Genomic DNA, 144,179 nt, shown 5'->3' with positions numbered 1-144,179 from the left:
GCACAGCGCAATGCCCGCTGTCGCAACCTTGTCCGCGCGCGCGCCCAAGCTTCGGCTGGGCCTGGTCGTATGCTTGGCGTGTGGTTGTTGCGCTTGGCTTGCTGGGCGATGCCCCGGCTTCGTGTTGGGCCTTCGTCTGGCAGGCCTCGTCCGATGCTTATTCGTACGATACGCTTCCTGATTAAATTCCCGGTTCCGGAATTCATTTCCGATACGAACAATATTTAATATTTCCGATTCCGGAATTAATTTCCGTTTCAAACAAATATTTAATATTTCCGTTTCCGGAACTATTTTCCGATTCCGATAATATTTCCGATTCTGACAATATTTCCGTTTCCGGCAATATTTCCGATTCCGGCAATATTTCCATTTCCGATAATATTTTCCGATACGTATCATGTTTCCGTTTCGGGCAACATCTACGACTTGGATAATATTTATATTTCCGATACGATCCATATTTCCGTTTCCGGCAATATCATCGTTTCCGGAGTATTCATTTCTTGCCTGTGACGATCTCAGCTCCCACTGAAACCAAGATCCGTCGATTCCGAATATCCATAGATGGAGTATTTAATGCCATTAAATACTTGATCCGTTTACGTACTATTTGTGTGACCCTACGGGTTCAGTCAAGAGTAAGCTGTGGATTAATATCATTAATTCCACTTGAACTGAAGCGGCCTCTAGCTAGGCATTCAGCTCACTTGATCTCACTGAATTATTAACTTGTTAATTAATACTGAACCGCATTTATTAGACTTAACATTGAATGCATACTTGGACCAAGGACATTATTTCCTTCAGTCTCCCACTTGTCCTTAGGGACAAGTGTGCATTTCCTAATTCCTTTGTCGCTCGATGCTTGCTCTTGAACATAAGGTAAGAGTTGTCATCCTTATTATGTCCTGAGGTGTATCTCGGTTTCAGAGTTCAACTGATCAAATAAACAGATAATCATAGCCTATGATTCATCCGAGCACGGCCATGCATTTCACAGTTTATAGCTCTCCGAGTGGCCTTGTACAACTTTTAAGCATCTCATCCCGATTTATGGGAGGACAATCCCAATCTTGCGATCTTGAGATTAGACTTCGTTTGATAGGTGATTACCTTAGCGTTGCCTTTATAGCCTCCTTTTACGGTGCGACGGTTGGTCAACGTCAAAGCAACCAGTTCTCAAACAAGTAATCTCAAATCACTCAGGTATTGAGGATTTAGTGTCTAATAATTTTAATGAAATTTACTTATGACAGATTTTCATCTCTTACAGTAAAGTTTCATAGGTCTTGTCCGATACTAGTCTTCCCAAAGTAAGTATCTGTTAGGTTATGATACATATGACAATTCATAAATCATGCGGAAACAACCATTAAGCCAGGAATACATATTATTTACACATAATCATTTAGCATAGTTTAGATGCATACTCTTTGTTGCGTGCCTTCCCTAGCTGCGCCCGAACCGAACAAGAACAAGTCTTTAGGACTCCAAGTGTCGTCCCTCCGTAGATAGTCCACAGCACGTCCGGATCCGCCTTAAGATTGACCAACTAGATTCGCCCCTAAGGTACTATAAATTTTCGGCACTTTTGAGCAAGATGTGTGACTGAATTTTTCTCTTAAAAACTCACTTTGAATACTTAAATAACTCGTTATAAATTGTGAACCCAGGCCACATATTTATAGGGGTATGGAAAGAGAATTGGAATCCTATTAGGATACGAATTAATTCAATTAGAATTATAATAAAACTCTTATTTAATTAATTTATCAAATAGAATTAGGAATTTAATCATTAAACGAATTCTGCACGTTTTAGGTTTCGTATGCGAACACAAACACTTACAAGAGCATGACCCGCAAGCGTGCAGGCCATGCCCGCGCACAGCCCACACGGCCGCACGGCCCACGCGAGCTACAAGCCCATGCGAGCTGCAGCAATGCTCGCAGCCCACTGCTCGCAGCTGCGCGCGCTGCGCGCGCTGTGCGCACTGCCACGGCCTGGCCTTGCGCTGGGCCTGGCGTGGCCTTGGCTGTTCGTGTGGCGCGCTTGGCTTGCTGGGCGATGGCCTGGCTTCGTGCTGGGCCCTCGTCCGGCAGGCCTCGTCCGATGCTTATTCGTACGATACGCTTCCGATTAAATTCCCGATTCCGGAATTTATTTCCGATACGAACAATAATTAATATTTTCGATTCCGGAATTAATTTCCCTTTCGAACAAATATTTAATATTTCCGTTTCCGGAATTATTTTCCGATTCCGATAATATTTCCGATTCAGACGATATTTCCGTTTCCGGCAATATTTCCGATTCCGGCAATATTTCTATTTCCGATAATATTTTCCGATACGTATCATGTTTCCGTTTCCGGCAACATCTACGACTTGGATAATATTTATATTTCCGATACGATACATATTTCCGTTTCCGGCAATATCATCGTTTCCGGAGTATTCATTTCTTGCCTGTGACGATCTCAGCTCCCACTGAAACCAAGATCCGTCGATTCCGAATATCCATAGTTGGAGTATTTAATGCCATTAAATACTTGATCCGTTTACGTACTCTTTGTGTGACCCTACGGGTTCAGTCAAGAGTAAGCTGTGGATTAATATCATTAATTCCACTTGAACTGAAGCGGCCTCTAGCTAGGCATTCAGCTCACTTGATCTCACTGAATTATTAACTTGTTAATTAATACTGAACCACATTTATTAGACTTATCATTGAATGCATACTTGGACCAAGGGCATTATTTCCTTCAGTCTCCCACTTGTCCTTAGGGACAAGTGTGCATTTCCTAATTCCTTTGTCGCTTGATGCTTGCTCTTGAACATAAGGTAAGAGTTGTCATCCTTATTATGTCCAGAGGTGTTCCTCGGTTTCAGAGTTCAACTGATCAAATAAAAAGATAATCATAGCCTATGATTCATCCGAGCACGGCCATGCATTTCACAGTTTCTAGCTCTCCGAGTGGCCTTGTACAACTTTTAAGCATCTCATCCCGATTTATGGGAGGACAATCCCAATCTTGTGATCTTGAGATTAGACTTCGTTTGATAGGTGATTACCTGAGCGTTGCCTTTATAGCCTCCTTTTACGGTGCGACGGTTGGTCAACGTCAAAGCAACCAGTTCTCAAACAAGTAATCTCAAATCACTCAGGTATTGAGGATTTAGTGTCTAATAATTTTATTGAAATTTACTTATGACATATTTTCATCTCTTACAGTAAAGTTTCATAGGTCTTGTCCGATACTAGTCTTCCCAAAGTAAGTATCTATGCAAATGATTATGACATTGCCATGTCCACATAGTTCAAGAAACAGAACTACTAGTCATCTTGCATTCTAGTCGTCTAACGTTTTCTATTCGTCCAATTTTATAGAAAACTCCGACTAGGGACCATTTTCAACCTTTGACATTCAAGTTCACTTGATAGACATTTCTTAGTCACAGGACTGGTCCTAACAGTCTATCTTGAATATTTCGTCAAATTTGAAGGGACTCATCATTTAATACTAAACCAAGATTAAATGGAATATGAAAATACATTTCATATATGATAAATGTTCAACCCCAATGTTTTACAACCATGGGCCTCTAACCCATCTTTAAAACATTTCATGGAATTCAAAGCTATGCTTGATTTCCAGTGCTACAACGTGAGTGTTGCTTCTCACTTGTTGCATAGGTTTAGTTATCATTCTTTGCCAATCTTAACATCCTTTTCATCGAATGTTCTTTGAGATATGATGATAAGATCTTTTCGAGTTTGTTTATTATGTGATCTAGTCTTTCTTACTTCGATGGTGGTTTTACTCATTTTGCAATGAAGAACCATCAAGTTAGCAGACGTTTTTCTTGCTTCAAGAGTGGTTCTACGTATTTTTCAATGAAGAACCATCAAGCCAGCAGATAGGTGATCTACCCAAGTTCAGTGAAGAACTTTAAACAACCCTGTTTTATTGCTTCTTAGGCAATAATTACTTTTACTTCAACTGTATAGGTTACTAGTGATGCTTTGTTTGGATTTACCTATCCAAGCAGTTCATAGATATGTGGAAGACTCTCCAACTATATCTTAGAACATAGAAATTATTATTTTAATTTCCCACGCAACAACTCATGGTCTCCAATCCATGTTGCCATTTCAAAACACGATGCTCTATAGCTCGTCCTTATCAATGGTTAACTCCAAAGGGTCTTGCTTGATCCTTTGCCAGTGTTTATGCGTGTAGCATCAATATTTAGCATATCTTTATTTCCTTGAATCAAGAACTATTCCTATGTACCATTTCAAGTACCATAAGTATTCTTGATCTCAATCTAGTTGATCTTCACTTAGATCAATAGAGATTGGTATATGTTCGTCATGCCTAAAGTCATACGATACGTTTTTGGCGATCCTCATATTATATCATACATGATAAATTCTTTTGCAGAATATTTCCCAATTGAATTCTATTCATGTAACTTTAGCTTATCTAGTTTCAGTAGATACTAAATTCAGCTAAATTCTTTGACATATAATATAGGTTCAGAATCTTATTTAGATCCTTTGATGTTTAACTTAGTAAATGCTTATACATAGTTCAAACATCCTTTACTTAGATTTATTCACATGGGTCGGATATCTCCTATGGAGACTTTCGTGTTTGATTTAGTAAATGCCATTACTTAATCCAAAACAATATCATAAGATCTTTGTAAATAGATCTTAATACCCAGTATGTACTAAGTTTCGCCATGGTCCATCATTGATGAATAATTTCAAATCTAAGTCATTAGCATTTGAATGTTATTTCACAATAGAGAGATATGTGTGTAATACACATAGGACCAATTAAGTTTTAAGTACTCCCACTAAACTTCTTATATATCTATAAGAATCATGTATACTAAAATGCTTATTAGCTTCACTTAAAATACAGTTCCAATTCCCAATTGCTTGCTTAAATCTGTACTTAGATTTTATAAGCTAGCTTTCCTTTTCAAGCATTTATTTGGATCCACAAATTCTATGACATACCAGGTACATATTATATTCCAACATTTGATTGAGTAATACGTTTTGTCATCCAATTGCCATATGTACCAATATGCAATCATTGCTTGAATTATAGACTTAAGCATTACGATTTTGCATGAGGTTTCAACACAATCCATGCCATGAATTTGCTTGTAACCTTTAGCAACTAATCTAGCTTTGTGTGTGAATACAATTCCATGTTTGATGTTTTTATCCTTAAAACAAACTTGCAACCAATAGGTGTGAAACTATTCTTGCAAATCAACAAAATTTCAATTTTGTCATCAAAACATTGAGTATGTTTTATGGCCTTTAACCAATTAAACATATAGTCTATATATGGCCTCTAACCATTTTAGGGAATCTGGGTTTCGTCATAGCTTTCTTACAAGTCACTTCTTTTAGTTTGACTGCAAGTTGTAGGTTTCTTTACTATCTAATAGAAGAATTGCATAGTTTCAGTGACCTGAACTCCATGTTTCTTCACTATCTAATAGAAGAATCTCATAGTTCCAGTGACTTGAACTCTATGCCTACTAGGGTATAGAACATCAAACAATAGAATATCAATAGCCACTTGAAAGTCCTTTGAATATTCTGTTCTCCTTGAAGCACTTGTAAAGTCTTCTAAGAGATGTCTATTCTTTAAAGCCACTTCTAAAGTCCTTAAAGAATACGTGTTCGGATTTCCTAAAGAACTTCGAAAAGCCTCCGGAATGTCCGTTTATGTTTGTTGTTCGCCTCGAAGACTTTCGAGGTCTATTTTCTCCCACTTGTCATTTTGGAAACGAATCTCCAAAAGGACATCATTTCGAGCAAACAAACATTATGTTCTCAAAAATTCATGGTAGAAACAATACCGTTGTGTCTCATTTGAATAAATCACAATGAAACATATATCTATACTTGGGCCTTAGTTTGTTGAATAACAAACACTAAGCTCCCACTGAGTTTAGCAACTCTCTAGATATATATTATCGAAAAGATATTCTGAAATTTCTTTTCTATAGCTTTGACGAATTCAGTTTAGTTTGGTGGTAGTTGAGCATTTTGTTTTAGAAATTAAAGGAAAAGTCTTTATGATTCATCATTGATCGAATCAAGTACTAATTGACTTCGATCATTCCAACGTAGATATGCCATATCTTATGGAGCTAGATTGTGAAATTACAACACACAATCATTGATGATCATATTTGGTCGCAAGTAATCATCAACATGATCTAACCTAGATCTTTATGATTTCTTGCTAAGTGGATTTTATACTTCTGAATCTTTGAACTAGCCAAACAGATTCAACTTATGTCACATTTGAGTAAATAGACCTATATTCACTCAAATCCATGTGAAATAATAAAGTCATAAAATCTTTCTTTAGCTTTGAACTCTATTGTCTAGGCGCTCTAACAATAGTTCATATCTTTTGTTACTTTCAACAAGTAAGACTAGTCGTCTTAAATTGATCTAGAAATCAATGAACTTTCAAAAGTCCATCAAAATAGAGCTTTTGAAGTTTAACTTATTGATATGGTCTAAGCAACAATGCCAAAGATTAGTGGAACTCAAATCAAGGGGTTGATTTGAACCTAGTAAAGTTCTTTAAAGAGTTGTTTGTTTTAATCAAGCATATTGACTCAACCTGTAATTGACCATTTCATTCAAATAAACAAACAAACATTGTTTTTGTTTTTCTTGAATGTGAGTCTTTCTGTGTTTGAAGCAGAAATTTAGGTATGCTGATTATGGAACAAAATAGCCATTAAGTTCCAGCCTTTGAAAGGACTTAAAACAAACTTAGATGACCCTACAATTAATGTAGCAATGCAATGCTTCATTTCCCACTTGTAGGTCATTAGTGTATCCTAGCTTCCATTGTTTGAGTTATTACCGTAGTAAGAACCTCAAGCGGTATATGATACCAAGGAAGTTTGATTTCTAGGTCACTTCTCTTTAAACATAAACTTATAGGTAGAAACGGAATCGTAAATTCCTTTCATTTGTTCCTCGTTTTCCTATTTCTTGTACCCTTTCTTATAGTCTTAAGAATTGAATTCTTTAGTGTTGACTTTTATACTTTGTTAGTCATGTCCAATGTCACCCCAACAAGGTTCTTACCATTTAATTTATGTTGAATATTAAGTTTCAACTAGATGATCTTACCAGAAGCTTCTAAAGTTCTCTAAGCATCGATCTATTCGAATGTCTAGGGACTAGACTCATTCGAGAATTAAATGGACAAAGATATTAGGTTGTTAACCATTGGTAAAGCTGAGCGTATTAAACTCAATGCTTTATGATCTCAAAACTACAGTGTATTTTGAATTCACAAGCACCAATTGGTTTGCCATTCGACTTTGATATTCGAAAACAACCATAAAAGTCGCTAAAAGAAACGTACATTTTAAATTGCTCATTTTCTCTCATTTCCGTGAATCGTTCTTGGATTCACTACCAATCGAGGAAATTTACTGTTACCTTTCTAAAAGGATTTATTGCAGTCCAAGATATTTAATTATAAACAATAATTAAAACATACATTGAATCATGCAAAGTCTAAACATTTATCATGAATAATAACTTGAAAATGAAAGCAATCATGCAATTTAAACAAGTTATTAGCATTTTATTCGAATTTATTGTTCCGGAAGGTGTGAATAAAATGATTCCAAGATCCTAAAAATAAGCACAATTTGTCGACTTAATCCTAAAACATCTTAGGTAAGCAAAAGCCTTTTGCTAATAGTCTAGAAACTATTCTTGGTCATAGGTACGTCTAAGAACTTATTAGGTAAACCAATCGATTTTGCCACGACATAAAAGGACTCCTTACTTATATCGTTGAGTTTCACCAAAACTAACATGTACTCACAATTATTTGTGTACCTTGCCCCTTTAGGACCAATAAGTAACACCTCGCTGAGCGAAAACTATTACTAGATTGATGTAAAGGATATCCAAGCAAGTGTATATTTTGGCATGGCACCTTTTAACTCAATTTTTAAGTTTGGAACTTAAGGCTCTTACTATGTTGGTTAGATTTTAAGTGAACTAAAATCCTTAATCATGCAACATAATCAAGCTTTTGATCTCATGCATTTTAAGACATATTTAATGGAGGGGACTACACCAAGTTCACCTATGAACTTCCTTAGCCATATAGCTTCCTTTGCTGCTTCATGTGCAGCAATGTACTCCGCTTCAGTTGTAGAATCCGCAATGGTGCTTTGCTTAGCACTTTTCCAGCTTACTGCACCTCCGTTGAGGCAGAAGAAAAACCCAGACTGTGATCTGAAATCATCTTTGTCGGTTTGGAAACTTGCGTCCGTATAGCCTTTAACAATTAATTCATCATCTCCACCATAGACCAGGAAGTCATCTTTGTGCCTTTTCAGGTACTTCAGAATATTCTTGGCAGCAGTTCAATGCGCCTCTCCTGGGTCTGACTGGTATCTGCTCGTAGCACTGAGTGCGTACGCAACATCCGGGCGCGTACATATCATGGCATACATTATTGAACCAATCAATGATGCATATGGAATCCTATTCATTCGTCTACGCTCATCAAGTGTTTTTGGGCACTGATTCTTGCTTAGAGTCATTCCATGAGACATGGGTAGGTAGCCTCGCTTGGAGTCCGCCATCTTGAACCTATCAAGCACCTTATTGATATAAGTGCTTTGACTAAGTCCAATCATCGTTTTAGATCTATCTTTGTAAATCTTGATGCCCAATATGTACTGTGCTTCTCCTAGATCTTTCATCGAAAAACATTTCCCAAGCCAAACCTTGATAGAGTTCAACATAGGAATGTCATTTCCGATAAGTAATATGTCGTCGACATATAATACTAGGAAAGCAATTTTTCTCCCACTGACCTTCTTGTATACACAAGATTCGTCTGCGTTCTTGATGAAACCAAAGTCACTGACTGCTTCATCAAAATGTATATTCCAGCTCCTGGATGCCTGCTTCAATCCGTAGATTGACTTCTTTAGCTTGCATACCTTTTTAGCATTCTTTGGATCCTCAAAACCTTCAGGCTGTGTCATAAACACAGTTTCTGTTAAAACGCCGTTTAAGAAAGCAGTTTTGACATCCATCTGCCATATTTCGTAATCGTAATATGCAGCGATTGCTAACATTATCCGAATAGACTTTAGCATTGCAACTGGTGAAAAGGTTTCATCGTAATCCACACCGTGGACTTGCCTGTAACCTTTTGCAACCAATCTAGCTTTGAAAACTTCAAGTTTCCCATCCTTGTCCTTTTTCAGTTTGAAAACCCATTTGCTTCCAATGGCTTGGTAGCCATCTGGCAAATCGACCAAATCCCATACTTGGCTTTCAGACATGGAGTCTAATTCAGATTGCATGGCTTCTTGCCATTGCTTGGAGCTAGGGCTCGTCATAGCTTGTTTGTAAGTCGCAGGTTCATCACTTTCAAGTAATAGAACGTCATAGCTCTCGTTCGTCAAAATACCTAAGTACCTTTCCGGTTGAGATCTATATCTTGGCGATCTACGCGGGGTAACATTTCTAGTTTGACCATGATTCTCACCAGATTCTTCTAAAGATCTCTGAGTTTCATCCTGAATGTCATCTTGAGCATTCTCTAGAGTTTGTTGTTCGACTCGAATTTCTTCGAGGTCTACTTTTCTCCCACTTGTCATTTTGGAAATGTGATCTTTCTCCAAAAAGACACCATCTCGAGCAACAAACACCTTGTTCTCAGATGTATTGTAGAAGTAATACCCCTTTGTTTCCTTTGGATAGCCCACAAGGATACATTTGTCCGATTTTGGATGAAGTTTGTCTGAAATTAATCGTTTGACGTATACTTCACATCCCCAAATCTTTAGAAAAGACACATTTGGAGGCTTTCCAAACCATAACTCATATGGAGTCTTTTCGACAGCTTTAGACGGAGCTCTATTTATAGTGAGTGCAGCTGTATTTAGTGCATGTCCCCAAAATTCTAATGGAAGTTTGGCCTGACCCATCATTGACCTGACCATGTCTAGCAAGGTTCTGTTCTTCCGTTCTGACACACCGTTCCATTCTGGTGTTCCAGGAGGAGTCAATTCTGATAGAATTCCACATTCTTTCAGATGGTCATCAAATTCATAGCTCAGATATTCACCGCCTCTATCAGATCGCAGTGCCTTAATCTTCTTGCCTAATTGATTCTCTACTTCACTCTGAAATTCCTTGAATTTGTCAAAGGATTCACACTTATGCTTCATTAGGTAGACATAACCATATCTACTGAAGTCATCAGTGAAAGTGATAAAGTAGCTGAAACCACCTCTAGCATATGTACTCATTGGTCCACATACATCTGTATGGATTAAACCCAATAGTTCATTTGCTCTTTCTCCAACTTTAGAGAAAGGTTGCTTTGTCATTTTGCCAAGTAAACATGATTCGCATTTACCATAATCCTCTAAGTCAAATGGTTCTAGAATTCCTTCCTTTTGAAGTCTTTCTAAGCGTTTCAAGTTTATATGGCCTAATCGACAATGCCACAGATAGGTGAGATCTGAATCATCCTTTTTGGCCTTTTTGTATTTATGTTATATACTTGTTTGTCGTGATCTAATAAATAAAGTCCATTGACTAATCTAGCAGATCCATAAAACATCTCTTTAAAATAAAACGAACAACTATTGTCTTTTATTAAAAAGGAAAATCCCTTAGCATCTAAGCAAGAAACTGAAATGATGTTTTTAGTAAGACTTGGAACATGGAAACATTCTTCCAGTTCCAAAACTAGCCCGGAGGGCAACGACAAATAGTAAGTTCCTACAGCTAATGCAGCAATCCGTGCTCCATTTCCCACTCGTAGGTCGACTTCACTCTTGCTTAACTTTCTACTTCTTCTTAGTCCCTATGGATTGGAACATAAGTGTGAGCCACAACCTGTATCTAATACCCAAGAAGTTGAATTAGCAAGTATACAGTCTATAACGAAAATACCTAAAGATGGAACGACTGTTCCGTTCTTCTGATCTTCCTTTAGCTTCAAGCAATCTCTCTTCTAATGCTCTTTCTTCTTGCAGTAGAAGCATTCGGATTCAGAAGTGGGTTGACTAACCTTCCTCTTTACAGATTTGGCGCCAGTTTGCTTAGTTGGGCTGGCCTTGTTGCCACCTTTCTTAGCATTCCTCTTCTTTCCAGATTTCTTGAACTTGCCCCCACGCACCATAAGCACATCCTGCTTATCACTTTTGAGCGTCTTTTCAGCGGTCTTCAGCATACCGTGAAGCTCAGTGAGCGTTTTGCCCAGACTATTCATACTGTAGTTCAGTTTGAACTGATCATACCCGCTATGAAGAGAATGGAGGATGGTGTCTATAGCCATTTCCTGAGAAAATTGCTGATCCAGCCGACTCATATTCTCAATGAGTCCAATCATTTTGAGAACATGTGGACTTACGGGCTCGCCTTTCTTAAGCTTGGTCTCAAGAATTTGCCTATGAGTCTCGAATCTTTCGACTCGAGCCAGATCTTGGAACATGTTCTTCAACTCACTGATGATTGTGAAAGCATCTGAGTTGATGAACGTTTTCTGCAGATCCGCACTCATGGTGGCGAGCATTAGACATTTCACATCCTTGTTGGCATCAATCCAACGATTGAGGGCTGCCTGAGTGACCCCGTCGCCTGCGCCTTCGGGCATCGCCTCTTCTAGGACATACTCCTTTTCTTCCTGCATAAGAACTATTTGCAAGTTCCTTTGCCAGTCAAGGAAGTTCTTCCCGTTCAACTTCTCCTTTTCGAGAATTGATCGAATGTTGAATGAATTGTTGTTTGCCATATTTAAAACTACAATTGAAAAAAATAAACAAATAAATAACCATTCACAGTTTCTCTTAATAAACTTAAATTCTAGCATACATGCATAATTCAATGTTTATTAAGCATTTTATTCAAGTTATGTGTTCCGGCAGGTGTGAATAAAATGATTCCAAGATCCTAAAATCATTGAAGAACTAAGCACAGTTTGTCGACTTAATCCTAAAACATCTTAGGTAAGCAAAAGCCTTTTGCTAATAGTCTAGAAACTATTCTTGGTTGATAGGTACGTCTAAGAACTTATTAGGTAAACCTATCGATTTTGCCACGACATAAAAGGGCTCCTTACTTATATCGTTGAGTTTCACCAAAACTAACATGTACTCACAATTATTTGTGTACCTTGCCCCTTTAGGACCAATAAGTAACACCTCGCTGAGCGAAAACTATTACTAGATTGATGTAAAGGATATCCAAGCAAGTGTATATTTTGGCATGGCACCTTTTAACTCAATTTTTAAGTTTGGAACTTTAAGGCTCTTACTATGTTGGTTAGATTTTAAGTGAACTAAAATCCTTAATCATGCAACATAATCAAGCTTTTGATCTCATGCATTTTAAGACATATTTAAAAGCAATAAATAACTTAAAATATGCATAAGATAAATGTGATCTAGTATGGCCCGACTTCATCTTGAAGGTTTAACTTCAAAGTCCGTCTTGAAAATCTCCGTGGGAGGCACCATTTTCTTCAAATAGGATAAGCTATAATTAAAACTAATTACAACTATTTGATGGTACGCAGACCATATTTGAATTGAAAAACAACTTTGGTACTTTAGACCAATTACATTCAAATTAATGGTACGCAGACCATATTTTCTATCATATTTGGGCCATACTAGTCACTTCATTATCTGCAAAACAGTACATATACAATATATACCATTCACCCATTCATTATCATGAATGACCCACTTAGCTGGTTAGTAAAACACATTATGCATCACGTAAACATTTGCAGCAATTAATCAAGGGCACCAATAATCTACCAATTATTCAGTCCTTATTAATTCTAATCAAGTTGTTTTAACCTTAAGGATTTGTAGACCTAATCAAGAGTTTATGACTAAAAGGGCTCCCACTTAAACCAATAAATTCATATGCTTTACTAATTTTAAACATAAAAATGTATTTCTAGTCTAACCGGAAACATACAAATTTAATTAAAATTTAAAGCTCATATAAATTTATAATTGAATCCAAAAAGTTTAATTTAATTTCAGTCGTATTTAAATTAATTCATGATTTTAATTTTAGTAAAATAATTAGAATAAATAAAATTTATTATAATTACAATATTCAAAATTAAAATCCAAGAAAATAATTTAAATTATTAATTTTAAAATTAATTAAAATTACGTAAACTGAAAATTTCAAATTAAAATTTCAAAACGATCTAATCGCAACGCAACAACCCCACGCAACGTACGCCCATGGGCCACACGCACACAGCCATCGCTGGCCATGTGCGCGCAGCCCATGTGATGCGTCGCATCGCTGCTGCTGCTCTCCTTCGCAAGACATCACGCGAGCTGGTGCTCGCTGCGCGCGCGCCAGCGCTCGATGCACGCGAGCCATCGCTCGCTGCGTTCGCTCGCCAGCGCTCGCTTCATGAGAGCCAGCGCTCGCTGCGCGCGCTCGCCAGCGCTCGCTTTATGCGAGCCAGCGCTCGCTGCGCGCGCTTGCCAGCGCTCGATCTTGCAAGCCATCGCTCGCTGCGCGAGGCATCGACGCTGGGCGTAGCACTCGTGGCACGCGAGCTTGCTCTCGCTGCGCGCGAGGCTTCGCACACTTGAACGAGGCAGTGCGCGCTGTGGCGCAGCTCGCTTGCTGCCCACACGCGACTGTTGTGCCTTGCTTTCGCCCTTGCCCATTCGTCCATTGCTCACAGCCCACGACACAAGGCAGGGCTGCTGCCTTGTGCTCGTGCACCATGGCCTTGCTCATTGCATTCGTGCCGCATGGGCGACGAGCTCCCTTGCTCGTCGTCACATGCCCGCACTATACAACACCCCTTAAGGGTAACACGTAGCGTCCATTGCTTTGTGCGTGCAAGTTATATGAACGAATCGCATAAAATTTAAAAATTTATATTTAAAATTAATCACAAATTAATAAATAATATTAATTTCATAATTTTAGGGCGAAAAATCGAAAATTTATTATTCAATTGATTTCCGATTAACATGGATTCAAGCCTAGGTCATAAAAATTTAAAATTTATCATAAATTTACAATTTTTATGGTGGTTTTTAATCATAGGTATCTAATTAAATTATAATTAATTATGAAAATCAAATTAATTCTAAATTATTCTAATTTTCAACAAATTAATCATAATTACAAATTAGATTGCATAATTAACAAGGCTAGGCATTCAAACTTGTTAAACATATACAGTGGTCAATCAAAAATTCAAGATTTATCAACAAGAATCGCAAATATTTAATTTAACATCTTAAATTTACGAAATTTTGCATTCGAAAAACTAAAACCTCTGAAAAGTCATAGTTAGGCTTCGAATTTGAGAATTCTGGGTTCGGCAGAAAAGTACTACTTTTGTCAAAATTTTAGAATGCCTTTTACATGCGGAATTGACACAAAAATCACTCGATTTGGATTAGTAACGAAGAAACTGCCGAAAAACTGCGTACGTATAATTAAATAAACGCAATTTGCAATTATTTAACAATTACGAAAATTAATCACCCCTTTTAATTCTTGCAAATTTGTAATATTTAACCATGTTCATGCAATTTAGATTATGAAAATAATAAGAGGCTCTGATACCACTGTGAGGTTATGATACATATGACAATTCATAAATCATGCGGAAAAACCATTAAGCCAGGAATACATATTATTTACACATAATCATTTAGCATAGTTTAGATGCATACTCTTTGTTGCGTGCCTTCCCTAGCTGCGCCCGAACCGAACAAGAACAAGTCTTTAGGACTCCAAGTGTCGTCCCTCCGTAGATAGTCCACAGCACGTCCGGATCCGCCTTAAGATTGACCAACTAGGATCGCACGCAAGAGTAAGTTGTGGATTAATATCATTAATCCACTTGAACTAAAGCGACCTCTAGCTAGGCATAAATTTCACTTGATCTCACTGAATTATTAACTTGTATAATTAATACTGAACCGCATTTATTAGACTTACCATTAAATGCATACTTGGACCAAGGGCATTATTTCCTTCAGTCTCCCACTTGTCCTTAGGGACAAGTGTGCATTTCCTAATTCCTTTGTCGCTCGATGCTTGCTCTTGAACATAAGGTAAGAGTTGTCATCCTTATTATGTCCAGAGGTGTTTCTCGATTTCAGAGTTCAACTGATCAAATAAACAGATAATCATAGCCTATGATTCATCTGAGCACGGCCATGCATTTTACAGTTTCTAGCTCTCCGAGAGGCCTTGTACAACTTTCAGCATCTCATCCCGATTTCTGGGAGGACAATCCAAATCTTGCGATCTTGAGCTTAGACTTCGTTTTATAGGTGATTACCCGAGTGTTGCTGAAGGAAATATGTCCTTCACCCAAGGTGCATTAAGTCTAATACCAAGGTTCAGATTAATTGCGAACAATTAATTCAGCGAGATCAAGTGATCGGATTAGCTAGTTGGAGCAATGCTTCTGATCAGTGAGTTCTAATGGATATTGAACTCACAACTTACTCTTGACTGAACCTACAAGGTCACACCAATGACACGTAACAGATCACCGGATTAAATGAATCGGAAATACATTTAATAGCTTTTCGGGAATTAGTTGGAAACGTATTATACGATACGACCTTTGTCGAAATCGTATATCGTATCTTGAATATTCGTAAGCTGGGCGACACGAATAAATCGTATCATACGACGGTGATTCGTCGTATACGAAATAATAAATAATATATCGTAAATATATTAAATCGCGAATACAAAGGGCATCGGAGTTGCCGGCCCGTCGAGCCAAGCACGTAAGCGTGCAAGGCCCAACGAGCCAGCAAGCTCGCGAGCAAGCAAGGCAAGCCCATTGGGCGCGAGCACGCAGCAGCAAGCAATAGCGCAACAGCAGCGACGAGCGAGCAAGGCCCACGGCCCAGCTGCTCGGCGCGCGCGCTGTGGGCTTCGGCCTGCAGTGTGTCGCTGGGCACGCGGGCGTGTGTCCGTTGCTTGGCTCGCACGGCTTGCTAGCCGGCCTTGCTTCTTGCTTGGTCGGTTAGTAAGGTTAATGATATAACCTTACAACCTAGTTTCCAACACACACACAATTCATACACTCAAACCCTAGAGACACAGAGAACCCTAATTCTCTCTGTGCCTCCAAAGTGAGTTCTTCCCAAAAGCAAAGTATCTTGATCAATTGTCTAAGCTACGATTATCAAGACGGATCTGGTCGTGTCGGTGAACCAAGTAGAGGAACGACAAGTGGAGTTCTTTGTTCGTGTTCGTTGACAGATTATTGTGGAAAACACGCTTCGAATGTAAGTTTGCTTAATTTGTGCTTTATACATGTTTCCTGGCTTTGGGGATTGTTCCGCACATGTTATTATGTTTAACTGTATTCCCCTACAGTTGCCTTTATAGCCTCCTTTTACGGTGCGACGTTTGACAACGTCAAAGTAAGCAGTTCTCAAACAAGTAATCTCAAATCACTCATGTATTGAGGATTAGTGTCTAATAATTTTAATGAAATTTACTTATGACAGATTTTCATCTCTTACAGTAAAGATTCATAGGTCTGTCCGATACTAGTCTTCCCAAAGTAAGTATCCATGCAAATGATTGCGACATTGCCATGTCCACATAGTTCAAGAAATAGAACTACTAGTCATCTTGCATTCTAGTCGTCTAACGTTTTCTATGCGTCCATCTTTATAGAAAACTCGGACCAGGGACCATTTTCAACTTTTGACATTCAAGTTCACGTGATAGACATTTTTTAGTCACAGGACTGGTGCTGACAGTCTATCTTGAATATATTGTCAAATTGAAGGGACTCATCATTTAATAAACCACAAATTAAATGGAAAAATGAATTCTATTCATTAATGTGAATGATTAACCAATAATGTTTTACAAAGTATTAAACTCTAAAACATTAAACATTAAATAAGGACATCAAAGCCATTCTCCAACATGCTTGATTCCCATAGCTGCAGTGTGCGAGTTGTGCTTCGCCTGCGGCAGAGGTTTATTCAATGGATCTGAGATGTTGTCATCAGTTCCAATCTTGCTTATCTCGACTTCTTTTCTTTCAACGAACTCTCGTAGAAGGTGAAATCTACAAAGTACATGCTTGACTCTCTGTTGGTGTCTAGGCTCCTTTGCCTGTGTAATAGCTCCGTTATTATCACAATATAAATCTATTGGTCCTTTAATGCAGGGGACTACATCAAGTTCACCTATGAAGTTCCTTAGCCATATAGCTTCCTTTGTTGCTTCTTGTGCAGCAATATACTCTGCTTCAGTTGTAGAATCCGCAATGGTGCTTTGCTTAGCACTTTTCCAGCTTACTGCACCTCCGTTGAGGCAGAAGACAAACCCAGACTATGATCTGAAATCATCTTTGTCGGTTTGGAAACTTGCGTCCGTATAGCCTTTAACAATTAATTCATCATCTCCACCATAGACCGGGAAATCATCTTTGTGCCTTTTCAGGTACTTCAGAATGTTCTTGGCAGCAGTCCAATGTGCCTCTCCTGGGTCTGACTGGTATCTGTTCGTAGCACTGAGTGCGTACGCAATATCCGGGCGTGTACATATCGCATCATACATTATTTAACCAATCAATGATGCATATGGAATCCCATTCATTCGTCTACACTAATCTAGTGTTTTTGGGCACTAAGTCTTGCTTAGAGTCATTCCATGAGACATGGGTAGGTAGCCTCGCTTGGAGTCTGCCATATTGAACCTTTCAAGCACCTTATTGATATAAGTGCTTTGACTGAGTCCAATCATCGTTTTAGATCTATCTCTGTAAATCTTAATCCTTAGTATGTACTGTGCTTCTCCTAGATCCTTCATCGAAAAACATTTCCCAAGCCAAATCTTGACAGAGTTCAACATAGGAATGTCATTTCCGAAAAGTAATATGTCGTCGACATATAATACTAGAAAAGCAATTTTGCTCCCACTAACCTTCTTGTATACACAAGATTCGTCTGCGTTCTTGATGAAACCAAAGTCACTGACTGCTTCATCAAAATGTATATTCCAGCTCCTTGAAGCTTGCTTCAATCCGTAGATTGATTTCTTAAGCTTGCATACCTTTTTAGCATTTTTTATCCTCAAAACCCTCAGGCTGTGTCATAAACACAGTTTCTGTTAAAACGCCGTTTAAGAAAGCGATTTTGACATCCATTTGCCATATTTCGTAATCTTAATATGCAACGATTGCTAACATTATCCGAATAGACTTTAGCATTGCAACTGGTGAAAAGGTTTCATCGTAATCCACACCGTGGACTTGCCTGTAACCTTTTGCAACCAATCTAGCTTTGAAAACTTCAAGTTTCCCATCCTTGTCCTTTTTCAGTTTGAAAACCCATTTGCTTCCAATGGCTTGGTAGCAATCTGGCAAATCTACCAAATCCCAAACTTGATTTTCAGACATTGCATGGCTTCTTGCCATTGCTTGGAGCTAGGGCTCGTCATTGCTTGTTTGTAAGTCGCAGGTTCATCACTTTCAAGTAATAGAAATTTATAGCTCTCGTTCGTCAAAATACCTAAGTACCTTCCCCGTTGAGATCTATATCTCTGCGATCTACGCGGGGTTACATTTCTAGATGGTCCTTGATTCTCACCAGATACTTCCAAAGATCTCTGAGTTTCATCCTGAATGTTATCTTGAGCATTCTCTAGAGTTTGTTGTTCGACTCGAATTTCTTCGAGGTCTACTTGTCTCCCACTTGTCATTTTGGAAATGTGATCTCTTTCCAAAAAGATACCATCTCGAGCAACAAACACCTTGTTCTGAGATGTATTGTAGAAGTAATACCCCTTTGTTTCCTTTGGATAGCCCACAAGGATACATTTGTCAGATTTTGGATGAAGTTTGTGTGAAATTAATAGTTTGACCTATACTTCACATCCCCAAATCTTAAGAAAAGACACTTTTGGAGGCTTTCCAAACCATAACTCATATGGAGTATTTTCAACAGCTTTAGACGGAGCTCTATTGATAGTGAGTGCAGCTGTATTTAGTGCATGTCCCCAAAATTCTATTGGAAGTTCGGTCTGACCCATCATTAATCTAACCATGTCTAGCAAGGTTCTATTCCTCCGTTCCGACACACCGTTCCATAGTGGTGTTCCAGGAGGAGTCCATTCTGATAGAATTCCACATTCTTTCAGATGGTCATCAAATTCATAGCTCAGATATTCACCGCCTCTGTCAGACCGCAGTGCCTTAATCTTCTTGCCTAATTGATTCTCTACTTTACTCTGAAATTCCTTGAATTTGTCAAAGGATTCAGACTTATGCTTCATTAGGTAGACATAACCATATCTACTGAAGTCATCAGTGAAAGTGATAAAGTAGCTGAAACCACCTCTAGCATTTGTACTCATTGGTCCACATACATCTGTATGGATTAAACCCAATAGTTCAGTTGCTCTTTCTCCAACTTTAGATAAAGATTGCTTAATCATTTTTCCAAGTAAACATGATTCACATTTACCATAATCCTAAAAGTCAAATGGTTCTAGAATTCCTTCCTGTTGAAGTCTTTCTATGCGTTTCAAGTTAATATGGCCTAATCGACAATGCCACAGATAGGTGAAATCTGAATCATTCTTTTTGGCCTTTTTGGTATTTATGTTATAAACTTGTTTGTCGTGATCTAATAAATAAAGTCCATTGACTAATCTAGCAGATCCATAAAACATCTCTTTAAAATAAAACGAACAACTATTGTCTTTTAATAAAAAGGAAAATCCCTTAGCATCTAAGCAAGAAACAAAAATGATGTTTTTAGTAAGACTTGGAACATGGAAACAATTTTTCAGTTCCAAAACTAGCCCAGAGGGAAACAACAAATAATAAGTTCCTACAGCTAATGCAGCAATCCGTGCTCCATTTCCCACTCGTAGGTCGACTTCACCCTTTCTTAACCTTCTACTTCTTCTTAGTCCCTGTGAATTGGAACATAAGTGTGAGCCACAACCTGTATCTAATACCCAAGAAGTTGAATTAGCAAGTATACAATCTATAACGAAAATACCGGAAGATGGAACGACTGTTCCGTTCTTCTGATCTTCCTTAACCTTCAAGCAATCTCTCTTCCAATGCCCCTTCTTCTTGCAGTAGAAGCATTCAGATTCAGAAGTGGGTTGGCTCACCTTCTTCTTTTCAGACTTGGTGTCGCCGGTTTGCTTAGTCGGGCTGGCCTTCTTGCCACCTTTCTTACCATTCCTCTTCTTGCCAGATTTCTTGAACTTGCCCCCACGCACCCTAAGCACATCTTGCTTATCACTTTTGAGCGTCTTTTCAGCGGTCTTCAGCATACCGTGAAGCTCAGTGAGCGTCTTGTCCAGACTATTCATACTGTAGTTCAGTTTGAACTGATCATACCTGCTATGAAGAGAATGGAGGATGGTGTCTACAGCCATTTCCTGAGAGAATTGTTGATCCAGCCGACTCATATTCTCAATGAGTCCAATCATTTTGAGAACATGTGGACTTACGGGCTCGCCTTTCTTAAGCTTGCTCTTAAGAATTTGCCTATGAGTCTAGAATCTTTCGACTCGATCCAGATCTTGGAACATATTCTTTAACTCACTGATGATCATGAAAGCATCTGAGTTGATAAACGTTTTCTGTAGATCTGCACTCATGGTTGCAAGCATTAGTGTAACACCCCGACCTCTAATTCAATTATTTAATCATAATTAGCAGCGGAATTAACCTAATTCGGTCGGGACATTACCTGCCATAACTCCCTCTTGGGAATTACAAGGCAACTATCAATCATAAGCTATTAAACTCCAAAATTAACATAATCATCCTTCTTAATTCCTTAATAAAAGTACGTAACTTAATCAAGAATCTTTACTTAAACTTGTTACAACTTAACACTATCTTAGGTGAACTTTGTAATAGTGAAATCCTCGCCACTACTCGTTTCCGTGGTCCCCAGCAGTACCTAAAACGAAAAACAAAACGGTGAGCTGAAGACTCAGTAACGAGTTACCCTAGCATCGTAACATCATTTCAATTCATTTTATTTAATAAACAGGGAGAATAGAATATAGTAAAACATTTAATAAATCAATATTTCAGAAGCATCATTTCAAAAACATCATTTCAGGAACATTAATTTCAGGAACGTCATTTCATTAATCTTTTTCCTTTTAACAGTATTATTCTGGTCGTCAGGACTTTACAGGAAAACATGGTAGGACGTCTCCTACGAACAGGGGAAGCCAGTGCTTCATAACAGGGGGAGTAAATGCTTCATAACAGGGGAAGCCAGTGCTTCTTTTCAGGGGGAACCTTGGTTCCATATCAGGGGAAGCCAGTGCTTCTTATCAGGGGGAACCTTGGTTCCATATCAGGGGAAGCCAGTGCTTCTTATCAGGGGGAACCTTGGTTCCATATCAGGGGAAGCCAGTGCTTCTTATCAGGGGGAGTCTGGGCTCCATATCAGGGGAACTTGACCAGTTCTTTAAACTTTCATTTATCATGTTTACATTTCTTTTAGTTGAACATTAATCAGGAAAATCTCAATCATTCAGGGTGGTTCAATAAACCATTAAATCTCGTTATTTCATAAAATCGTTTCTTTCAGGAATTATAATCCATTAAATCAATACTTTGCATAAAGCTGCATTATCGTAAAACAATTCAATCAAATCATACTTGTAATCCCGCAATTCATAAAACATCATTATAAAATATCAATCATTCATAACATCATTCATAAATACATTTCGAAGGGAATGCGGGTACTAGCAATAACCGTTACCTCAACCGTAGTTTTTATACTTCCTGTCTGATGGATCGTCCTTCCTGAGCCCCGAGTCCAATTTCTTTCAAAATATCGAATTATTGAATTAGTATTAAATTGACAAATAATCTAAAATTGATATTTTATAAATATAAGTTTATAAATAATGAATTCATAAATAGAAATATAATTTCATAATTTAATGAAAATATTATTAATTGACATTTTATTCAAATATATATATATTTCATAAATCGATTTACATTATTTAAATTTTATAAATTAACGAAAATATTATTTACATCAAAATTTCCGTCAAAATATTTTTTTTTTAAAATCATCATTTAAAAATCCATTTTATTTAATTTCAATGCTTAAGTAATCATTTATTTTCATAAAACATCATCATTAGTGAGTAAAGCAACCAAATAAATTCAATTGATATTGGGCCAAATGAGATGTGGGCTTACTTTGAGTAATACAAGGAACAAAGTTCCAATACTGGAACTCGTTCCTTTGGGAAACAGGGGCACGAAGCAGGGGAAACATGGGAAGGGCACGAGGGAGGAGAGGGGAAGGAAGAAGGAGGTTGGGTGGCGGCCGGATTTATGGGCGGCGCATCAGCGCGGAACCGCGCCGGTGAGGCGGCGGTGGGGGTGGGTGGTTCACGGCGGAGAAACAACGAGGAAGGGGGTGAGGTTGCGCAAAACACGGGAATTACAAGGGAGTATTTATGTTTGGTTCTTGGCGGCGGCGCGATGGTTATTGGGGACGGAGGTAGGTTCACATAGTGGAGAGGATGGCTGGGAGTGCTGGTGCGACGCTGGTGGTTGCGGGTGTGGTACAGCGAAGAGAAAACGGGGAGAGGCAGGGGAGTTGCGAGAGAGAGGGGAAGCAGGGGATGGTGGTGCGTGCGGTGTTGGGTGGTCGGGAATGGGGCTGCGTGGTTGGGTGGTTGCAGCACGGTGGTGCCGTGAAAGGAAGAAGGAGGGAAGCTTTGGTGGTGGTCGTTCGAACAAAGCAGGGAAGCAAATGGGAGGTGTTAATCGGTTTTGATAACTGATTTTGATTTTTGAGAAAATTGAAAGAAATTAGCTGATTATAATGATAGGTAGAGTGAGTGAGAAGTTGAATTTTCTTGGGGCTCAAGGTTGAATGTAGACCGAATTGAGGGAAAGAGAGAAAGGAAGGAATTTCTTCCTTCTTCCTGGTACACGTGAAGAGCAAGAAAAGGGAAAAAAAATGAAGTTTTTGTTTTGTTGTTTTTTTTTTTTTAAAGCATTTTGTTGTTTTGTCATTTCACTTTAGTTAGGCAAAAATTCAGAAAATTGATTTCTATTTTTAGGAAATTAATTTGAATAGAAATGTTTAAATAAAAATTAAGTTTTAGATAATCCTTTATATAAATATCGTTAACGAAAAATGAATTTAGTTTCCGAATAAATAAGAACGTTTTGAAATTATTAAAAATCCGAAATCAATTACGAAATAATTAATATTTTAAAAAGTAGCTTAAACTCGTAAATTTGAAATTAAATCATAGAATCTGAAAATTAACAAATAGTGTAACAATATTTAAAAATTCAAGCGAAATAAAACTTTGTTATTTAAAAATAAAGTTCGAATTTTAGGATTTAAAACGATTTTAAGCTAAATAAAAATAATTAAGCATAATTAATCGAGTTTTAAGAATTCAGGGTATTACGTTCTTACCCCCTTAGAAAAAGTTTCGTCCTCGAAACTTGAAAATTAGATTTATAAAATATTTGTTGGAAATTGAAAAGACTCAAATAAAAGTACGATGTTTTGTATTAAAACCAAGATCTCACAATTTCATTCCAATTCTGACAATGTCTAGCTTTCATTCTGCCATCTTCTTTGATGACTCCGCTTCAACTCGAGACCTATAGCTGAAGAGTAAAGAATGCAAAAGGGGCAAAATTATATATTGATCTTTAATCGTCATTAAGGTCAATTACTTTCCGCCATCGTCTTTCGTATCTCCACTTTACTTCATAAAATAGGATCGAGGAGCAAAGAACATAAAAAGGGAAAATTGGTTAGCTTAGACTAAGCTCCTATATTTACTTTGTGAGATCCCGTTTGAAAATATTTTTCACCAAAATAGTAATTTTTAATGCAAAATTATAATTCTGAAAACATATGTATATATGTAATGAAAATAATTATTTATCTACCAATTGCAATACTCAAATAATTTGTAAAAGTCATTTATTTTATCAATCTCGTACTCTGAGCTCAGGAGAACTTCCATCGGAGGCGGCATCCATGAATAACAATTAGATTACCAGTACAATCATGTCAGCATAAACATAATCCATATCATAGAGACATGATTCATATGAAAATTCAAGTTAAGCATAACATTCATAATCATTTGATCTAACACACGAGCATGGTTGACCATAACATAATCATTCATAGGAAACATAGTCATTCGTACATCATATCGTTCGTGGAAGAATAATTAGAGATATTTCGCTTTCATTCTCTATTGGTCTCTTGTTGCTGGAATCTTGTCGTTGAATTGACTTCCGTTATTCGATTCGTTTCGATTTCGATTTCCGATCTTTTCTTCTACGTCACACAACTTTGTTGACTACGTTCGTTCCAGGGATTCGAGTCCATTCACGTGACGGGAAATACATCGTAAATATACGACTTCGCTATATCCTTAGTATTTTAAGTCGACAAACACTTGGGCTTTGGCGGATAATTCTAAGCCATCATACGTGCCTTTATCAGAAACAATCTAGATTCCAGAAACTTAGTTCATACTACCTGGTTTTACAGACATTATGTCATTTCGTCGATTTCTTTTCTTAACTCCATTGCATTCCTCAGTCATTCATAATTCTTTTTGAACTTCATAACATTCATTGATATTATCAACCTCATAGACAGACTAACTTATTTTGGTAAGATCCTTGAAACTTATATGCAAAACTCAATCTCATGCTTTCACCATAAATCATATTTTTCCACATAACATTTTTGCAAACCTTACATTTCCTCGCTTAGCTTTCTTTTTGGAGATTATCAAGCATTCTTTCAAAAACAATCCTATAAATGATGCGGAAAGGTATACTAAAAACACCATCAACCTTACTGACAGACTAATTCCTGATAACTTCCTTTGGTATAATCCTCATAACTCTATGTGTGACCTAAATTTCATATTTTCACCATCAATCATGTTTGGTCTCGATCACATAATATTTTTGCATAACTTTTTAAGATTTCTAGCTTAGCTTCCTTAACATATCTGAAAATACACTTAGGTGCTTATAACCACAAAACAATCATTATGAAAGGTGCAGGGAAAATAACCCATAAAATCAACCTTAACCATAACTTAAACGCTTTGAACCCTGAATAACTTTGATTTAAGTGATGATTCACCTTTTATGAAATACAAACTCACACTCTTCTTGTACTCTATCATTCATCCTTAAATACAAACTCATGCTCTTTCAGTACTCTAAAAATCAACCTTAAATAATTCATAAACATAAAAGTTCCTTAAAACAATTCATATCCACAAAATCATGCTTTTATTAATTCTTTCATAAACTTCCTTGAGGACATTAATGATCTTTAAACATTTCATAACATGTCCTTGACAAGAGATCTATAACATGCATGATTCAAATCTAAAACAGGAAACTTAGGTTCAAACGTACATAAGAACTAAATTGAAATAGTATCAGCATTGGCGTCATCTTCTTCTTCCTTGTCAGCTCTCATCATGTAAGCCTTTCCAGATATTGGTGGTCGTGGTGGATCATGATCAACCCTAGCATTATTGTTGTTTCGGTCATGATTGGTCGAGGTTGCTCTTCCAGTATCTGTGGGAGGTGGTTTAGGGCAGTCTCTGACAAAATGATCTTTTCCTCCACATCGATAACACGTCTTCGTTCCTGCACGACATTCACTTTCAGTATGGTTTCTCTTTCCACACTTAGCACACTGTACACTACGAGCTGCTCTATCATTATGACCTTGGTCTCTTCTATAATTATGGTTTCCTTGGTTTGGCGTTTTAGCTCCTCCATGGTTTTGATTATCATTTTTCCTTTTATCACCAACATTTTGTGCTTCTCGAAGTAATACGACTCGTTCAACATTAAGTGCAATATCAACCATATCTTGATAGGAAGTAAACCTTTGAGTTGCCAACCTATCTTGGTATTTCAAATGAAGACCTCGCTCAAAACGGTTCATCCTAGATTGTTCTGTCGATACCAGCTCCAGTGCAAATCTTGACAATTCCATGAACTTGTTTGCATATTCCATAACACTCATTGTTCCTTGTTGCAAGTGCAAAAACTTGTCTTCCTTTTGTTTCCTCAGGGATGGTGGATAAAACTTATCTCTTAATAACTTTTGCAGTTCGGTCCAACCAAATCTAGGCTCATTCTTCCTTTCCTTATTAACTTTCCACCATAAACTTGCTTGACCCGTTAAGTAAAACACGGCGAAATCGACTCTCCATTCCTTAGGACATTGCAAGGTTTCAAACAACTGATATATGCGATTAATCCAATCCTCGAATTCTACAGGGTCGGGCTTGCCATTGTAAGATGGTGGGTTTAGGGATGAAAACTTCTTGAACATTGATGCATTTTCGTTCGCATTCGTCGATTTCTGTTTTTGAGAATCTTTGATTAATTCAGCTAACATCGTGCTAACGGTTTCTAATCGTTCCATCCTTTCTTTGTGATCTTCGATAGGTTGATCGTCATAGGGATCATCATGGGCAACATCCTCGTAGATAGTGTCATCGTTGACATAGACGTTGTGCTCGTTGTGCGCTCCACCGTTAATATCGTTAGTCACCTCGATAGTCGACATTCTGCATAACGTGCTCAATCAGGAAAACATACATAATAGGAAAATAATCCCTTTTCGGTCCGTTCCTACACTCACAATCATTTCATTTTAACATGATTCTAACATATTCTTTTAAACTTATTCTTTAAAACTCTTTGCTTAAAGCCTATTGAATTCTACAACGCGCAAAACCCGTAAGGTTTAGCACTTATGGTCCAGAAACCTGGCTCTGAATACCAAACTGTAACACCCCGACCTCTAATTCAATTATTTAATCATAATTAGCAGCGGAATTAACCTAATTCGGTCGGGACATTACCTGCCGTAACTCCCTCTTGGGAATTACAAGGCAACTATCAATCATAAGCTATTAAACTCCAAAATAAACATAATCATCCTTCTTAATTCCTTAATAAAAGTACGTAACTTAATCAAGAATCTTTGCTTAAACTTGTTACAACTTAACATTATCTTAGGTGAACTTTGTAATAGTGAAATCCTCGCCACTACTCGTTTTCGTGGTCCCCAGCAGTACCTAAAACGGAAAACAAAACGGTGAACCGAAGACTCAATAACGAGTTACCCTAGCATCGTAACATCATTTAAATACATTTTATTTAATAAACAGGGAGAATAGAATATAGTAAAACATTTAATAAATCAATATTTCAGAAGCATCATTTCAAAAACATCATTTCAGGAACATTAATTTCAGGAACGTCATTTCATTAATCTTTTTCCGTTTAACAGTATTATTCTGGTCGTCAGGACTTTACAGGAAAACATGGTAGGACGACGTCTCCTACGAACAGGGGAAGCCAGTGCTTCATAACAGGGGGAGTAAATGCTCCATAACAGGGGAAGCCAGTGCTTCTTTTCAGGGGGAACCTTGGTTCCATATCAGGGGAAGCCAGTGCTTCTTATCAGGGGGAACCTTGGTTCCATATCAGGGGAAGCCAGTGCTTCTTATCAGGAGGAACCTTGGTTCCATATCAGGGGAAGCCAGTGCTTCTTATCAGGGGGGGCCTGGGCTCCATATCAGGGGAACTTGACCAGTTCTTTAAACTTTCATTTATCATGTTTACGTTTCTTTTAGTTGAACATTAATCAGGAAACTCTCAATCATTCAGGGTGGTTCAATAAACCATTAAATCTCGTTATTTCATAAAATCGTTTCTTTCAGGAATATAATCCATTAAATCAATACTTTGCATAAAGTTGCATTATCGTAAAACAATTCAATCAAATCAAACTTGTAATCCCGCAATTCATAAAACATCATTATAAAACATCAATCATTCATAACATCATTCATAAATACATTTCGAAGGGAATGCGGGTACTAGCAATAACCGTTACCTCAACCGTAGTTTTTATACTTCCTGTCTGATGGATCGTCCTTCCTGAGCCCCGAGTCCAATTTCTTTCAAAATATCGAATTATTGAATTAGTATTAAATTGACAAATAATCTAAAATCGATATTTTATAAATATAAGTTTATAAATAATGAATTCATAAATAGAAATATAATTTCATAATTTAATGAAAATATTATTAATCGACATTTTAATCAAATATATATATATATATTTCATAAATCGATTTACATTATTTAAATTTCATAAATTAACGAAAATATTATTTACATCAAAATTTCCGTCAAAATATTTTTTTTTTAAAATCATCATTTAAAAATCCATTTTATTTAATTTCAATGCTTAAGTAATCATTTATTTTCATAAAACATCATCATTAGTGAGTAAAGCAACCAAATAAATTCAATTGATATTGGGCCAAATGAGATGTGGGCTTACTTTGAGTAATAAAAGGAACAAAGTTCCAATACTGGAACTCGTTCCTTTGGGAAACAGGGGCACGAAGCAGGGGAAACAGGGGAGGGGCATGAGGGAGGAGAGGGGAAGGAAGAAGGAGGTTGGGTGGCGGCCGGATTTATGGGCGGCGCATCAGCGCGGAACCGCGCCGGTGAGGCGGCGGTGGGGGTGGGTGGTTCACGACGGAGAAACAACGAGAAAGGGGGTGAGGTTGCGCAAAACACGGGAATTACAGGGGAGTATTTATGTTTGGTTCTGGGCGGTGGTGCGACGGTTATTGGGGACGGAGGTGGGTTCACATAGTGGAGAGGATGGCTGGGAGTGGTGTTGCGACGCTGGTGGTTGCGGGTGTGGTACAGCGAAGAGAAAAGAGGGAGAGGCAGGGGAGTTGCGAGAGAGAGGGGAAGCAGGGGACGGTGGTACGTGCAGTGTTGGGTGGTCGGGAATGGGGCTGCGTGGTTGGGTGGTTGCAGCACGGTGGTGCTGTGAAAGGAAGAAGGAGGGAAGCTTTGGTGGTGGTCGTTCGAACAAAGCAGGGAAGCAAATGGGAGGTGTTAATCGGTTTTGATAACTGATTTTGATTTTTGAGAAAATTGAAAGAAATTGGCTGATTATAATGATAGGTAGAGTGAGTGAGAAGTTGAATTTGCTTGGGGCTTAAGGTTGAATGTAGACCGAATTGAGGGAAAGAGAGGAAGGAAGGAATTGCTTCCTTCTTCCTGGTACACGTGAAGAGCAAGAAAAGGGAAAAAAAATGAAGTTTTTGTTTTGTTTTTTTTTTTTTTTTTTTTTTTTTAAGCATTTTGTTGTTTTGTCATTTCACTTTAGTTAGGCAAAAATTCAGAAAATTGATTTCTATTTTTAGGAAATTAATTTGAATAGAAATGTTTAAATAAAAATTAAGTTTTAGATAATCCTTTATATAAATATCGTTAACGAAAAATGAATTTAGTTTCCGAATAAATAAGAACGTTTTGAAATTATTAAAAATCCGAAATCAATTACGAAATAACTAATATTTTAAAAAGTAGCTTAAACTCGTAAATTTGAAATTAAATCATAGAATCTGAAAATTAACAAATAGTGTAACAATATTTAAAAATTCAAGCGAAATAAAACTTCGTTATTTAAAAATAAAGTTCGAATTTTAGGATTTAAAACGATTTTAAGCTAAATAAAAATAATTAAGCATAATTAATCGAGTTTTAAGAATTCAGGGTATTACAATTAGACATTTCACATCCTAGTTGGCATCAATCCAACGATTGAGGGCTGCCTGAGTGACCCCTTCACCCGCGGCTTCGGGCATCGCCTCTTCCAGGACATACTCCTTTTCTTCCTGCATAAGAACTATTTGCAAGTTCCTTTGCCAGTAAAGGAAGTTTTTCCCGTTCAACTTCTCCTTATCGAGAATTGATCAGATGTTGAATGAATTGTTGTTTGTCATAGTTAAAACTACAATTGGAAAAGAATAAACAAATGAATAACCATTCACAGTTTCTCTTAATAAATTTAAATTCTAGCATACATGCATAATTTATTATTTATTAAGCATTTTATTCAAGTTATGTGTTCCGGCAGGTGTGAATAAAATGATTCCAAGATCCTTAAATCATTGAAGAATTAAGCACATTATGTATTTAGACTCAATTCTAAAATATTTTAGGTAAGCAAAGCCTTTGCTAATAGTCTAGAAACTACTCTTGGTTGATAGGTACGTCTAAGAACTTATTAGATAAACCTATCGATTTTGCCACGACATAAAAGGACTCCTTACTTATATCGTTGAGTTTCACCAAAACTAACTTGTACTCACAATTATTTGTGTACCTTACCCCTTTAGAATCAATAAGTAACACCCTGCTATGGCGGAAAACTATTAGTAAGATTGATGTAAAGGTTATCCAAGTAAGTGTTATTTTGGCATGGCACCTTTTAACTCAATTTTAAAGTTTGGAACTTAAGGCTCTTACTATGTTGGTTAGATTTTAAGTGAAATAAAATCCTTAATCATGCAACATAATCAAGCCATAATCTCATGCATAATTAAGACATATTTAAAGCAATAAATAACTTAAAACATGCATAAGATATAAATGTGATCTAGTATGGCCCGACTTCATCTTGAAGCTTCAACTTCAAAGTCCGTCTTCAAAATGGATTGGAAACTCCGTCTTGAATTTCACCATGGGAGGCGCCATTTCCTTCAAATAGGATAAGCTATAATTAAACTAATTACAACTATTTGATGGTACGCAGACCATATTTAAATTGAAAAAACTTTGGTGCATTAGACCAATATTACATTCAAATTAATGGTACGCAGACCATATTTACTATCCTATTTGGGCCATACTAGTCACTTTCAATAACCTGCGAAACAGTACATATACAATATATACCATTCACCCACATAGCTGGTTAGTAAAACATATTATGCATCACATAAACATTTGCAGCAATTAATCAAGGGTTCCAATAATCTACCAATTATTTGATCCTTATTAATTCTAATCAAGTTGTTTTAACCTTAAAGGAATGTAGACCTAATCAAGAGTTTATGACTAAAACGCTCCCACTTAAACCAATAAATTTACATGCTTTACTAATTTTAAATATAAAAATGTATTTCCTAGTCTAACCGGAAACATACAAATTTAATTAAAATTTAAAGCTCATATAAATTTATAATTGAATCCTTTTAATTTATTTTCAGTTGAATTAATTAAATGAATTTAAATTTATTCAAGGTTTTAATTTTAGTAAAATAATTAGTATAAATTAGAATTTATAATAATTAGATTATTCAAAATTAAATTCCGAGAAAACAATTTAAATTATGAATTTTAAAATTAATTAAAATCGTTTTCGAACTGAAAATTCAAAATTAAAACGAACCAATCGGGTCAAGTCAAGGCCATGGGCTTGCGCCCATGCCTCGTCAAGTCCAACTAGCAACAAACCCCTTGTCACTCGATTGATCGTCCCGCAAAGCCCAAGCACCAACGCACCAATGCAGCAGGCCCAGCGAGCCACGCTTGCGCGCAGCCCACTCGCCCATCGCATTGGCACGCTGCTGGGCAACGCTGCTGGACAGGTCAGCCAACGCTGCCCGCGTGCACGTTGTGCTGTGCTTGTTGTTGCCTTGGCTGCTTGCCTTGGCGTGCTTGCTGGGCGAGGCAACGCACGTTGTGGCGCTACATCCATCGCTGCCCACGCGTGCTTGCCTTGCTCGCTGCACATGCCTTGCCCCTCGCCCCATCGCCCATCGAGCCACACACGACCAGCTCCCTTTATTTGCGTGCGTGCCCTTTGCTTGTTGCTCGTTGCATTCGTACCGCACGGGCGACGAGCTCCTTTGCTCGTCGTCGCGTGCCCGCACTATACAACACCCCTTAAGGGTAACACGTAGCGTCCTTTGCTTTGTGCGTGAAACAATCATGAGCGTATTTAATAAAAATTAAAACTTTTTAATTCAAAATTAATGACAAATTAATAAATCATATTAATTTCATAATTTTAGGGCAAAAAATCGAAAATTTATTAATCAATTAATTTCCGATTATCATGGATTCAAATCTAGTCTTAAAAATTTAAAATTTATCATAAATTAACAATTTTTATGGTGGTTTTTAATCATGGATACCTAATTAAATCGTTAATTAATTATGAAAATCAAATCAATTCTAAATTATTCGAATTTCAACAAATTAATTACAATTACAAATTAGGTTGTATATTGAACAAGCTTAGGAATTCAAATTTGTTAAACATATACAGTAGGTCAATCAAAAATTCAAGATTTAACAACAAGAATCGCAAATATTTAAAATTAACATCTTAAAATTACAAACTTTGCATTCAAAAAACTAAAACCTCCGAAAAGTCATAGTTAGGCTTCGGATTTGGGAATTCTGGGTTCGGCCGAAAATTAATATTTTTGTCAAAATTTTAGAATGCCTTTTACATGTGGAATTGACACAAAAATCACTCGATTTCATTGAGTAACGAAGAAACTGCCGAAAAACTGCGTACATATAATTAAATAAATGCAAATTTGCAATTAATTACAATTACGAAAATTAATCACCCCTTTTAATTCCTTGCAAATTTATAAAATTTAACCATGTTAAGAAATTATTATGGAATTAATTAGAGGCTCTGATACCACTGTTAAGTTATGATACATATAACTTAATATAAATCATGTGGAAAAACCATTAAAACCAGGAATCCAAATTAATTGCCACATAACAATTAGCATAATTAGGATGCATACTCTTTGTAGCGTGTCCTCCCTTGCTGCGCCCGAACCGAACAAGAACAAGTCTTTAGGACTCCAAGTGTCATCCCTCCGTAGAAAGTCCACATCACGTCCGGATCCGCCTTAAGTTTGACTAACTAAAATCGCCCTTAAGGTACTATTATTTTCGGCAATATGGGGAAAATAGATGACTGAAGTTTTCCTTAAAATTCTCTCTTTTTGAATACTTAAAACTCGTTATAAATTGTGAGCATTAACCTCATATTTATAGGCTATGGAAAAAGTAATCGAGTCCTACTAGGAAACAAATTAATTAAATAGAATCTAATTAAAACTATATTAATTAATTTATCCATTTGGAATAGGAATTTAATCATTAAACGAATCCTACACGATTTAGGTTTCGTACGGAAGCACAAACACTACACGAGCATGACCCGCATGCGCGCATGCCATGCCCGCGCACAGCCCACGCAGCCGCTCAGCCCACGCGAGCTACGCAGCCCACTGCTCGCAGCCTGCTCGCAGCCACGGCCTGCTGGGCCTGGCCTTGTGCTGGGCCTGGCGTGGCCTTGGCTGTATGTGTGGTGCGTGGGCTTGCTGGACGGGGGCCTGGCTTCGTGCTGGGCCTTCGTCTAGCAAGCTCGTCCGATGCTAATTCGTACGATGCGCTTCCGATTAATTTCCCGATTCCGGAATTCATTTCCGATACGAACAATATTTAATATTTTCGATTCCGGAATTAATTTCCGTTTCGAACGAATATTTAATATTTCCGTTTCCGGAATTATTTTCCGATTCAGATAATATTTCCGATTCCGACAATATTTCCATTTCCGATAATATTTTTCGATACGTACCATGTTTCCGTTTCCGGCAACATCTACGACTTGGATAATATTTATATTTCCCATACGATCCATATTTCCGTTTCCGGCAATATCATCGTTCCCGGAGTAATCATTTATTTGCCTTTGACGATCTCAGCTCCCACTGAAACCAAGATCCGTCGATTCCGAATATTCATATATGGAGTATTTAATGCCATTAAATACTTGATCCGTTTACGTACTATTTGTGTGACCCTACGGGTTCAGTCAAGAGTAAGCTGTGGATTAATATCATTAATCCACTTGAACTGAAGCGGCCTCTAGCTAGGCATACAGTTCACTTGATCTCACTGAATTATTAACTTGTATAATTAATACTGAACCGCATTTATTAGACTTACCATTAAATGCATATTTGGACCAATGGCATTATTTTTTTCAGTGACTTCCTGTTTATATAGCTCGAGCCCAACGGATAGGTTGATTGAAAGAATCCTTAAGAAGTAGGGAGCCGTTAGACACCAACATTCCCACGTCTCTTGCCCATCTCCAACGGTCCACTTATTCTCTGGTTGTCTCCATGACTAGATCAACCTTCTTAGCGGCGCTGGATCTTGGGCCTTGGGCTCTGATTTAACCTAATTCTGGGTTGCTTATCCTCCATCGTTCGTCGCCTACACATCATCGTCTATTGCTTGGGCTCACGTCCGACATGTTAATCCAACATGTCATAACCTAAAGACACGACAGTACCTGGCGACATGACATGATTAAATGTCAAAACAGTTATGTCCTTAGTACAAAAAGTGGGATAAACGAAACGCCTTCGAAGTCTATGGATCCAACATTGAAAGATTCATACTCAATCGATGATGTCTTAAGAAGCATTCACTTACACTATGATCCAATGCACCTCTCAAAGTCAACCAATATGCTAAAAGATTCTATTCCACTAATTTCAGCTACAGACTCATAAAATGGGTCATCGCCGCAAGTCAACAACGACTAACCCAAATTGCACTCTAAAGAGCAAAGTTGAAAATTATTACATATGTTCACATATCCGTGGGACCAAACTCACGAACTGAAAGTGATTGTTGCGACTATATTACTCGTTCGCGATTTTTTGTGGTTAAAGACTTAAAGTTGATTATCTGCGTACCATTTATAGAATTATAGGTCATATTTTTAGAATTACTTTCTGTTCATAATTATTTTGTATTGTCCTTGAAGCACCGTTCACACATACTAAAGAAGGAAAAAAATAATGTTAAAGTTATCACCTTGCTGATATGAAGTGTTTGACTCGTCACTATGCATCAAAAAAAAACCCCTTAATTAATACGTACTATATTTATGATATTTTATATCTTTGTTATTTAGTATCCAAAGTTTTTTTTTGATAAGCAAGTGTAACATATACACGCTTTTTTTTTGATATCCAAGCTATTTGATCTCAAACTTTTAAAACAAAAAATGAGTATAGAAATGAGAAGGACAACCAATAGACATTACAATTCCCTTAGATATACCGGGATGCACATAACAATTTTGAAAATTATTTTTAGCGACCCCAAAACGCTCTATTATTATTATTATTATCAGATTTTCCTTCAATTATTTCGCAGTGTAGACTAATCACAAGTCAGTAAGCCAAAAAGTCAGGCACGCTAATATATTTTCTTTGTAGGACAAGAAACATATCATTGTAATGATATTGCTTTCATTTGCTCTTAAGAAATGTTTGACCCGTTTCTTTACACCAACCGAAAAACTTATAGTTTAAGAACCAATCTTGGTTTTTTTATCTCAAACTTGGAGAAAGATTGAAAATGGTTAAAGAAATAAGCTGGTTTTCGGTGTTCTTCTCAATTTATTTGCCAATCATGTTGTTGTTGATTTCCAGATCGACAAACGCACAAACTAGCTATCACTGCTCGAACACGACTATGTTCACAAACAATAGCCAATACCAAGCCAATCTCAACACCGTCTTCCGTTATCTCGCCTCCAACGCCACCAACCCCAACGGCTACCATCAAGCCGTTTCACGTACCGGCCACGCAAATAGCGAGGCCGTCTATGGCCACTTCCTCTGCCGCGGGGATCAGAATATTACCTCTTGCAGAAACTGTGTTGTCAATGCCACCACCATTGACCTCCCTAGGACGCATTGTCGTAATCGAAAAGTCGCTATTATGTGGTATGACAATTGTATGGTAAGGTACTCAAACCAGTCATTTTTTGGTCAAATGGACTCGTCCCCTGTAGTGTCCTTGGTGAACTCGTATATTACAATCGGGAGTGTTAGTTTTACAGAGTTCCTCAAGAGGGGGGTGAATTGATATTTTACGTATTTATAAAAATTAAACTACTAGGAACAGAAATAGTAAAATATGCAAGCAAGATTTAGTGTGGAAAACTCTCAAGGCCCAATAGAGAGGAAAAACCACGGCCCCTTTGGGGACTTAAACACTTTCACTAATTAGGCAAAACAACTCAGTTTCTTTACAAACCTAATCTACTCGGGCCACAATCTGCCAATCGCCTCTGATTACAGATGACTAGGAACAACCCTCTTTGTTCCTTCCCTTATGGAAACAGTCCCTCAACTGTTCCTACTCACTGATCTCTCGTGAGATCTTCTATCTTGCTCAAGTAAGCCTGACTCAGGCTTATCATACAATAACTCAACACTTTAATCAAACGAATAAGAATTAATTAACTACTAACAGACGATATAAGACCAAGTAACAAATACTGCTCTATATGGGAACAGGAACAGACTTCTTTAAAGATTAAGACTTTAAGGGTGATACCTGAAAGCTTCCGGTTGATGTAAATAAGTCTGATGAAAAACTTTCGCAAAGTACATAGGTTGTATTTATAAGAATCTAAGAGTTTACCCTAGATTCAAATCCAACACATTTTAGGACTCTTTTAAATAGATAGATTTTCGCAAATACTACTTCAAACGCGTTTAGGTAAAATCAATCTTTTCGTATTTTGAGAGTTATATGATAACTCAAATTCAAGAGTATAACTTCAAACAGAATTGTAAAATCAGTTTAAAAACTTTGACGTTTATCTTTTTGTAAAATCAAAACTGATTTATTTTGTTTCATGATATAACTAGGACTCTACAAAATACTCTGTTCCCATACTAAGCTTGTACTAAATTACGCTGGTCTTATACCTTTCGACACTTATAGAATTTGCTTGTCTTGATCCTTGATTTTATCTTGCCACGCACTTTGAACTGGATCTCCTTAAAGCTCCCTAGCTTGCTTCGGTTTTGCAATTGTTTTTCTTAGGTATTAACCTGTTCCTGACATTCTTCAAAACGAACCATTAGTAGAAGGTAAGCTTGTCATCATCAAAACCAGGAATCAACAATTTCCCCCTTTTTGATGATGACAACCTTACAACTTGATAGGAGTAAATAACTAAGGAATGAGATCTTTAACCTGACAATCCAGAGCTAAAAACTTAACCAGGAACAGATGTGTCGCGTAGGTGGTAAACCCAAGTACAAAAACAAATATAATTGAACACAAGTTGTCCTCTCAATATCTTCCCCCTTTGGAATTATCAAAAAGGGAGCAGGGAAAAACGTTTTACCCAAAAGAGAAGAAGGAGGATATGGGAATAATATTACCCTAGAAAGCAGATAGTCATCATGCAGCTCAAGTCGGTCAACGAGTTTGACCGCACCCCTGCAAGCAGAACAAGGTAAACGCAGCATATAGCACAACACAAGCAAAAATTCTACAAGTCAGAGTGGGGCAACTATCAGAACGTAGGAAAAGCGCACTAATGAGCATTAGTCATAAACTTGGGGCATCCAAAAACCAACAAAAAATAAAATTGTTCAAAGAGCTAGCAAAAAAAATGTTTGATAGACAGCAGATTATATGGGGTAGGGTAAGCAAATTTTGTGTAGCAGGGTCAGGTTTGGGGAGATCCAGGAGCAGCATCCTCAACATGTGTCACCTCCTCGACGATCATGTCATTCAGGCGCTACGTCATATCATTGAAGAACTCAGCCTGATCTTGGCTCACCTTGTTGATCAACTCCTGCAAAGATGAAACAGCAGACAACAGAACTGCATTGTCCAGCTGCAATTGATCCACTTTGGCTATCAGGAGCTTGACAAAATCATCTGGTGAGGGTGCAGCAGACTAGGTTTCTCCATCCTTATCTGATTTAGAGTCTTCAACCCTGTATACTGGAGGCATTTCCTTAGATGAACTGGCAAGACGACTACTGCGACGAATGGGCTGAGTAGACAGAGGAGAGAGATGTGGCTTCTTGATAGGTGAAGTGGCTGGCATTGAGCATTTCTCTTTTGGGCATGCAGAGTGTGACATTTCCTCTGACTGGCCCTCCTCTTCCTGACAGGGAAAGGCCGCCTCACCTGCGTCTTCTGAAAACTCCGCCTCATCATCTACATCCTCCTCTCCCTCATCTTCCTGTGGGGTGGCTTCTTCAACACTCGACTTCCCAACACAGACCACCCCATCCACCACACTTAGACTGATCCCATTTAGGAAAGCTTTGTTAAGAATGTGGGCTGGTGTATGTGGCTTAGCAGTGTAACGGGTAAGGTCCACTCCTACCTTTCGTATAATGAAAGTAAGAAGAGAACCATACCCGATCATGTTGTTTTGGGAGATGGAGTGAGAGAGATGGGAGATAAAAACAACAAGAAAGTTAATTTGGCGTTGGGATTCTAGGAGAAAGATGTAGATGAGATCTAACCTGCTAGCCAAAGCTCGCTTGTCATGACGCGGAACCAGACCCCGTCGAACAACATTGAAAAGGACCTTTTGAAACGGAGTCAGGACAGACTGATTGAGAGCTTTTGGGTGTTTCCCTTGTCCCCCGAAATAGGAATAAACCTCCTTCATAGCACCCCCAAGCTCAATTTGGCCCTTACCCTTGTGATAGACCTCCTCACCCAAGACTGGGACCTTGAATCAGGACCCCAACTTTTCAGCATCAAAGCTAAATTGTTTCCCATTAACTTCAGAATGACAAACCCCCTTTTTATTTACGAAATTACAGCAAAATTCCCCCATTGCTTCTGGATACATACTAGCTTTTGAACAGACCTCAAAAAGATGAGTCCATCCCTGAGATTCTATTGTCTCCATCAACTCGACGAACCCGACTTCACGACACCACACAAAATCAATACTGAGACCAGGGAGCATACGATCGGGGGGAAAATAGAAGAATTTGGTGGGTTCAAGTTTGACCTTCTTCTCCATCGGAAGGTGAGGTTCCCCCTGAGTTAGTGCGGCAACTTCCTTTTTCATTACCAGCTTCCTTTTGGTGGTGACCTTTGCAGTGGATTTCACAGCGGATGGTTTGGGAGTTGGTTGTTTGGGAGGCATTGTTTGAAGCGGTATGACGGTGATAATTGGTGTGGAAGGAGAAGAGGGATCGGTAGGGTTTGGGAATTGGAGTTTGTAGAGTGTCATGATTTTATAGGGGTGAGTGTTGCGATTTACTAGGAGAGTTAAGATGGGATTTCAAAATTTAAATTTGGGGATTTGACGAGAAGTAAGGGATGTTCCGTGAGTTTTTATAGACGGAATGATTTGGAAGTTGAAGGGTTTTGTATGGGGAATCAGAGTGCGGGAAGCGTGTTTGAGTGTAGAAAATGGAATAGTAATGCATGTACCGAGTTTTGTAAGATTTGATGAATCAAATTAAATGCTTTCCATTCATTTTTAGTATTCCCACTTAGACCTCGAATTGAATGCAAGTGTTGGGAAAAAGTGTGATTACCTTAATAATGTGCAGACGTGGCTGTGGTAATGCACAGCTGGATTTTGCAATCGGAACCTGATTGTTAGTCCATTCAGAAAATATGGTGCATAACAAAAACGAAAAAGATAATTAAAATATATATATATATATATATATATATATGTATATTTTTTTTATTTTTTTTTTAATATTTACCAGTGAGGTTAGAAAATTGTTAAGGACAACAGGTATCAATGTATTCGTATCATACCGAGTTCTAACCTGAGCTTGTCGTGTCTGTCCCTGTTAAGTGGTTTGGTCAAGATGTCAGGTACTTGATCTTCTGTGGGACAGAATTCAAGTTTGACCAGTTCCTTTTCCACATAGTCTTTTAAAAAGTGATGTCGAATGTGAATGTGTTTGACCCTTGAGTGGTGCACTGGGTCTTTTGATATGCAGATGGCACTTGTGTTGTCGCATAGGATAGGAACACACTTTAATTTCATACCAAAATCTCTAAGTTGTTGCTTGATCCATAGCATTTGGGAACAGCATGAAGCAGCAGTTACATATTCAGCTTCTGTTGTGGATAATGCCACTGTGTTTTGTTTCTTTGAAGCCCAGGAGACTGCACATGCTCCTAGGAATTGAACCATTCCTGATGTGCTCTTTTTTTTTACTAGGTCACCTGCATAGTCAGCATCTGTATATCCTTTGAGATCAAAGTGATCATAGTTAGGGTACCATAGGCACAAATCGTCTATTCCTTTTAGATATCTTAGAATTCTTTTGACAGCTGTGAGGTGAGATTCTTTTGGATTAGATTGGAAGCGGGCGCAGACACCTACACTGAATGCGATGTCTGATCTGCTTGCTGTAAGATAAAGTAAGGAGCCTATCATACCTCTGTACCTTCTTTGGTCTACACTTTTACCTTCTTGATCCTCATCCAGTCTCGTGGTTGTTCCCATTGGAGTGTGGTTGCTCTTAGCAGACTCCATTCCATATTTCTTGATGAGGTCTTTTATGTATTTCTGTTGATGTATCATGATCCCTTGTTCCGTTTGCTTGATTTGGAGACCTAGGAAGAAGTTGAGTTCTCCCATCATGCTCATTTGAAATTCTTGCTGCATTAGGTCAGAGAATTCCTTGCAAAGATCTTCGTTAGTTGCTCCAAATATAATATCATCAACTTAGATTTGAACAATTAGTATGTCTGTATTTCTTGACTTAAGGAACAGAGTTCTATCAACCTTACCTCGATTGAACTTATTGTCTAGTAAAAAGTGTGAGAGACGTTCATACCAGGCTCTTGGTGCTTGTTTCAGTCCATACAGTGCCTTATCTAGTTTGTAGACATGTGCATGATATTCTGGATCCTCAAATCCTGGAGGTTGTTCCACATAGACTTCTTCCTTGAGAATACTGTTTAGGAAGGCACATTTTACATCCATTTGATAGAGTTTGAATCCCATATATGATGCAAATGCTATTAGTATGCGTATTGCTTCCATTCTGGCAACTGGAGCAAATGTCTCTTCAAAGTCTATTCCTTCTTGTTGGTTGTATCCCTTGACAACTAATCTGGCCTTGTTCCTGGTAATCGTAGCATGTTCATCTAGTTTATTTCGAAATACCCACTTGAGACCTATTACTCGATTGTTCAATGGTATAGGCTCAAGATGCCATACTTTATTTCTTTCGAATTCATTAAGCTCCTCCTGCATGGCAATGATCCAATAAGAATCAGTTAGTGCTTCTTTGTAATTTTTAGGTTCAATCATGGATAAATAAGCATAGAAAGCACAAAAGTTTTTGAGTTGGGATCTGGTCGTAGTTCCACGTCCAAGATCACTGATTATTTGGTCAAGGGGATGTGAGCTTTGATGTTTCCAAGGTCTGGGTTGGAAAGGTGTAGTTGTTTCTACAACAGACTGTTCAACTTGCTCATTTGTCTCTGCATGATCTTCGGCCTGTACTGGTTCCTCTTCAACTATGTTATCTTTAGATGTTTCTTCGACTTGAGTTTGTTCTTCTGATTGGGAATTTTTCCTTATCTCTTCATCTTCTGTTTCTCTAGTGAGTCCTAGTTTGAAGTTTCCATCAGAAGTTGTACCTGCAACATAGTTTTGGGAGTCAGTTTCATCAAATATAATATGTATGCTTTCTTCCATCCACATGGTCCTTTTGTTGAATACTCTATATGCTTTACTGTTTGAGGCATATCCTAGGAATATTGCTTCATCACTTCGTGCATCAAATTTTCCCAGTTGATCCTTTCCATTGTTGTGAACGAAACACTTGCAACCAAAGATTCTAAGATGAGTTATAGAGGGTTTTCTTCCTTTGTACAGTTCATATGGAGTTTTGTTTTTTATTGCTCTAATTAGCACTCTATTGAGCACATAGCATGCTGTATTTAGAGCTTCGGCCCAGAAACTTTTTGGAAGTCCACTAGCAATCAACATAGTCCTTGTCATGTCTTCAAGAGTTCGATTCTTTCTTTCTACAACAGCGTTTTGTTGAGGTGTTCTGGGAGCAGAGAAGTTGTGATCTATTCCTGAACCTTTACATAGATCATCAAATCTTTTATTTTGAAATTCTGTCCCATGATCTGATCTGATGTGGACCAGTTTATGACTGCTTTGTCGTTGAACCTTCGTGGCGAAAGCCAAGAATTCTTCAAACGTCTCTTCCTTGTTGGATAGGAAGATCACCCATGTGTATCTTGAGAAATCGTCTACAATTACGAGTACGTACTTCTTTCCACTTCTGCTCTGAGTCCTCATTAGTCCACACAGATCCATGTGGATCAGCTCCAGTGGTCTTGTTGTACTGATTACCCCCTTTGATTTAAAGGACGTTCTTACTTGCTTTCCTTTGATACAGGCATCACAGACTGATTGTTTTGCAAACTTTGTATTTGGAAGACCTGTGACTAAATTTTTCAATTTTAATTTGTTCATTAGAGAAAAGCTAGCATGACCAAATCTTTTGTGCCATAACAAAGGATCATCTTCAATAACACTGAGACAGGTTAGATTGGAGTGAGGAACCGAGTTGAGGTTAACCACATATGTGTTCCCTTTCCTCTGTCCCTCTAAGATCACTGTCTCTGTGTTACTATTGATGATTATACATTTGTTTGAGAAGAATTTTGCATAATTACCTTTGTCACATAATTGAGAAATGCTTAATAAACTGTGACCTAGTCCTTCAACTAAAAACACATTATCGATGGAGTGAGACTTTGACTTACCGACCTTACCAATGCCAATGATGTTACCTTTCTTATTATCGCCAAAAGTCACAGTTCCACCTTCGTAGGTCGTAAGTGAGAGAAATCTATTTCTGTCTCCCGTCATGTGCTTGGAACAACCGCTGTCTAGGTACCATGTGTTGTTCCCCCTCACTTCGACCTGCATGAAGTTTTTAGTTAGAGTTTTTAGGAACCCAGCATAGCTTGGGTTCCTTACTTGGAACCAAATCACTTTTCTTTACCCATTTAGTTTTGGTGAATTCGATGTTCTTTTCCAAGTACCTTTGGTTTTTAGGGCAGGATACTCTATAATGACCGATTTGACCACAGAAGGTGCATACTATGTCACTGTATAGATCTACTCTGGTTTTTCTAGGATGATGCTTTTTGTGGTTAAAACCTAAACCTTCTGTGCGTTTGGTTCTAGCTTCTTCTATCCATTTTGGTGTTACCTCTATTCTGTGTCTGGTCTTTTTAGCCAATTCACTTTCTAGATGGGTCTTTTCTTGGTGAGTTTTTACTAGTTCTAACTGAGCTTTTTCTAGTTCTGCTTTATAGAGGTTCTTGGTTTTGGCTATTTCTAGGTCAATCAGATCTTGTTTTAGCCAGGAGTTTTCATTGCGTAAGGCTTCACACATTTCTTTTATATGAAGGTTCTGATCGAAGAGTTTAAAGAAACGATTGTCAATATCTAAGTTTGAGTTTCTGGTCCATTCTAACTCCTCTGTGAGTTTATTGACATTGTCTTGGTGTTTTCTGTCTGAGTCTAGTTTTTCTTTTAGGAGATCCTCATAGTCACTAGTGAGACAAGAAAGTAAGTCAAACAATTCTACTTTAGACATGGATTCAAGCCTACTTTTAATATGAACAAGATTTGCCTGGAATTTGTCAGATTCTGAGTCTGATTCGTCTTCTTCATGTTCAGCTACAAGACACAGGTGAGCAATTTCTTCGTTGGGCTGTTCCTGTTCCTCATCAGAAGAAGTATCTCCCCATGCAGCAATCATGGCTTTTCTTACCTCAGTTTTGGAAAAGGAGTTTCTGTTGTCTTTGAATCTGTCTTTTGCTGTTTTCTTTCCTTTTCCTCGTTCTTGATCCCATAGGGGACATTCCCTAATGCGATGTTCCAAGTTTCCACACTTATGGCATCCAGTGTCGGTTTTAGAGAACTTTCGATTTGGTTTACTTCTGTGTTCCACATATTTGTAGTTCCTAAACATTCCTCTGAACCTCCTAGCAAACAGAGCTGTCTCTTCATCTTCTTCAGAGTTTTCATCATTTTCGGTTTTTAGAGCAAGAGCCCTATTTTTGGTATTCTCTAAAGGTCGTGCGTTCAATTGCAGTTCATGAGTTAGGAGAGATCCAGCCAGTTGTTCCAGGTTAAACTTGGTGAAGTCTTTAGTTTCCTGGAGGGCTGTGACTTTAGCCATCCAGGGATCTTGTTGTAGACTTCTTAGGACCTTCCTGACTTGTTCCTCAGGAGTTATGATTTTGCCAAGAGAATTTAGTTCATTGATAATGTTTGTGAAGCGAGTGATCATGTCTTGAATCGTTTTAGATGGCTTCATGGTGAACAGCTCGTATTGGTGCATTAAGAGATCAATCTTCGATCTCTTAACTTCGTTTGTTCCTTCATGAGTAATCTGAAGCAGATCCCAAATCTGCTTCGTGTTCTTGCAGCCCATTACTCTGTTGTGTTCATTTGGACCTAGTCCACAATGAAGGATTTTGACAGCCATGGCATTGAGTTCAAGCTTTTCATAGTCGGCTTTCTCAAATTCAGCAACAGGTTTGGGAACAGTTTCCCCAGAGGTATTCAGCTTAGTGACTTGGAAGTCTCCTACTTCAATCACTCTCCATTCTTGATAGTTTTCAGCCTTAATGAAAATCTCCATCCTGTTTCTCCAGTAGGAATAGTATTTGCCACTAAACATTGGAGGTCGTTGTGTTGAGTATCCCTCTTCTAGTTTCTCCGTAGTGTTCATAGCTTCAGAATCGTTTTTCCCGTCAGCGTTAACTGCAGTTTAAAGGGTTCTGGCTCTGATACCAATGGTTAGTTTTACAGAGTTCCTCAAGAGGGGGGGTGAATTGATATTTTACGTATTTATAAAAATTAAACTACTAGGAACAGAAATAGTAAAATATGCAAGCAAGATTTAACGTGGAAAACTCTCTAGGCCCAATAGAGAGGAAAAACCACGGCCCCTTTGGGGACTTAAACACTTTCACTAATTAGGCAAAACAACTCAGTTTCTTTACAAACCTAATCTACTCGGGCCACAATCTGCCAATCGCCTCTGATTGCAGATGACTAGGAACAACCCTATTTGTTCCTTCCCTTATGGAAACAGTCCCTCAACTGTTCCTACTCACTGATCTCTCGTGAGATCTTCTCTCTTGCTCAAGTAAGCCTGACTCAGGCTTATCATACAATAACTAAACACTTTAATCAAACGAATAAGAATTAATTAACTACTAACAGACGATATAAGACCAAGTAACAAATACTGCTCTATATGGGAACAGGAACAGACTTCTTTAAAGATTATGACTTTAAGGGTGATACCTGAAAGCTTCCGGTTGATGTAAATAAGTCTGATGAAAAACTTTCGCAAAGTACATAGGTTGTATTTATAAGAATCTAAGAGTTTGCCCTAGATTCAAATCCAACACATTTTAGGACTCTTTTAAATAGATAGATTTTCGCAAATACTACTTCAAACGCGTTTAGGTAAAATCAATCTTTTTGTATTTTGAGAGTTATATGATAACTCAAATTCAAGAGTATAACTTCAAACAGAATTGTAATATCAGTTTAAAAACTTTGACGTTTATCTTTTTGTAAAATCAAAACTGATTTATTTTGTTTCATGATATAACTAGGACTCTACAAAATACTCTGTTCCCATACTAAGCTTGTACTAAATTACGCTGGTCTTATACCTTTCGACACTTATAGAATTTGCTTGTCTTGATCCTTGATTTTATCTTGCCACGCACTTTGAACTGGATCTCTTCATAGCTCCCTAGCTTGCTTCGGTTTTGCAATTGTTTTTCTTAGGTATTAACCTGTTCCTGACATTCTTCAAAACGAACCATTAGTAGAAGGTAAGCTTGTCATCATCAAAACCAGCAATCAACAATTTCCCCCTTTTTGATGATGACAACCTTACAACTTGATAGGAGTAAATAACTAAGGAATGAGATCTTTAACCTGACAATCCAGAGCTAAAAACTTAACCAGGAACAGATGTGTCGCGTAGGTGGTAAACTCAAGTACAAAAACAAATATAATTGAACACAAGTTGTCCTCTCAATATCTTCCCCCTTTGGAATTATCAAAAAGGGAGCAGGGAAAAACGTTTTACCCAAAAGAGAAGAAGGAGGATATGGGAATAATATTACCCTAGCAAGCAGATAGTCATCATGCAGCTCAAGTCGGTCAACGAGTTTGACCGCACCCCTGCAAGCAGAACAAGGTAAACGCAGCATATAGCACAACACAAACAAAAATTCTACAAGTCAGAGTGGGGCAACTATCAGAACGTAGGAAAAGCACACTAATGAGCATTAGTCATAAACTTGGCGCATCCAAAAACCAACAAAAAATAAAATTGTTCAAAGAGCTAGCAAAAAAAATGTTTGATAGACAGCAGATTATATGGGGTAGGGTAAGCAAATTTTGTGTAGCAGGGTCAGGTTTGGGGAGATCCAGGAGCAGCATCCTCAGCATGTGTCACCTCCTCGACGATCATGTCATTCAGGCGCTCCGTCATATCATTGAAGAACTCAGCTTGATCTTGGCTCACCTTGTTGATCAACTCCTGCAAAGATGAAACAGCAGACAACAGAACCGCATTGTCCAGCTGCAATTGATCCACTTTGGCTATTAGGAGCTTGACAAAATCATCTGGTGAGGGTGCAGCAGACTAGGTTTCTCCATCCTTTTCTGATTCAGAGTCTTCAACCCTGTATACTGGAGGCATTTCCTTAGATGAACTGGCAAGACGACTCCTGCGACGAATGGGCTGAGTAGACACAGGAGAGAGATGTGGCTTCTTGATAGGTGAAGTGGCTGGCATTGAGCATTTCTCTTTTGGGCATGCAGAGTGTGACATTTCCTCTGACTGGCCCTCCTCTTCCTGACAGGGAAAGGTCGCCTCACATGCGTCTTCTGAAAACTCCGCCTCATCATCTACATCCTCCTCTCCCTCATCTTCCTGTAGGGTGGCTTCTTCATTTTTCGACTGATGATCACAAGATTAGGTGCTACTGTTCTTTAACTATTTTTCTAATTTGTGTTTGTACTTTGTAGTACTTGATTTTTAATTTTTAGTGTTTTCTTTGCTTCTAATATGTTATTACGGAGTAATTTTTATTAGAACTTTTGATGAATTGCTCTATAAAAAGTTCTATTTCGATTTTTGAACGGAAAAATTGTCAATAGTTATAATTTTTATACCTTATCTATTAACTAGGGCCCCAATTTTTTATATCGCCCATAGGCCACCAAAACTCTAGGGACGGGCCTGGTTGACCGGAGAACCTCGTTGTGCTTTCACTGGTTGTTGCTCAACCTAAACGATTCAACATGCCCCACTGATTTCAGGGTGATTAATAGGGATATGACTATGATAATCGGGTGTAGAAACCCGTGTTATGTGTCTCAAGAATGTTGCAAAGGGGAATTATGGGCACGCTTATGGGCACTTACCGGAGTAAAAGTTAAGCTTATGGTCACGCTTGGATTGGGTGTAATGGGTTATGGGGGTAATAAAAGTCAAACCACCATAATAAAAGGACAATGGAGGTGAATTGAGGTGGTTGCAAGGAGGGTGGTGTGGTGGTATTGTGATGAGAAGTTGTGGTAGTGGTGGTGTTGTGAGGAGAAGGGAGGAAAGGGGGAAGTTATTGCCCCCCAAATGAGGGTAATAATCACCCTAGTGGGATGGTGGGTAACTATTTCCCCCATGATGAGGGTATTTGTTCCCCCTTCCCTTTTATTTTCTTCTTGTCAACACTAGCTTGTTCCCTTTGCCACCACTTCATCCCCTCATCATCACCTTCAATTACCTCAGTTTGACCTTTATTACCCCTTTAATACATTACCCTCAATCCAAGCATGCCCTTATAAATAAGAATTTGTGGGGTACTCAATAGAAGGGTGAAGAAACCATTATAGATTTGCCTTAATATCGTTCATATAAGTACACACCTTAAAAGATAAAAGATTATGCTCCCTTCTCTAGATAATTTGTTCTTCTTTTTCAGTTTGTTCTCAAGACCATTACAACCAACACAACAGTCGTCGATGCCCCCATCATCAACAGCGTCAACATTTGCTCGATCATTGTCCAGTAAGTATATATAATATTCTTGCTTTTGGATCTTTTATTAAACTAGCTACTTTTATAATTTTATATACCAAAACGACTCTTAAACTTATTTCTCAAACTAGCTAAAATTTATTTACGACCAAAATGACTCTTTTTACTTTGTAGCAAAAACCATTAAACCGATTTGATTTGGTTCTTTTTTTATATAATGAACCATTTTTTTTATTAACTTTATAATTTTATCTACCTTATCTCCGAATTGATTTTTCTTTTGAAATTGCCGACAAATATTTTAAAATCTTGCTTCTGGTTTTATAATTTCAATACAAAAACCATAATAATAATTTGATTTTGTTTACTATATTCATTATTAATATTTTAATCATGTTTACTTTTTGGCAACCTGAAGTCTAACTGTAGGTTAATTCATATTATACCTTGTTACGACACATCATCTTCTCAAGCTATACCTTTGCTAGCTATTTTTTTGCTCCATTGATAAGATAATTGTTAATTAATTTTTATTCAATTCATAGTTAATAATGAGAAATTAAAGTAATTTTAAAAAAATACAAATGGCCATAGTGGTCAAAGTTGCAAGGATAAAAGACGCAAAAAATTGCATTACTTGGCGCCTTTATTGATCGCCCGCTCCTTGTAAGGCAATGTACAATATAATTCATGCGGAAAAACCATAAAAGTCAGGAATCCGAATTAATTGCCACATAGTCAATTAGCATAATTTAGTATACATTATATGTGATGCGTGCCTTCCCTAGCTGCTCCGGAACCGAACAAGAACAAGTAAAGGACTCCAAGTTCGTCCCTCCATAGCAAGTCCACAGCATGTCCGGATCCGCCTTATATTCAACCGACTAGAATTGTGATAGGAAAATGTTAAACTCTCCCTTGAATTTAATGTATTACATGTTATCAATAAATTGTGATCATGAACCACATATTTATAGGGTGGGAAATAGATAATTGTGATCATACTAGGAATCAAATAACTAAACCTATTAGGATTCTAGTTTTACCTATTTCTATTAGAATTCTAGGAATAATTAAATACCTAGAAGTCCAATTATTGTAAGAATAGAAAAACGAACAACTATGAAAAGGTGTCAAGCCAAGTTGTATGATGAAAATTGATCTTCATAAGGCTTATGATACTGTGGATTGGGGTTTTCTTAAGGGAATGTTGGAACACTTGGGGTTTCCTAGGGATTTTGTGGCTCTTATAATGGAATGTGTGACCACTCCAAAGCTCTCCCTGATGCTCAATGGGACAATGCATGGTTTTTAATTTTAAGTCACAAAGGGGTTTAAGACAGGGGGACCCCATGTCTTCTCTCCTGTTTGTTCTCTACATTGAGTATCTCTCCAGAATTCTTCATAGAATGAGTAAGTTTCCTCTGTTTTAGTTTCACCCTAGGTGTGAAGAACTCAAGCTCACAAACCTTTGATTTGATGATGACTTAATCTTGCGTACATAGTAAAAGTGAGTTCCCATCCGTGTATCTTTTACTTCAAGCTTTTATGCTCTTTTCAGACTCTTCTGGTTTGTTGGACAATAAGCAAAAGTCTGATATCTACTACTGTGGTATGCCTGAAAATAACATTATTAGGGTGGTGAATGTCTCTGGTTTTAACCTCCCTTTTAAGTATCTAGGGGTCCCCATTTGTGCTAAAAGAATTTCAGCAGCTTAGTGTGATGCTTTGGTGGATAAGATGATGTCTACGATCAAAGTGTGGAGTTCTAGGAACTTGTCATACACGGCAAGAATAGAGCATATTAATTTTTTCCTCCTCAGTTTGCATATGTATTGGTCTCAAGTTTTTATTCTCCGTAAAAAGGTTCTGCAGGATGTTACTAAGGTTTGTAGAGATTTTCTTTGGAGTGGTCAGGCTTATAGTCATAAACCTAGCAATATTTCATGGGAGAGCTCCTGTTGTGATAAGAAACATGGTGGTCTTGGCTTCAAAGATGTGTTCACTTGGAACACTGCAAACATGGAAAAGTATGTTTGGGCCATTTCTTCCAAACAAGACAATGTGTGGATTAAATGGGTCAATGTTGTTTATGTTAAAGATGGGAATTGGTGGTATTATCAGCCTTCAGCTTCTGCTACCTGGTATTGGAAGACGATTTGTGCTACAAAGGAGCTGATTAAGTTGGTGTACACTCAGGCTGAATTTATTGCTATGCCTCAATATTATGTGAAGTCAGTTTATGAGAAGATTATTGGTTCAAAACCTTTGATTTATTGGGATAGTATGGTATGGAATAGGCTAAACACCCCCCAAGCATAGATTCATATGCTTGCTGGCGGTGCAAGATAGGCTCCAAACCATTGCAAAATTGGCAAAAATAGGTGTCTATAATTTTGCAGCTTGTTTGTTGTGTGGTCAGTTTGATGAAGACCATGCTCACCTATTCTTTAATTGTCCTTACAGTAGCAGATGCATCACTGATCTTAAGGATTGGTGAGGTATATCTTCTACCTCTTGTAATCTGCAGAAACTCATGAGAGTGATAGGCCATAGTAGACTGTCTAAATTCAGAAAGCAAGTGGGGTATGTAGTCTTAGCAGCTGCAGTGTACTTCATATGGAAAAGCAGGAATGACAATTTTTGGGATGCTTCAGTTTCAAATGTGCAGCATGTGGTGTCTAGGATTATTCAAATTGTTAGAGAACGAATCTTGTTTGTTATGCCTAAGAAAGTGAGAAGGAGAGATAGCTTATGTTTTTCTACCTTATAAGCTTTGTTTTAATGTGTTTTTCCTAGCTCTTTGGTGAAGGGGTCCAACCTAGCTAGTTGGTTCGTTTCCCTTTGAGTTAGTTTAGGTTGTAATTTGGTTTGAGCCTTATAATATTATTCTCACTTAATTTCTTTCTTAGCAAATAAATAAATAAAAAACCTTAGGACCCAAGTAACTTGGCGCCTAAGTCATGCATGTGGGGCATCAAACCTTGGTGCGTAAATCTTGCTTACCGCCCACGAAGCCTTGCATGCCACGCTTGGCTGGCGCGCGCTGCAGGCCTTGGTCGCTAGCCCATTGCATTGTCGTCGACCGCTTAGCTGCCTTGCTGCCTACGCCAGACGCTGGGCCTATGTAACGCCCCGACTTCTAGACACCTTTAATTAGATTAATTATCTTTAAGTAGCAGTGAAAACCCTAGCTTAGTGGGAGCGTCACATGTCGTATCTCCCTCGCGGGAAATGCAAGGCGACAAAATACTTCTTAATTTCCTAAATCATGTTAACTAATAGTAAAAAAAATCCCTTAACCGTAATATTATAATCTAACTAAATTCTTGAAATTAAACTGGATTTTAATTAATACATCTGTTATTACTAGTGAGATACTTATTCTTACTATATGTCAAACATTGACTTGACTGTCACATCCTCACACTAAGGCATCTCGTAGTCTTCATTGTACCTAAAACATAAAATGCAACATCGTGAGCCGAGGCCCAGTAACATACTACACTAACAACGTAAATTCATTTCAATTCATTTTATTTAATTTACAAACAGGGAGAATAGAATATAGTAAAACATTGTAATAAACTCATTGTTATAAAACAACACTCATATCTTGAAACTTTAATAGTTCCCATATCTTTCAGAAAACCTTCATTTTACTTGGTAACTGACAAGTTAGCCTTACGAGACATCTCCCATTTTACGATAGTCCTCAAGGAGCACCCTCCCTTTTTGGACATACGCTCGTACCCATGTAATTTCTTTTTAGCTTAACCCTCAAGGAGCACTCTCTCTTGTTGGGTGTCCCGCGGTACGATGGTACGTGCACGGCCTAGAAATAGTAACCCCACTAACTGCCAGGACCTGTTACACTTTCATTTATCATGTTGTGTATCCTATTCATAACTCATAAAGTAACATTCATATCAAATCATTCATAAACATATTTGAATATCATCATGCATAAAACACACTTTATAAATACATTTCATATCGCACAATCCAATAAAGGCATATTATTATAACATATTGTAGGGGAATACAGTTAAACATACATAACATGTGCGAAACATCCCCAAAGCCAAGAAACATAAGCATACTTACATTCGAAGCGTGTTTTCCCGAGTATTGTATCAACGAACACGAACAAAGAACTCCACTTGTCGTTCCTCTATTTGGTTCACCAACACGTTCAAATCCGTCTTGATTATTGTAGCTTGGACAACGCACAAGGGGATGAACAGTTTTTGAGCAGAGAGAAAAACTGAAGAACGTAATTTAGGAATTTGGTTTAGGTTAACTTGGAAAACTGATTATTGGAGTGTGTGGAAAATATAATAACCTAATTATTATATTAGTGTAACCAGCCAAGACCAAGGGCCTTGACCAGCCACACTCACACACTCACACAAACTCGCGCCCAACCATCACACTGCAGGCCGAAGCCCACAACGCTCGCAGCAGAGCAGCATGGTCCGTGGGCCTTGCGTGCTCGCTGCTGTGTTGGTGTGCGGTTATGCGCGTTGCCACGCCCCGGGCTGGCTTGCTTGATGCGTTGCGAGCTCGCTGGCTCGTTGGGCCGTGCGCGCATGCGCGCTTGGCTCGTCGGGCCGGCTGCTCCGATGCGGCACATATTCGCGACGAACGCCTTACGGCTATTATTTATCGTATCATATACGACGAATCACCGTCGTACGATACGATTATTCTTTTCGCCCAGCTTACGAATATTCGCGATACAATATACGATTCCGATGCAAGATCGTATCGTATAATACGTTTTCCATACTAATTCTCGAAAAGCTATTAAATGAATTTCCGATTCATTTAATCCGGTGATCTGTTACATTCAATTGGTGTGACCTTATAGGTTCAGTCAAGAGTAAGTTGTGAGCCTAATATAGATTAGAACTCACTGATCGGAAGCATTGCTCCAGCTAGCTGTTCCGATCACTTGATCTCACTGAATTAATTGTTCGCAATTAATCTGAACCTTGGTATAAGACTTAATGCACCTTGGGTGAAGGACATATTTCCTTCAGCCACCCACTTGTCATTCAGACAAGTGTGCATTCACATTCCTTTGTCGCTTAGTGTTACTTGCTGAACATAAGGTAAGATCCAAGTCATCCTTATTAAGTCCAGAAATGTTTCTCGGATTACAGAGCTCAACTTTTAAACTTTTTACAGAAGGTTAAGCCTTAACCATTCTGAGCACGGCCATGCAAATTCACAGTATCTAACTCTCCGAGAGGCCTTGTTACACAATAACACCATATCCTATCAAAGATAGGAGGACAATCCATTCTTGCAATCTATGAACACTCACTTTGATTCATAGTATGCCCAATAACAGCTTTTGTAGCCTCCTTTTACGGTGCAACGTTTAGCTAGTATCAAAGCTAACTAATTCTCAAACGAGCAGTCATAATCACTCATGTTCTGAGGAATGGTTCTAATCACCATTAATGAGAACTACTTATGACATGACTTTAATCTCTTAAAGTGTTCTCATGGTCAATCCGATACAAGATCCAATAATTATCTATGTAAAAGATTCTGACATCCAGTCAATCTAGTTCAAGAAACCGAACTACAAATCTACTTGCAATCTAATCTTCATTAGTCATTGGTCATCCACCTTTCAATGACCTGGATTAGGGATCCTATGTGACTTCAATATTCAAGTTCACTTGTGTGTGTTTCTTTGTCGAAGAATCCATCTTGACATCCCATTTGAATATTTTGAATCACATGAACCTATCATTTAATACTAAAGCAAAATTAAATGAATATAAAATAATAAATTTCATAAATATGAAATGGTTAAACGAATTATTTTAAACATATATCTAACAGATGTTCTAAAACAAAACTCAGAAAATCAAAGCCATCCTCCAATATACTTGATTCCCATGGTTGCTACATGTGTGTTATGCTTCGCTTGTGGCAACGGTTTAGTCAATGGATCCGCGACATTGTCGTCAGTTCCAACCTTGCAAATCTCGATTTCTTTCCTTTCAACGATTTCTCGAAGTATATGAAATCGCCGCAGTACGTGCTTGGACTTCTGGTGGCTCTTAGGTTCCTTTGCCTGGACAATGGCTCCGCTATTGTCGCAATACAAATCCATTGGTCCTTTAATGGAGGGGACAACCCCAAGTTCTTCGATGAACTTCCGAATCCAAACAGCTTCCTTTGCTGCTTCTGAGGCAGCAATGTACTCGGCTTCAGTTGTAGAATCCGCAACAGTGCTTTGCTTAGCACTTTTCCAGCTTACTGCTCCGCCATTAAGGCATAACACAAACCCAGACTGTGATCTGAAATCCTCTTTGTCGGTTTGAAAGCTTCCGTCCATATAGCCCTTAACAATTAAATCATCTGTACCACCAGAAACTGATCTTTAGTCCTTTTCAAGTACTTTAGGATATTCTTGGCAGCAGTCCAATGTGCCTCGCCTTGTTCTGATTGGTACCTGCTCGTTGCACTGAGTGCAAACGAAACATCCGGCCTTGTACAAATCATAGCATACATGACGAAACCAATAGCCGAAGCGTATGGAATTCCACTCATATTTCTACGTTCATCAGATATCTTGGGACATTGAGTCTGGAATGTGACATTGGTAGATGGCCTCTCCTGGCTTCCATCATATTGAACCTAGCTAGCACTTTGTCAATGTAAGTGCTCTAGCTTAGTCCAATCATCCTCTTAGATCTATCCCTATAGATCTTGATGCCCAATATGTAATGTGCCTCTCCTAAGTCTTTCATCGGGAAACACTTAGTGGAGGTTGGGCTCGTCATAGCTTGCTGGGTTTCTCGCACAAGAGAGTAACACAACGGCAATGAGTGAGCTAGCCGAAGCTTGTTGATGCATCAAAAATTCGGAATTAACTTATCTTGCACCTACACATCCTAAAAACAAAATCACACACCACTATACTCAAAAATTAAATCGTTAGTAAAAATTAAACACACAAAAATAAATAAATACGATTAACGCAAACTAATCTAAAAATAAAATAAAATTATGAATTCAAGTGAACTCAAAGAAAAAAAAAATAGTTAGTAAAATTAAACGCAAAATAAATAAATAAATAAATAAATACGATTAACGAAAACTAATCTAAAAATAAAATAAAATTATGAATTCAAGTGAACTCAAAGGAAAATATTTTTGTGCTTTTGTTGTTTTTTTTTCCAATAAATTAAGCAAATAGAAATAAAATACTAAATTAAAATGGAAATAAATGAAGAAAATTGAAATGAGGGAAAGTTAGGAATCGGGTTGCCTCCCGATAAGCGCTCCTTTTAAGTCATTAGCTTGACTCCACCCAAATTGTTAATCAGAAGAATCCAACGCCTTGAGTAATTTATCAAATGCCCCTGCAAACATGTCATTGAGCACTACGTATAGCTTGAGTAAAACCAAATTCATCCTCGCAAATAGGTGATAAATAAACAGAAAAAATAAAACCAAAAGAAAAAGAATCAGAAGTAGAGGAAAAATCAAAAGAAAAAGGAAAAGGAGAATATTTACAACTTCCCTCTATTGCTCCTCGGGCAATGTAGACGTTTTTGAATGAGCATCAAGGTCGACAATAAGGTCAAATGTATCATGGAATGGAGACCTATTGATAAAGTGCGAAAGGCTTAACATGGGGGATGAAGGAACAAGATCAAGCCTCCGCGAGAACGGGACATAGGCGGGAGGAGATATAGGGTCAGTAATGCTTTTACCTACAATTCCACCCTCGTGAATAAACTTGTCACTAAAATCTTCAACCAAAAGTTTCGCAACCAACGGTTTCTCAACCATCGATTCTACAACCATTAGTGATTCTTCATCCTTCAAAGTCTCCGTTATATCCAACTTTTCCTCTTCAGTACCAAAAGTCCAATGATAACCTTCCTCTAATGAACTAACATTCTCAACAAATCCACCACCACCATCATCATCATCATCATCATCATCATCATTATAAATGATTTTCATGTCACAATAAGATGGTTCGAGTTGGAAATTTTGCATATCAAATCGAAGGAAAGGGTTGATAGTACTAACATATGACTCGTTATAGGGACAAAGAGAAGCATCATGGTCATGACAATGACAATGACAATAAGAACAATAATATGGGGGAGGGGTGTGAGTTTGAGGAATAGGAAAAGAGAAATTTTGCAGAGTAGGTTCAACAAACATTGTCATCTTCCACTCATATGTATCCCTAGCTAATTGCTCAATCAAATACCAACACTCTTCTGGAGTCTTCTCCACAAATATATAACTACTCATGGAATCCAACACCAATCTTGTATCTTCGTTCAATTCTTCATAAATCACCATACATAGTTCCCATTGTTCAAAAAGATGATTTGGACCAAGAAAATCTCCGAGCCTATAATAATACCTCCAAAACACTTCATTTTCGAATTGAGGAAAACAAATAGAAGCCATGTATATAAAAAAAGGGAAATTTTATACACAAACGAAAAAATATATACAATGTAATCTCATCAAAAATAAAAGCTAAAAAGAAAATAAAACCGTCTCCCCGGCAACGGCGCCAAAATTTGATAGGCTATCATACACCCGTCAAAAATAAAATCCTAACGAAACCTCCTAACAATGTAGTAGGGTAAGCAGGGTCGAACCCACATAGAGATGGCTATTTAAATCTAGCTTTCAAGGTATGGCGAAACTAACAATGTCACGAATTTTAGGATTCAATGTTTAAAATAAAATAAATAGAAAAATAAACTAAAAAAATTTAAGGCAATGGTTCACCATGTTCATAGTTCAAAATCAATCAAAACATCATCCACAATTCAAATATTCAAATTATCTAGAGCACAAGTTAATCCTACGGTCGGGTCTTAACACTCTCAATTCAACATATGCAGTACGATCGCTAACATAATGAGAATTGCTAATTGTAGGTAAGCCTCTAAAATTCGATCTTTCAATTCTAAACCTTATTAGCATGATTTAATCAAACAATTGATCAGATTGCAAAGATTAATAATATAAACCTAATCAACTAGAAATATCAATGAATAATCAAACCATCACCAATAATAATAAAGATTCATAATATAAACATGGATTCCCAAACCCTAGAAAGCGAACCACTCAATCATGAAACGAACAATGAAAATCAAATCTAAGAATGAAAAAATAATTAAAAGCAATAAATAAAATAAAAGGAAAATCAATAATACCTCAAAGAATTACATTAATGGAGTTTGTAGAAAAACTATGGTTCATGAAAAAAGAAAAGAGAGAAAAAGAACGTGAATTAGAAATCTAGGAGAATTGAAACCTAAAGGAAATAAAAGCATAAGGGATAAAAGCATTCCCTTGAAGTATTTATATGCTTCCTAAATTCTAAACAAAATAGGAAAAATAACAATTACATAAGCTAAGATTTAATTGGACAATCACGAAGACGAAAGCATGCGCGAAAATCACTTGGGCGCAGAAACCAGCGGGCCCGCTGGTTGGTCGTTGGTTTTCGCGCCCAAGAAGGAGAGTTGGGCCTGCGTTTTCGGCCGTGGGCGAATCGGATAGTCGAGCCATCTTGTTTATGTCATAACTCTTGTTCTACAATGCCTATAAGGATGTGTGACCTATCGTCGGAAAGCTCTTGAAGTCTACTTTCTAGCCCAATAAAAATCGTCTCATTCCGACATGTAGAACTTGAGATATCATCAAAAGAGTGAACGCTTGTCCGTTTTGATGCTTAGAAAAATAGCGTTTAGCCTTGTTGTTGACTCAAAATTATCCCTAGAGACATGCAATGATCCTCGAGTCAACATTCCATCCGTTCATCATCCAAATCAAATCATAACACTCCGAAAGCATCCAAATGACCGTAAAATCACCTAAAACATTAAGAAAACACAAACGGGGCGTAATAGAGTACGACAACAATAACTTATGCAAATGTGATCCTAAATGCAACTAAAATGATATAAATGCCTAATAATGCAACCTAAATGCGCCTAAAATATCCTATACAAATATGACTTATCACTAAGCCAGGAAACATGTATACAACACAGTTTAAGCATACTTACATTCGAAGCGTGTTTTCCGGAGTATTGTATCAACGAACACGAACAAAGAACTCCACGTTTCGTTCCTCTATTTGGTTCACCGACACATTCAGATCCGTCTTGATTATTGTAGCTTAGACAACGCACAAGATTTTGGCTTTTCGGGATGAACAGTTTTTGAGCAGAGAGAAAAACCGAAGAACGTAATTTAGGAAAAGGTTTAGGTTAACTTGGAAAACTGATTATTGGAGTGTGTGGAAAAATATAATAACCTAATTATTATATTAGTGTAACCGGCCAAGACCAAGGGCCTTGACCGACCACACTCAAACACGAGCACAAACCCGCACCCAACCAACACACTGCAGGCCGAAGTCCACAGCGTGCGCAGCCGAGCAGCATGGTCCGTGGGCCTTGCGTGCTCGCTGCTGTGTTGATGTGCGGTTATGCACGCTGCCACGCCCCGAGCTGGCTTTCTTGCTGCGTTGCGAGCTCGCTGGCTCGTTGGGCCTTGAGCGCATGCGCGCTTGGCTCGACGGGCCGACAGCTCCGATGCGGCTCGTATTCGCGACGAACGCCTTACGGCTATTATTTACCGTATCGTATATGACGAATCACCGTCATACGATACAATTATTCGTTTCGACCAACTTATGAATATTCGCGATACGATATACGATTACGACGCCAGGTCGTATCGTATAATACGTTTTCCAAACTAATTCCCGAAAAGCTATTACATGCCATTGGTGATCTGTTACATGCCATTGGTGTGACCTTATAGGTTTAGTCAAGAGTAAGTTGTGAGCCTAATATAGATTAGAATTCACTGATCGGAAGCATTGCTCCCGCTAGCTGTTCTGATCACTTGATCTCACTGAATTAATTGTTCGCAATTAATCTGAACCTTGGTATTATACTTAATGCACCTTGGGTGAAGGACATATTTCCTTCACATATTTCATAATCTAATAAAACACGGTTCATAAGGGCATTATGGGTGTTAACAATAGATGTTACCTCAACCGTAGTTTATACGTCCCGTTTGATGGAACGTTCTTCCTGAGCTATGAGTCCGATTTCTTTCAAAATATTAAATCATTGGATTAGTTACTAAAACGATAAATAATCTAAAATCAATATTTTATAAATAATAAATTTTATTAGTAATGAATTTATAAATAACGAATTTTAATAAAAAAAAATATAATTTCATAATTTATTGAAAATATTATTAAACGAAATATATATATATATATATATATATATATATATATATATATATATATATATATATATATATATATATATATATATATATATCGATTTATACGAATATTATTTAAATTCTGTTTTTGTTAATTAAAGCTAGTAATTTATTTTAGTAAAATCAAAATTAACAATTTATTAAGCATGAAAATTAATAATTTAGAAAATCTGAAAATAACAATTCAGTTTCTAACTCATCCAAAAGCCCAAATGAAAATGCCCCAACTTAAATATGGGTTTGAGGAGAATAAATCAAGTTTTCCTTGAAACTGATTTTGGATTTCTGGAAAAAAAAAAAAAAGAGAAGCACGAGACAAGGCAGGGGGCACGAAGGAGCAGGGCACGAAGAGGAGCAGGGGAGGAAGAAGGTGGCGACTAGCTAGGCTCGGCGGTTCGGCGCAACGCCGGAGATGCAACGGTGATAGTGGTGGTTGACAGTGGTGGCGGAACAAGGAGAAAAAGGGAGGGGGTACGAACAGGGGTAAGATAACAGGAAATTGGTGGTGTTTCTTGGTCGATTCTGGGATGAGGAAAGGAGGTTCGCCGGAGATATAGGGGCGGAGGTTGATTCGCAGTGTTGTGATGGTAGTCGGGTGTGGTGGTGTGTGGCGTTGTTGGTACAGCGAGGCAAGGAAAAAGAAAAGGACAGGGGAGGGGCAGGGGCAGGGAGTTCGAGGGAGGTGGAGGAGAGACGGTGTGGTACGCAATGGTGCTGGAGGGGGGGCGTGTCGGTGCTGGGTGGTTGAAGGGGGTGTTGGACAGTGGTGGTAGTGGTGGTGGAAGACGGTGGTTGTCACGGTGGTGGTTGGTTCGAATCAGAGAGAGCAAAAGGGGAGGGGAATTGAAATTTAATTTGGTTTTTGAGATTGAAATTGAAATTCAATTCTGAAAATGAAATTGAATTTGTAAACTGTTAGAGTAAAGGAGAAGCAATGAACATGGACTGAATTGGGGGTGGGGAGGAATGAAGAAATTTCTTCATTCTTGTAAGTGAAGAGAAGGAAGAGAAGAGAAATGGAAATTGTGTTTCTTAGGGGTATTTTAGTAATTTCACATAGTTAGGCAAAAGTTCAGGAATTTGTTGCAAATTTTCAGCAACTTATAAAAATAGAAATGTGTAACTAAAATAATTCTTTGTAAAATATCGTTAACAAAAATTAAATAAATTTTCGTTTATAAATTTATCGTTTATAATAAATCGTAAAAACGTCTAAAATGACGAAATTCGATTATTCGTGATTATTTAAAACGAAATCAAGTTAATAAATATTTTTAATTTTAATAAATCAAGTTTAAAAATTTCGTGACACCACTGTAATGTTATGAATAATATAATTCTTGCGGAAAAACCATAAAAGCCAGGAATCTAAATTCACATATTCAATTAGCTTAATTTAGTATACATACTATGTGATGCGTGCCTTCTCTAGCTGCTCCAGATAGAACAAGAACAAGTAAAGGACTTCAAGCGTCATCCCTCCGTAACAAGTCCACAACACGTCCGTATCCGCCTTAGATTCAACCGACTAGAATATTCTCTAAGGTTTTTATGCACTCGGGAAACTCACAAATGTGATAGGAAAATATTAAACTCTCCCTTGAATTTAACACTACAAGAAAGCGCGTTATTACCAACCGTTTTTACCGACCGCCAAAAAAACAGTCAGTAAAAATAAATTTATCGACCGCAAATTACGCAGTCGCTAAATTTACCGACCGAATAAAGAGCGGTTGGTAAATTTAAAATTTACCAACCGTCTTTAAAACGGTCATAAATTTAGCGACCGCTCTAGCTCCATTATGACTAATTAGCAGTCGGTAAATACCCGACTATTATCAAAATAAATTTTAAATTTTAATAACCGTTTATTTAATATCTCCGACCAATAAGCGGTCGCTAAAATAAAAACATAAAAAAAAAAACTAACTACTCAACACAATTACTGACCACTCTTTCCTCCTTCAAGATATTCGACCATTCAAAAAAAAATAAAAACGCGCACAACTCAACCACCTGAGAGGTCTCAACCTCACGTCGCAGCCACGACCACGCACAACTCAACCACCTGAGATCTGGCCGCCACCCACCGCGCACAACTCAACCAAATCTCCGACGCAAGGCGCCCCCCCCCCCCCCCCAATTTTAGCGGTTGGTAATTAATCAATTTCTTGTAGTGTAATGTATTGTATGTTATCAATAAATTGTGATCATGAACCACATATTTATAGGGTGCGAAATAGAGAATTGTAATCCTACTAGGAATCAAATAACTAAAACCTATTAGGATTCTTGTTACCTATTTCTATTAGAATTATAAGAATAATTAAATACTAGGAGTCCAATTAATGTAGGATTAGGAAAACGAACAACTTACGGCCCAAGTAACTTGGAGCCTAAGTCATGCATGTGGGGGCTTCGGGCCTTGGCGCGATAGGCTTGCTTGCCGCCCACAAAGCCTTGCAGGCCACGCTTGGTTGGCGCGCGCTGCAGGCCTTGGTCGCTGGCCCATTGCCTTGTCGTCGACCCCTTTGCTGCCTTGCTGCCTACCTTAGGCGTTGGGATTCGTGCTCGGTGCTGGCGTTGGGCTTTGTGTCTGGCACTGGCTCGTCGAGCTCGCGAGCCTTATGGGCGGGCTCGCTTGTCGGCTTGTCGCTCGTCGTGCTTCTGATTTGTTTGCCGATTCCGGAATTTATTTCCAATTCGAACAATATTTACGTTTCCGTTAATATTTTCGATTCCGATAATATTTTTCGATTTCGACAATATTTCCGTTTTCGACAATATTTTCGATTCCGGCAATATTTCAATTTCCGATAATATTTTCCGATACGAACCATATTTCCGTTTCCGGCAATATTTTCAACTTGGATAATATTTATATTTCCGTCATGAACCATATTTCCGTTACCGATAATATCTTCATTTCCGGTAATACCATTTTTTTGCCTTGTGATGATTTTAGCTCCCACTAGAATCAAGATCCATCATTTCCGAATGACCATAAATAAAGTACTTAATGAACATATATTCACTTAAATACTTGATCTGTTTACGCATTATTTGTGTGACCCTACGGGTTCAATCAAGAGTAAGCTGTGGATTAATATTATTAATTCCACTTGAACTGAAGCGACCTCTAGCCAGACATTCAGATCAATTGATCTCACTGAATTATTAAATTGTTAATAAATACTGAACCGCATTTATCCTCCCCTTCACGTCATTTTCATGCACCCATTATTGGTTGATTTTCCAAGAAAATTCACTTAATAAATCAAATTCACTTATTTAAGAGAATTAACAATACCCGCAACAATAGTTTAATTAATTGCTTTATATTTTTAATATTTGCGAGCAAGACCCTATAAGTAACCATTGGAGTTGAAAAGAGGCTAGGAGTTAAGCAAACCGGATTACAATTAAAAAAATTAAGCGGATCACTATTCATGAAATTAAAACTTGTTCACTATTAAAAAAAACTCAAATTGGTTCATTGGTTTTACTTTAAAGTCAAAATAGTAGCTAGTTTGAAAAATACAATTTTAAATTAACCACGTTGGTAAATAAAATTTAAAAAAATACTCCCTCCGTATTTTAAAGAGAAATAAATTTTGACCGACACGTAGTTTTAGAAGATGGAGTTGAATTTATTAAAATAAGATGATGTATCACTACAAAATAATCATTTTATAGAGATAAGGAATTTTGTCTCCACATAGTCCAAATCCGTCTCAAAATGATGCTTAGGGACTGATTTGAGACGGAAATATGGCGTCTTTATAGAGGGCGTCTCAAAAAAAGTGAGACGAAATTTTTGCAAATCCATTACAAATTTGAGATGGAATTTTTGAAACTCCATATACAATTCCATCTCAATTTTAATTTAGAGACAAAATTTTAGTAATCCGTCTCAAGTTTGAGACGTTAATTGTATCCGTCTCAAAATCCATCTCTAATTGATGCATAAATTTGTAGTGCATAGTAAAAAGATGATGTGACACTACAATAATTTGTATCTTTAACGACAACCTAATTACGACGGGGTCAAAAATCCCGTCACAAAAGTCTTTTGCGACGGGACTAACAACCAAACAAAGACGGGAACAACTGTCGTAAATGTCTTTTATGACGGATTAACGGCGGGATTTTCCATTAACGACGGCCCCTTTTTATGACGGGTTCGCGACAGAAAATCCCGTCATTAATCAACGATTGTTGGCCTTTAGCGACATGATTTTTCCCGTCGTTAATGGTACAATTTTTTGTAGTGTGAGTAAGTGTGGGGACCATAAGAAAGAGAGAAATATTAATATAATTGAAATTGGAGAACGAGACATATCAAAATAGAAACGTATACATCTTTTTAAAATTCGGCAATTTAAGAAAAGTGTATCTCTTTTTAATATACGAAGGCAGTAGCTCGTTTAGTAAAAAATACCTTGTTTTCGGATAATAACAAATCTTTCAAATGACTAAAGTTTCTTGCCTTTGCAGGACAAAACAAAACAACTATGATGAAAGTAGTAGTTGCAATCGTTGTGCCAGTAGCGACCTTAGCGTTGCTAATTGCGATGGGCACGTATCACTTTTGTAGGAAGGCCAAGAAGTCATTCTCTCTAGACATTAGAAATGGTAAACATCGATTCATCTCTTTGCTAGTCCTCAACTAATATTACTTGTTTTCTCTTGGAGGGCGGAGATGCCAATATCTGATACTCCCCCGTTTCAAAATTATATTCCTGTTTTTCAAATCGGGCGTCTCATAATTATAGTGTTGTTTCCTTATTTGAACATGAAATATTTCCCATGTTATCCTCACTTGGGACCACAAAACAAAAAGAAAATGTACTTTATTCCTTTTTACATGTACTATTTTCTCTTTCTCATGTACATTATTCCTTTATATATGTACTATATTCTACTTTTTCAGGATACTACTACATGCACACCTAGTGTACAAGGCATATTGTACACCATGATTTTCTATTGGTTGAAATGTCATATTTATTGTCCTTCATTCTCATTTTTTAGTGGGTTTGATGATGTGTGAACAGATTAATGGTGTTGTACAAGATAATCTTGTACATTATGTGTACATGTAGCATTTTCAACATCAATGTACTATATTTTTTATTTTCCACACACTATATTCCACTTTTCTTAAAATCCGTGTTTTTAGTTAAACATGACTATAATTTTGGGACGGAGGGAATATGTATTTTAAGATACATATCACTCCACTAAACGACAAAATAGAGATAAGAAAAAAATGAATGCAGGTGCCATTTTTCAAAGAACTGATGTCATTTTGGAAAAATGGATGTCATTTTTCAAAAACCAATGTCATTTTCCAAAAACGGATGACATTTTCAAACAAAATTGATTTTGTCTTTTAGCGTTTATCTTATCTCTATTTTGTCGTTTAGTGGGTGATATGTATTTGTGAAATAGATATCGAATATTGATTTATAATTTCTCCTCTCTCTTGTTCTTTGTTAGTCCTCAACTAATATTGCTTGTTTTCTCTTGTTTTATAGGCTGGTAATTAATTACTATATCAATTTTAAAATGATATTTACCATTTGTTACTATTTGCACAAATTGTTAAAAAAAAAATGAAGAATATGTAAAAAGATGGATGAATATAATAAATTATGGATAACATGATATAGATGAATAAAAAGTGGTTGGGTGTAAAAAAATAAAGAATTAATTAAGATAAATTGAGTAAAAGTTGTAAATGTTACGGGGTAAAAAGGGTAAGATAACAATTTTTCATGTCAAAAAAAAGTATAAAGTACAATGTAAAAAGGGTGATAATAAAGGTCGCAAGTTGCGACAACATTTAGTTGTCGCAATCTTACGTGTCACAGTTTAATTAGTACATATAGACGCCACGTAGGTTATGCGTTATCAGAACATTTTTACTATCAATGCAATATTTTTACTATGAAAATATATAAATAAGTTAGTCAATATAAATAAGGAAACAAATTAGAATATTAAGATTTTTCTAACTTTATTTGAAACATGTATAATAGATTATATAAGTTAAATATTTTATTTTCCAATTTAAATCATGACACATAAACATGCTATGTCATCATTGTGACACGGCTTAAAGGTCGCATGTTGCGATCTTTATCATTTTCGATGTAAAAATAGTTATGAAACAAAATAAAACGAAAAAGTATAAATATCATTTTGAAACGGAGGTAGTATGTTGAAATCTAATTTCTTGTGTTATGATGCTCTAGTCCTTGAGGATTTCACAACTGTCGAGTCCTTGATGTTCGATCTAGAAACACTTCAAGCTGCCACTAACTTCTTTTCGCACTACTACATAAACGATCAAATGCAACGCACGAAAACCGTTGCAAAAGGGCCAAAAACAGTTGCAAAAGACATATTGCAACGGTTCATCAACCGTTGCTGTTGCGGCCATTGCACTAGGCCTAATGCAACGGTTATAAAGGATAATGCAACGGTAGTCCGACTCCCCCATTAAACCGTTGCAATAGGTTCTATTGCAACGGCCTAACAGATCTAATGCAACAGTCTTTGCTACTAACCAAGAACCGTTGCACTAGGTCTAATGAAACGGCCATTTATACCTAATGCAACAATCTATAGCCATTATTAGCAACCGTTGCATTAGATAAAGCATTGACTCTTTTGTGAGAATGCAACGGGTATATAGTCATCCGTGCATTTTTAATCTAGTGTTTATTAAAATTAGCTAAAATGATAACCAAAATAAATAATGAAAATTTCATTTAAAAGAACCACAAATATTTACATAGTTGTATAACTGTTTCAATATACAAAGTACGGAGTAGTATAGCAATTACACATATGAGACCCACCACCAAAAGTGATATTTCTTCTTTGTCTAATCCCCGCTAGTTCTTCAATAACCTGTAATTTGAAATTTAGAAAATTAAAGAATTAGATACTATCTCCAAAAGATAAAAATGAAAATATTTTCTAAAGAGGAATTATTTTCATACGATAAGTTACAACCCCAACAAACAATAGGGTAATCTGAAGGAAATAATGCCCTTGGTCCAAGTATGCATTCTATGTTAAGTCTAATAAGTGCGGTTCAGTATTAATTAACAAGTTAATAATTCAGTGAGATCAAGTGAGCTGAATGCCTAGCTAGAGGCCGCTTCAGTTCAAGTGGAATTAATGATATTAATCCACAGCTTACTCTTGACTGAACCCGTAGGGTCACACAAATAGTACGTAAACGGATCAAGTATTTAATGGCATTAAATACTTCATCTATGGATATTCGGAATCGACGGATCTTGGTTTCAGTGGGAGCTGAGATCGTCACAGGCAAGAAATGAATGCTCCGGAAACGATGATATTGCCGGAAACGGAAATATGGATCGTATCGGAAATATAAATATTATCCAAGTCGTAGATGTTGCCGGAAACGGAAACATGGTACGTATCGGAAAATATTATCGAAAATGGAAATATTGCCGGAATCGGAAATATTGCCGGAAACGGAAATATTGTCAGAATCGGAAATATTGCCGGAATCGGAAAATAATTCCGGAAACGGAAATATTAAATATTTGTTCGAAACGGAAATTAATTCAGGAATCGGAAATATTAAATATTGTTCGTATCGGAAATGAATTCCGGAATCGGGAAATTAATCGGAAGCGTATCGTACGAATTAGCATCGGACGAGGCCTGCCAGACGAAGGCCCAGCACGAAGCCGGGCCATCGCCCAGCAAGCCAGCGCGCCACAACGCACCAGCCAAGGCTGCGCCAGGCCCACCGCAAGGCAGGCCCAGCGCGCGCCAAGGCTGCGGCAGCGTGTGGGCCTCGCAGCAATGGGCTGCGAGCTCGCGGGCTGCGCGCGCGCGCATGGCGCCCCTCGTGGGCTGCTGTGCGTGCGTGTGTGTTGGTGTGCTATACGAATCCTAAAGCTATCAGGTTTCGACTAATGATTAAATTCCTAAAACTAAAAGGATGAATTAATTAAATAAGAGTTCTATTAGGATTCTAGTTTAATTAATTCGTATCCTAATAGGATTACGATTCCCTTTCCATGCCTCTATAAATAAAGGCCTAGGGTCATTATTTTGTATAGAGATTTCAAGTATTAAAAGTGATTTTTGAGAGCAAAAATTCAGTCACACAATTGCCTATATGTGCCGAAAATTCTAAGTACCTTAAGGGCGATCCTAGTTGATCAAGCTTAAGGCGGATCCGGACGTGCTGTGGACTATCTACGGAGGGGCGACACTTGGTGTCCTAAAGACTTGTTCTTGTTCGGTTCGGGCGCAGCTAGGGAAGGCACGCAACAAAGAGTATAAATCTAAACTATGCTAAATGATTATGTGTAAATAATATGCTTTCGTGGTTTTATGGTTTTTCCGCATGATTTATGAATTGTCATATGTATCATAACCTAACAGTGGTATCACGAGCCTCTTATTATTTTCATAATCTAAATTGCATGAACATGGTTAAATATTACAAATTTGCAAGAATTAAAAGGGGTGATTAATTTTCGTAATTGTTAATTAATTGCAAATTGCGTTTATTTAATTATACGTACGCAGTTTTTCGGCAGTTTCTTCGTTACTCATCCAAATCGAGTGATTTTTGTATCAATTTCGCATGTAAAAGGCATTCTAAAATTTTGACAAAAATTACACTTTTCGGCCGAACCCAGAATTCTCATATTCGAAGCCTAACTATGAGTTTTCGGAGGTTTTAGTTTTTCGAATGCAAAATTTCGTAAATTTAAGATGTTAAATTAAATATTTGCGATTCTTGTTGATAAATCTTGAATTTTTGATTGACCTACTGTATATGTTTAACAAGTTTGAATGCCTAGCCTTGTTAATTATGCAATCTAATTTGTAATTATGATTAATTTGTTGAAAATTGGAATAATTTAGAATTAATTTGATTTTCATAATTAATTATAATTTAATTAGACACCTATGATTAAAAACCACCATAAAAATTGTAAATTTATGTTAAATTTTAAATTTTTATGACCTAGACTTGAATCCATTTAATCGGAAATCAATTAAATAATAAATTTTCGATTTTTCGCCCTAAAATTATGAAATTAATATTATTTATTAATTTGTCATTAATTTCGAATATAAATATTAAATTTTTATGCGATTCGCTCATATAACTTGCACGCACAAAGCAATGGACGCTACGTGTTACCCTTAAGGGGTGTTGTATAGTGCGGGCATGTGACGACGAGCAAGGGAGCTCGTCGCCCATGCGGTACGAATGCAATGAGCAAGGTCATGGTGCACGAGCACAAGGCAGCAGCCCTGCCTTGTGTCGTGGGCTGTGTGCAATGGGCGAATGGGCGAGGGCGAGAGCAAGGCACGAGCAGTCGCGTGTGGGCAGCAAGCGAGCTGCGCCATAGCGCGCACTGCCTCGCGCAAGCGTGCGGAGCCTCGCTCGCAGCGAGCGCAAGCTCGCGTGCCACGAGTGCTACGCGCAGCATCGATCGCTCGCGCGCAGCGAGCGCCATTGTGCGTGCGACGAGCGCTGCGCCCAGCGATGGCGTGCAGCGTGCTTGTTGCGACGTGCGACGAGCGCTGCGCCCAACGATGGCAAGCAGCTTGCTTGTTGCGACGTGCGACGAGTGCTGCGCCCAGCGATGGGCTGCGGCAGCATGCTCGTGCGTCAAGCGCTGGCGCGCGCAGCGATCACCAGCTCGCGTGATGCCTTGCGATGGTGAGCAGCAGCGATGCGACGCAGCGCATGGGCTGCGCGCACATGGCCAGCGATGGCTGTGTGCGTGTGGCCCATGGGCGTGCGTTGCGTGCGTTGCGTGGGATTGTTGCGTTGCGATTAGATCGTTTTGAAATTTTAATTTGAAATTTTCAGTTTACGTAATTTTAATTAATTTTAAAATTAATAATTTAAATTATTTTCTTGGATTTTAATTTTGAATATTGTAATTATAATAAATTTTATTTATTCTAATTATTTTACTAAAATTAAAATCATGAATTAATTTAAATACGACTGAAATTAAATTAAACTTTTTGGATTCAATTATAAATTTATATGAGCTTTAAATTTTAATTAAATTTGTATGTTTCCGGTTAGACTAGAAATACATTTTTATGTTTAAAATTAGTAAAGCATATGAATTTATTGGTTTAAGTAGGAGCCCCTTTTTAGTCATAAACTTTTGATTAGGTCTACAAATCCTTAAGGTTAAAACAACTTGATTAGAATTAACGGATTTTTCATGAAATACCCCCGAATTTTGGCGTAATTCACCAAATGCCCCTCGACTTTCAGAAATTCACCAAATGCCCCTCACAAATGACTTAATACCCAAAATACCCTTACTAATGACGCGCTGTTAGTCCTCCGTTAGCTTAATTTTTAAATTCACCAAATACCCCTATTTTATTACTTATTTCACATAATACCCCTATTCTGAAACTTAATTCACCAACTACCCATAACTTAAAATTACCCATTTTGATGCTCAACGGCTAGTTTTTATGTTTAAAAATTAGTCGTTGCATATTTTTTGCTTATAATTTGTAGATTATTGGTGCCCTTGATTAATTGCTACAAATGTTTATGTGATGCATAATGTGTTTTACTAACCAGCTATGTGGGCCATTCATGATAATGAATGGGTGAATGGTATATATTGTATATGTACTGTTTTGCAGGTTATGAAGTGACTAGTATGGCCCAAATAGGATAGAAAATATGGTCTGCGTACCATTAATTTGAATGTAATTGGTCTAAAGTACCAAAGTTGTTTTTCAATTCAAATATGGTTTGCGTACCATCAAATAGTTGTAATTAGTTTTAATTATAGCTTATTCTATTTGAAGAAAATGGTGCCTCCCACGGAGATTTTCAAGACGGACTTTGAAGTTAAAGCTTCAAGATGAAGTCGGGCCATACTAGATCACATTTATCGTATGCATGTTTTAAGTTATTTATTGCTTTTAAATATGTCTTAAAATGCATGAGATCAAAAGCTTGATTATGTTGCATGATTAAGGATTTTAGTTCACTTAAAATCTAACCAACATAGTAAGAGCCTTAAGTTCCAAACATAAAAATTGAGTTAAAAGGTGCCATGCCAAAATATACACTTGCTTGGATATCCTTTACATCAATCTAGTAATAGTTTTCGCTCAGCGAGGTGTTACTTATTGGTCCTAAAGGGGCAAGGTACACAAATAATTGTGAGTACATGTTAGTTTTTGTGAAACTCAACGATATAAGTAAGGAGTCCTTTTATGTCGTGGCAAAATCGATAGGTTTACCTAATAAGTTCTTAGACGTACCTATCAACCAAGAATAGTTTCTAGACTATTAGCAAAAGGCTTTTGCTTACCTAAGATGTTTTAGGATTAATTCGACAGAATGTGCTTAGTTCTTCAATGATTTTAGGATCTTGGAATCATTTTATTCACACCTGCCGGAACACATAAATTGAATAAAATGCTTAATAAACATTGAATTATGCATGTATGCTAGAATTTAAGTTTATTAAGAGAAACTGTGAATGGTTATTTATTTGTTTATTCTTTTCAATTGTAGTTTTAAATATGGCAAACAACAATTCATTCAACATTCGATCAATTCTCGAAAAGGAGAAGTTGAACGGGAAAAACTTCCTTGACTGGCAAAGGAACTTGCAAATAGTTCTTATGCAGGAAGAAAAGGAGTATGTCCTAGAAGAGGCGATGCCCGAAGCCGCAGGCGACGGGGTCACTCAGGCAGCCCTCAATCGTTGGATTAATGCCAACAAGGATGTGAAATGTCTAATGCTCGCCACCATGAGTGCAGATCTGCAGAAAACGTTCATCAACTTAGATGCTTTCACAATCATCAGTGAGTTGAAGAACATGTTCCAAGATCTGGCTCGAGTCGAAAGATTCGAGACTCATAGGCAAATTCTTGAGACCAAGCTTAAGAAAGGCGAGCCCGTAAGTCCACATGTTCTCAAAATGATTGGACTCATTGAGAATATGAGTCGGCTCGATCAGCAATTTTCTCAGGAAATGGCTATAGACACCATCCTCCATTCTCTTCATAGCGGGTATGATCAGTTCAAACTGAACTACAGTATGAATAGTCTGGACAAAACGCTCACTGAGCTTCACGGTATGCTGAAGACCGCTGAAAAGACGCTCAAAAGTGATAAGCAGGATGTGCTTATGGTGCGTGGGGGCAAGTTCAAGAAATCTGGAAAGAAGAGGAATGCTAAGAAAGGTGGCAACAAGGCCAGCCCAACTAAGCAAACTGGCGCCAAATCTGTAAAGAGGAAGGTCAGTCAACCCATTTCTGAATCCGAATGCTTCTACTGCAAGAAGAAGGGGCATTGGAAGAGAGATTGCTTGAAGCTAAAGGAAGATCAGAAGAACGGAACAGTCGTTCCATCTTCAGGTATTTTTGTTATAGACTGTATACTTGCTAATTCAACTTCTTGGGTATTAGATACAGGTTGTGGCTCACACTTATGTTCCAATCCACAGGGACTAAGAAGAATTAGAAAGTTAAGCAAGGGTGAAGTCGACCTACGAGTGGGAAATGGAGCACGGATTGCTGCATTAGCTGTAGGAACTTATTATTTGTCGTTGCCCTCCGGGCTAGTTTTGGAACTGGAAGAGTGTTTCCATGTTCCAAGTCTTACTAAAAACATCATTTCAGTTTCTTGCTTAGATGCTAAGGGATATTCCTTTTTAATAAAAGACAATAGTTGTTCGTTTTATTTTAAAGAGATGTTTTATGGATCTGCTAGATTAGTCAATGGACTTTATTTATTAGATCACGACAAACAAGTATATAACATAAATACCAAAAAGGCCAAAAAGGATGATTCAGATCTCACCTATCTGTGGCATTGTCGATTAGACCATATAAACTTGAAACGCTTAGAAAGACTTCAAAAGGAAGGAATTCTAGAACCATTTGACTTAGAGGATTATGGTAAATGCGAATCATGTTTACTTGGCAAAATGACAAAGCGACCTTTCTCTAAAGTTGGAGAAAGAGAAAATGAACTATTGGGTTTAATCCATACAGATGTATGTGGACCAATGAGTACAAATGCTAGAGGTGGTTTCAGCTACTTTATCACTTTCACTGATGACTTCAGTAGATATGGTTATGTCTACCTAATGAAGCATAAGTCTGAATCCTTTGACAAATTCAAGGAATTTCAGAGTGAAGTAGAGAATCAATTAGGCAAGAAGATTAAGGCACTGCGGTCTGACAGAGGCGGTGAATATCTGAGCTATGAATTTGATGACCATTTGAAAGAATGTGGAATTCTATCAGAATTGACTCCTCCTGGAACACCACAATGGAACGGTGTGTCGGAACGGAGGAACAGAACCTTGCTAGACATGGTCAGGTCAATGATGGGTCAGGCCAAACTTCCATTAGAATTTTGGGGACATGCACTAAATACAGCTGCACTCACTATAAATAGAGCTCCGTCTAAAGCTGTCGAAAAGACTCCATATGAATTATGGTTTGGAAAGCCTCCAAATGTGTCTTTTCTGAAGATTTAGGGATGTGAAGTATACGTCAAACGATTAATTTCAGACAAACTTCATCCAAAATCTGACAAATGTATCCTTGTGGGCTATCCAAAGGAAACAAAGGGGTATTACTTCTACAATACATCTGAGAACAAGGTGTTTGTTGCTCGAGATGGTGTCTTTTTGGAGAAAGATCACATTTCCAAAATGACAAGTGGGAGAAAAGTAGACCTCGAAGAAATTCGAGTCGAACAACAAACTCTAGAGAATGCTCAAGATGACATTCAGGATGAAACTCAGAGATCTTTAGAAGAATCTGGTGAGAATCATGGTCAATCTAGAAATGTTACCCCGCGTAGATCGCAAAGATATAGATCTCAACCGGAAAGGTACTTAGGTATTTTGACGAACGAGAGCTATGACGTTCTATTACTTGAAAGTGATGAACCTGCGACTTACAAACAAGCTATGACGAGCCCTAGCTCCAAGCAATGGCAAGAAGCCATGCAATCTGAATTAGACTCCATGTCTGAAAACCAAGTATGGGATTTGGTCGATTTGCCAGATGGCTACCAAGCCATTGGAAGCAAATGGGTTTTCAAACTGAAAAAGGACAAGGATGGGAAACTTGAAGTTTTCAAAGCTAGATTGGTTGCAAAAGGTTACAGGCAAGTCCACGGTGTGGATTACGATGAAACCTTTTCACCATTTGCAATGCTAAAGTCTATTCGGATAATGTTAGCAATCGCTGCATATTACGATTACGAAATATGGCAGATGGATGTCAAAACTGCTTTCTTAAACGGCGTTTTAACAGAAACTGTGTTTATGACATAGCCTGAAGGTTTTGAGGATCCAAAGAATGCTAAAAAGGTATGCAAGCTAAAGAAGTCAATCTACGGATTGAAGCAGGCATCCAGGAGCTGGAATATACGTTTTGATGAAGCAGTCAGTGACTTTGGTTTCATCAAGAACGCAGACGAATCTTGTGTATACAAGAAGGTCAGTGGGAGCAAAATTGCTTTCCTAGTATTATATGTCGACGACATATTACTTATCGGAAATGACATTCCTATGTTGAACTCTGTCAAGATTTGGCTTGGGAAATGTTTTTCGATGAAAGATCTAGGAGAAGCACAGTACATATTGGGCATCAAGATTTACAGAGATAGATCTAAAAGGATGATTGGACTTAGTCAAAGCACTTATATCAAAAAGGTGCTTGATAGGTTCAAGATGGCGGACTCCAAGCGAGGCTACCTACCCATGTCTCATGGAATAACTCTAAGCAAGACTCAGTGCCCAAAAACACTTGATGAGCGTAGACAAATGAATGGGATTCCATATGCATCATTGATTGGTTCAATAATGTATGCTATGATATGTACACGCCCGGATGTTGCGTACGCACTCAGTGCTACGAGCAGATACCAGTCAGACCCAGGAGAGGCGCATTGGACTGCTGCCTAGAATTTTCTGAAGTACCTGAAAAGGCACAAAGATGACTTCCTGGTCTATGGTGGAGATGATGAATTAATTGTTAAAGGTTATACGGACGCAAGTTTCCAAACCGACAAAGATGATTTCAGATCACAGTCTGGGTTTGTCTTCTGCCTCAACGGGGGTGCAGTAAGCTGGAAAAGTGCTAAGCAAAGCACCATTGCGGATTCTACAACTGAAGCGGAGTACATTGTTGCACATGAAGCAGCAAAGGAAGCTATATGGCTAAGGAAGTTCATAGGTGAACTTGGTGTAGTCCCCTCCATTAAAGGACCAATAGCCCTGTATTGTGATAATAACGGAGCTATTGCACAGGCAAAGGAGCCTAGACACCACCAGAGAGTCAAGCATGTACTTCGTAGATTTCACCTTCTACAAGAGTTCGTTGAAAGAAAAGAAGTCGAGATAAACAAGATTGGAACTGATGACAACATATCAGATCCATTAACTAAACCTCTGCCGCAGGCGAAGCACAACTCGCACACTGCAGCTATGGGAATCAAGCATATTGGAGAATGGCTTTGATGTCCCTGTTTAATGTTTTAAAGTTTTAGAGTTTAAATCTTTGTAAAACATTATTGGTTAATCATTCACAACAAATGAAAAGAATTCATTTTTCCATTTAATTTGTGGTTTATTAAATGATGAGTCCCTTCAATTTGACGATATATTCAAGATAGACTGTCAGGACCAGTCCTGTGACTAAGAAATGTCTATCAAGTGAACTTGAATGTCAAAAGGTTGAAAATGGTCCCTAGTCGGAGTTTTCTATAAAATTAGACGCATAGAAAACGTTAGACGATTAGAATGCAAGATAACTAGTAGTTCTGTTTCTTGAACTATGTGGACATGGCAATGTCATAATCATTTGCATAGATACTTACTTTGGGAAGACTAGTATCGGAAAAGACCTATGAAACTTTACTGTAAGAGATGAAAATCTGTCATAAGTAAATTTCATTAAAATTATTAGACACTAAATCCTCAATACCTGAGTGATTTGAGATTACTTGTTTGGGAACTGGTTGCTTTGACGTTGACCAACCGTCGCACCGTAATAGGAGGCTATAAAGGCAACGCTCAGGTAATCACCTATCAAACGAAGTCTAATCTCAAGATCGCAAGATTGGGATTGTCCTCCCATAAATCGGGATGAGATGCTTAAAAAGTTGTACAAGGCCACTCGGAGAGCTAGAAACTGTGAAATGCATGGCCGTGCTCGGATGAATCATAGGCTATGATTATCTGTTTATTTGATCAGTTGAACTCGGAAACCGAGAAACACCTCTGGACATAATAAGGATGACAACTCTTACCTTATGTTCAAGAGCAAGCATCAAGCGACAAAGGAATTAGGAAATGCACACTTGTCCCTAAGGACAAGTGGGAGACTGAAGGAAATAATGCCCTTGGTCCAAGTATGCATTCTATGTTAAGTCTAATAAGTGCGGTTCAGTATTAATTAACAAGTTAATAATTCAGTGAGATCAAGTGAGCTGAATGCCTAGCTAGAGGCCGCTTCAGTTCAAGTGGAATTAATGTTATTAATCCACAGCTTACTCTTGACTGAACCCGTAGGGTCACACAAATAGTACGTAAACGGATCAAGTATTTAATGGCATTAAATACTCCATCTATGGATATTCGGAATCGACGGATCTTGGTTTCAGTGGGAGCTGAGATCGTCACAGGCAAGAAATGAATGCTCCAGAAACGATGAAATTTCCGGAAACGGAAATATGGATCGTATCGGAAATATAAATATTATCCAAGTCGTAGATGTTGCCGGAAACGGAAACAGGTACGTATCGGAAAATATTATCGGAAATGGAAATATTGCCGGAATCGGAAATATTGCCGGAAACGGAAATATTGTCAGAATCGGAAATATTGCCGGAATCGGAAAATAATTCCGGAAACGGAAATATTAAATATTTGTTCGAAACGGAAATTAATTCCGGAATCGGAAATATTAAATATTGTTCGTATCGGAAATGAATTCCGGAATCGGGAAATTAATCGGAAGCGTATCGTAGGAATTAGCATCGAACGAGGCCTGCCAGACGAAGGCCCAGCACGAAGCCGGGCCATCGCCCAGCAAGCCAGCGCGCCACAACGCACCAGCCAAGGCTGCGCCAGGCCCACCGCAAGGCAGGCCCAACGCGCGCCAAGGCTGCGGCAACGTGTGGGCCTCGCAGCAATGGGCTGCGCGCGCGCGCATGGCGCCCCTCGTGGGCTGCTGTGCGTGCGTGTGTGTTGGTGTGCTATACGAATCCTAAAGCTATCAGGTTTCGACTAATGATTAAATTCCTAAAACTAAAAGGATGAATTAATTAAATAAGAATTCTATTAGGATTCTAGTTTAATTAATTCGTATCCTAATAGGATTACGATTCCCTTTCCATGCCTCTATAAATAAAGGCCTAGGGTCATTATTTTGTATAGAGATTTCAAGTATTAAAAGTGATTTTTGAGAGAAAAAATTCAGTCACACAATTGCCTATATGTGCCGAAAATTCTAAGTACCTTAAGGGCGATCCTAGTTGGTCAAGCTTAAGACGGATCCGGACGTGCTTTGGACTATCTACGGAGGGACGACACTTGGAGTCCTAAAGACTTGTTCTTGTTCGGTTCGGGCGCAGCTAGGGAAGGCACGCAACAAAGAGTATGCATCTAAACTATGCTAAATGATTATGTGTAAATAATATGCTTTCCTGGCTTTATGGTTTTTCCGCATGATTTATGAATTTTCATATGTATCATAACCTAACATAATCCACAAGTTAAGCCCTCAAGAATGAAATTTACTCATTCGATCTACTCATGTCTCAACACGGATATTTCCTTTGTTAGAGGAAAATTTGCTCGTAATGACTGCAAGAATATCTAATTCCCATGAGTTAGTTTAAATACTAAACATCACATTTTGAAAGCTTCGGCTGAGTACCACATATCCACAATAACATGATCAAAAGTTCAAAACCTAGGTACATAAATCATGGAATTTAAAACAAGAAGGAAGAAATATCTACAGTAACATCAATAACCTAGAAAAGGTGTCATTTCATGCATACATATATCTACATTCCCCGTGATGGCGCATATTTTGTTTCTTCTTCGATAAAATCTTTCAAATTAGGTACGTGTTGGAATAAGAAACCAACCCATAGCCTATCAATTTTACATATATCTATTCAGGTTAATTCATCACCATGAATGTTCTATGAACTGTGACTATGTATCGAGGACGTGTTCCACACTAGACTACTTATTTTAGAGTAAAAGCCATCCAAGCCTTACACAGACTAGCCAGTTCTTGTCCCAAAGAAACCAGCCAAAGCCATTCATGTACCAATCAACCACTGCCACTAATAAAAATAAACTTTGCCCATAAAATCCTAACAAATCAAACAAAAAAGGGAGGTAAAAAATCACAAGCATGAATCTTTGCAATGAGTAAAAAATGACAAACAAAAATCTGAATAGTCGAAAAAAGAAAATATGAAATATGACACTTATTTACAATAAGTTAGTAAATAGATAGGAATAACTTACTAATAATTTGGAAATTCCACTCCAATACTAGTACGTGCATCTCAATACTAGAAACTAATTCAATTTCTTTCGACCTCGTTTTCTTAGGCTATAAAATTTCTTTTGGTTGAACTTCTTTATCGGACTTGAAATAACTGTGCACGCGAATTGAAAAACTATCAGTGAATAACCATCTAACAAGTAACCCAGACACAAAGACAAACTCATACTTTAGGAAAGAAAAGTTACAATAAAAGTACAAAATTTAGTTATAAGAGCTAGCAAAACCTTACACCTGGATGTTTTTGTTAGGTTATGATACATATGACATTACATAGATCATGCGGAAACAACCATTAACCCAGGACAACATATTATTTACACATAATCATATAGCATAATTTAGATGCATACTCTTTGTTGCGTGCCCTCCCTAGCTGCGCCCGAACCGAACAAGAACAAGTCTTTTAGGACTCCAAGTGTCGTCCCTCCGTAGATAGTCCACAGCACGTCCGGATCCGCCTTAAGATTGACCAACTAGAATCGCCCTTAAGGTACTAGAAAATTTCGGCACTTTTGAGCAAGATGTGTGTTTGATTTTCTCTCAAAAAACTCACTTTTGAATACTTTGAAACTTGTGTATAAATTATGACCCCTAGGCCTTTATTTATAGAGTTATGGAAAAGGAATCGTAATCCTAGTAGGATGCGAATTAATTGGAATTAGAATTCTACATGAATTCTATTTAATTAATTTATCCAATTAGGAATAGAAATTTAATCATACACTGACTCTTGTAGATTCAGGAATCACGCATGAGCACAAACTCACACACACACGGCAGCCACAAGGGCTGCCCATGCGCGTGCGAGCAGCAGCCCGCGCAGCACGGCCCACGCAGCCGTGGCCCTTGGCGCGCGCTGGGCCTGCCTTGCGGTAGGCCTGGCCGCTGCCTTGGCTGGGCTTGTGGCGCGCATGCTTGCTGGGCGATGGCCCCGGCTTCGTGCTGGGCCTTCGTCCGGCAAGCCTCGTCCGATGCTAATTCGTACGATATGCTTCCGATTAAATTTCCATTTCCGGAATCTATTTCCGATACGAACAATATTTAATATTTCCGATTCCGGAATTAATTTCCGTTTCGAACAAATATTTAATATTTCCGTTTCCGGAATTATTTTCCGATTCCGGCAATATTTCCGATTCTGACAATATTTCCGTTTCCGGTAATATTTCTGTTATTCCAGTAGGAACACGCACAAGAGGGGGGGGGTGAATTGTAATTAGAACTTTGATAAAGTTTCTTGCGGAACTTAAGAAACAATCAAGAAACTGAGAATAGAGAAGACAATAACAACAATTGTGAAAACTTCTTGATACTAATCAAGAAGAGAATTCTTTTATTATGGTAATGCCTCGATTACAATAATCTCTCCAACACAAGTTCCTCTCAAACTCGTGTTCCTCACAGTAATCTACTTCGATTACAACTCCTTAACTTCTCTCTCTCAGACTTAAACTCTAAGTCTAAACAGGATAACTCTATCCTTACTAATACAAAATATAATTCGTGTTTGGATAACTCTAGATATTAATAATGCTTTTGTGTGGATATAAGGAACTTAGGAACTTTGAATTAACTAGGACACAAACTGTTTTAGAAAATCTTAGACAAAACGTTTTTAGGAAAGCAAGAACTCTCAGAATGTTTGTGTACTTTAAACCAAAAACGATTTCCCTTTTATAGTGTTTATCCTTAGGGTTAGTTCCCTTCAAAACCTCAACTGCTAACTGCCAGCACTTTGGTCTCCACGTCCCTTGACTTGAGGAACAAGGGGAAGACCACTTCCCACGTTCAGCCATAAAGCAGTTAGTGATTTGACTCAATCAAACCCTAAAATATTTCTCTAAAACAGATTTTATTTATCTACAAAAACTTAGGAGAATTTTTAGGAAAATAAGTTTTGTTTAAATAAAATAAAACGTAAATCTATTTTATATTAAATATGCAAAACTTGTTTTTATTTATGAAAATGTTTTCCATAAAAATCGCTTCCAATAAAATAAATGACCTAATTAAATCATAAGTTCCTTGCGTACTCTATATACCATTAGCATAATTAATATTTACATAAAATTCTAAGTACAGTGGACTACCTAGACTTTATGTCTTCCCTTTGTCTGGAACTTGCAACTCAGAAGCTTCAGACGTTCCAGTCAAGGAACATTGATGAGTTCCTCTCTAGCTAACACAGGAACTCTTGGCTATGAGTCTGTAATAGTTCTTGTGGATATTCGGAACTCTTGATATGTAACTGTGTTGCTCCTCTTGTGACTTCAAACTGGAACAGATACAACTTCCAGCTCTGAAACTCCATTGACTGTTCCAAGTGTACCTCAGGAACTTCACCAGTTTATTCAAGTTCCTATCCTAATAGAAACTTGGGCATATGCCTGTTCAAAGTCATTTAGCAACCATAATCAGGAAGTTTGCAATATGTGTGTGTCATCAACCAAAACTTAGGAACAACAATATTCCCCCTTTTTGGTGATGACAACACTTGCAAACTTTTTACAAAGAGAGTAAGTACAAACAAACAAGAACTTATACAGACTATTGTGAAACAGAACATAAAAATTGAAAAACAAAAGAGAAAGATTAGAGAGAAGAAAGAGGAGCACCCTTGGCTTACAGAGAGATTCAGAGAGATTGATTCAGGAACTGGATTGAGTGTGCCTTGGAAGTTTGCACCCATGACTTCCCCCTGTTGACATCAACAAAAAGCATAGCACGAAATATAGCCATTCCAAACACAGTGCCCCACGATCAACGTTTGGCAAGTTAAGCTAGCCTCAAAGTATTAAACTAACTCATACAATAAATTGAAAGCAAGCAGTAATGATCAAGACTAGAAAGCATAGATATGTGTAACCAAGCAAGTCAAAATAAGATGGAACAAATACCCAAGTTTAAAAATTATACAAACCGAAAGCAAATTAAAAAGATTGTTCCATGGCAAAAGATAAAAGAAACATGGGATAGGGTGATTTAGGCTTGGGATGGGGAACCAGAACCAGCAGTTTCTTCTATCACAGTCTCCTCAAAAGATTCCAGATTGTTGATCTTGGTGAGGATTGTGGCACGAGTTGCATTGGCTTGTTCTGAGTAGTGGTGAAGATCGTTTTGGAGAGTCTTGACACTTGTAACCAATGCACCTATGTGGGCCTGCATTGAGCTAATCCTGTGATCTGTTCCCTCCTGTAGTTCCACCAGACGAGCAACTGTTGCCTTTAGCTCCAATATCTGATCATCCTTTGTGTTCCAGGCACCCCCATGATCTTGAACATGTTCCTGTTCAGATGGAACACGACGAGCTTTGGACTTTTTGGAGGATCTGGGTGTCCTTTTTCTTGGCCTAACAGTTTCAGGCAGTTCCTCTTGATTCAGTGGAACAGCATCCTCCTCTATGGGCATCTCCTTGACATCCCCTTCCTCATTTATTTCCATGAAGACAGGCCCTCTTTTCTTGTTCTCCTTCATTGCTACCCTCATGCTCTTTCTTTTTCCTACACTCTTCCTGTTCCCTCGAGGTAAAGGGACCTCTATTTGTTCGAGTTCCTCCTCCTCCTCCACTTCTTCTTTAACTGCAATTCCTTCCTGATCTTCCTCATCTTGTTTCTCTTCCTTTCCAGCCCTAATGACTTTACCCTGAACCACTTTAAGATTTAATAGATGGAGCATTTCAAGTTGAAGGATTTGGGTGGATTTTAAGGGAATCACAAAGTATGGGCTAAGGTCAACTGAGAAGCTTTTGAAGATTTCTGTAAGAAGGGAGGAGTATGGAATTTTGAATTTGGGGATACAGGTGGATAAGTGTTTGATCATGATTGCAGGAAAGTTTATGGGAATTTTCCTTTCAAGACAATACATGAGACATGCATCAAACAGACTTGCTATGTTCCTTTTCTGAGTTCGAGGAACTACACCTCTCCACACAATATTAAACAGTAATTTTTGAAGAGGTGAAAAGCAGTTGTGTGAGGTGGAGGTGGATACTTTAGAATCTCCTCCAATGGAACCAACTATATCTTTCTCATCTACATTATCTATGGTCACTGTGATTTGACCTTTGAGCCACATATCAAAACCCCTATTGGGTGTACCAAACAGCTGTTCCAGATAAGAGGCATCAAATTCGATGCGAGTTCCATTCACTTTACTTGAACATACATTATCAACACATGCAAAGTTCTTGCAGAATTCTTTCATAGCTTCAGGAATTAAGGGGGATTTGGCATAGGTACTCAACAGACTTACCCACTTTTGTTGTTCAAGGATTTCCATCAACTCTTTAAATTTCGTGGCTTCACACCATGTTGAGTTGATTGCGAACCCCTCGACCAGATTGTTTTCCTTTGCAGTGAGTTTCTTGGACCCTTTTGCTTCCCCCTGAGTTTGAGCATTCTCCTCTGTTTCCTCGATGTTTTCACCAGAAGCTTCCACTCGTCGTTTTTTGGATTTTCTTGTGGAGGATCTAGGGTTTGAGATTGGGGATTTCATTTCGATGTCAGTGTTGGTTTGTTCCCCCTGAGTGATTGCGAGCATTGGATTGTGGGATCGAAGAGGAATTGGCGATTGAATGGGTGAGGTATCCATGGGAACAGGAGATGAAGGGTTTCTCTTTCGTTTGAGGGATGTGAGATCAGTGTTGTTGCTTGTGAGAACCATGGTGGAGGTTTTTATAGGTGGAAGGAGAGGTGATGTCAGTGGAGAAGGCGTGTGAGAGAGAGAAAGGGGGTTGCATGGATTGATTGTGGAAAGTGAAGAGTTTCTCCTATTTATTGCCAATGGAACCGTTCCAAACATTCTTTGAATATGGGTATTCGGTTTTTAATTAAAAAAATAAATAGATAAAAATAAAAGGAAAATAAAAAAAATTGTGTTTGACTTTGACTTGCTTAATTTCGTATCTCTGACTTAACTAGTTTGAAAGGAACTGCTTACCTTGCTCATTTGAAGTGTGAGTGAATTTGCCACGATGGTAAGCTTCAACTATGTTTGCACACAAGATTTTGTGTTTGTAATAGTCTATATGTACCATGATTTTTGCTTTTGCCTTAGAGGAACTCCAATTTGGCAATTACCTTAGCTTGATCATTCCGAGTTCCATTCTCATTTTCTCATGTTTCTCTCTGTTCAAAGGCTTAGTTAAAATATCAGCAATTTGGTGATCAGTTTGGCAAAAATCTAATTTGATCAAACCTTTCTCAACATTATCTTTAAGGAAATGGTGTCTGATGTGGATGTGTTTGACTCGGGAATGATGAACCGGATCTTTTGAAATACAAATAGCACTAGTGTTATCACAATAGATAGGAACACAATCATAGATAATACCAAAATCTCTTAGCTGTTGTTTTATCCATAGAATTTGTGAGCAACAAGCTGCAGCAGCTACATACTCAGCTTCAGCTGTGGATAGAGCAACAGTATTCTGTTTCTTGGAACCCCAAGAAACCATGCATGGACCTAGGAACTGTACCATACCTGATGTGCTTTTTCTATTCACTAAGTCACCTGCATAATCAGCATCTGCATATCCTCTTAGCTCGAAGGATCCACTTCTTGGATAGTAAAGGCATAGGTCATCAGTTCCTTTGAGATATCTTAGTATTCTTTTCACCGCAGTTAGATGGGACTCTTTTGGATTTGATTGAAATCTTGCACATAGTCCTACACTAAAAGAAATGTCAGGTCTACTGGCTGTTAAATATAATAGAGATCCAATCATACCTCTGTATTTTGTTTGATTCACACTTTTCCCATTTGGATCAGTGTCTAATCTGGTAGCAGTTCCCATGGGAGTGTGATTTACTTTGGCTGATTCTAGCTCATATTTCTTTAGGAGTTCCTTCACATACTTTTGTTGGTGTATCATGATTCCCTCCTCGGTTTGCTTGATTTGTAAACCAAGGAAGAAGTTGAGTTCCCCCATCATACTCATTTCAAATTCACTGCTCATCAAGCTTGCAAAATCCTTGCACAAATTTTCATTAGTTGCTCCAAATAATATATCATCAACATAAATTTGAACTACTAACAAGTCAGTTCCTCTAGATTTTAAGAATAAGGTTTTGTCTATTCTACCTCTTTTAAAATCATTTTGAAGGAGGAACTTTGATAATCTCTCGTACCAAGATCTAGGGGCTTGTTTTAGTCCATAGAGAGCCTTATCTAATTTGTAGATGTGATTTGGAAATTCGGGATTTTCAAATTCAGGGGGCTGTTCCACATAAACATCTTCCTCTAAGAAACCGTTTAAGAAAGCACATTTAACATCCATTTGATAAAGTTTAAAACCCATGAAAGCAGCAAAAGCAATTAAGATTCTAATGGCTTCTAATCTAGCAACAGGTGCAAATGTTTCTTCAAAGTCAATGCCTTCCTGTTGATTATAACCTTTGACCACTAACCTTGCTTTGTTCCTTATGATTGTTGCATGTTCATCTTTCTTGTTCCGGAACACCCATTTTAGCCCTATCACCTTCTGGTGCTTTGGTTTGGGTTCCAAGTGCCATACCTTGTTTCTTTTGAATTCATTTAATTCTTCTTGCATGGCAATGATCCAGTCAGCATCTTCCAGAGCCTCAGTGTGATTTCTTGGCTCAAATATGGAGAGGAACGCGTGGAATGCGCAAAAGTTCCTTAGTTGTGACCTTGTCTGAGTTCCTTTTCTGATGTCACTCACAATGAGTTCCATTGGGTGGGACTTTAGATGCTTCCAAGGTTTAGGTTGAAATTGAGCTACTGGTGTTGTGGCATTTTCGTCAGTTCCTTCTATGACCTGAGTTCCCTGTTGGGGTTCCTCTGGTGTTGTTTCTGGATCTTCTTGGTTTTCTGCTTGTTCTCTAGTACGGGAACTTCTTGATTTTGTTGAGCAGTTCCTCTTGCTGTGTGTTTGCTTATTTGGAACTCCTCATCATTTTCTGCAGCACGAGATAAACCAATCTCGAAAAATTCTTGTTCCTGTACTATGTCAGTTTTGTTAGATTCATCAAATATTATATGTACACTTTCCTCAACACACATAGATCTTTTGTTATAAACTCTATAAGCCTTGCTATTTAAGGCATATCCTAGGAACACTGCCTCGTCGCTTCTTTCATCAAACTTCCCCAAGTTCCTTTTTCCATTGTTGTGGACAAAACATTTGCTCCCAAAGGCTCTAAAGTAAGAGATGTTGGGTTTTATATCTTTTAGTAGCTCATAGGGGGTTTTGTTTAGGATTGCTCGAATCATAACTCTATTTATAATGTAACAAGCAGTATTGACTGCTTCAGCCCAGAAGTTCCTAGGCAAGGAACTGGCTATTAGCATGGTTCTTGCCATGTCCTCTAGGGTTCTATTTTTCCTCTCAACAACTCCATTTTGTTGTGGAGTTCTGGGAGCTGAGAAATTGTGGTCCATACCTTGTTCCTTGCAGTATTCATCGAATTTGTAGTTTTCAAATTCTGTTCCATGATCTGATCTTATATGGATCAGTTGGTGACCTGTGGTTTTCTGGATTTTCTTTGAAAATGTAACAAACTCATCAAACGTTTCATCCTTGCTTGTTAGAAATATGACCCAAGTAAAGCGAGAGTAATCATCAACAATAACTAATACATATTTTTTCCCACTTCTGCTTTGAATTCTCATTGGTCCACATAAGTCCATATGGATGAGTTCCAATGGTTTTGTGGTGCTTACCAATTTCTTAGATTTAAAGGAACTTCGGACATGCTTGCCTTTTGCACATGCATCACACACTTTATCAGTTAGGAACTTGATTGAGGGGAGTCCTCGAACCAGTTCCTTTGATCTTAGTTTGTCAAGCAGCGAGAAACTAGCATGTCCGAACCTCCTGTGCCATAGTAGGGAATTTTCTTCAAGGGCACTGAGGCAGGTTAGATTGTTCCTGGGAACTGTATTGAGATCCACAGAATATGTGTTCCCTTTACGAGCTCCTTCCAAAATAACCTTCCCAGTGTTATTGTTTATGATTTGACAGTTTTCAGAAGTAAAACTTACAGAGTTTCCTTTGTCACAGAATTGAGAGATGCTTAGTAGACTGTGCATCAAACCCTCGACTAAAAATACATTTTCAATGGCGTAGGAACTTGACCTTCCAACTTTTCCAATTCCAATAATTTCTCCTTTCATGTTGTCTCCAAAGGTCACAGTTCCTCCATTGTAGGCTTCTAGTGAGAGGAATTTAGATTTGTCTCCTGTCATGTGTTTGGAACACCCGCTGTCGAGATACCACGAGCTGTTCCCCTTCACTAGAATCTGTAAAGAGATCAAAGGTTAGTTACAGGAACTCGGGTTTCCTCGAGTTCCTTTTCAACTATAACTTCAGACTTCTTAACCCATTTTTGCTTTACATAATTTATGTTTCTTTGATCCTGTTCCTTCATCTTGGAACACTCAGTACTTATGTGACTTCCACTTCCACATGAGAAGCAGACTTTTACACTAGGAAGATCCACATACTTCTTCTTATGACTATTTTTATGGTTAAAGCCCAATCCTTCTGTTCTCTTAGATTGAGCATTCTCAATCCATTTGGGAGGAACTTTAGGTGGTTGTCTCTGAGCCCTGGCCATGGATAGTTCCCTTTCCAGTTTCTCTTTTTGTTCCTTTGTGGTGATCAGATCTTTGTTTAAATTTTCTAAGTCGATGTTAAAAATTCCCATGTTGATTTCCAAGGATTTTGTAGGATCTAAACTTAAATTAAACATCTTATATTGACTGAGTTGAACTTGTAGAAGGATGTTTTCATTTCTAATTTTTTCGAATGACTCATTAATAGAGGTATTTCTATCTAGTAATTCAAAGAACCTGCCTTGGACATCAGATCTAATATTGTTCAGATAATTTATGTGGTCTTTACTGAGTTCCAAGGCTCTATCACTTTGTGCTTTTAATATACTTAGCTTTTTGTAATCATCTAGAGTTTCTAGCAACAGTTCAATTAGTTTTGACTTTGAGAGACACTGAAGAGTGGAGGAACTTACTTCTTCTGATGGAACTTGATCAGTTCCTTCTGTTCTAGCCATAAGGCAGAGATTTGCAGTTTCTTCATTTGGTTGTTCCTCATCGTCTTCTGAGTCTGTTGCTTCGCCCCATGCAGCTATCATGGCCTTCTTGAAGTTTGGTCTGTTGAAGGTAGACTTGTTAAAGCGATCTTTGACCTGTTCCTTCCCTTTTCCTCTGGTCTTGTCGTTCTCCCACAGAGGGCATTCACGAATTTGATGATCAGTTTCTCCACATTTGAAGCAACCTTGCTCAGTTTTGGAACTAGTGATTTTCTTGGCAAAGTTCCTTCCTTTCTGGTTTCCTGGTTTGAAGTTCCTATAGAGCTTTCTCATTCTTCTGACCAGCATGGCAGCCTCTTCTTCATCTGGTTCAGATTCATCGAGTTCCTCAGCCTTTAGAGCAAGTCCTCGACTTCTTGAGCTCTCGGGAACAGCAGCTCCAAGATGCAGTTCGTGTGTCATCAAGGAACCAGCAAGTTGTTCAATGTTGAACTTGGTGAAGTCCTTGGTCTCAAACAGTGCAGTGACCTTTGTTCTCCAGCGATCATCTTGTGGCATGCTTCTTAGTATTTTTCTTACCTGTTCATCTGTGGGAATGATTCTACCAAGAGAAACTAATTCATTGGTTATGTTAGTAAATCTAGTGAACATTTCTTGAATAGTTTCTTTTGGAAGCATCTCAAATCTTTCATATTTAGACATCAAAAGGTCAATTTTGGAACGCTTAACTTCATTAGTTCCTTCGTGGGTTACTTGAAGTAGTTCCCAAATCTGTTTTGCGTTCTTGCACCCCATGACTCTGTTGTGTTCATGAGGTCCAAGCCCGCAATGCAAGATTTTGACAGCCATGGCATTCATCTCATATTTATCAAAGTCTTCTTTAGAAAATTCAGACATTGGTTTAGGAACTACCTCGTTTTCAGCATTGGTCTTTGTTACCTCGAAGTCTCCAACTTCAATTACACGCCAAACTTGGTAATTTTCAGCTTTGATGAATATCTCCATTCTATTCTTCCAGTATGAGTAGAACTTGCCATTGAACATAGGTGGCCTTTGTGTCGAGTAACCTTCTTCCAGTTTCTCTTGTGAGTTCATACTTTCAGGAACTTGACTCAAACAGGGTTTCCTGTGTTTTAGTGAGTACTGGCTCTGATACCAACTGTTATTCCAGTAGGAACACGCACAAGAGGGGGGGGGTGAATTGTAATTAGAACTTTGATAAAGTTTCTTGCGGAACTTAAGAAACAATCAAGAAACTGAGAATAGAGAAGACAATAACAACAATTGTGAAAACTTCTTGATACTAATCAAGAAGAGAATTCTTTTATTATGGTAATGCCTCGATTACAATAATCTCTCCAACACAAGTTCCTCTCAAACTCGTGTTCCTCACAGTAATCTACTTCGATTACAACTCCTTAACTTCTCTCTCTCAGACTTAAACTCTAAGTCTAAACAGGATAACTCTATCCTTACTAATACAAAATATAATTCGTGTTTGGATAACTCTAGATATTAATAATGCTTTTGTGTGGATATAAGGAACTTAGGAACTTTGAATTAACTAGGACACAAACTGTTTTAGAAAATCTTAGACAAAACGTTTTTAGGAAAGCAAGAACTCTCAGAATGTTTGTGTACTTTAAACCAAAAACGATTTCCCTTTTATAGTGTTTATCCTTAGGGTTAGTTCCCTTCAAAACCTCAACTGCTAACTGCCAGCACTTTGGTCTCCACGTCCCTTGACTTGAGGAACAAGGGGAAGACCACTTCCCACGTTCAGCCATAAAGCAGTTAGTGATTTGACTCAATCAAACCCTAAAATATTTCTCTAAAACAGATTTTATTTATCTACAAAAACTTAGGAGAATTTTTAGGAAAATAAGTTTTGTTTAAATAAAATAAAACGTAAATCTATTTTATATTAAATATGCAAAACTTGTTTTTATTTATGAAAATGTTTTCCATAAAAATCGCTTCCAATAAAATAAATGACCTAATTAAATCATAAGTTCCTTGGGTACTCTATATACCATTAGCATAATTAATATTTACATAAAATTCTAAGTACAGTGGACTACCTAGACTTTATGTCTTCCCTTTGTCTGGAACTTGCAACTCAGAAGCTTTAGACGTTCCAGTCAAGGAACATTGATGAGTTCCTCTCTAGCTAACACAGGAACTCTTGGCTATGAGTCTGTAATAGTTCTTGTGGATATTCGGAACTCTTGATATGTAACTGTGTTGCTCCTCTTGTGACTTCAAACTGGAACAGATACAACTTCCAGCTCTGAAACTCCATTGACTGTTCCAAGTGTACCTCAGGAACTTCACCAGTTTATTCAAATTCCTATCCTAATAGAAACTTGGGCATATGCCTGTTCAAAGTCATTTAGCAACCATAATCAGGAAGTTTGCAATATGTGTGTGTCATCAACCAAAACTTAGGAACAACAATTTCCGATTCTGGTAATATTTCCATTTCCAATAATATTTTCCGATACGTACCATGTTTCCGTTTCCGGCAACATCTACGACTTGGATAATATTCATATTTCCGATACGATCCATATTTCCGTTTCCGGCAATATCATCGTTTCCGGAGTATTCATTTCTTGCCTGTGACGATCTTAGCTCCCACTGAAACCAAGATCCGTCGGTTCCGAATATTCATAGATGGAGTATTTAATGCCATTAAATACTTGATCCGTTTACGTACTATTTGTGTGACCCTACGGGTTCAGTCAAGAGTAAGCTGTGGATTAATATCATTAATTCCACTTGAACTGAAGCGGCCTCTAGCTAGGCATTCAGCTCACTTGATCTCACTGAATTATTAACTTGTTAATTAATACTGAACCGCATTTATTAGACTTAACATAGAATGCATACTTGGACCAAGGGCATTATTTCCTTCAGTCTCCCACTTGTCCTTAGGGACAAGTGTGCATTTCCTAATTCCTTTGTCGCTCGATGCTTGCTCTTGAACATAAGGTAAGAGTTGTCATCCTTATTATGTCCAGAGGTGTTCCTCGGTTTCAGAGTTCAACTGATCAAATAAACAGATAATCATAGCCTATGATTCATCCGAGCACGGCCATGCATTTCACAGTTTCTAGCTCTCCGAGTGGCCTTGTACAACTTTTAAGCATCTCATCCCGATTTATGGGAGGACAATCCCAATCTTGCGATCTTGAGATTAGACTTCGTTTGATAGGTGATTACCTGAGCGTTGCCTTTATAGCCTCCTTGTACGGTGCGACGGTTGGTCAACGTCAAAGCAACCAGTTCTCAAACAAGTAATCTCAAATCACTCAGGTATTGAGGATGTAGTGTCTAATAATTTAATGAAATTTACTTATGACAGACTTTCATCTCTTACAGTAAAGTTTCATAGGTCTTGTCCGATACTAGTCTTCCCAAAGTAAGTATCTATGCAAATGATTATGACATTGCCATGTCCACATAGTTCAAGAAACAGAACTACTAGTCATCTTGCATTCTAATCGTCTAACGTTTTCTATGCGTCCAATTTTATAGAAAACTCCAATTAGGGACCATTTTCAACCTTTGACATTCAAGTTCACTTGATAGACATTTCTTAGTCACAGGACTGGTCCTGACAGTCTATCTTGAATATATCGTCAAGTTGAAGGGACTCATCATTTAATAAACCACAAATTAAATGGAAAAATGAATTTCTTTCATTTATTGTGAATGATTAACCAATAATGTTTTACAAAGATTTAAACTCTAAAACTTTAAAACATTAAACAGAGACATCAAAGCCATTCTCCAATATGCTTGATTCCCATAGCTGCAGTGTGCGAGTTGTGCTTCGCTTGCGGCAGAGGTTTAGTTAATGGATCTGATATGTTGTCATCAGTTCCAATTTTGCTTATCTCGACTTCTTTTCTTTCAACGAACTCTCGTAGAAGGTGAAATCTACGAAGTACATGCTTGACTCTCTGGTGGTGTCTAGGCTCTTTTGCCTGTGCAATAGCTCCGTTATTATCACAATACAGGGCTATTGGTCCTTTAATGGAGGGGACTACACCAAGTTCTCCTATGAACTTCCTTAGCCATATAGCTTCCTTTGCTGCTTCATGTGCAGCAATGTACTCCGCTTCAGTTGTAGAATCCGCAATGGTGCTTTGCTTAGCACTTTTCCAGCTTACTGCTCCTCCGTTGAGGCAGAAGACAAACCCAGACTGTGATCTGAAATCATCTTTGTCGGTTTGGAAACTTGCGTCCGTATAGCCTTTAACAATTAATTCATCATCTCCACCATAGACCAGGAAGTCATCTTTGTGCCTTTTCAGGTACTTCAGAATGTTCTTGGCAGCAGTCCAATGCGCCTCTCCTGGGTCTGACTGGTATCTGCTCGTAGCACTGAGTGCGTACGCAACATCCGGGCGTGTACATATCATAGCATACATTATTGAACCAATCAATGATGCATATGGAATCCCATTCATTCGTCTACGCTCATCAAGTGTTTTTGGGCACTGAGTCTTGCTTAGAGTCATTCCATGAGACATGGGTAGGTAGCCTCGCTTGGAGTCCGCCATCTTGAACCTATCAAGCACCTTATTGATATAAGTGCTTTGACTAAGTCCAATCATCCTTTTAGATCTATCTCTGTAAATCTTGATGCCCAATATGTACTGTGCTTCTCCTAGATCCTTCATCGAAAAACATTTCCCAAGCCAAATCTTGACAGAGTTCAACATAGGAATGTCATTTCCGATAAGCAATATGTCGTCGACATATAATACTAGGAAAGCAATTTTGCTCCCACTGACCTTCTTGTATACACAAGATTCGTCTGCGTTCTTGATGAAACCAAAGTCACTGACTGCCTCATCAAAACGTATATTCCAGCTCCTGGATGCCTGCTTCAATCCGTAGATTGACTTCTTTAGCTTGCATACCTTTTTAGCATTCTTTGGATCCTCAAAACCTTCAGGCTGTGTCATAAACACAGTTTCTGTTAAAACGTCGTTTAAGAAAGCAGTTTTGACATCCATCTGCCATATTTCGTAATCGTAATATGCAGCGATTGCTAACATTATTCGAATAGACTTTAGCATTGCAACTGGTGAAAAGGTTTCATCGTAATCCACACCGTGGACTTGCCTGTAACCTTTTGCGACCAATCTAGCTTTGAAAACTTCAAGTTTCCCATCCTTGTCCTTTTTCAGTTTGAAAACCCATTTGCTTCCAATGGCTTGGTAGCCATCTGGCAAATCGACCAAATCCCATACTTGGTTTTCAGACATGGAGTCTAATTCAGATTGCATGGCTTCTTGCCACTGCTTGGAGCTAGGGCTCGTCATAGCTTGCTTGTAAGTCGCAGGTTCATCACTTTCAAGTAATAGAACGTCATAGCTCTCGTTCGTCAAAATACCTAAGTACCTCTCCGGTTGAGATCTATATCTTTGCGATCTACGCGGGGTAACATTTCTAGATTGACCATGATTCTCACCAGATTCTTCTAAAGATCTCTGAGTTTCATCCTGAATGTCATCTTGAGCATTCTCTAGAGTTTGTTGTTCGACTCGAATTTCTTCGAGGTCTACTTTTCTCCCACTTGTCATTTTGGAAATGTGATCCTTCTCCAAAAAGACACCATCTCGAGCAACAAACACTTTGTTCTCAGATGTATTGTAGAAGTAATACCCCTTTGTTTCCTTTGGATAGCCCACAAGGATACATTTGTCAGATTTTGGATGAAGTTTGTCTGAAATTAATCGTTTGACGTATACTTCACATCCCCAAATCTTAAGAAAAGACACATTTGGAGGTTTTCCAAACCATAATTCGTATGGAGTCTTTTCGACAGCTTTAGACGGAGCTCTATTTATAGTGAGTGCAGCTGTATTTAGTGCATGTCCCCAAAATTCTAATGGAAGTTCGGCCTGACCCATCATTGACCTGACCATGTCTAGCAAGGTTCTGTTCCTCCGTTCTGACACACCGTTCCATTGTGGTGTTCCAGGAGGAGTCAATTCTGATAGAATTCCACATTCTTTCAGATGGTCATCAAATTCATAGCTCAGATATTCACCGCCTCTATCAGACCGCAGTGCCTTAATCTTCTTGCCTAATTGATTCTCTACTTCACTCTGAAATTCCTTGAATTTGTCAAAGGATTCAGACTTATGCTTCATTAGGTAGACATAACCATACCTACTGAAGTCATCAGTGAAAGTGATAAAGTAGCTGAAACCACCTCTAGCATTTGTACTCATTGGTCCACATACATCTGTATGGATTAAACCCAATAGTTCATTTGCTCTTTCTCCAACTTTAGAGAAAGGTTGCTTTGTCATTTTGCCAAGTAAACATGATTCGCATTTACCATAATCCTCTAAGTCAAATGGTTCTAGAATTCCTTCCCTTTGAAGTCTTTCTAAGCGTTTCAAGTTTATATGGCCTAATCGACAATGCCACAGATAGGTGAGATCTGAATCATCCTTTTTTGGCCTTTTTGGTATTTATGTTATATACTTGTTTGTCGTGATCTAATAAATAAAGTCCATTGACTAATCTAGCAGATCCATAAAACATCTCTTTAAAATAAAACGAACAACTATTGTCTTTTATTATAAAGGAAAATCCCTTAGCATCTAAGCAAGAAACTGAAATGATGTTTTTAGTAAGACTTGGAACATGGAAACATTCTTCCAGTTCCAAAACTAGCCCGGAGGGCAACGACAAATAGTAAGTTCCTACGGCTAATGCAGCAATCCGTGCTCCATTTCCCACTCGTAGGTCGACTTCTCCCTTGCTTAACTTTCTACTTCTTCTTAGTCCCTGTGGATTGGAACATAAGTGTGAGCCACAACCAGTATCTAATACCAAAGAAGTTGAATTAGCAAGTATACAGTCTATAACGAAAATACCTGAAGATGGAACGACTGTTCCGTTCTTCTGATCTTCCTTTAGCTTTGGACATTCTCTTTTGTAATGGCCTATTCCATCACAATAAAGACAGCTTGATGTGGACTTGTCCTGCTTTGATTTAGCATTGCCCTTGGACTTTCCACCTTTCTTGAATGGTCTCTTTCTAGCCTTGAGTAAATCTTTGGCTTCACAGTCCAGTACTATTTCAGCCTTTCTGACAAGGTGAATAAATTCTGCAACTGTTTCTTCTCTTGGTTCACTAAGGTATTGTTGCTTGAAGCGACCAAACCCACTGTGTAGTGAATTGAGCAAGACAGAGACTGCCATCCTTTCGCTTATTGGTGTTCCTAGTAGACTTAGGCGATCAAAATATGAACACATAAGATCCACATGGAACCTCAGTGGGACGCCTACCCTCTGTTTAGTGCGAAGGAGCTGAACATGTGTTTCTTGGACCTCCATCCTATAACACCTGTTGGGAGAACTAACCTTTAGCCCAGACATTGATTCAATCAACTCATGGACGTTCAGGTCCCTGTCCTCCGTACTTCCACGACAGATATCCCTCAGATTCTTGATGAGCGTAAAAGGTTCATAGGCTACAAACCTTCTAGCCCAATCATCAGGGATATTGTTCAGCATGAGACTCATAACCTTTTTGAGATCCGCATCCCAGGCGTAAAATCTCTCAGGGGTCATGTCTCTGGCATAGTAGCTTGGCATGGGATGTGATAGTACATACTCAAGTCCATTGAGTTTGACTATTTCAACTAGCTTAGCTTCCCATTCAAGAAAATTTGTCAGGTTCAGCTTGACCATAAGCTCAGAACCCATGATGATGTTTTGATTGTTGTTTGCCATATTAAAACTACAATTGAAAAGAATAAACAAATAAATAACCATTCACAGTTTCTCTTAATAAACTTAAATTCTAGCATACATGCATAATTCAATGTTTATTAAGCATTTTATTCAAGTTATGTGTTCCGGCAGGTGTGAATAAAATGATTCCAAGATCCTAAAATCATTGAAGAACTAAGCACAGTTTGTCGACTTAATCCTAGAACATCTTAGGTAAGCAAAAGCCTTTTGCTAATAGTCTAGAAACTATTCTTGGTTGATAGGTACGTCTAAGAACTTATTAGGTAAACCTATCGAATTTGCCACGACATAAAAGGACTCCTTACTTATATCGTTGAGTTTCACCAAAACTAACATGTACTCACAATTATTTGTGTACCTTGCCCCTTTAGGACCAATAAGTAACACCTCGCTGAGCGAAAACTATTACTAGATTGATGTAAAGGATATCCAAGCAAGTGTATATTTTGGCATGGCACCTTTTAACTCAATTTTTAAGTTTGGAACTTAAGGCTCTTACTATGTTGGTTAGATTTTAAGTGAACTAAAATCCTTAATCATGCAACATAATCAAGCTTTTGATCTCATGCATTTTAAGACATATTTAAAGCAATAAATAACTTAAAACATGCATAAGATATTTGTGATCTAGTATGGCCCGACTTCATCTTGAAGCTTTGACTTCAAAGTCCGTCTTGAAAATCTCCATGGGAGGCACCATTTTCTTCAAATAGGATAAGCTATAACTAATTACAACTATTTGATGGTTCGCAGACCATATTTGAATTGAAAAATAACTTTGGTACTTTAGACCAATTACATTCAAATTAATGGTACGCAGACCATATTTTCTATCCTATTTGGGCCATACTAGTCACTTCATAACCTGCAAAACAGTACATATACAATATATACCATTCACCCATTCATTATCATGAATGGCCCATATAGCTGGTTAGTAAAACACATTATGCATCACGTAAACATTTGCAGCAATTAATCAAGGGCACCAATAATCTACCAATTATTCAGTCCTTATTAATTCTAATCGAGTTGTTTTAACCTTAAGGATTTGTAGACCTAATCAAGAGTTTATGACTAAAAAGCGCTCCCACTCAAACCAATAAATTCATATGCTTTACTAATTTTAAACATAAAATTGTATTTCTAGTCTAACCGGAAACATACAAATTTAATTAAAATTTAAAGCTCATATAAATTTATAATTGAATCCAAAAATTTAATTTAATTTCAGTCGCATTTAAATTAATTCATGATTTTAATTTTAGTAAAATAATTAGAATAAATTCCATTTATTATAATTATAATATTCAAAATTAAAATCCAAGAAATTAATTCAAATTATTAATTTTAAAATTAATTAAAATTACGTGAACTGAAATTTTCAAATTAAACATTCAAAACGATCTAATCGTCACGCAAACACCCTACGCGTTGCACGCCCATGGGCCGTACGCACACAGCCATTGCTGGCCATGTGCGCGCAGCCCATGCGCTCGTCGCATAGCTGCTGCTGTCCTATCGCAAGCCTCCGCACAGCGCCCAATCGCACGCGAGCTATCGCTCGCAGTGCGCGCGCGAGATCGCTCGCTGGGCGCGCTGGCTCGCTCGCTGTGCGCGCGAGCCATCGCTCGCTGGGGCGCGACATCGCTCGCTGGGCGAGCGACATCGCGCGCTGCGCGCGCGAGCCATCGCTCGCTGGCGCGAGCCATCGCTCGCTGGTGCGCGACATCGCTCGCTGGGCGAGCGACATCGCGCGCTGCGCGCGCGAGCAGTGCTGGGCGCAGCGCTCGTGGCACGCGAGCTTGCGCTCGCTGCGCGCGAGGCTGCGCGCACTTGTGCGAGGCAGCGCGCGTTGTGGCGCAGCTCGCTTGCTGCCCACACGCGACTGCCTTGGCTCGCCCTTCGCCCATGTCTATTCGTTCATTGCTCGTGGCACACGACACAAGGCAGGGCTGCTGCCTTGTGCTCGTGCACTACGCCCTTGCTCATTGCATTCGTGCCGCACGGGCGACGAGCTCCCTTGCTCGTCGTCGCATGCCCGCATTATACAACACCCCTTAAGGGTAACACGAAGCGTCCATTGCTTCGTGCGTGCAAGTTATTTGAACGAATCGCATAAAAATTTAAAATTTATATTTAAAATTAATGACAAATTAATAAATATTATTAATTTCATAATTTTAGGGCGAAAAATCGAAAATTTATTATCCAATTGATTTCCGATTGATATGGATTCAAGTCTAGGTCATAAAAATTTAAAATTTATCGTAAATTTACAACTTTTATGGTGGTTTTTAATCATAGGTTTCTAATTAAATTACAATTAATTATGAAAATCAAATTAATTCTAAATTATTCTAATTTTCAACAAATTAATCATAATTACAAATTAGATTGCATAATTAACAAGACTAGGCATTCAAACTTGTTAAACATATGCAGTAGGTCAATCAAAAATTCAAGATTTATCAACAGGAATCGCAAATATTTAATTTAACATCTTAAATTTACGAAATTTTGCATTCGAAAAACTAAAACCTTCGAAAAGTCATAGTTAGGCTTCGAATTTGAGAATTCTGGGTTCGGCAGAAAAATACTATTTTTGTCAAAATTTTAGAATGCCTTTTACATGCGGAATTGACACAAAAATCACTCAATTCGGATGAGTAATGAAGAAACTGCCGAAAAACTGCGTACATATAATTAAATAAACGCAATTTGCAATTAATTAACAATTACGAAAATTAATCACCCCTTTTAATTCTTGCAAATTTGTAATATTTAACCATGTTCATGCAATTTAGATTATGAAAATAATAAGGGGCTCGTGATACCACTGTTAGGTTATGATACATATGACATTACATAGATCATGCGGAAACAACCATTAACCCAGGACAACATATTATTTACACATAATCATATAGCATAATTTAGATGCATACTCTTTGTTGCGTGCCCTCCCTAGCTGCGCCCGAACCGAACAAGAACAAGTCTTTTAGGACTCCAAGTGTCGTCCCTCCGTAGATAGTCCACAGCACGTCCGGATCCGCCTTAAGATTGACCAACTAGAATCGCCCTTAAGGTACTAGAAAATTTCGGCACTTTTGAGCAAGATGTGTGTTTGATTTTCTCTCAAAAAACTCACTTTTGAATACTTTGAAACTTGTGTATAAATTATGACCCCTAGGCCTTTATTTATAGAGTTATGGAAAAGGAATCGTAATCCTAGTAGGATGCGAATTAATTGGAATTAGAATTCTACATGAATTCTATTTAATTAATTTATCCAATTAGGAATAGAAATTTAATCATACACTGACTCTTGTAGATTCAGGAATCACGCATGAGCACAAACTCACACACACACGGCAGCCACAAGGGCTGCCCATGCGCGTGCGAGCAGCAGCCCGCGCAGCACGGCCCACGCAGCCGTGGCCCTTGGCGCGCGCTGGGCCTGCCTTGCGGTAGGCCTGGCCGCTGCCTTGGCTGGGCTTGTGGCGCGCATGCTTGCTGGGCGATGGCCCCGGCTTCGTGCTGGGCCTTCGTCCGGCAAGCCTCGTCCGATGCTAATTCGTACGATATGCTTCCGATTAAATTTCCATTTCCGGAATCTATTTCCGATACGAACAATATTTAATATTTCCGATTCCGGAATTAATTTCCGTTTCGAACAAATATTTAATATTTCCGTTTCCGGAATTATTTTCCGATTCCGGCAATATTTCCGATTCTGACAATATTTCCGTTTCCGGTAATATTTCCGATTCTGGTAATATTTCCATTTCCAATAATATTTTCCGATACGTACCATGTTTCCGTTTCCGGCAACATCTACGACTTGGATAATATTCATATTTCCGATACGATCCATATTTCCGTTTCCGGCAATATCATCGTTTCCGGAGTATTCATTTCTTGCCTGTGACGATCTTAGCTCCCACTGAAACCAAGATCCGTCGGTTCCGAATATTCATAGATGGAGTATTTAATGCCATTAAATACTTGATCCGTTTACGTACTATTTGTGTGACCCTACGGGTTCAGTCAAGAGTAAGCTGTGGATTAATATCATTAATTCCACTTGAACTGAAGCGGCCTCTAGCTAGGCATTCAGCTCACTTGATCTCACTGAATTATTAACTTGTTAATTAATACTGAACCGCATTTATTAGACTTAACATAGAATGCATACTTGGACCAAGGGCATTATTTCCTTCAGTTTTATAGAACATAATAAAACTATAATGAGTCACCTTCTACTATTTTCCAATCACGGATGCTCAATAGTATCATTTCAGTATTGCATTTTAGATGAGTCGCTACTTGTCCAACATTTTAAGGCACATGTTCTATAGATGGTTACTCATGTGAAAAGTATTCCAATTTTTCATTGTGTTCAGTAGCAGCTAGCAGAAATTTTCTTGAACCATGTTACCATTCACGTGTGAAAATGATAACTTCAATTCTAACGGCTAGTATAATTTTGAAGTTAAGGTGCTTTCTTTTTCTAATACATGCCTAGAAATTAGTGTTTAATAAGGAGAGTCAGAGTTTAATCCAGAAGTTTGTGTTTCAAAGAGATCATTTTTAGTAACAAAAATATCAACCATGACACTAGTGACATGCTTAAGCTAGTCACAATTCCCTAAACAAAACAAAGACAAACCTAAAAAAAATAGGACTAAAAATAACCCCACAATATCACTAAGAACCTAAAGTGAGAATTAAGGTCCACCCAACTCACCAAGAGATATGAACGCTCAAGAACGTTCTAGGAAGAGGTCAATAAAATATCATTCAAGCAAGTTTACCTAATCATCTTCTTTTGTTTGTCGAAAAAATATAGTACTTTGTAGTCTATACAGTAGAACTTATTCTTAGAATTTAACAACTTCTCGTCATTCTTTACCTTTTATATCCACACTGCAGTAACGAGAATTACACAAATATCACACACATCTACATTTAATACTCGGAAATTATGTTCAACCACTTACTATAAAATACCAAAATCACAATCTAACGCCCCATGAAGGTAGCGAGAATTCAATTCCCTTTTTAATCATGCAAATTCCATGTTTAACTTCATTTGCTTGCTAATGAACAGAAAGTGGGACTGCACTAATTGGCTCCACTTCTCTAGCTAACTGGGCTGAGGTAAAACCTATCAATTACTCCAATAAATTCAAGTTGTCATACAAAATTTCTTAAGGAACTAAATAGCCAACAAGCATGCCACCATTGTTTACTAACAGTTTCAACTCATTGTTATCTTTATTAATGTCCTGCAATTTGAATGGAAAAACAAAACCATGACGTCCAAAAAGACACTTAACTGAGAAGTGGCAGGAGTGGATACATCCTCCACAAAAAAGGAACCAGGCTTCTATTTTATAACATCTAGGATATAGAATCCATTATGTTGTTGAGAAGTTCTCCACTACAATTTTCTGAGGCACTTACACTGTAATTTAAGACAACCATACATTTATCCAAACACTGACTTATAATCTATACGGATGTTTGTTGGATTATTGCCTTACATTTCACTAGTAAAAATTAGTTAATATTTCAACGCATTTCAGACAACTAAATAAACAAATTTAGTACTTCCCTAAAACTGTATGAACTAGTGTCCACTCAATCAATTAAAATACGCACTATATGTTTCCTACATGAAATAACGAGGGTTTCAATTTTGAGGAAAATTGGGAAATGGGCAAAATAGAACTAATGCAACGGGAAGCAAAACCGTTATAATAGCCAAAATATCCGTTGCATTTGACTGCCTGATGCAACGGTTAAATAGAACCATTGTATAACGCCGTTACAATATATTAAACCGTTGGGGTTATCGTTGCATTAGCCATAACCGTTGCAACATACCGTTACATTAGCTTTAACCGTTGCATAAAACCGTTGCGTTTGCTCGTTTATGTAGTAGTGTCGGATGATCTGAAGCTTGGCGGAGGAGGATTTGGCGCTGTCTATAAGGTAACCATTTAAATATGGGGTGACTCGATCGAGTGAGAAATACGCCTTCAATAGTTTCAGTAAAAGTTTTTGTTTCTTCGTGTCTCAGGGAACCCTTCCGAATGGAAATGATATAGCAGTTAAAAGGCTATCTAGGATCTCTGATCAAGGGATAGAATCGTTTAAGAACGAGGCTATATTGATAGCCTAGCTTCAACACAAAAATCTGGTTAGACTTTTGGGATTTTGTTTAACAAGAGAAGAAAAACTTCTTGTGTACGAATATGTTCCTAACAAAAGCCTCAACTACTTTCTATTTGGTATGTTAAGTACTTTGAGATACTGTTGAAGATTACTGTTTGTTAGTTTTACAGAGTTCCTCAAGAGGGGGGGTGAATTGATATTTTACGTATTTATAAAAATTAAACTACAAGGAACAGAAATAGTAAAATATGCAAGCAAGATTTAGCGTGGAAAACTCTCTAGGCCCAATAGAGAGGAAAAAACCACGGCCCCTTTGGGGACTTAAACACTTTTACTAATTAGGCAAAACAACTCAGTTTCTTTACAAACCTAATCTACTCGGGCCACAATCTGCCAATCGCCTCTGATTGCAGATGACTAGGAACAACCCTCTTTGTTCCTTCCCTTATGGAAACAGTCCCTCAACTGTTCCTACTCACTGATCTCTCATGAGATCTTCTCTCTTGCTCAAGTAAGCCTGACTCAGGCTTAACATACAATAACTCAACACTTTAATCAAACGTATAAGAATTAATTAACTACTAACATACGATATAAGACTAAGTAACAAATACTGCTCTATATGGGAACAGGAACAGACTTCATTAAAGATTAAGACTTTAAGGGTGATACCTGAAAGCTTCCGGTTGATGTAAATAAGTCTGATAAAAAGTTTCGCAAAGAACAAAGGTTGTATTTATACGAATCCAAGTGTTTACCCTAGATTCAAATCCAACCCAGTTTAGGACTCTTTTTAATAGATAGATTTTCGCAAATCTTACTTCAAACGCGTTTAGGTAAAATCAATCTTTTCGTATTTTGAGAGTTATATGTTAACTCAAATTCAAGAGTATAACTTCAAACAGTTTTGTAAAATCAGTTTAAAAACTTTGACGTTTATCTTTTTGTAAAAGTAAAACTGATTTATTTCGTTTCACGATATAACTAGGACTCTTCAAAATACTCTGTTCCCATACTAAGCATGTACTAAATTACATTGGTCATACCTTTCGCCCCTTATAGAATTTGCTTGACTTGATCCTTGATTTAATCTTGCCACGTACTTTGAACTTAATTACTTCATAGCTCCCTAGCTTGCTTCGGTTGTTGCATTTGTTCTTCTTTAAATATTAACCTGTTCCTGACATTCTCCAAAACGAACTATTAGTAGAAGGTAATCTTGTCATCATCAAAACCAGGAATCAACAATTTCCCCCTTTTTGATGATGACAACCTTACAACTTGATAGGAGTAAATAACTTAAGGAATGAGATATGTAACCTGACAATCCAGAGTCAAAAACTTAACCAGGAACAGATGAGTCGCGTAGGTGGTAAACCCAAGTATAAAACAAATATAATGGAACACAAGTTGTCCTCTCAATATCTTCCCCCTTTGGAATTATCAAAAAGGGAGTAGGGAAAAACGCCGAACCAAAGGAGAAGGAGAAGAAGGAGGATATGGGAATCATATTACCCTAGCAAGCAGATAGTCATCATGCAGCTCAAGTCGGTCAACGAGTTTGACCGCACCCCTGCAAGCAGAACAAGATAAACGCAACATATAGCACAACACAAGCAAAAATTCTACAAGTCAGAGTGGGGCAACTATCAGAACGTAGGAAAAGCGCACTAATGAGCATTAGTCATAAACTTGGCGCATCCAAAAACCAACACCAAAAAAAATTGTTTAAAGAGCCAGCAAAATAAAATAAAATGTTTGATGGACAGCAGATTATATGGGGTAGGATAAGCAAAGATTGTGTAGCAGGGTCAGGTTTGGGGAGATCCAGGAGCAGCATCCTCAGCATGTGTCACCTCCTCGACGATCATGTCATTCAGGCGTTCTATCATATCATTGAAGAACTCAGCCTGATCTTGGCGCACCTTGACGATCAACTCCTGCAAAGAAGAAACAGCTGACAACAGAACTGCATTGTCCAGCTGCAATTGATCCACTTTGGCTATCAGGAGCTTGACAGAATTATCTGGGGAGGGTGCAGCGGACTGGGTTTCTCCATCCTTTTCTGATTCAGAGTCTTCAACCCTGTATACTGGAGGCATTTCCTTAGAAGAGCTGGCAAGACGGCTGCTGCGACGAATGGGCTGAGTAGACACAGGAGAGGGATGTGGTTTGTTGATAGGTGAGGTGGCTGGCATTGAGCATTTCTCCTTTGGGCATGCAGAGTGCGACATCTCCTCTGACGGGCCCTCCTCTTCCTCACAGGGAAAGGCTGCCTCACCTACATCTTCTGAAAACTCCTCTTCATCATCTACATCCTCCTCTCCCTCATCTTCCTGTGGCGTGGCTTCTTCAGCACTCGACTTCCCAACACAGACCACCCCATCCACCACACTTAGACTGATCCCATTAAGGCAGGCTTTGTTAAGAATGTGGGCTGGTGTATGTGGCTCAGCAGTGTAACGGGTGAGGTCCACTCCTACCTTTCGCATAATGAAAGTAAGAAGAGAACCATACCCGATCATGTTGTTTTGGGAGATGGAGTGAGAGAGATGGGAGATAAAAACAACAGGGAAGTTAATTTGGCGTTGGGATTCTAGGAGAAAGATGTAGATGAGATCTAACCTGCTAGCCAAAGCGCGCTCGTCATGACGCGGAACCAGACCCCTTCGAACAACATTGAAAAGAACCTTTTGAAACGGAGTCAGGACAGACTGATTGAGAGCTTTTGGGTGTTTCCCTTGTCCCCCAAAATAGGAATAAACCTCCTTCATAGTCGCTCCCCCAAGCTCAATTTGGCCCTTCCCCTTGTGATAGACCTCCTCACCCAAGAAGGGGACCTTGAACCAGGAGCCCAACTTTTCAGCATCAAAACTAAATTGTTTCCCATTAACTTCAGAACGACAAACCCCATTTGTATTTACGAAATTAGAACAAAATTCCCCCATTGCTTCTGGATACATACTAGCTTTTGAACAGACCTCAAAAAGATGAGTCCATCCCTGAGATTCGATGGTCTCCATTAACTCGACGAACCCTACTTCTCGACACCACACAAAATCAATACTGAGACAAGGGAGCATACGATCGCGGGGAAAATAGAAGAATTTTGTGGGTTCAAGCTTGACCTTCTTCTCCATCGGAGGGTGAGGTTCCCCCTGAGTTAGTGCGGCAACTTCCTTTTTCATGACCAGCTTCCTTTTGGTGGTGACCCTTGCGGTGGATTTCACACCGGATGGTTTGGGAGTTGGTTGTTTGGGAGGCATTGTTTGAAGCGGTAAGACAGTGATAATTGGTGTGGAGGGAGAAGAGGGATCGTTAGGGTTTTGGAATCGGAGTCTGAAGAGAGTCATGATTTTATAGGGTTGAGTGTCGCGATTTACTAGGAGAGTTGAGATGGGATTTCAAAATTTAAATTGTTTGGGGAATTGACGAGGAGGAAGGGATGTTCCGTGAGTTTTTATAGAGGAATGATTTGGAAGGTGAAGGGTTTTTATTGGGAATCGGTGTGTGGGAAGCGTGTTTGAGTGTAGAAAATGGAGTGGTAATGCATGTACCGAGTTTTGTAAGATTCGATGAATCAAATTAATTGCTTTCCATTCATTTTTAGTATTCCCACTTAGACCTCAAATTGAATGCAAGTATTGGGAAAAAGTGCGATTACCTTAATAGTGTGCAGACGTGGCTGTGGTAATGCACAGCTGGTTTTTGCAATCCGAACCTGGTTGTTAGTCCATTCAGAAAATATGGTGCATACGAAAAAAATAATTAAAAACACAATTTTTTTTTTTTTTTTTGATATTTTCCAGTGAGGTTAGAAAATTGTTAAGGACAACCTGGTATTATTGTATTCGTATCATACCGAGTTCTAACCTGAGCTTGTCGTGTCTGTCCCTGTTAAGTGGTTTGGTCAAGATGTCAGCTACTTGATCTTCTGTGGGACAGAATTCAAGTTTGACTAGTTCCTTTTCCACATAATCTTTTAAAAAGTGATGTCGAATGTGAATGTGTTTGACCCTTGAGTGGTGCACTGGGTCTTTTGATATGCAGATTGCACTTGTGTTCTCGCATAGGATAGGAACACATTTTAATTTCATACCAAAATCTCTAAGTTGTTGTTTGATCCATAGCATTTGGGAACAGCATGAAGCCGCAGCTACATATTCAGCTTCTGTTGTGGATAATGCCACTGTGTTTTGTTTCTTTGAAGCCCAGGAGACTGCACTGTTAGGTTATGATACATATGACAATTCATAAATCATGCGGAAAAACCATAAACCCAGGAAAACATATTATTTACACATAATCATTTAGCATAGATTAGATGCATACTCTTTGTTGCGTGCCTTCCCTAGCTGCGCCCGAACCGAACAAGAACAAGTCTTTAGGACTCCAAGTGTCGTCCCTCCGTAGATAGTCCATAGCACGTCCGGATCCGCCTTAAGATTGACCAACTAGAATCGCCCTTAAGGTACTATTATTTTCGGCACTTTATAGGCAAATGTGTGACTGAATTTTTCTCTCAAAACTCACTTTGAATACTTTGAAACTTGTGTTATAAATTGTGAGCCCTAGCCTCATATTTATAGCGGTATGGAAAGGGAATCGAAATCCTATTCAGATACAAATTAATTAAACCTAGAATTCTACAAGAACTCTAATTTAATTAATTTATCAAATAGAATTAGGAATTTAATCATTAACCGAACTCTGCATGTTTTAGGAAACGTGCACGAACACAAACACTTGCACACACACGCACGGCAGCCACGATGGGCCCCATGCGTGCGCGCGAGCAGCAGCCCACTCAGCGCCCGCGCGCGCTGCGCGCTGCGCGTGCTGTGCGCGCTGCGCGCTGTGCGTGCTGTGCGCGCTGTGCTCGCTGCGCGCTGCGCGCAGCCTGCTGGGCCTGGCCTTGCGCTGGGCCTGGCATGGCTGTTTGTGCGGCGCGCTTGGCTTGCTGGGCGATGGCCTGGCTTCGTGCTGGGCCTCGTCCGGCAGGCCTCGTCCGATGCTTATTCGTACGATGCGCTTCCGATTAAATTTTCCGATTCCGGAATTCATTTCCGATACGAACAATATTTAATATTTCCGATTCCGGAATTAATTTCCGTTTCGAACAAATATTTAATATTTCCGTTTCCGGAATTATTTTCCGATTCCGGTAATATTTCCGATTCTGACAATATTTCCGTTTCCGGCAATATTTCCGATTCTGGCAATATTTCCATTTCCGATAATATTTTCCGATACGTACCATGTTTCCGTTTCCGGCAACATCTACGACTTGGATAATATTTATATTTCCGATACGATCCATATTTCCGTTTCCGGCAATATCATCGTTTCCGGAGTATTCATTCCTTGCCTGTGACGATCTTAGCTCCCACTGAAACCAAGATCCGTCGGTTCCGAATATTCATAGATGGAGTATTTAATGCCATTAAATACTTGATCCGTTTACGTACTATTTGTGTGACCCTACGGGTTCAGTCAAGAGTAAGCTGTGGATTAATATCATTAATTCCACTTGAACTGAAGCGGCCTCTAGCTAGGCATTCAGCTCACTTGATCTCACTGAATTATTAACTTGTTAATTAATACTGAACCGCATTTATTAGACTTAATATAGAATGCATACTTGGACCAAGGGCATTATTTCCTTCATGCACATGCTCCTAGGAATTGAACCATTCCTGATGTGCATACTAGGTCACCTGCATAGTCAGCATCTGTATATCCTTTGAGATCAAAGTGATCATAGTTAGGGTACCATAGGCACAAATCGTCTGTTCCTTTTAGATATCTTAGAATTCTTTTGACAGCTGTAAGGTGAGATTCTTTTGGATTTGATTGGAAGCGGGCACAGAAACCTACACTGAATGCGATGTTTGGTCTGCTTGCTGTAAGATAAAGTTGTCATCCTTATTATGTCCAGAGGTGTTCCTCGGTTTCAGAGTTCAACTGATCAAATAAACAGATAATCATAGCCTATGATTCATCCGAGCACGGCCATGCATTTCACAGTTTCTAGCTCTCCGAGTGGCCTTGTACAACTTTTAAGCATCTCATCCCGATTTATGGGAGGACAATCCCAATCTTGCGAACTTGAGATTAGACTTCGTTTGATAGGTGATTACCTGAGCGTTGCCTTTATAGCCTCCTTTTACGGTGCGACGGTTGGTCAACGTCAAAGCAACCAGTTCTCAAACAAGTAATCTCAAATCACTCAGGTATTGAGGATTTAGTGTCTAATAATTTAATGAAATTTACTTATGACAGACTTTCATCTCTTACAGTAAAGTTTCATAGGTCTTGTCCGATACTAGTCTTCCCAAAGTAAGTATCTATGCAAATGATTATGACATTGCCATGTCCACATAGTTCAAGAAACAGAACTACTAGTCATCTTGCATTCTAATCGTCTAACGTTTTCTATGCGTCCAATTTTATAGAAAACTCCGATTAGGGACCATTTTCAACCTTTGACATTCAAGTTCACTTGATAGACATTTCTTAGTCACAGGACTGGTCCTGACAGTCTATCTTGAATATATCGTCAAATTGAAGGGACTCATCATTTAATAAACCACAAATTAAATGGAAAAATGAATTCCTTTCATTTATTGCGAATGATTAACCAATAATGTTTTACAAAGATTTAAACTCTAAAACTTTAAAACATTAAACAGAGACATCAAAGCCATTCTCCAATATGCTTGATTCCCATAGCTGCAGTGTGCGAGTTGTGCTTCGCCTGCGGCAGAGGTTTAGTTAATGGATCTGATATGTTGTCATCAGTTCCAATTTTGCTTATCTCGACTTCTTTTCTTTCAACGAACTCTCGTAGAAGGTGAAATCTACGAAGTACATGCTTGACTCTCTGGTGGTGTCTAGGCTCTTTTGCCTGTGCAATAGCTCCGTTATTATCACAATACAGGGCTATTGGTCCTTTAATGGAGGGGACTACACCAAGTTCTCCTATGAACTTCCTTAGCCATATAGCTTCCTTTGCTGCTTCATGTGCAGCAATGTACTCCGCTTCAGTTGTAGAATCCGCAATGGTGCTTTGCTTAGCACTTTTCCAGCTTACTGCTCCTCCGTTGAGGCAGAAGACAAACCCAGACTGTGATCTGAAATCATCTTTGTCGGTTTGGAAACTTGCGTCCGTATAGCCTTTAACAATTAATTCATCATCTCCACCATAGACCAGGAAGTCATCTTTGTGCCTTTTCAGGTACTTCAGAATGTTCTTGGCAGCAGTCCAATGCGCCTCTCCTGGGTCTGACTGGTATCTGCTCGTAGCACTGAGTGCGTACGCAACATCCGGGCGTGTACATATCATAGCATACATTATTGAACCAATCAATGATGCATATGGAATCCCATTCATTCGTCTACGCTCATCAAGTGTTTTTGGGCACTGAGTCTTGCTTAGAGTCATTCCATGAGACATGGGTAGGTAGCCTCGCTTGGAGTCCGCCATCTTGAACCTATCAAGCACCTTATTGATATAAGTGCTTTGACTAAGTCCAATCATCCTTTTAGATCTATCTCTGTAAATCTTGATGCCCAATATGTACTGTGCTTCTCCTAGATCCTTCATCGAAAAACATTTCCCAAGCCAAATCTTGACAGAGTTCAACATAGGAATGTCATTTCCGATAAGCAATATGTCGTCGACATATAATACTAGGAAAGCAATTTTGCTCCCACTGACCTTCTTGTATACACAAGATTCGTCCGCGTTCTTGATGAAACCAAAGTCACTGACTGCTTCATCAAAACGTATATTCCAGCTCCTGGATGCCTGCTTCAATCCGTAGATTGACTTCTTTAGCTTGCATACCTTTTTAGCATTCTTTGGATCCTCAAAACCTCCAGGCTGTGTCATAAACACAGTTTCTGTTAAAACGCCGTTTAAGAAAGCAGTTTTGACATCCATCTGCCATATTTCATAATCGTAATATGCAGCGATTGCTAACATTATTCGAATAGACTTTAGCATTGCAACTGGTGAAAAGGTTTCATCGTAATCCACACCGTGGACTTGCCTATAACCTTTTGCAACCAATCTAGCTTTGAAAACTTCAAGTTTCCCATCCTTGTCCTTTTTCAGTTTGAAAACCCATTTGCTTCCAATGGCTTGGTAGCCATCTGGCAAATCGACCAAATCCCATACTTGGTTTTCAGACATGGAGTCTAATTCAGATTGCATGGCTTCTTGCCACTGCTTGGAGCTAGGGCTCGTCATAGCTTGCTTGTAAGTCGCAGGTTCATCACTTTCAAGTAATAGAACGTCATAGCTCTCGTTCGTCAAAATACCTAAGTACCTTTCCGGTTGAGATCTATATCTTTGCGATCTACGCGGGGTAACATTTCTAGATTGACCATGATTCTCACCAGATTCTTCTAAAGATCTCTGAGTTTCATCCTGAATGTCATCTTGAGCATTCTGTAGAGTTTGTTGTTCGACTCGAATTTCTTCGAGGTCTACTTTTCTCCCACTTGTCATTTTGGAAATGTGATCCTTCTCCAAAAAGACACCATCTCGAGCAACAAACACTTTGTTCTCAGATGTATTGTAGAAGTAATACCCCTTTGTTTCCTTTGGATAGCCCACAAGGATACATTTGTCAGATTTTGGATGAAGTTTGTCTGAAATTAATCGTTTGACGTATACTTCACATCCCCAAATCTTAAGAAAAGACACATTTGGAGGCTTTCCAAACCATAATTCGTATGGAGTCTTTTCGACAGCTTTAGACGGAGCTCTATTTATAGTGAGTGCAGCTGTATTTAGTGCATGTCCCCAAAATTCTAATGGAAGTTCGGCCTGACCCATCATTGACCTGACCATGTCTAGCAAGGTTCTGTTCCTCCGTTCCGACACACCGTTCCATTGTGGTGTTCCAGGAGGAGTCAATTCTGATAGAATTCCACATTCTTTCAGATGGTCATCAAATTCATAGCTCAGATATTCACCGCCTCTATCAGACCGCAGTGCCTTAATCTTCTTACCTAATTGATTCTCTACTTCACTCTGAAATTCCTTGAATTTGTCAAAGGATTCAGACTTATGCTTCATTAGGTAGACATAACCATACCTACTGAAGTCATCAGTGAAAGTGATAAAGTAGCTGAAACCACCTCTAGCATTTGTACTCATTGGTCCACATACATCTGTATGGATTAAACCCAATAGTTCATTTGCTCTTTCTCCAACTTTAGAGAAAGGTTGCTTCGTCATTTTGCCAAGTAAACATGACTCGCATTTACCATAATCCTCTAAGTCAAATGGTTCTAGAATTCCTTCCTTTTGAAGTCTTTCTAAGCGTTTCAAGTTTATATGGCCTAATCGACAATGCCACAGATAGGTGAGATCTGAATCATCCTTTTTGGCCTTTTTGGTATTTATGTTATATACTTGTTTGTCGTGATCTAATAAATAAAGTCCATTGACTAATCTAGCAGATCCATAAAACATCTCTTTAAAATAAAACGAACAACTATTGTCTTTTATTATAAAGGAAAATCCCTTAGCATCTAAGCAAGAAACTGAAATGATGTTTTTAGTAAGACTTGGAACATGGAAACATTCTTCCAGTTCCAAAACTAGCCCGGAGGGCAACGACAAATAGTAAGTTCCTACGGCTAATGCAGCAATCCGTGCTCCATTTCCCACTCGTAGGTCGACTTCACCCTTGCTTAACTTTCTACTTCTTCTTAGTCCCTGTGGATTGGAACATAAGTGTGAGCCACAACCTGTATCTAATACCCAAGAAGTTGAATTAGCAAGTATACAGTCTATAACGAAAATACCTGAAGATGGAACGACTGTTCCATTCTTCTGATCTTCCTTTAGCTTCAAGCAATCTCTCTTCCAATGCCCCTTCTTCTTGCAGTAGAAGCATTCGGATTCAGAAGTGGGTTGACTGACCTTTCTCTTTGCAGATTTGGCGCCAGTTTGCTTAGTTGGGCTGGCTTTGTTGCCACCTTTCTTAGCATTCCTCTTCTTTCCAGATTTCTTGAACTTGCCCCCACGCACCATAAGCACATCCTGCTTATCACTTTTGAGCGTCTTTTCAGCGGTCTTCAGCATACCGTGAAGCTCAGTGAGCGTTTTGTCCAGACTATTCATACTGTAGTTCAGTTTGAACTGATCATACCCGCTATGAAGAGAATGGAGGATGGTGTCTATAGCCATTTCCTGAGAAAATTGCTGATCCAGCCGATTCATATTCTCAATGAGTCCAATCATTTTGAGAACATGTGGACTTACGGGCTCGCCTTTCTTAAGCTTGGTCTCAAGAATTTGCCTATGAGTCTCGAATCTTTCGACTCGAGCCAGATCTTGGAACATGTTCTTCAACTCACTGATGATTGTGAAAGCATCTGAGTTGATGAACGTTTTCTGCAGATCCGCACTCATGGTGGCGAGCATTAGACATTTCACATCCTTGTTGGCATCAATCCAACGATTGAGGGCTGCCTGAGTGACCCCGTCGCCTGCAGCTTCGGGCATCGCCTCATCTAGGACATACTCCTTTTCTTCCTGCATAAGAACTATTTGCAAGTTCCTTTGCCAGTCAAGGAAGTTTTTCCCGTTCAACTTCTCCTTTTCGAGAATTGATCGAATGTTGAATGAATTGTTGTTTGCCATATTAAAAACTACAATTGAAAAGAATAAACAAATAAATAACCATTCACAGTTTCTCTTAATAAACTTAAATTCTAGCATACATGCATAATTCAATGTTTATTAAGCATTTTATTCAATTTATGTGTTCCGGCAGGTGTGAATAAAATGATTCCAAGATCCTAAAATCATTGAAGAACTAAGCACAGTTTGTCGACTTAATCCTAGAACATCTTAGGTAAGCAAAAGCCTTTTGCTAATAGTCTAGAAACTATTCTTGGTTGATAGGTACGTCTAAGAACTTATTAGGTAAACCTATCGAATTTGCCACGACATAAAAGGACTCCTTACTTGTATTGTTGAGTTTCACCAAAACTAACATGTACTCACAATTATTTGTGTACCTTGCCCCTTTAGGACCAATAAGTAACACCTCGCTGAGCGAAAACTATTACTAGATTGATGTAAAGGATATCCAAGCAAGTGTATATTTTGGCATGGCACCTTTTAACTCAATTTTAAGTTTGGAACTTAAGGCTCTTACTATGTTGGTTAGATTTTAAGTGAACTAAAATCCTTAATCATGCAACATAATCAAGCTTTTGATCTCATGCATTTTAAGACATATTTAAAACAATAAATAACTTAAAACATGCATAAGATATTTGTGATCTAGTATGGCCCGACTTCATCTTGAAGCTTTGACTTCAAAGTCCGTCTTGAAAATCTCCGTGGGAGGCACCATTTTCTTCAAATAGGATAAGCTATAACTAATTACAACTATTTGATGGTTCGCAGACCATATTTGAATTGAAAAATAACTTTGGTACTTTAGACCAATTACATTCAAATTAATGGTACGCAGACCATATTTTCTATCCTATTTGGGCCATACTAGTCACTTCATAACCTGCAAAACAGTACATATACAATATATACCATTCACCCATTCATTATCATGAATGGCCCACATAGCTGGTTAGTAAAACACATTATGCATCACGTAAACATTTGCAGCAATTAATCAAGGGCACCAATAATCTACCAATTATTCAGTCCTTATTAATTCTAATCAAGTTGTTTTAACCTTAACGATTTGTAGACCTAATCAAGATTTTATGACTAAAAAGCGCTCCCACTTAAACCAATAAATTTATATGCTTTACTAATTTTAAACATAAAAATGTATTTCTAGTCCAACCGGAAACATACAAATTTAATTAAAATTTAAAGCTCATATCAATTTATAATTGAATCCAAAAATTTAATTTAATTTCAGTCGTATTTAAATTAATTCATGATTTTAATTTTAGTAAAATAATTAGAATAAATAACTTTTATTATAATTATAATATTCAAAATTAAAATCCAAGAAAATAATTTAAATTATTAATTTTAAAATTAATTAAAATTACGTGAACTGAAATTTTCAAATTAAACATTCAAAACGATCTAATCGTAACGCAAACACCCTACGCGTTGCACGCCCATGGGCCGCACGCACACAGCCATTGCTGGCCATGTGCGCGCAGCCCATGCGCTCGTCGCATAGCTGCTGCTTCCCTATCGCAAGCCTCCGCACGCATTGGTGCTCGCTGCGCGCGCCAGCGTTCATCGCACGCGAGCTATCGCTCGCAGTGCGCGCGCGACATCGCTCGCTGGGCGCGCGACATCGCTCGCTGGGCGCGCGACATCGCTCGCTGGGCGCGCGACATCGCTCGCTGGGCGCGCGACATCGCTCGCTGGGCGCGCGACATCGCTCGCTGTGCGCGCGAGCCATCGCTCGCTGGACGCGCGACATCGCTCGCTGGGCGGGCGACATCGCTCGCTGTGCGTGCGAGCAATGCTAGGCGCAGCGCTCGTGGCACGCGAGCTTGCGCTCGCTGCGCGCGAGGCTGCGCGCTCTTGTGCGAGGCAGCGCGCGTTGTGGCGCAGCTCGCTTGCTGCCCACACGCGACTGCCTTGGCTCGCCCTACGCCCATGCCCATTCGTCCATTGGTCGTGGCACACGACACAAGGCAGGGCTGCTGCCTTGTGCTCGTGCACTACGCCCTTGCTCATTGCATTCGTGCCGCATGGGCGACGAGCTCCCTTGCTCGTCGTCGCATGCCCGCATTATGAAACACCCCTTAAGGGTAACATGAAGCGTCCATTGCTTTGTGCGTGCAAGTTATATGAACGAATCGCATAAAATTTTAAATTTATATTTAAAATTAATGACAAATTAATAAATAATATTAATTTCATAATTTTAGGGCGAAAAATCGAAAATTTATTATCCAATTGATTTCCGATTGATATGGATTCAAGTCTAGGTCATAAAAATTTAAAATTTATCGTAAATTTACAATTTTTATGGTGGTTTTTAATCATAGGTTTCTAATTAAATTACAATTAATTATGAAAATCAAATTAATTCTAAATTATTCTAATTTTCAACAAATTAATCATAATTACAAATTAGATTGCATAATTAACAAGACTAGGCATTCAAACTTGTTAAACATATGCAGTAGGTCAATCAAAAATTCAAGATTTATCAACAAGAATCGCAAATATTTAATTTAACATCTTAAATTTACGAAATTTTGCATTCGAAAAACTAAAACCTTCGAAAAGTCATAGTTAGGCTTCGAATTTGAGAATTCTGGGTTCGGCAGAAAATTACTATTTTTGTCAAAATTTTAGAATGCCTTTTACATGCGGAATTGACACAAAAATCACTCAATTCGGATGAGTAACGAAGAAACTGCCGAAAAACTGCGTACGTATAATTAAATAAACGCAATTTGCAATTAATTAACAATTACGAAAATTAATCACCCCTTTTAATTCTTGCAAATTTGTAATATTTAACCATGTTCATGCAATTTAGATTATGAAAATAATAAGGGGCTCGTGATACCACTGTTAGGTTATGATACATATGACAATTCATAAATCATGCGGAAAAACCATAAACCCAGGAAAACATATTATTTACACATAATCATTTAGCATAGATTAGATGCATACTCTTTGTTGCGTGCCTTCCCTAGCTGCGCCCGAACCGAACAAGAACAAGTCTTTAGGACTCCAAGTGTCGTCCCTCCGTAGATAGTCCACAGCACGTCCGGATCCGCCTTAAGATTGACCAACTAGAATCGCCCTTAAGGTACTATTATTTTCGGCACTTTATAGGCAAATGTGTGACTGAATTTTTCTCTCAAAACTCACTTTGAATACTTTGAAACTTGTGTTATAAATTGTGAGCCCTAGCCTCATATTTATAGCGGTATGGAAAGGGAATCGAAATCCTATTCAGATACAAATTAATTAAACCTAGAATTCTACAAGAACTCTAATTTAATTAATTTATCAAATAGAATTAGGAATTTAATCATTAACCGAACTCTGCATGTTTTAGGAAACGTGCACGAACACAAACACTTGCACACACACGCACGGCAGCCACGATGGGCCCCATGCGTGCGCGCGAGCAGCAGCCCACTCAGCGCCCGGGCGCGCTGCGCGTGCTGTGCGCGCTGTGCGCGCTGCGCGCTGTGCGTGCTGTGCGCGCTGTGCTCGCTGCGCGCTGTGCGTGCTGTGCGCGCTGTGCTCGCTGCGCGCTGCGCGCAGCCTGCTGGGCCTGGCCTTGCGCTGGGCCTGGCATGGCTGTTTGTGCGGCGCGCTTGGCTTGCTGGGCGATGGCCTGGCTTCGTGCTGGGCCTCGTCCGGCAGGCCTCGTCCGATGCTTATTCGTACGATGCGCTTCCGATTAAATTTTCCGATTCCGGAATTCATTTCCGATACGAACAATATTTAATATTTCCGATTCCGGAATTAATTTCCGTTTCGAACAAATATTTAATATTTCCGTTTCCGGAATTATTTTCCGGTTCCGGTAATATTTCCGATTCTGACAATATTTCCGTTTCCGGCAATATTTCCGATTCTGGCAATATTTCCATTTCCGATAATATTTTCCGATACGTACCATGTTTCCGTTTCCGGCAACATCTACGACTTGGATAATATTTATATTTCCGATACGATCCATATTTCCGTTTCCGGCAATATCATCGTTTCCGGAGTATTCATTCCTTGCCTGTGACGATCTTAGCTCCCACTGAAACCAAGATCCGTCGGTTCCGAATATTCATAGATGGAGTATTTAATGCCATTAAATACTTGATCCGTTTACGTACTATTTGTGTGACCCTACGGGTTCAGTCAAGAGTAAGCTGTGGATTAATATCATTAATTCCACTTGAACTGAAGCGGCCTCTAGCTAGGCATTCAGCTCACTTGATCTCACTGAATTATTAACTTGTTAATTAATACTGAACCGCATTTATTAGACTTAATATAGAATGCATACTTGGACCAAGGGCATTATTTCCTTCATGCACATGCTCCTAGGAATTGAACCATTCCTGATGTGCTCTTTCTGTTTACTAGGTCACCTGCATAGTCAGCATCTGTATATCCTTTGAGATCAAAGTGATCATAGTTAGGGTACCATAGGCACAAATCGTCTGTTCCTTTTAGATATCTTAGAATTCTTTTGACAGCTGTAAGGTGAGATTCTTTTGGATTTGATTGGAAGCGGGCACAGACACCTACACTGAATGCGATGTTTGGTCTGCTTGCTGTAAGATAAAGTAGGGAGCCTATCATACCTCTGTACCTTGTTTGGTCTACACTCTTACCTTCTTGATCCTCATCCAGTCTCGTGGTTGTTCCCATTGGAGTGTGGTTTCTCTTAGCGGACTCCATTCCATATTTCTTGATGAGATCTTTTATGTATTTCTGTTGATGTATCATGATCCCTTGTTCCGTTTGCTTGATTTGGAGACCTAGGAAGAAGTTGAGTTCTCCCATCATGCTCATTTGAAATTCTTGCTGCATTAGGTCAGAGAATTCCTTGCATAGATCTTCGTTAGTTGCTCCAAATATAATATCATCAACATAGATTTGAACAATTAATATGTCTGTATTTCTTGACTTAAGGAACAGAGTTCTATCAACCTTACCTCGATTGAACTTATTGTCTAGCAAAAAGTGTGAGAGACGTTCATACCAGGCTCTTGGTGCTTGTTTCAGTCCATACAGTGCCTTATCTAGTTTGTAGACATGTGTGGGATATTCTGGATCTTCAAAGCCTGGAGGCTGTTCCACATAGACTTCTTCCTTGAGAATGCCGTTTAGGAAGGCACATTTTACATCCATTTGATAGAGTTTGAATCCCATATATGATGCAAATGCTATTAGTATGCGTATTGCCTCCATTCTGGCAACTGGAGCAAATGTTTCTTCAAAGTCTATTCCTTCTTGTTGGTTGTATCCCTTGACAACTAGTCTGGCCTTGTTCCTGGTAATCGTAGCATGCTCATCTTGTTTATTTCGAAATACCCACTTGAGACCTATTACTCGATTGTTCAATGGTATAGGCTCAAGATGCCATACTTTATTTCTTTCGAATTCATTAAGCTCCTCCTGCATAGCAATGATCCAATCAGAATCAGTTAGTGCTTCTTTGTAATTTTTAGGTTCAATCATGGATAAATAAGCATAGAAAGCACAAAAGTTTTTGAGTTGGGATCTGGTTGTGGTTCCACGTCCAAGATCACTGATTATTTGGTCAAGGGGATGTGAGCTTTGATGTTTCCAAGTTCTGGGTTGGAAAGGTGTGTTTGTTTCCACAACAGACTGTTCAACTTGCTCATTTGTTTCTGCATGATCTTCGGCCTGTGCTGGTTCCTCTTCAACTATGTTATCTTCAGATGTTTCTTCGACTTGGGTTTGTTCTTCTGTTTGGGAACTTTTCCTTATCTCTTCGTCTTCTGTTTCTCTAGTGAGTCCTAGTTCGAAGTTTCCATCAGAAGTTGTACCTGCAACATAGTTTTGGGAGTCAGTTTCATCAAATATAATATGTATGCTTTCTTCCATGCACATGGTCCTTTTGTTGAATACTCTATACGCTTTGCTGTTTGAGGCATATCCTAGGAATATTGCTTCATCACTTCGTGCATCAAATTTTCCCAGTTGATCCTTTCCATTGTTGTGAACGAAACACTTGCAACCAAAGATTCTAAGATGGGTTATAGAGGGTTTTCTTCCTTTGTACAGTTCATATGGAGTTTTGTTTTTGATAGCTCTAATTAGCACTCGATTGAGCACATAGCATGCCGTATTTAGAGCTTCGGCCCAGAAACTTTTTGGAAGTCCACTAGCAATCAACATAGTCCTTGTCATGTCTTCAAGAGTTCGGTTCTTTCTTTCTACAACACCGTTTTGTTGAGGTGTTCTGGGAGCAGAGAAGTTGTGATCTATTCCTGAACCTTACATAGATCATCAAATCTTTTATTTTGAAATTCTGTACCATGATCTGATCTGATGTGGACCAGCTTATGACTGCTTTGTCGTTGAACCTTTGTGGCGAAAGCCAGGAATTCTTCAAACGTCTCTTCCTTGTTGGATAGGAAGATCACCCATGTGTATCTTGAGAAATCGTCTACAATTACGAGTACGTACTTCTTTCCACTTCTGCTCTGTGTCCTCATTGGTCCACACAGATCCATGTGGATCAGCTCCAGTGGTCTTGTTGTACTGATTACCCCCTTTGATTTAAAGGACGTTCTTACTTGCTTTCCTTTGATACAGGCATCACAGACTGATTGTTTTGCAAACTTTGTATTTGGGAGACCTGTGACTAAATTTTTCAATTTTAATTTGTTCATTAGAGAAAAGCTAGCATGACCAAATCTTTTGTGCCATAACAAAGGATCATCTTCAATAACACTGAGACAGGTTAGATTGGAGTGAGGGACCGAGTTGAGGTTAACCACATATGTGTTCCCTTTCCTCTGTCCCTCTAAGATCACTGTCTCTGTGTTACTATTGATGATTAGACATTTATTTGAGAAGAATTTTGCATAATTGCCTTTGTCACAGAATTGAGAAATGCTTAATAAACTATGACCTAGTCCCTCAACTAAAAACACATTATCGATGGAGTGAGACTTTGACTTACCAACCTTACCAATGCCAATGATGTTACCTTTCTTATTATCGCCAAAAGTCACAGTTCCACCTTCGTAGGTCGTGAGTGAGAGAAATCTATTTCTGTCTCCCGTCATGTGCTTGGAACAACCACTGTCTAGGTACCATGTGTTGTTCCCCCTCACTTCGACCTGTATGAAGTTTTTAGTTAGAGTTTTTAGGAACCCAGCATAGCTTGGGTTCCTTACTTTGAATCAAATCACTTTTCTTTACCCATTTAGTTTTGGTGAATTCGATGTTCTTTTCCAAGTACCTTTGGTTTTTAGGGCAAGAAACTCTATAGTGACCGATTTGACCACAGAAGGTGCATACTATGTCACTGTATAAATCTACTCTGGTTTTTCTAGGATGATGCTTTTTGTGGTTAAAACCTAAACCTTCTGTGCGTTTGGTTCTAGCTTCTTCTATCCATTTTGGTGTTACCTCTATTTTGTGTCTGGTCCTTTTAGCCAATTCACTTTCTAGATGGGTCTTTTCTTGGTGAATTTTCACTAGTTCTAACTGAGCTTTTTCTAGTTCTTCTTTATAGAGGTTCTTGGTTTTGGCTATTTTTAGGTCAATCAGATCTTGTTTTAGCCAGGAGTTTTCATTGCGTAAGGCTTCACACATTTCTTTTATATGAAGGTTCTGATCAAAGAGTTTAAAGAAACGATTGTCAATATCTAAGTTTGAGTTTCTGGTCCATTCCAACTCCTCTGTGAGTTTATTGACAATGTCTTGGTGTTTTCTGTCTGAGTCTAGTTTTTCTTTTAGGAGATCCTCATAATCACTAGTGAGACAAGAAAGTAAGTCAAACAATTCTACTTTAGACATGGATTCAAGCCTACTTTTAATATGAACAAGACTTGCTTGGAATTTATCAGATTCTGAGTCTGATTCTTCATCTTCATGTTCAGCTACAAGACACAGGTGAGCAATTTCTTCGTTGGGTTGTTCCTGTTCCTCATCAGAAGAAGTATCTCCCCATGCAGCAATCATGGCTTTTCTTACCTCAGTTTTGGAAAAGGAGTTTCTGTTGTCTTTGAATCTATCTTTTGTTGTTTCCTTTCCTTTTCCTCGTTCTTGATCCCATAGAGGACATTCCCTAATGCGATGTTCCAAGTTTCCACACTTATGGCATCCAGTGTCAGTTTTAGGGAACTTTCGATTTGGTTTGCTTCTGTGTTCCACATCTTTGTTGTTCCTAAACATTCTTCTGAACCTCCTAGCAAACAGAGCTGTCTCTTCATCTTCTTCAGAGTTTTCATCATTTTCGGTTTTTAGAGCAAGAGCTCTATTTTTGGTATTCTCTGAAGGTCGCGCATTTAATTGCAGTTCATGAGTTAGGAGAGATCCAGCCAGTTGTTCCAGGTTAAATTTGGTGAAGTCTTTAGTTTCCTGGAGGGCTGTGACTTTAGCCATCCAGGGATCTTGTGGTAGACTTCTTAGGACCTTCCTGACTTGTTCCTCAGGAGTTATGATTTTGCCAAGAGAATTTAGTTCTTTGATAATGTTTGTGAAGCGAGTAATCATGTCTTGAATCGTTTCAGCTGTCTTCATGGTGAACAGCTCGTATTGGTGCATTAAGAGATCAATCTTCGATCTCTTAACTTCGTTTGTTCCTTCATGAGTAACCTGGAGCAGATCCCAAATCTGCTTTGCGTTCTTGCAGCCCATTACTCTGTTGTGTTCATTTGGACCTAGTCCACAATGAAGGATTTTGACGGCCATGGCATTGAGTTCAAGCTTTTCATAGTCGGCTTTGTCAAATTTATCAACAGGTTTGGGAACAGTTTCTCCAGAGGTGTTCAGCTTAGTGACTTGGAAGTCTCCAACTTCAATCACTCTCCATGCTTGATAGTTTTCAGCCTTAATGAAAATCTCCATCCTGTTTCTCCAGTAGGAATAGTATTTGCCACTAAACATTGGAGGTCGTTGTGTTGAGTATCCCTCTTCTAGTTTCTCCGTAGTGTTCATAGCTTCAGAATCGTTTTTCCCGTCAGCATTACCTGCAGTTTAAAGGGTTCTGGCTCTGATACCAATTGTTAGTTTTACAGAGTTCCTCAAGAGGGGGGGGGGGTGAATTGATATTTTACGTATTTATAAAAATTAAACTACAAGGAACATAAATAGTAAAATATGCAAGCAAGATTTAGCGTGGAAAACTCTCTAGGCCCAATAGAGAGGAAAAAACCACGGCCCCTTTGGGGACTTAAACACTTTTACTAATTAGGCAAAACAACTCAGTTTCTTTACAAACCTAATCTACTCGGGCCACAATCTGCCAATCGCCTCTGATTGCAGATGACTAGGAACAACCCTCTTTGTTCCTTCCCTTATGGAAACAGTCCCTCAACTGTTCCTACTCACTGATCTCTCGTGAGATCTTCTCTCTTGCTCAAGTAAGCCTGACTCAGGCTTAACATACAATAACTCAACACTTTAATCAAACGTATAAGAATTAATTAACTACTAACATACGATATAAGACTAAGTAACAAATACTGCTCTATATGGGAACAGGAACAGACTTCTTTAAAGATTAAGACTTTAAGGGTGATACCTGAAAGCTTCCGGTTGATGTAAATAAGTCTGATAAAAAGTTTCGCAAAGAACAAAGGTTGTATTTATACGAATCCAAGTGTTTACCCTAGATTCAAATCCAACCCAGTTTAGGACTCTTTTTAATAGATAGATTTTCGCAAATCTTACTTCAAACGCGTTTAGGTAAAATCAATCTTTTCGTATTTTGAGAGTTATATGTTAACTCAAATTCAAGAGTATAACTTCAAACAGTTTTGTAAAATCAGTTTAAAAACTTTGACGTTTATCTTTTTGTAAAAGTAAAACTGATTTATTTCGTTTCACGATATAACTAGGACTCTTCAAAATACTCTGTTCCCATACTAAGCATGTACTAAATTACATTGGTCTTATACCTTTCGCCCCTTATAGAATTTGCTTGACTTGATCCTTGATTTAATCTTGCCACGTACTTTGAACTTAATTACTTCATAGCTCCCTAGCTTGCTTCGGTTGTTGCATTTGTTCTTCTTTAAATATTAACCTGTTCCTGACATTCTCCAAAACGAACTATTAGTAGAAGGTAATCTTGTCATCATCAAAACCAGGAATCAACACTGTTGAAGCCTTATTTATGTAACTGACCGTTATATGTGCCTCGTAGATCCTAGAAAACAAGGAGAATTGGATTGGCCTCGCGCTACAATATTATCACAGGCATTGCTCGAGGATTACTTTATCTCCATGAAGACTCTCGGCCTAGGATCATCCATCGAGACCTAAAAGCAGCCAATATCTTGCTTGAAGCTGATATGAACCCTAAAATTGCAGACTTTGGTTTGGCTAGGATCTTCAAAGTTGAACAGACAGAGGATGACACACGCATAATAGCGGGAACATAGTAAGTACTGATTTTAGTCCTAGTTAATTTGTTTCCCATCATTGGCTCTATGTATCAAGTTGCTTATTTTCTTTCAATTTTCTAGCGGTTACATGTCTCCAGAATATGCAATGCATGGTCAATTATCCATAAAGTCGGATGTATACAGTTTTGGCGTGCTATTATTAGAGATTGTAAGCGGGAAAAGAATCAATAGCAGATTCTACCCCTCAGGTGCCGGAGATCTCTTGACCTATGTGAGTACAACAAACATTTTTTTTTTTTCATTTTTTAATGATTTTTACAGTTATTATTACAAAATTATTAAGGCAAATGAGAGAAAGTGTATGAAAAAGTTAATAATTACAATAAAATATGGGTAAAATAAGAGAGATAATGTAAAAAGGTGGGTGATCGGGTGTAAAAAAAAAATGAATAAAGTAATTGAAAGTGGCCAGAGAAATGTATATTTTGTGGGGGGTAAGGGGGATAATATGATGCATTTCTATGTCCTAGAATAGATAAAGTACAATATAAAAACTTTATGAAACGGGGTAAAGACCTTACTACCTCCGCTTCAAAAAGATCTTTACGCTTTCCGTTTAAGTTTGTTTTAAAAAAATCTGTTTACGCTTTCACTTTACTCCATTTTTGACAATGTATTTTTACAATTGTATCCTCATTTGGTCTCCACAAATTACCCACTTCGGATATTATATTTACTTTTTTGGCCCACTTGCACAATGGGATGGATTAAAGACCAAATTAATATTCCCACCCACCCCTTAATCATGTATGACACATTTTGTTGGGGAAAAGAACCCTCCCAATTTCCCTCCTTTTGTTAATCAGATGGTTTGGTTGATAATCTAGTATTTTAATCTTACTGTCACTTTTATCCACTTGCAACAAATTGGCCCACATGCACATATTCTCTCCTTTGCTTTAATTCTTGTGAAAACAGTAAGTGTAAACTTCTTTCTGAAATGGAGGGAGTATGAAATAGACGGTAGTAAATTTTAAGAATGTGAAAAATATATTTACTCTTGTATCCCATCAATACATCTCCTAGGCATGGAGAAGCTTGGAAGAAGAAACACCTTTGAAATTTATGGATTCGACACTGAGATAGTCATACTCGACTAATGACGTCTTAAGAAGTATTCATTTAGGCTTATTATGCGTACAAGAGAACGCACATGAGAGGCCGACCATGTCAACAATCGTCTCCATGCTCAATACTGACACTACTACTGGTACACTTCCGACTCCTCAACGTCCTCAATTCTATTACAATAATAGCAGTTCAGAATCATCTCAGGCGACATGGTCTAATCAACATCCAGCAGCGACATTGACCGATTGTAACTCAATGCCAACAATAAGTGAGATGAATCCCAGTTAGATGGCCGGTTCACATTAACTAAAAGACGCTACCTCCATTTTAAAATAATCTTTATCCTTTTTATTTTAATCTGTTACATAATGTTTTTTACATTGAGTTTTCGGAAATGATAAAGGTCGCAATTTGCTACCTTTAAGTCGTGTCACAATTATGACATGACATGACATGTTTATGTGTCATTATTTAAACTAGAAACTAAAATATATAACTTATATAACATATTATACATGTTATAAAAAAGGTAAAAAAATCTTAATATTCTAATTTACAAATTGAATAAAGTAATTTTTTACTTCAAAGAAATAGTTATGATTTGTATAGGAAATACTTGTTTCTTTCTTTAATTATATCGACTACCTTATTTACATATTTCCATAGTAAAAATATTGCATTGATAATAAAAATATTTTAATGACGCATGGCCTACGTGGCACCCATATGTACCATTTAGAATCCGACACGTTGGATTGCGCGCGCAACTAAATATTGTCGCAACTTGCTACATTTATCATCACCCTTGTGTTTTATTCTATTTTTGACATGAAATTTTTACTATCTTACCCCTTTTAGCCCATTTATAACTTTCCACTCACTTTCTCTTACCTTCAATCTTACTTTTTCCATATTTTATTATATTAATCTACCTTGCTACATATTTTTTCTATTTTGTCTTAATATTTGTGGAAACAGTAATCTGAAAGATAATTTTGAAACGGAGGTATTTGTACATTATTTGAATTTATTTGATGAGAAAATGCTAAGAATACATGTTCAATGCATGCAGCTCATTAGTCACAAGCTTAACAAAAAGCAAGTAAAGTTGACAGAGGAACTAAGGTGTCCTCTGTTGCAACTGATTGTTCTTTGAATCAAGGAAAATTTGTCAGAAATGACCTTTTAAAACCCAAAAATTGTGACAAATGACCTTTTAAAAAAAAGTTGTGACATAGGACCCAATTAATTTTTTTTGTGAATAAGGACCAAAGCCTATTTTTCGATGGTCAACATCAATTTCCCGGCGTTGACCAACACGTGGCGTGCATTGTTCATTTTTTTAACAAATATTTTTTAAAAAATTATTCCCTCCAAAATCCCCCCCTCCTTTATTTCCCCAAACTACCCAGCAACAGTGACGCCTGCACCCATGGTAATGCTCTGCATTTTCTTCAACACTTCCCGCGTTTGTGTTAGATTATGACAAATATAAAACATATATTTCATGCGGAAAAACCATAAAGCCAGAAATCCAAATTAATTGCCACATAGTCAATAAGCATAATTTAGGATACATACATGTGACGCGTGCCTTCTCTAGCTGCTCCCGAACCGAACAAGAACAAGTTTAGGACTCCAAGTGTCGTCCCTCCGTAGATAGTCAACAGCACGTTCGGATCCACGTTAGATTCAATTAACTAGAATATAGTCTAAGGTTTTATGTTATTCGAACTTAATTCTTTGGCAAATTATTAAGCTTAGTTTATTCTTAAAACTATATGAATACTTGAGATTATGTGTTATAAATTGTGATTATGTATCACCTATTTATAGGGAGGAATTATCGAATTTAGATATCCACTAGGATTCAATTTACTAATTCAATTAGAATTCTATTAAAATTAATCCTTTGTATTTTTTTAGTGTTTAATTAAACGACTAACACTAGTGGATTTAGAAAAACTACTAATTAACCGGACAAATCCTAAGCATATAAGGATTCGTAGCATGCACGAACACAACACACACACACGAGCAGCCCTCGAGGGGCGCTGTGCTCGCGCGGCCTAGCAACGCTGGCACGCGGCCCATGCGAGGGCGCTACCAGCCTGCTGCCTTGCCTTGGCTGGGCCTTGCCTTGCCTTGCGCTTGGCTGGGCGTGCCTTGCTCGGCGCGGATGGGCTGCTGCTTGCTGCTGCGCGGGCTTCGCTAGGCGCGGGCCTAGCTTCGTGTTGGGCCTTGCGTCTAGCAAGCTCGTCCGATGTTTATTTCGTACGTCGCGCTTCCGATTCGTTTTCCGATTCCGGAATTCATTTCCGATTCGAACAATATTTAATATTTCCGATTCCAGAATTAATTTCCGTTTCGAACAAATATTTAATAATTCCGATTCCGGAATTTATTTCCGATTCCCATAATATTTCCGTTTCCGGCAATATTTACAATTCCGGTAATATTTCCATTTTCAATAATATTTTCCGATACGTACCATGTTTCCGTTTACGGCAACATCAATGACTTGGATAATATTTATATTTCCGTTACGATCCATATTTCCGTTTCCGGCAATATCATCGTTTCCGGAGTATTCATAATTTGCCTTTTGACGATTTCAGCTCCCACTGGAACCGAGATCCGTCGATTCCGAATATCCATAAATGGAGTATTTAATTCACTTAAATACTTGATCCGTTCACGTACTATTTGTGTGACCCTACGGGTTCAGTCAAGAGTAAGATGTGCTTTAATATTATTAATTCCACTTGAACTGAAGCGGCCTTTAGTTAGGCATACAGCTCACTTGATCTCACTAAATTATTAACTTGTATAATTAATTAATACTGAACCGCATTTATTAGACTTAGCATTGAATTCATACTTAGACCAAGGGCATTATTTCCTTCAGTCTCCCACTTGTCCTTAGGGACAAGTGGGCATTTCCTAATTCCTTTGTCGCTTGATGCTTGCTCATTAACATAAGGTAAGAGTTGTCATCCTTATTATGTCCAGATGTATTTCTCAGTTTCAGAGTTCAACTTATCAAATAAACAGATAATCACAACCTATGATTCATTTTAGCACGGCCATGCATTTTACAGTTTTTAGCTCTCCGAGTGGCCTTGTACAACTTTCAGCATCTCATCCCGTTTTGTGGGAGGACAATCCCAATCTTGTGATCTTGAGGATTTCTTGTGTTATGGTGCTCTAGTCCTTGAGGATTTCACAACTGTCGAGTCCTTGATGTTCGATCTAGAAACACTTCAAGCTGCCACTAACTTCTTTTCGGATGATCTGAAGCTTGGCGGAGGAGGATTTGGCGTTGTCTATAAGGTAACCATTTAAATATGGGGTGACTCGATCGAGTGAGAAATACGTGCACTACAACAAAAACATTAATTAACAACGCCTAATTACTAGCGCTTATCAAAAAACGCTATTAATTATTTCAAATAACAGCACTTTATTTTGCACTGCTATTAAAAGAAGCAACATTAATTTACTTCTTAATATACTACAGCACTTTTTTTTAAACGTTGTAAAAAGAATATACAGTCTTCGCCAAAAACATCAAAAAAACACTAGCCTTCTTCCACGCACCGCCTAAACATTTCCCCACTTTCTCCATCTTGCTTCCTTCCTTCCTTCCTTCTTCCACGCACCACTACTTCCACAGCAGTTAAGGATCCGTTTCCCTACAATCCCGATACGATTTCAAGAGTTCAATCCCAATTCACTCAAACCGAAATTTCCCAAATCCAAAATTAAAGAGTTCCTTTCAATCCAAATCGCAGATTTTTTTCGTGTTTTAGCCCTTCTCCGGCGAACTTTTCTCGGCGGCGGCTTATTATCTGGCGATAGTACTTCCCGGCAGCGTGTGGTTGAATTATCAATTGTGAGTTTCTTGTAAAGTAGAATTCAATTGAGTTTTTCAAGATTTTGTTCGTAATTTTTTATATGTGGTTTACGGAATATTGTCAGAAATTATGATTTGGATATGTGGTTAGGGTTCTTGATGTCTCACCGATTGTATTTCTGTCTTTCCTGGTGAATCTCAGGTCAATAACTAAAGATTGTTTCTTTTGATTTCATTTTATTGGCTAGCATTTCGAAAATTAGGGTTAATTTTATATGATTTCTGTGCAATTAGTGCAATTAGGTGCAAAATGGTTCAAATTCGTTCACGTTTGATTACCTTTTCGAAAATGGGGGAACACCATATTCTCGGATTTTGGACGAATCTGTTGCCCCGACCCTTTGGTTGATGCTTTGTGCAAGGGATACAATGGAGTAGTCCTCGCTTATGGACAAGTTAGTTGTTTTGTAATTGCAGCTTAATTATTGGATTTTTGGTGTTTTGGATGAAATATGTTAACTGATTGTTATGTTTAATTTCAAAATTTTGCATACTTTATTGATGTTTGGTGTTGTGATAAGCTGAATGTTTAGTTGTAGACTTGTAATGATTCTTAAATTGTAGGGAGGAAAGGGTCGGGGAAGATTGGAAAGGTAGAATTGCTGGACTGGAACCCATGAACTTCTTAACTGTTGCAACTCCACATCTGGGTTCACAGAGGTCATAGACAGGTGGGTACCTCAGCTAGACTCGAATAAGTATTTTTCCTAAACTCAAACTGTTATTTCTGATATGAATGTCTCTATTTTAGAGCGACATAGATTGTAAAACTTTTGTGTGCTACTTGTTAGTTGTTACAGACAAGCTGGATATTTGTTCTGCCTCTAGAAAGCTTGATTTTCAATTTTTAGCTCCATGCACACTCAAAGATCGCCAAACTTTAATTCTAATTATCCCTCTCCCGACACTGAGTCTTTTAGTAATCATATAAAATGTCTAGAGAGTCGATTTTACTAAAGAACGATATGATGCAAATGGTGGGAGACTGCAGCAGGGCTATAGATGTCTCGTTTGCTGGGGGCTGGCCTTATTTAAGAATGTTTAAGAAAGATGGTCGTATAAAAAAGAGATGCGGAAGTCTTGACATTTGAGCTGGGAAAGATGTTATGTCGTTACTATGACCTGCGTTGCGCAAGATGTTATGTGCCCAGCTTTATGACAAGGACATATACATTTCTTCATATTATGGGACTCGTTTTCATTTCTGAGAGACGAAAAGAAAGAGGCACTACACCAAAATGAGCAATTAACAGCACCTCATTAATAGCGTTTATGAAAAAATGCTTTCATTTATATCAACAACCACTAACGATAGCGTTTATGAAAAAACGCTATCATTATTATCGAATAACAACCCATTATGTTGTAGTAAACTTGATAATACAGCATTTCTTATTAAAGTGCTGCCAAATCATCCCCAAAAGTCTCTACTTAAATAAAAAAGATCAACGAAAAAAACCTAAATTTATGGTTTCCCACCTACCCACGAAATACTGCACGAAAAACCTGAAAGATCAATCCCAATTCCCTCATCTCAATTCTACCTAATCCCATATTTAATTAAATTCAAACATTTTCGGTCGAGTTCTTTTCAATTCTAAGTTTATCCAAGCTCCTTCAATCCTAAATTTTTTTAGGGTCATTTGCGATTTGGTTTCTTCTCCAACAAACCTTTATCGACGGTTGTGAACGAAACCAAAGAATTCAATTAGTAGCAATGAAAACCGCCGAGAGCAGGAAAGCAAGAGAGAAGAAGAGGTCTGATTCAGACGAGTCGGAAATGCTGAGTTGAGGGCGAGTTGTACTAAAGAGGTTGATAAAATTGGAAGCAAATCAAGCGAGTTTGAAAGAGAAATTGGACGAGCTCTAGAAGTGAGGGGATCAAACAACTAATATACTAGTATGCATGTCTTTGTATTTTTTAATTTAATTGCGTTTCACAAGTTTATCATTTGTGATTTGCGAGTTTGCTTGTGTGAATTGCCGTTTATTTACTTGAGATATGCTTATTTATTTCTATTGATTTTGATGTTTTCCCCAATTTAGTGATTCTGACAAGTTTTATTCGATAATTTTAGCTGAAGATATGACTTGATTTAGTGAACTTTTATCAGTCTTTTAGGTTTAAATTGGATGGCTTCTAAGAGGATTTGAACAATCTCAAGGATAAACAAAAAGATCCTACTACTTCCCGAACGCCGGTATAATTTGATTATGATCTTGTTTAATTGCGTTATTATTGATATTGTGAATTAGATTATCATTTTATATACATCCATGTTTGATTCAACTTTTAATAGATAATTTCCCGCATTTTTGATTTGCTGGGGATTTTGGGATTGATCATGACTAAATTTATAATCTCTACTTGTTCCATGTACTGGTGTTCTCCAGAAGGTTTAGTGAAGTGTGAACTCGTATTTGTCGCTTAGAAAGGTTGGGTGGTTTGGTTTTGGTGTAGCTTTAATGCTATTAACTAGTGTACCACCGTCCAATGCTCTGGAAATTGCATCTGATGTTTTAAATTGAATCTTATGGTTGCCAACAGAATATCCTGATGGTGTATCACCGTTTGACTTCATCCAGTTCACCAAATATTTTCCAAGTTCTAATTACCCAATCCTTTTACCTTCTATGCATAAACTGATTTGTATACTCGTATCTGACATATAGTCCTTGAGTTTTAAAGCTCTTTGCTTGTTGTTTGCTGCAGATACAAATCAGTTGCTAGTTCATATAGAGCTTAAATAATCCAAGACAAAAAGTGCATGTGTATTAGATATTCGATTTGGAGGTTCCTCTACTTGTTTGATTAATAAATAACTTGCTAAATGCACCTTGTCACAACTTTTTCACTATCATCTTTGCAAAAACTATATTTCGTTGCGAGGAACAAGGACATGTTGAGGGTTTATGAACATGCTGTTTGGAGTATGTCAGGTTGTTTTATTCAGGTTTAGAGCTTTGGTGACCCTGATCTAGTGCTGTTTATCACTAGAGGATTAGAGTTTGTTTGTTCCCAGTGAACAATTTCCTGACTGTCAATTAAAGGATTGTATTGTCTTAACCCATGAAGCTTTCCCTTCTTATTCAGGTATTGATTTGGAGATCCCTAAATATGATGAAGGGGGTTTACATTTCTAAGGTTGAAAGAAATAATCATGCTTTCAACGCGACTGAGTAAGATATATTTCGTATATCCTAGATTACCCATGATTAATTCTTTGATATAGCAAGACTATATGCTAATATAATATAATTTTGTTAAGAAATTCGGTTTCAACAATCTTAGCTACAAAAACAGTCCCCACAATTAAGCCAGCACCAACACTTGCTTATTTCTCTGCAAGAGGTCCCCTCAGCAGACCTCAAAAACCTTCTCAAGTTATACTTAGCATTCATGTTTTTTGTTGAAGAACATGCTATGTAATTAACAAGTGACTAAAAACGAATGTTTCCACGTAATTTTGCAGCCTGATATTGCAGCACCAGGAGTATTCTTGCAGTGTGGATAGCTAACGACAAATCAGAAGAAACCACACCTGAGGGAAAAGAACCTATGAGATGTTTATTTAATGTAATTGAGATATGAAATGGTTGTTGTTGTTGTTGTTGTTTATACTGAATTGTTGTTAATGGATTTAAAACATTGTATATTGTATTATTATGATAAGATATTTATTTTAAATTGCAAGTATTGGTATTATTAATTAAACAAAATATATCAATAAATAGTCTCGTATAAAATAAGTATGTCGTTGCTTCTTTTACAAAAATAAATCAGTAATTTGGGGTTACAATGCCCCATTCCTTGCATTGAGCATCTACAACGCTTATAAATTTAATGCTGCTAAATGAGGCAACATTAACAGCGCTTATTAAAAGCGCTGTCATTATTTTAACAGCGCCCATAATTAACAGCGCTTAATAAGCGCTGTAATTCATTGAAAAAAGCGCTATTGAAAGGTTATTGTGGTGTAGTGAGGCTAGCTTTTCGAGAAATCTGCTTATCATTTAGCTACTGATGGTCAAATCCAAAAGTATAAAAGAGATTGTGTGGTGTTGTAACTGAGTAAAGTCAATTTCTGGAGGTAACAGAATCACTAAGGCTAAATAGGTTGCTGATAGATTTCGCGTTGATGCTCTGCAGCTTGAAAGGATCTTCCAGTACGTGTCCCTGCCACCTGAGAATAATATTAGCAGAAAGAAACATGAGCTTGTTGCCTGATTTTCCCTTCCTAATGTTAATACTAATTGAATGACTGATTGCTTTTTGTGGTAACTGTTAAAAAGTGTATTTGCGAAACATTTAGCTATCTGATGATGATGAAAAGTTCTGCATGGGCTTGTTAGCTTTTGCCAACAGTTGTAACACCTCGATACTCTCTGGCGTTGTACACGGATAACTGATATATCATGTAAAGAGTTACCTTTTTTTCTGTAAAAATGATCCAGATAACAACTTTAGTTTGCCAGTGGTTTTTATTTTCTTCCACATTCGTGTGGAAAGTTCTCCTGTCGTTCCGTGGCGCTTTAGCCATTAGGTACTTGCATATAATGAGTATAGAAAGTTGATGTACTGTGTTCAGTTGAACTGCATAATAGTGTAGCCTCTGCTTCGCACTTACCAAACCCAATAAACGGAATTCAGCTTTGTGCAAAATTCAGTTAAGGATTCTCTTCATTTTCGATGGAAATGTGTACTTATCCAAAAAAAATATTTACTGTACCAGATGTTACTACAGTTACGAATTGGATCCTCTTGTCTGAAATTAGGTTAATTGCAACAGATGTTTACTATAGTGATGAACTAGACCAAATGAGCAAATTTTTATTAACTTTTCTGGGTTGCTTATTGCTTTCCTTGCAAATTGGATTTTGGCATTCATTGTCCTTGGATTAATACCCTTAATAGGCCTTAACGGATACATCCAAATGAAAGTTATCAAGGGATTCAGTGCAGATGCAAAGGTTCTATCTCTCTCTCTCTCTCTCTCTCTCTCTCTCTCTCTCTCTCTCTCTCTCTCTCTCTCTCTCTCTCTCTCTCTCTCACTCTCACTCGTCCTCATTCCTCAATGAGAGGAACATATTGCATATATCAAGCTTTAACTAATTGACATATGTCTTTGTGGCTGGTGTCTTGCAGAACAAGTACGAAGAGGCAAGCCAAGTTGTTAATGATGCAGTTGGGAGTGTAAGAACAGTTGCTTCTTTTTGTGCCGAGGAGAAGGTAATGTAGTTGTATGAAAAGAAATGTGAGGCTCCTGTGGAAGCTGGTATAAAGGAAGGACTAATTAGTGGGGTTGGTTTCGAAGTGTCATTTGCTTTGCTATTTTTTGTCTATGCCATCAGTTTCTATGCAGAAGCTCAACTCACAGGGAATGGAAAAACTACCTTTACCAAGGTCTTTCGCGTAAGTATCTATTTGGTTTTTAAAATTCCATATATATGAATAAAATGTTAAATGCAACTACGTACGTACTGCATGTTTTCTTGGCACTTACCATGGCAGCGATAGGAATATCACAATCTAGCTCCTTTGCTCCTGATAGTAGTAAAGCCAAGAGTGTTGCTGCCTCTGTATTTTCAATCCTTGATCGTAAGTCTAAGATAGACCCAAGTGATGAATCTGGGATGATATTGGATGATGTAAATGGTGAAACTGAGCTTCGGCATCTGAGGTTTTCATATCAACCTAGACCTGATATTCAGATTTTTCGAGATCTAAGATTGAGCTTCGGTATGCTTTGTATTTCTTGCATATATATAATACTAAATTATATCCAGTGCACGCACGGATATTCTAAAATCATTATTTGATCATATTTTTTTATAAAATATTTCTCCCCTTAGAGCTAATTTCACTATTAATAATCTTGAACATATTCATTTATTCATCTCTTGTGATAGTTGAACAGCAGCTAGACGAATCAACTCAATAAGCGTTTCATCCAAAACATCTAGTGCACCGGAACTGTGTAGATTTCGGTAAACAAGAGCAATCCTGTTTTCTGCAACATAAACCAATTCCCATTGAGAGAATTTAGCAGCAAGTTGGATTACTTCAATTGCCAAAACTGGTGAATCCAAGGAAGACAACAGCAAGTTGGATAGGAAGACAACAGCAAGTTGGATTACTTCAATTGCCAAAACTGGTGAGTCCAAGGAAGACAATGATCACTCTTGAACGCACATTCTGAACACCATTCAAAAACCAGTGTGCAGTGAGCCAACAAAGCTCTATGTATAGGCGTATGGCATCATACAAATATACATTGTTCTAATTTTAGTGTGTCGATTTGAAATAATATGGCACATGTGGTTCTTTCTCTTTTGTTGTTATTTTTTTTCTACCGTGTCGACAACATTGTATAGGATTTTAAGTTAAGAGATATCGAGACATTTATGTGATATGATAGAAATTAAATTGGATGTAATATATATATATATATATATATATATATATATATATATATATATATATATATATAAATTTTTTACTATTTTTTATTTGTGGGGAGCAACATCTATATATTCAACTCTTACACTCACTAGTGGAAAAAGGGTCATTTGCATCGCACTTTTAAGCACATTTGCGTCGCACATCGTGCGTGGCAAAAGCTCTCGACGCAAATGACTAAAAGTCATTTGCGTCGCACATTTGTGCGACGCAAATGAACCTTATTTGCGTCGCACAATTAGCTAATGTGCGACGCAAATAACTTTTCAGGCATGGTGCTGAAAAGTCATTTGCAACGCACATTAGCTAAATGTGCGACGCAAATGACTTTTCAATATGTTAAAAAAAATGTCATTTGCAACGCACATTAGCTAAATGTGCGACGCAAATGACTTTTCAATATGTTAAAAAAAATGTCATTTGCGTCGCAGATTAGCTAAAGTGCGACGCAAATGACTTTTGGATATTCTAAAAAAATTAGCTGCTGATTTTATTTAATCCATAGATTAAATAAAATAAGCAGCTTTCAGTACTAGTATATTCAGAGCATAAAAATAAAAGTAAACTAGGTGAAAATTTTGACAATATTTCCTTTGTAATTTGACCCTCCCCAATACCGGGAATGTTATAATACATTAATATATACCTGTCAAAACAGTTTACAACCCAATAAAAGGCAACTTCACCATAGATCAACCAACATGTTGATAACCTAACTACACTTTAAACATAAAAGTTTAAGTAAATATTACAATAAACTAGCTAAATATCGACATTGCTCATAATGTAATCAGCTCAAAGAAAACAAACAAAAATAGCAGAACAATCACATTCTTAGCAACAAAGGCAATACATATTCACCCTTATTAAGAAAAGAAAAACATTAGAGTTGCATAACCCCAAACCTACTCTCAACAGGAGGTATAATAGTCTGCTAGTCTTGCTACCATTTGCAGTTTGAATTGCATTCAGAACAATTATATTCATATAAGGAAACAATAATTAAACCTCAATTATATGGGAACATTTCAAAAAAGTAATAAACGCTAGCAAGAATTGGGGAATCAACAACAGAACATTAAAATTTGAACTTAGACCTCACAATAATCAAACACACGAGCTGTTATTTATTGTATGCACAAAATGGCAATGTGAAAAACATGTATCATTGGATAAGCAACTGAACATTTCAAACATAAGAAACAATTCAAACTACAAGCAATACCAGATGATGTACAAATGTGTTCACCTAAGCAGTGTTTCGAGGCAAACGTATACAACGGAATACATGCCGTTCATTACTTTCTTCTCAACGGTGTTATCTGGTTGTCCTGATCCAAGGAAACATGCAGAGATGCCATGTTTTGATAGCTTTAAGCACTGGTCATGCATCAAGCTTATCAATGGAGAAATCACGACCACGACCTTCCCTGTCAAAAGCGCAAGTAGCTGAAAGCACAAAGATTTCCCTGTAGAAACATTAAAGCCTCAAAAACATTGACACAGTATATACATTGTACAAAGGATTCAAGAAGAAATGCACAGAAAAGGGAGAATAAGAATCAGAAAATAAATACCAGACCCTGTTGCTGCAAGAACAAGACAGTCTTGCTGAGAAAACCAAGCTAGTTAATCATGGTAGACACTGGTCATGCATCAAGCTTATCGATGTACAAATGTGTGTCTATTAAGTTCTTGCTTCTACTGCAGGGTTGCCTAGCAATCATGGTAGACAAAGAAAAAAATCCAAAGGTAAATCTTACTGAATTTTTTCAACTGGATGGACTATATGTTTCATGATACTGTCTTAGCTAGTTAATGAATCTCTTTTAAGAGTTCGACATAATCAAAATCCTAAAATCAAAATCAAAATCTAGGGTTCAAACAATCAAAATTTAGATTCATCTGAAATCAAAATCCTAAAATCAAAATCAAAATCCTAAACAGATTCGACATAATCAATAACAAACTACAACATCTGAAATCAAAATCCTAAAAAGGTCACATTACATCAAATTCAATTCAACACTTAATTTATCATCAAATTCAAATCAATCACTTAATTTATCATCAAATTCAAAGCGAAACTCATAAAAAATTGAAAAAAAAGATACTTGAATTCACAAACTAACGAACATAACTAAACCCTAAATTCAAATGAAAAAAACCAGAGAAAATTAATTGAACATGGAAATCAAGATACTCAAATTAACAATCCAAACAATTGGGCAAAAAGATACTCAAATTCACACATTAACCAAAATAATTAAACCCTAGATTCATAAGATTTTTTTTAAAATGTGCAAAACTAATTGAATTTGGAAATCAAGCAATATGACCCAGCGTGTTTCTTACCCTTCAAAAACCAAGCAATATGACCCGCCGGAAAATGCAAACCAATCGTATTGACATTTTCGCGGCGCCGACACCTAGGGTTTGCCTCTTCGCGGTAGTTTAGCATGTTTCTTAGAGGCAGTTCGGCGTATTCGGCGTTTCTTAGCCTTTTTCGCGGCAGTTCGGCATGTTTCTTAGCCTTCTTCGCGGCGCCGACACCTAGGGTTTGCCTCTTCTTGACATCGCAGATCTTGAATTTTCAGAGAAACCCAATTGACTATATTTGTGACAACTTTGGTGAGAGGAGATGTCGAAAAATAAGGTTGATATTGTGTTGTTGGAGGAGAGATGAAGAGGTGTTGGAGTACCAACAATGGAGATTCTAAAAGAATAGATGAGAGAGAAAGATAGAAGAGGCGGAAAGTTTGCGGTGTTGGTGTGGTGTGCTGGGTCAAAGCGAGAAAGTACATTCCTAGGTGGACACGCATTGCATCGCAGATTTACAAATCTGCGTGGCAAATGACTCTAGGATGCTCCTAGAGTCATTTGCCACGCAGATTTGTAAATCTGCGATGCACTTGATTGAGTCATTTGCCTCGCAGCTTTGTAAATCTGCGATGCAAATGACTCTGGGGGGCATCCTAGAGTCATTTGCCTCGCAGTTTAACAAAGCTGCGACGAAAATGAGTAAATTTTATGCTAAAATTTGTTATTTGCATCACATGTTCAGAATGGCGTGGCAAATGCGGGGATGCAAATAAGCCTTTTTCCACTAGTGACTTATTCTAAAATGGTTGTTTTTATTTTTTTATTACAGATATTTAATAATTAAAAATTCAAACTAAAAAAGAGTTTCGGTGCACAAAATTTCCCGCCATAATCAGAACTTTAATAGCGCTTATATATGGAATGCTGTTAAACGAGACAAAATTAACAGCGTTTTTTAAAAGCGCTGTTATTCTTTTAACAGCGCTGCTAATTAACAGCGCTTTAAAAGCGCTGTCTTTAATTGAAAAAAGCGCTATTGAAAGGTTTTTGTGGTGTAGTGGTGTAACAAGCCTTCAATAGTTTCAGTAAAAGTTTTTGTTTCTTCGTGTCTCAGGGAACCCTTCCGAATGGAAATGATATAGCAGTAAAAAGGCTATCTAGGATCTCTGAACAAGGGATAGAATCGTTTAAGAACGAGGCTATATTGATAGCCAAGCTTCAACACAAAAATCTGGTTAGACTTTTGGGATTTTGCTTAACAAGAGAGGAGAAACCTCTTGTGTACGAATACATTCCTAACAAAAGCCTTAACTATTTTCTATTTGGTATGTTTACTTTGATATGGTCTTGAAGATTATAATTGATGTGTCATGTATATTTTCAAGTGTATGTCATTAGATGATTCTCTTGAATGTTCTTATTGATTTGTCATGTACTACATACATTACAAGAAATTGTACCATTAACGACGGGAAATTCCGTCGCTAAAGGCCAATAATTGTTGATTAACGACGGGATTTCCTGTCGCGAACCCGTCATAAAAGGGGTCGTCATTAATAAAAAAATCCCGTCATTAATCAGTCGTAAAAGACATTCGCTACGGTTATTCCTGTCTTTGTTTGGTTGTTAGCCCCGTCGCAAAATCCTTTTGCGACGGGATTTTTGACCCGTCGTTATTAGTTTGTCATTAAAGATACAAATTCTTGTAGTAGTAACTTAATATTATATGTGCCTTAGATCCTAGAAAACAAGGAGAACTGGACTGGCCTACACGCTACAATATCATCACAGGCATTGCTCGAGGATTACTTTATCTCCATGAAGATTCTCGGCCTAGGATAATCCACCGTGACCTAAAAGCAGCCAATATCTTGCTTGAAGCTGATATGAACCCTAAAATTGCAGACTTTGGTTTGGCTAGGATCTTTAAAGTTGAACAGACAGAGGATGACACAAACATAGTAGCGGGAACATAGTAAGTACTGATGTATACAGTTTTGGCGTGCTATTATTAGAGATTGTAAGCGGTAAAAGGATCAATAGCATATTCTACCCCTCAGGAGTTGGAGTTCTCTTGACCTATGTGAGTTTCAAACTTTTTCCTTTTTTTCTTAATGATCTTTACCGTTACTATTTACATAAATATTAAGCCAAATGAAAGAAAGTGCATAAAAAGGTGAGTGACACTAGAAGAATTTGTATCTTTAATGACAACCTAATAACGACGAGTCAAAAATCCGTCGTAAAAGCCTTTTGTGATGGGGCTAACAACCAAACAAAGACGGAAACAACCATCGTAAATATTTTTTTTACAACGGGTTAACAACGGGATTTTCCATTAACGTCGTCTCTCTCTTATGACGGGTTTGCGACAAGAAATCCCGTCATTAATCAACGATTATTGACCTTTAGCGACGTAATTTCCCGTCATTAATGCTACAATTACTTGTAAGGTGAGTATAATAAAATATAAATAAAGTAGCAAATTTCAAGAATGTGAAAAATATATTTACTCTTGTATCCCATCCATACATCTGCTAGGCGTGGAGAAGCTTGAAAGAAGAAATACCTTTGAAATTTATGGATTCGACGCTGAGAGATTCATACTCGACTGATGAAGTCTTAAGAAGTATTCATTTAGGCTTATTATGCGTACAAGAGAAAGCTCATGAGAGGCCAACCATGTCAACAATCGTCTCCATGCTCAACACTAACACTACTACTGGTACACTTCCGACTCCGCAACGTCCTCAATTCTATTACAGTAATAGCAGTTCAGAATCATCTCAGGCGACATGAGCTAATAAGCTATGTAAGTATTTTTCTCTTTCTTTTCTGATCCAAACTAGTACTACCCAAATTAGCCGAAATAAGGTCCTCAAATAAAAGTTGAGTACAATCCAGGGGAGGGGAATGGGAAATACAGCTTTCATTAATCAAAATAAGAGATTTCGTTGCATTTTTTGCCAAACAATCCGCCACTTTGTTGGTGTCTTCGTAGATCAGAGTAGTGCCTTGGAGGCGTTCAATTTCTCCCCTGCATACATCAAGCAAATATTTATGCCTAGAGTTACACACAGTAGGGCCATTGATGTCGTTCACAGCTTGAAGGCAGTCAGAAGAAATAATACAATTAGACCACAAATGGTCTTCTATCCACAAAAGAGCTTCCTTGATGCCCAATATTTCAGCCATTAGAGCATCATGGACATAAGCATGCCACGATTTTCCCACAACCCAAACACCAGAAAAGTTTCTAACCACGAAAGCAATCCCCGAAGGAGAAAAAGGGATATAAAAGAAGCATCTGTATTGATTTTATAACTGTTAATATTAAATCTAATATGGCAATGAGTTTCAGTTATGGTATATTACTAGATATTTATTTAGGAGATATATTATGTTATTGTATTCCTATTTTACGAGTTGTATTTTAGGGATAGATTTGTTAGTATATTAGTTTCTCCTAAATTGTAATATTCTAGTAATATTGTGTTTCCTAATACTAGGGCTAGGGTTAGGAAGTTGGGGTATATAAATAGGGATTTATATACCATTATAATTGATATGCTTGAGATCCTGAGCTTGAGCAAAGTTTGAGAGAAACACCTGAGAGGTTGATTGGTTGTATTATTAATAACGGTTTTGATTAATAATACAAGTTGGGACGTGGGTATACCACGTTATTAATATTGTGTGTGCTTTGTCTAGATTGTTATCTCGTACTATTACTAACAAGTGGTATCAAGAGCTAAGGTTCGTGATGGAGAAATTTGGTGGAAGGTTCGAAATTCAATTGTTCAATGGAAGGAACAATTTTGCCTTATGGAAAAGCACGGTGAAAGATCTCCTAATCCAACAAGGGTTGTATGGAACCCTTGAAGAAAAGAAGCCTACCGAAATAGAAAAGGCAAAGTGGGAAGACATGAAGTTACGTGCGGCATCGACAATCCGGTTGGCCCTTGTACCGGAAATTAAGTATGATGTTCTTGAGGAAGATAACCCTAAAAGTTTGTGGGAAAAGTTGACAAAGACATATCAGTCCAAGTCTTTGTCCAACAAGTTATTTCTCAAGAAAGATTTGTTCGGACTCGAGATGGAAGAAGATGGAGATTTGAGAGATCATCTGAATCGTTTCAATGGCTTGATAAACCAACTTAATAATTTGGATGAAAAATTAAAGGATGAGGACAATGCTATTCTTCTACTTGTGTCTCTACCAAAGAAGTATAACACTGTGATTACTTCTTTGTTGGTGGGGAAAACAAAGTTGGCTTTGGAAGAGACTATTGTTGTTCTTCTAGAGAACGAAAAATTAATGAAGCTAGGATTGGATGACTCATCGGATGGAGGAGCATTCGTGGTAGATGCACGTGACAAGAGAAAGAAATTTGGTAAGAAACATAACCCTAATATTAAGTGTTTCTATTGTGGAGAGTTGGGTCATATACAAACTATGTGTCCTAAAGCAAAAGAAGACTTGAAGGGGTTGAAGAAAACTCGCGAGAAGGGACGTGTTTCTTATGCGGAAGGAGATGATGATGATGTTGGTGATGCTCTTTTGGTTCAAGAAGATAAGGGGCCAAAAGACGGTTGGGTGCTTGACTCGGGAAGTTCTCATCACATATGTGCTAGGAGGGAATGGTTCTCATCCTATGAAGAGTGTGAAGGGAAGATGGTTACTTTGCCGGATGGTAAGAAGGTAAAAGTTGACGGCATTGGTGAGGTTGTGGTAAAACTTTGCAATGGTCGTGTTCGAAAGTTAGCGGAAGTGAGGTACGTACCAAAGTTAGAACGGAATCTAATTTCATTGGGTAGATTAGATGGTTTGGGTTATACTGTTATGGTGAAAAACAGTAGTTTGGAGGTCACTAAAAAGGGTTTGGTGATACTCAAAGGTTTGAAGAATAAAAGAAATCTATTTGTGTTAGATGGAGATGTTCTTGTTCGAGGGGAGGCATTGTTGAATGGACGACGGTGTTTCAATAGTGACCGTTAAATCGGTTGTGGCCATATTGGGTTGAAGGGGAGGAATTGTTAATATTAAACCCAATATGGCAATGAGTTTCAGTTATGGTATATTACTAGATATTTATTTAGGAGATATATTATGTTATTGAATTCCTATTTTACGAGTTGCATGTATTTTAGGGATAGATTTGTTAGTATATTAGTTTCTCCTAAATTGTAATATTCTAGTAATATTGTGTTTCCTAATACTAGGGCTAGGGTTAGGAAGTTGGGGTATATAAATAGGGATTTATATACCATTATAATTGATATGCTTGAGATCCTGAGCTTGAGAAAAGTTTGAGAGAAACACCTGAGAGGTTGATTGGTTGTATTATTAATAACGGTTTTGATTAATAATACAAGTTGGGACGTGGGTATACCACGTTATTAATATTGTGTGTGCTTTGTCTAGATTGTTATCTCGTACTATTCCTAACAATAACTGTTAGCAGGGGCAGGGCTCCACGGAGGGAGGTTGGGTTTTACTTCTGTAGTTTGGTGACTTTGGGCAAAGTACCACTCTGCAGCAGCCCAAGAGGAGTGTTTTGAAAAGGAGGCAATAGGGATATTGCTTTGGGAGAAGATCCACGCATTCCTACGTTTCCATATCTCCAAAATCCCAAAGGCAAAGATAACATTTGAGGGAATGAGCTGGTTCCCAGCAGCAGAGGAAAGCAAGTTTGATTTAAACCAAACCTTATAAGGGGTGGTATAATCCTCCTGGAAGCAAGACTCTTTCCAAAACTCTTTGGCACGCACACAACCCCTAAAAATATGATCATTATTTTCGGATAAACCTGGGCAAAAGGAGCAGTTCGGGTTGGTTTTTAATCTAAATACTCAAATTCTTTTCCTGGACTATTTATTCAAAATCCTATGTAAGTTTATAATGTACATTCCTATTAACGCAATAAGATACTACGTACTTCGTATATAGTTACGCCGCGACCAAAGTTGTTATCGTTCAATCTTTTCAGCAAAAAAGGAGACCTAGCTCCACTACAAGAAAGCGCGTGATTACCAACCAATTTTACCGACCGCCTAAAAAGGAGTCAGTAAAAATAAATTTATCAACCGATAATGAAGCAGTCGCTAAATTTACCGACCGACTGAAAAGCGGTTGGTAAATTTAAAATTTACCAACCGCCTTCGAAACGGTCGAAATATTAGCGACTGCTTTACCCCTATTATGACTAATGCGCAGTCGGTAAATATCCGACTATTATCAAAATAAATTTTAAATTTTACTAACCGCTTATTTAATATCTCCGACCAATAAGCGGTTGCTAAATAAAAAAAAAAAAAAAAAAGTAACTTATTCAATTACTGACCAACTATCTTTCACATTTCGAAAAAAGCAAAAAACTAATTTGGTTGGGCTCTCAACCTTACGTCGCAGCCCAACCGAGCACGCCACCCTGCCCGTCGCCGCCACCCAGCCGAGCACGCCACCCTGCCCGTCGCCGCCACCCAGCCGAGCACGCCACCCTGCCCGTCGCCGCCACCCAGCCGAACTACGTCGCAGCCCACGAAGCTTTATAATACACACCGCCCACCCGCGCAGAACTCCACCCGCCGGACCGGATTCCGTCGACGATTACTCAGCCGAATTCCGTCGACCCATTTCCCACCCCAGGTAAGGTTTGTTCTTAGTTTTTCATAACATAATGCTTCAATTTTTCAAACCCTAACTTTGTTGTTTGTATCAAATGAAAGAATTACAGTTTTTCATTTCTAAATAATCCTCCAATCTAGGTAAATTTGTTTGGTTTATTGCAAGATTTAATTTTGGTGACTATCTTTCATTAAATTGAGCGATTTTCGGGTTTAATTGCTTGGTCTATTGCAAGATAGCATTTTGATGTCTATTGCGATTTTCGGGTTGAATATTCATAAAACCAAAGTGGCCATAAAACCAACTTCAGATACCAAAGAAATTTTCATTTCAGTATCAAAATAATGGTTAGTGTAAAACGGCCCAAAAATCAACCAAAAACTGCCGTGATGATTAATTGGAAATAATGCAAGGATCCGAAATAATTAGTTCATAAGAATTAGAGGGAGCCAATTCCAATATATTTTGTTCCTTTAGAATTTTAAAGGACAAAAATCAGAATAGAAGTAAAAATGAAAAATGAAAAATATAACCGGACTGAAAAGTTCTTCAGAATCAAGCTATATGAGGAAAATATAATAACACAAACACATGGATCACTGGAATGTATTATGAATATGACAGATAATTGGGATTCCTACTTTTAAAAGGAAACTTTAAGCAGAAACTTGAAAGAGTCAAAGGACTAGAGAAAATCTGGAAAGGATCATTTCTTGAACAATAAAATAATGAAAACTAGACATCATGATCATTTTCTAGATTGTGGTCAACTGACACAGCTTGAAAAGAATCGTTGCTTCAAGTAGTGACCAATGTAGAAAGGAACTAACAATTCTCAATACAACACACCACAATAAAACCTATTTATTTTTCCCATTGTTATTTTTACCTTGACGATAATTCTTTTGAAAATGCAACAATTTTTTGTTTTCTTCTATTTAGAGTTCGACCCAACTCAAATGACTAAATGAGATTAGTGGAACTTGAGTTGAGATTAGTGGAATACTAATAAGGTGTAAATTGTGGGATTAGTTATTGTAATTAAGAAAGTGCTCCAATAAAATTAATGACAGTATTATTTTAGGAGTATGTGAGTGATTCCTAGCTGTAATGGTGTCAAGTAGTTGAGATACAGACAATTATAATGGACCATCCGAGTCACTCACAACTCACATAATAAATGACAGAACTTAGCGAGCACAGTTATCATTCACTTATATCCATCACAAATTAAGCATAGTCTCTGCAATATGACTGGAAATGTAGTTGTTGATCAGCAGATCGATCACTAATTAATAACTCATCCAACTATTCTTCATTTTTAACTTCAATTGAATTAGTGTAGTATTAGTTTCACTTTCAACCTTAATTTTCTTTTGAGTAGGTAAGAAGGTTCAACACATAAACTAATAATGAGGAATCATATCAAAACTTATATAATGTTTATTGTAAATGCATTTTATTATTTATATTTGATTTTTATCCTTATTGGCTTGTGTTTAAGTAATTATTGATCTTTATATAAATTATAAGTAAATTATTGAACTTTATATAATTTATAAGTGCGTTTGAATAAATTATTGATCTTTATATCATTAATAAATTATTTAACTTATATTTGAAGACACACACGAAGGAAGTACCGGGTAAAGGGAAAGTCCCTTGTAGTAGCAAAGCAAAGCAAATCAAGGTAACTTACTATTATTCAAACAAAGCTTATGAAACACGTTTTAAGTTTAAAATCAACC

General features: G+C 38.0%; 1 protein-coding gene, 2 long non-coding RNA genes and 1 pseudogene across 3 annotated transcripts; 3 read left to right on the top strand and 1 right to left on the bottom strand.

The window, feature by feature from the left end:
* Positions 1 to 35,400: 35,400 nt before the first annotated feature.
* On the top strand, positions 35,401 to 123,393 carry LOC130462905 (cysteine-rich receptor-like protein kinase 10; annotated as a pseudogene).
* Positions 57,172 to 59,260, bottom strand: LOC130462454 (uncharacterized). The gene is made up of 2 exons (XR_008922688.1): positions 58,056 to 59,260; positions 57,172 to 57,860 (listed from the first exon to the last, which is right to left on the bottom strand). It is a non-coding gene; the product is annotated as an uncharacterized lncRNA (long non-coding RNA).
* Positions 123,394 to 137,779, top strand: LOC110797263 (cysteine-rich receptor-like protein kinase 11). The gene is made up of 4 exons (XM_056831887.1): positions 123,394 to 123,400; positions 126,317 to 126,438; positions 136,918 to 137,128; positions 137,541 to 137,779. Exons 1-4 carry the CDS (start codon positions 123,394 to 123,396, stop codon positions 137,777 to 137,779), a joined length of 579 nt encoding a protein of 192 aa, XP_056687865.1.
* On the top strand, positions 126,766 to 127,982 carry LOC110797272 (uncharacterized). Its single transcript, XR_002535798.2, has 2 exons — positions 126,766 to 127,000; positions 127,586 to 127,982. It is a non-coding gene; the product is annotated as an uncharacterized lncRNA (long non-coding RNA).
* Positions 137,780 to 144,179: the final 6,400 nt, after the last annotated feature.

The sequence above is a fragment of the Spinacia oleracea genome, chromosome 6 (assembly GCF_020520425.1).
Source record: "Spinacia oleracea cultivar Varoflay chromosome 6, BTI_SOV_V1, whole genome shotgun sequence".
Lineage (NCBI taxonomy): Eukaryota > Viridiplantae > Streptophyta > Magnoliopsida > Caryophyllales > Amaranthaceae > Spinacia > Spinacia oleracea.
Note: the sequence above shows the minus strand (reverse complement) of the source record. Positions and strands in the feature narration are given on the sequence as shown.

Excerpts from the sequence above, each read along its gene's own strand:
- LOC110797263 (XM_056831887.1), top strand. Across the intron at positions 126,439-136,917 it reads GATTTGGCGTTGTCTATAAG|GGAACCCTTCCGAATGGAAA; the intron begins GTAACCATTTAA and ends TTCGTGTCTCAG. Across the intron at positions 137,129-137,540 it reads CCTTAACTATTTTCTATTTG|ATCCTAGAAAACAAGGAGAA; the intron begins GTATGTTTACTT and ends TATGTGCCTTAG.